The following is a 144179-nucleotide window of genomic DNA, read 5'->3' on the forward strand; positions in this document are numbered from 1 at the left end:
TAAGATATTAATAAGTGACTGTAGTGTAACGGTTATCAATAAAGCAATAAACCGTGTAATCGCTGTCGTCTTGTAAAATTGAAGAAAATACAGCAAAAATATGCGCTATTGTTAGAAAAACCACCAAATAAATATATTTTGATTATGTTTTGTTTTTATACAAAACCAGAAAGTTTCATCGGGTCGCGTATTTGCCCAGTCCCAGTGATCGTTTATTATTGCCCAGTCCCTGTGATCAGTTATTAATTAAAAAAATTAGCTTTGCATTATTGGCAATAAATGTTGTAGTAAATGAAATAGGCACAAATGCAGTACTTATTAACACTAATTTACACAAAAAAATCCCATCTATGCAAGATATTCTGACAACAAAAATATATAAATTGATCCGTAAAATAACTTCTCCTCCCATAAGCGAAAAAAAAACGTATTACATACGAGTCGCCGCACTTCAGTGCGACGCCAAAAACACAATTTATTAAAGGTTCCATTTAACACATTTTTGCATGTATTGAAGTTTGTCATTAAATGCTTTAAATTGATAAATTAAAACATTGGACATAAAACGATTCAGTAAAGTAACAAGAATAAAATTAAAGAAAGAAAAAAAGTAACCCTCAACTGGGCTCAAACCAATGACCCCTGGAGTAAACGTATAAAGTATAAAAGTCTTAGACCACTCGATCATCCGTGCTGACATAGACCACTCGGCCATCCGTGCTGACATAGACCACTCGGCCATCCGTGCTGACATAGACCACTCGGCCATCCGTGCTGACATAGACCACTCGGCCATCCGTGAGTGAACGATGTATTTTATACTTTATACCAGCAATCCTTGTAGTGTAAAAAATATAACGGCAACAAAAGAATTCTCCAAATTATTTAATCGTTTCGCGTTGTAACGCTTTATAATTTTCAGCTTTTTACATCGTCAAGAGATGCACATTATGGATACTTTAGAGCATTGTAAATGGTCAGGATTACTGTTTTCTCACAAATATAATAACTACAACGAAAATTTTAGAATCTGAAACATTTGTTTTTTTATTTTGTCAATCTAACAAATCTAGAAAAGGACCCTTTAAAAGCCCATAAACACTCTTAATCTGCGCATATTTCGAACAATATTTCCAAATACATGTATAAAGTTAACACATAAAAACTCAATGTTTCTTATAATGTCTACGCTAGATGTGGTCTGGTAACATATATTTAACATGGGTCAGTTTTCCTCATCTAGATATAGGGAAACCTTTTTAACACCCTAGAAGTCAATGTGTGTTCACTCTTCATAAAACTTGCTTAGAACATTTGAATCCAATCCGTAAAAAAGTATGACCGCCAGTGGAAGACCAATTCACCTTATATGGATAGATTGAAACCTTGTTAACCACGTTATTTTTTAGTCCAATCTTCCAGAGACTTTCTGCGGACATTGTTTCTCATGCTCCCTCGGTCCAGTATGTAAATGTGTGTGTTGTATTAAAAGCATGATTGCTCAGGTAAGCTTTTGTGACCGGTCTTTGTCCGTCGTCCGTCCGTCCGTTAACATTTGATCGTAAACACTCTAGAGGCCACATTTATTGTCCGATCTTCATGAAACTTGGCCAGAAGCTTCGTCCCAATAAAATCTCGGTCGAGTTCGAAACTGGGTTGAGCCGGGTCAAAAACTAGGTCACTGGGTAAAAAACAAACAAACTTGTAAACACAGTAGAAGTCACATTTCATGCCCAATCTTCATGTAACTTTGTCAAAATGTTTGTCTTAATGATATGTTGGTTGAGTTCAAAAGTGGTTCCGGTCCGTTGAAAAACATTGCCGCCAGTGGGCGGGGCAGTTTTCCTTATTTGGCTAGAAACCTTGTAAACACTCTGGAAGTCACAATTTTTGCCCAATCGTCATGGTCCAGATCGGTGAAAAAACATGGCCGCCAGTGGGCGTGGCATTTTTCTCTATATGTATATAGTGAAAACATGTGAACACTCTAGAAGTCACATTTTTGGCCCAATTTTCATGAAATTTGGTCAGAACATTTGTTTCCTTGATACGAGAGTTGAGTTTGAAAATGGTTCCGGTCAGTTGAATAACATGGCTGCCGGGGGGGGGGCAGTTTTCTTATATTTATATAGTAGAAAAAAGCTTGTGAACACTCTAGAAATCACATTTTTTGCCCAATCATCATGAAACTTGGTGAACAGATTGGTTTTATATATATATCTCAGATGAGTTTGCAAATGGTCCCGATGGGTCAATAAACATGGCTGCCAGGGGGGGGGGCAGTTTTCCTTATGTGACTATATAGAGAGAAACCTTGTGATCGAACACTATAGAAGTCACATATTTTGCCTAATCATCGTGAAACTTAGTCAATACATTGGTTTTATTGATTTCTTGGACAAGTTGGAAAATGGCTCAGATCGGTGAAACACACTGTTTAGCTCACCTGATTGCACAGGTGAAGTTTTAGGATTGGTCTTTGTCCGCTGTCCGTCCGTCCACATTTGGTTTGTTAACACTCTAGCATTCACAATTCTCAAGCATTCTTTATCAAAGTTGCTGAAAGATCTCAGTCAAGTTTGACGATAAGCAAAATCACATAATTAATGCCATAATTATTGCCCTTTGATTGTCCAAATTTTCATTCTATTATACAAAATCCTTGTAAGCAAAGTTTAATGTTTGGTGAGGGGGGTCAACTCAAAATATAGGTCACCATTTCAAATCTTACAAAAACAAAAACACTCCATACGCCAGAGTTTTGGTTCAATATTAAATGATGAAACTTGACCAGGATGTTTGTCTGGTCAATATCTAAGTCAAGTTTGACATTAGGTAAATATTGAATGAACCGACTCCTCCCAGGTGAGCGAACTAGGGCCATATTGGCCCTTTTGTTTTTAATTATATTTGACAAAAGAAGGCCTCCAGTGGGCATGGCATTTGTCTTTCTGGCTGTCGTGAAACCTTGTTAACATTCTGTAAGTCACATAGTCCAATATTAATGGAATTTGCTAAAAAAAACATTTGTTCTACTGATATTTTGATGGAGTTTGAAAATGGTTTCGGGCCGCTGAAAAACATGACCGCCAGGGCGAGCAGTTTAACTAAAACCTTATGAACCGTATGAGACCTTGTTTGTGTAAAAGTTGTCTCGAAACCCCAGGAAAAGGTACGTTTATAAATATGTGTACATATATCTTATCTCAAACAACCCTCTATCTTTCTTTCAGTCTGATTTCATTAAAGGCGACACCACAATCAATAAACTCACCTTTCTCTTCAACGATATTTTATAAACACGCCATGAAGGAAAAGAGTCGGGCTATCTTTTGCTATATATTAAAAGAACTTGATTGCGTTTTGAACCAATGTCTGCTACTGAAACTCTTCCATAGGAATTGATGGGCCGCGTCTTTGGTGGTTTACAACATACTTATCTAGTTGAAAACAACGAAATATGTATCGTAGTTCTTCTTCATCTTAAGCATCTGTAGCTTCAGGAGTCCCAGAAGGCTTCATATTGGGTCCCCTTCTTTTTCTTATATATATGTGTGTGTATATCAATGACGGCGTTGACAATCTACATTCTGAGAGCTGTCTATTTGCGGATGACACCAGTATCTTCATAATCATTGGCGACCTAGGAATATAATTATTTCGACATTATATTCAGTTGGCGACAGCAATTTTTAAGCCCCAATCAAATGGAGATCTGTTCTGTTTCTGTTAATTTAAACAGATGCTTCCATTTTGTGATTTTATTTTTTATTTCGAGCTTTTCTTGTCATTGATATAAATTATAACGTTGATTAAACACAATAGCAGCCGTCATTAGTTAGTTTCGGCATGTTATATAGGCAAAACACAAGTCACGTGTCAACTTACCGTTTATCACTTAGTGTATCCCACACCCCTTTATCCGGCTGTAAACATTTAAATTGATAGGATAAAAATTACATAATGTAAACATTGACAAAAATCACATGAGTAATATTAGTTTAAACACGCACTAAATGCTGATCTAGGTGCAGCCCCTTGAATGATGATATTTAATATTTAAATATTGTCTTTTGTTGTTGTTCCTATTCGAACGCTTTTTTTGTTTATTATATTCTATGTGACTAGAAATACATGTCTTACAATATCCAATCACTCCTTTCCAAACCTGTGAGTTGACTATTATTATGCACTGCGCCTATAACGACCATTATTTGTGCACTGCGCCTATAACGACCATTATTTGTGCACTGCGCCTAAAACGACCATTATTTGTATACCGATTGTTATGCATATTTTACTTCATTCTTTACCAAATGTCGACACATAACTAATTGTTCATGTATAAATAATAAAAAGAATACTTTATGGGACGCAATTAAATGAATAAAAGTCAAGTCATGTTTGCTTACTGAATAACTACTTGTTTGTTCTGTTCTGCTCTGTTAAACGAAACATGTTATCACAACCAATCGCAAACACAATAAGTTTATACAAATTAATTCAATTAAATTCATTTTTCAAAACAGTGCTGCTGCAGTTAACTTGGTAGTATCTCAACATGCCCATATTGGTTTGCACATGTAGATGCCCATACGGGATCAATATGGACAAGACAATATGGGCATGCCCGTATGAAGCCCATATGGGACCCATAGGCACATGTTTGCTCGGTTGCTGAAATATGACAAAAACATTGGATAAGAGTGAAAGTATATTTTGGTTAAAATACGATCAATTGTGTTTTTCAATTATTCTAGTGTCCACGCAAGGGTAACAAAACAAAATGCTGCACTGTGACATATTGTTTGGTCCCCCGACAAAATGAGCAGAGTCGTCACGTGATGTACAAAAACAATTTTGGACAATATTGCGCAAGGTTATATATATCATGACTTTATAGCAGGGCGGAGTAGTAGAGCCCTTACATATTACCCCGATTAGTTGAAGTCAACATTTATATAACTTCAGAATAATACATAAATGTTCTGCCCTCTTTTTTACGAGAATAAGGTATACAAGTGTCATTAAATATAATATATAACAATTTTTATAAACCAGTTTAAGTCTTAACCTATGCTAATGCATAAGAGACATAAACAACTACGTGCCCTTTAAAAAGACGTTTTTTGCTTTAACAAACTTTACTGAAATATTTTTTTCATTAGTTTCCTCTGTTGACATTTTACAATTTTGGGCACAGTTATATTAAAAAAATTCAAGAGAGGTGCACACATTCCATGAGAAATTTACCGGAAAAGTAATCGCAATATTTTTGTTTACTTTTCCTTTCTTTTCGTAACTTAGATTCACAGTTTAACTGTTAAGTGTATTTGCAAATAACATAAATTGCACACAAAAGATAGCATACATATACGTAGCGTGTCTCAGTTAGTTGTGCATTCTGCGTGTCGTGATGGGAAGCAGACATGTTTTAATAGAAACGCCTTCTGATTATCAATTTCCAAACGGAAGTGTCCCCTTTCATAACGATAGCAGATGGCCCAATGCTGTAATTATCAAATAATCGTGGTTATTTTGATCTAAACACACAAAGCAATGCACATTAGCGAAAACATATGCTATACATGTATAAGTTCCCATTGAGAATTTTATTTCTGAAAATTAGCCATTCAAAAAGCATGAATCGACACTTATTGCTCTATTTGTTTAAATGCTATAATGATTGACCACCCCGTGGGTTCATTTGTCTTTTTGCGTGCGAACTTGCAACTGTTCGCAACTTTTAATGTCTTGGCGAGTCGGCACAGTGTTGTTTTAAATCATACCCGTCAACACATACATAATGTATTATTTTCCGCCATACTTAATTTAATGAAATAACAAATAGATAGCGGGTTTTTATACAAAAACATTATTTCTTCAATGCAATACTCCAATATCTTTATTTAATTAGTTAAGCAACATAATCGTATGCTTTTCAATATGGGTGGATAATAGAGTAAAAACTAAATGTGCACCTGCTTATCTCGCATTTAGAAATGCGGTAACATTAAACTAATTAAGCTATATGTATAGGTAATTGTCATTAGAAACTCTATATTGCTTACACATGCAAGCTTGTGTTCGGCGGGAAAAGCGACAACGAGATCATACAACGCATAGACATACATGTATTTTAAATGAGTCGCATTCTGAGAAAACTGAGCTTCTTGCATGTGCCTGTACAGTCCGCCAAAATTGGATTTTTGCTAAGAAGAGACTTCATTTTAACGAAAAATGTCACAAAAGCGGAGAGTGTCGTCCCTGATTAGCCTGTGCGGACTGCACAGGCTAATCTGGGCCGACACTTTACGCACACGCATTATGCCCAGATTTCTCAGAACGCGACTCAAATTATAGAGAAATACAGATGAGAACATATATATTCCATATTGGATGGTTGTGTTGAAACAGATCCGACTATAAAATGGCGAAATAACTTACAAACACACATTAGACAACAGACCAGTACTAGTACGACAGACAGAGGAATTCATTCAGAAAAAATAATGGATGTATGTAGTAAACATGCATTTATGTGTTGACGACGTTTTACAATGAAGGTTGTACAGTTTCAATTTCTTCAATCCATTGACGCTAACGTTAACCTTCATATTCAAAAAGAAATGTCAACATAGTTATTTGATTTAAAACCTTTGCTGAAGCCTCACATGATAAGCTTCATATTTATCCAATACTCATCTAATATTAGTTAGAGTTAGAATGAAATATTATTGTTCACAATCGTAACATGCTAAGATGTCCCTTTAGTTATATCTCACATTACAGTAAGTGTCTGATAGACATGTCGTCTGCCAAACATGCTTAAAAGATTACAAGTGTTTCAAGTAAGTCCCACGATTATTAAGTACACTGTGGGATAGTGACGGGTAATTGATACCAACTTATGTAAAAGTACGGTGTTCAAATGTGACATATAGGCCACAGTGTATTGTTTAAAACACTAATCCTTTGGTTGCATCTGTGTGCTACAGCCTCATACAAGTCATTATATACCAGAATATTATGTAGGACTTGTTAACCGTCAGATTTAATGAACGGTGTTACGATTTAAAAGTTTAATGTTTTGTTCAGGGCGAAGCACCAACACGATAAAAGTATATTTCTCACAATTAGTTCAGAAAGGAACTTACTCTTGGTATTGGCTACTTACACAAAGAGTTGTCGTCTATTTTAAGGTGATTAATAATATTATTCATTTCAGACAGTATAACTTGTAAATGTTCTTGTCTATCATCAGCATGGCTTTCTAGTGAAGGGCATCTATTATGCCATCCGTTCGCCGTCAGAATAGTGTACACAAATGCATTTTGTTCAGACATGTCCACGCTAATTAAGTTACCTCTGGGCACAATTCTTTTCTGCCTCGCGTTATTACATAACTTAGATACAAATGCGATTCATAAAACCTTTAACGTGTGCATACAATTTCCTCTATGAATCGCCTTTCCACTAACATAGTGACTTTCACCACCATGGGATTAGGACGGAGTGACGAAGAAAGTACAAAAAAACAATCGGAGTGAATTGGACATTTATTGCAAAATGTCGTAAACTTGAACAAAAACATCTAATTTAATCTAATTGATAAATGACAAGTTCCCTTCTACCCTGCTGGGCAAGGAAGAAAACCGAAAAACGTGAAACGTTTCGCGCCCGCCCAGCTGGAACCGATTACATTTATGGCTTAAAAGATTGACATGCAAAACGCATACATGCTGAAGAAGTGTCATATCAGAATGTGTGCATTTTATAACATCTAATATAATAATTTTCTAAATAAAATGACAAATAACAATTACAGGAAAGTTAACATCATATGAAATTAAGCTGCATATATACCTTAAAATAATTACATATACATGTATACGTATGTTCGTACACAAATATGATGTGAACATCTTTCTCAATAAATCAAGTAAACATGAACAAAATGTACTATGCAGATTTTTTTTTTTAAAGACTGAGTGACCATAATAGTTCGATACTGCGGTGGGTTGAATCAATAGCTAAGCTGTGTATTACAAAGAAGTTAGATGGCGCCTGTATTATGCTTTATACTTCTATACACTATTATACGATGTCACGGAGGTGACATTCGGAATATTTTTCTGCACGTTGACACGTGAAGTTATAACGTGTTCGCATTCAGGTCTTCAGGTGTTTAAGTGCAAGTCTGCAACTCCTCTCACTACGCGCCCTATTTTGGACCACTTCATTTTTCGCTTTATTGCGTCCATACAAAATTGGTGGAAATGAATCCCTATTATTTCTCTATGAAAAATTATTTGTACAGATTAATTGCATTTAACAACGTTATTTTGTAAATAAAAATATAAACTATGGGCATTATTTGTCCGCAACATCATTAAATTAACACAGCTACATTTAAACACCATGTACACCGATATAAACAAAATATTGGCCTGGATTTTTTTTAACAATTGCTTTCAGCCAATTGAGCTTTTAATTGAAATTACCCTGCAACGAAATCATATCCGATTGAGGCCATACCCGTTTATTTTATTTATTTCATTGAAAAGATGCACATAATCACGTGAGATCCTAAGGTAAACCTAAGAATTATTTTTGGATGTCTCCTCCGTGCCACCGTACTACCAAGTCTGCTCATTTAAAGCAAAAGGGACATAGATAAAGTCGCTTTTCAGACATCGTTACGTATTTCAGTGGGTTTATATTGGTAATGATAAGGGATGGGATAGCTGAATAAAAATAGTAAATGGCGGCATGGATGAACGGTGTTTTGAAATTATTAGCAAAAGTGGAGGCAATAACGAAAGTTTTGTTTGTAAAATTATTTTAGCTACCTACTGTTTATAAATAAATGACATACTTTGTGTTGCGAGTGCAATGTTCGATTAAAATAAACTGGGTCAATTAGACATTGATTGTGCGGCTATGATTCGCGATAAAGTGTTAATTGAACACATGTTCTTATTATTAGCGTTTGCTATGATAAAAAAATACATATGGATTACATATTCAATTGATTCTGTTTAATGCATATTAAAAAACGCTTATCAATAAAATGGTCCATACAACACGTTGTGGAATAATAATGGTGTTTATTGCGTTGGAAATAACTGTGGCATTTTCGGAACGATTAACAGGCGTAAGGTCCTTAAACCGCCCAAGGCGCGCCATAGAGTGGGGACCGGATATCGCCGGTCCATTCTGCGCTAAGCGGGCGCCGCGGTGCTGCCCGGACCGACTGGACGAGTGCTCGGTGCCCATCTTGGACACGCTTTGCTACTGCGACGACTTCTGCGACCGGGAACGTAGCGACTGCTGCCCGGACTTTCAATCCGTATGCCGCCGCCGGCCTTCTCCACCTCCTCCGATACGAGGTAAGTTCTTGAAGGAGCACTCTCGTCTTACTTATACGTGACATCTGTTCTAAAAATTCATATTGGTCGTACGTTTTCAAAGACACGCATCTGACGCGCCTTTTCGCCACAAAGTTTAGTGCAATGCAATTCTCTATTTGTTAGTTGATGTCCTATATTTTCTATTCGTGGAATTAAAAACTGAATGCTTTAATTTGATATTATATGTACGAGTATTTATTATAATAGGATGTATCACATTTAAATCGATCTAGATGATTCGGGTCGCGATGAACCTCAACATATTTGATATGTTATATAGACCAAATAGTTTTACTGATAAACCATAAACCTCTCTACGGGGTTCACTTTCACTGTTACTATAAATAACGCTATGCACGTACTCATGACATATATTTGAAGCTTAAAATGTTTAGAAGTCAGATAAAAACGCAAGTATATCCGTTCATTTAACGTACTATTTCTTTCACATAAGGTTATACAAGCTTTAGTTTAATGCATGCATACATATGTCAGCTAGTTTAACAGCAAAACATAATCGTTACAGAATGTAAAATTTTGAATACAAATGGATCCATACAGATATCATTCGGTTGTCTTTTTGCATATTTTGCAATTGAATTAAAGCCACACACATTGAAATGAAATACATGTTAATCAATACATATTGATGCAATTTGAAAGTGTGCAAAATTGTCATTAAATCTATAGCCTAGTTAGCAAGCTATTTTTTTATTGTAAAACCGAAAGTAGGATTTCTATACGTATACGTCCATTTCGACAAACGCGATTAGTTTTAAGTTTTAAAGCGCAAAAAAAATGGATTTCTACCTTGTAACTACCAGATATATTCTAATTGGCATAGATAAAATTAAATCTATAGACTAGTTAGCAAGTTATTTATTATTTTTCAACGGTTACGCTTTAAATACCGCAAGTAGGAATTCTAGACGTTTCGTCCATTTCGACAAACGCGATTATTTTTAAGTTTTCAAAAAGACGAATTGCTACATTGTAACCACCAGATATATTCTTATTAGCATAGATAAAATATGTTTGTTATTTATACTTAAATTTACTATGCCAAATGAGTTGTTTGGCTTTAATCGCTGACAGAAAAAATCTCTACTCTTGTTTTTGTAGTTACACAATTTATGTATAGAAAAGTTGTATAGTAAATGGAAAACACGGTTACTGTCGTGTTTTTTGTGTACGTTAGCAAGAGCATATAATTATTTAATAAGCGTGGGTGTGCAGGCAAATATTTTATCATACATTACATTAAGTAATTGAAAATGTGTTTATTGCTCGAGCTCTTTTACAATTAGTTTCTTTTTTATAGTATAGTGGTAAAAAGTCACTTTTTAAAGAATTAAATCAGTGAAGCACACGTACCAAGACGTCTTGAAATGGATTTTTAGCTTGTACAGTCCAACCTCTCCAAGCGACCACCTTTTAATAGAGACCACCTCTTCATAAAGACCACAACGATTTCCTCACGAACGATTTCACTATATATTGTACCTGCGAATAAAGCCCACCTGCGAACAAAGACCAAGGACCGCCATTTTACATTCCTAAATGTCCGTTGTGATACCTAACAAAGACCACTTCAATCATAACAATCAACGATTGCGCAACTTTCAATAACAAAAATGGCCACCATGACGCTGTGATAGTCACGTGATAAACATCTAACCAGTAGACTCGTCGGTCGCTATGGAGATATTGGCAAGTGAAAGTTTATACGTGATAGGTTTTCAACTCAAATGTTTACGATTGACTAAACGAGTTTTTATTTGCAATTAAATACACACAATCATTTTAATAGTTGTCTTTTACCTCAGAAGAAGAGCTAATGTATTAATGTAAACTTAATATTATAGGTAGATTCCTACAACAAATTACTTTTTTCTTTACGTTTCCCCCTTAACCGTTTGAACAGTATAAAAAAGCGCAAGTAAACTGCTGTCAGCTATAAGTGACGTAAGTTATCTGTGAGTCTATTTACATTATAATAATGTAAATATTAAACAATGTTTCTTATGAAGGGGCCTTTTCACATATTTTGGCACGTATTGAATTTTGTCGTTAAATGCTTCATATTGATGAATTTAAACATGGGACCTAAAATCTTCAGTAAAAAAACAATAATACGATAAAAAAAAAGAGAGAAAAAAAGTAATCACCAACTGGGCTCGAACCACTGACCCCTGATGTCCTGGAATAAAAAATGTCTGCCGCTTAATAGACCACTCGGCCATCCGTGTTCATGCTATGAAGCATTTTTTACTTTAAATAAGCAATCCACGTATTTTCACAAAATATAACGACAACATGAGAATTTTCCAAATTATTCAATCGTTTCGCGTTGCAACGCTTTATAATTTTCAGGTTTTCAAATCGTCAAAAGATGCATACAATGGATAGTTTAGAGCATGGTAAATGTTCAGTATTTCTATTTCCTCACAAATATCATAACTAAAACGAAAATTGCGAATCTGCAACAACTTGTTTTAATTTTGTCAATTTACCAAAACGTGAAAAGGCCCCTTTAATACTTTGTAAATTACAAAAATGAACATATCAACGACGTAATGACACAAGCAAACATCATATCGATTATGTTTATTCCCAACACATTTCTGAATGTAACCTTATCTGATTTATAAAACCTTTTATAATGAGTTCATGTACATTTAATTAAACAACGTTCAAATCAATTCAGTAAATGGGTCACTATGAACCTGCAATTTGATACGATATCAAGTCCACATTGTTTTACAGATTAGACACATGCGTTTCGGCGGGGATTCGCATTTTATGTTACAATAGAAAACTTGCAATTTTAACTCACACACATATTCGAAATCTCTATTTAACATTCTTGTTCAGTAAATTTCAAGTTAACCAAGCCACTATTATCGATTGTAGCAAAAATGATCGCAAAGTTTACAGTTATTTCGTGAAATAAAAACATGTTCGAAAGCTCAACCTGGACAACCAAAAAACGTGTAGGGTTGGCGCAAAACATGAGCATCTGTCGGGTAAGTGAAAAAACCCATCTCTTTTACGCCTAAGCATCAACATGATTCAAGTAAGAAGTGTTGTATGCATGTGTTAGATGAATTCAAAACAAAGTATTTCCAAAACCACATGTTGACTGGGTTTGTTTCTGAGTTGTTAAGCAATTTTATTTTCGTTCAGTTTGTCCTTTCATTCGTCCGTCTGTCATTATGTCTGCTACTTGATAAATCATTATAGCTGTACATGTGCAATTATTTGAACGGATCGACGATACAGTCATGCAATATAATAATTACTTTGTTTCACGAATATCTCATTTGCTTATTTACGATATAAATTGTGTGCAAAAAGTATATAATGATGGCATATATACGTAACTTACAATCATGTAAACTAGAATTGTTTAAATGGGTGTATGGTGTACTAGACTATCATCCATTACTTAGCCCAACTGGATTGCTTTCGCTGTAAATCACCTTATACAGTTTGAAATATGATCACTCCCTGCTATGTGTGTGCACATTCTTATCGTGCATTTGTAATTAGCAATTAATGAGGTATTGCATGTGCTTTGTGAGTATTTAAGCGAGAGCTTATGCGCATTGAACATGCCACGTTTGCAGGATTTACATTAAGAAGTAAACACCTACAACTTTGAATCGGTGCATGACCTGTTTGCCATTTTTTTGATATATGGCGGCGGTTTATTTGCACGATTGTTAAATTGCAAAACATGCAATTTCAAGTTACAGGGCTTTGTTTTAGCTGATTTTACCGCTTTTGTTCGGTCATATTCACCACGGCAAGTATTTTTTAAACAAATCATATCCCGAAATTTCCAAATGACAGGTTGACTTTCAAGTGTTTGGAAATGTCATAGCGTGATATTTACAGTTACGTTTCATAGACAGTCAATAAATAGCTTTCTCTCTGTCACGAAATGTCAATGTAGCTACGGTTCGGTCATATTCTGCCTGATGATATACGCCGCTGCAACATATACATATGTACAACCCTTTAATTTGGGAATGATTTTGATTACCCATCTGATGATTTTGCAATTCGAAGAAATTCTAAAGATGAACATTATAATAATTTTGGTTTATCACTTATAGAATTATGTTGTACATTTGATATCCATATTTTAAATGGTCGTCTTTTTGGTGATAAAGATGGTAATTTTACTTGTTTTGCTAATAATGGTGCAAGTGTCGTTGAATATATGATTGCGTCATCAAGTCTGTATAGATAAATCCTGACTTTAAAATTGGTGATAAAGATAACTCTGATCATTTTCCACTTATTTGCCAATTATGTTTTGAATCAACACAAACAAATTATTCAACAAGCAATATTTGTCATTCAAATGTGCGTTTATGGCAGCAGTTTATTTGGAACGATGATTTTAAAGACGATTTTTATAATAAATTTTGTATTAATTTCCGGGTTTTTTTTAAAGAAAAATTAAGAAATCGTAACGATCGTACTTTAAGTTCGTATATAAATATATTTCAAACTGGGAAAATATGAAGTCAAATTCTAAATTTTATTTTACTACCTCACAACCTGAATGGTGGGATCATGCATGTCATATTGCTAAAATTGAAAAGTCACGAGCTTTACGATATTTTAGAATTACAAATGATAGACAAGATCTAATGACAATAAAGGCTAAAAATATTTTCAAATCTATATGTTTAAACAAACAAGACATATAATCTGAAAAAAAGCGAAATGACCTAGTAAGTTCCCGGACAAAAATTCTAAAATGTTTTGGAAAACTTTAAAAGGAAACCGTAAACATCAAGAAAAGAGTATAGACCTAACGCAATTGCATGATTATTTAAAAAATTTATTTATAAATAAAGAAAGCAATTCCCAAGAGCAAGATGACATCAGTTTTGAAAATATTCAAAACGATTGTAGTAGTTTAAACGCACTCATTTGTAACCAAGAAATCATTGATAGCATACGTCACTAAAATCAAATCGTTCAGGGGGACCTGACGGAATTTGTATTGAAATGTATAAATTTACTATTAATTATATATTGCCTTTTTAAATCCACTTTTTATTGAGATTTTTTATTCATGTATTTTTCCTAATAATTGGAGCGAGAGTATAATTACTACACTACATAAAAAAGGATCTATTACCGAGCCTAATAATTACCGTGGTATCTCACTTATAGACAACATATGTAAAATCTTTTGACATATATTAAGTAATAGATTGACCATATGGTGTGACACTTTTGGTGTTATAGATGAGTCACAGGTAGGGTTTAGAAAACAATATACAACATCAGATAACATTTTTACAGTAATGGCGCTCTGTCAAAAATATTTATCTAAGAAAAAAGGTCGTTTTTATTGTATTTTTCTAGATTTTGCAAAAGCATTTGATAGCATACAACATCAAAAATTGTGGAATGCTTTTGCAAGAAAAAATGTTAATGGTAATTTTTTGGTTATTCTTCAACCGATGTATAGCAAAAGTTAAAATCATGTGTTAAGGTTAATAACAGATTGACGGAATTTTTCCCGTGTTATATTGGAACGAGGCAGGGCTGTATGACCAGTCCCATAATTTTTTCAATTTTCATATCTGCACTCAAAATGTGATCATGGTATATATGTTTCTGAATATAAAAAAATGAGTAAATTGCTTTAATGTTTACTGACGATGTTTCCACTTTCTCTGATAACATCATACGTCCGCAAAGGCAAATACATTCCATTGAACAATTCTGTTAATCTGTTGATTTGGAAATTGATCTTGATAAAACAAAAATCATCGTGTTTAGAATTGGTGGTGTTGTTAAACAAACTGAAAAATGGACATATTGTGGAGAAAATATTGATATTGTCTCATCTTATAAATATCTTGGTGTTTATTTTACGCCAAAACTTCTTTGGTCAAAAACTCAAGAAATGTTAGCACTGTAAGGTATAAAATCAATTGCTTGTATATTTCGATATCCACGTAAAAATGTTAAAAGAGTTAGATGATGCAGGTAGAAGGAGCTAGATATATATCAGAGAATTACTATTTAGTTACGGATTTGGTTATGTTTGGTTTGCTCAAGGTGTTGGGCATGAAGACAATTTTATACATCTGTTCAAAACACGAATAAAAGATTGTTATCTTCAAGTATAGAAATCAAAAATTGATAATTCTCCTAAAGCATTGCATTATAGATTTTTAAAAACCGATTTGTACTGTGAACCATATCTAAATATTAATTTGTCTTTTGTTTTAAGGAAAACTTTGTCAGGTTTGCGTTGCTCAGCACAGGATCTCATGATTGAGAAAGGTCGCCACTTATCAATATATACCATTTAAGATTTTGTCCATTTATGTGTGTAAAAAATAATATAAACGTAGTTGAAGATGAATACCATTTCTTTTTTAATGTGATGAATACGAAACATTTAGGCAAACATTCTTCAAATCTGACTGGTTAAGAAACCGATCTCATCAAATGTTTTATACTATCTTATGCTTAAAAGATGAACAAAATATTATAAATATCGCTAAGTTTTTGCATAACTCGATTGTCACAAGAAAAGAAACCTTAAACTAACATACTTGAAATAGATTGTTGTAATGCTCTTTCTTACTTTTTAATCATGTGTATAGAGTTATCATTTGAGAAACTTTTTCTATTCTAGCATTAGTATATTAAATGTTTTACATAAATAAAGTGTATAACAACACACTTAAATGTTCTTAAATGTATGATTATGTATCACTCTGTTTGACATATTTTCATGTAAATGCTGTATTTTGGGACAGTGGCCTATATTACCTAATAAACATGTCTATGTTTATGATTACACAATATATTCTTCAATTGTTTTATTTTATCATAAATGGTAACCCATACACATTATTTGACAATCTTAATGCAGTTATAATACGGTAATTTAAATTGACATATATATTATTTTTTAATTAAACATTTCTCAGATATGCAGAACAGGTCAATATATTATATCCCTTTTCATATAAAAGACCTTGACGTTTTGGGGGGAATTCTATCATCCAGTGTGAATTCACCCATGCAGGCTACTGCAATTATTGTCTGTAGCAGTATCGTTATGAATGTTAGTACAAATTTATATAGATTCACTTTTCGTATGCACACAGTATCGATAGCAGTACTCAAGCGTTTTACAATCGTCAATTGAGGTTCTATAACTGTGTAATCGCGAGTTCTAAACTAACCGGATGCATGCTTTGAAAATCTGTTTATTTGCAATCCAAAGATCTAAATATTTTCTTGTTTTTCTAAAGAAATATGCGTATGGAAATGTGTAGTTTTAATAATCGAATATATAAGGAGGAAATAAACATAGCATGCGCCTCTTTTAAGTTAACTTTTATTTCAATAAAGATTTTGAATGATGCAGCCAATTAGTTTATTGGTTACTCTTAAAAAAAATAAGACCTGGCAATACTTTGGTTCACATTTAATTCTTTTAGTTCGTGTATGAATATGTGTTACTGTTATCATTCAAAACCTTAAGGGATTTATTTAAGTTTAAACAAATAAAAGTAAATGGAAGTGAGCTGTATTCCATGAAAAACAGACGAAACAGCCTTGATATCTTCGTCATTTGGAGAACAATACCTCAAATATGAATAAAGAGGATACACAAACAATGCAACATAGCAATCATTAGACACAACAAAACGTGGCTTCTCACAATCAATTTACATGAATGTGGATTTATTGGCAAACTCGTATAAAGTTGATTAATATGAAAAGTTCAATTCTTTAAGAAATGAAGAGAAAATATTGTTTTTTTTCCGAGTCTGATTCTGGAATATATATAAATATATATAACACGGATTAGTTGATGGCATAGTAAAGAGGATCAGTAAACATCATATTAGACATACTGCTGTAGATAATCTCGGATTTCTTTCCTTTGTGATACAACAATTCCAAATCAGCGCCAACCTTGATAAAAACCTACAGAAATGTTACTGTGGCTGGAAAATCTGGGATGCAGTATGTAAACCTTCTCGTTCAGAACAGCAACCACAGCAAATCAATTTGCATTCTTAACATATCAAGAAAGGTAAATTTATAAACTGTTAAGATACTTTTCATCCTGTTAAATTGTTTTGAAATATATTACGATTTAATATGGAATATAATCATGTTATAATGTTTTGACCAGTCTTATAAGGTTTCATTTACATATTCTTTACAAACATAAACATTGTTATTTGAAATTGTTGATAATGTAATTCTTATTTATAAGATAATAATGATCAAAACACACGAAGCAATGTCTCTGGGTTAAAGTTGGTAAATAACTTTAATTGACGAAAAAAGCATTTCGTATCATAAATAAGAATCTGGTATTTATACTAATCATACATTATTTTATGTAATACTATCCAAAATGACATTTAATGATGGGATCAAATTTTTGCATAAACTGTATTGTATGTCATACTATACAGACTTTTCACTTAACAACTGAAGTGCAGTGAAAATACTTCATAATTAAACAGCAATTAATGTTTTTAGGAAAAGAAAAGATGTATGGGAATTTATTTCAATTTATGAAATGTTATTAAATTAAATCCAATAAATGTGACTTTCAATACTTGTAACCAGAAATTATATTATTTAGTTACATTGCTTACGTTTTTACGATTTTATTTTATAGAAAAAATCTCTTCGACTGGACTTAACAATGCAAATACATATTTGACATTTAAGTAAATAATACAGTTTTCTTGATTGATACGCGCGAAAGTGTATGAGGGTATTATATATCCTGGTGACTCAACGTCGCATTTACCCGACCTTTACATGTGTTTATTCTCCGTGAAAAGATCTTTTAGTCAAAAGACCGGTCTGTGCTACCATTTCACGCTATATCTATTTACATTAAGCTTTTTTCCCCCTCAATGTTTAACATTTATCCGAGACAAATTATTGTTTCACGTGTATTTTCCTTTCCAAATTTTGCATTGATAACACGAAGTATTATTAACAGTTTATAGAAAACTTACTCTCATTAAATCCATTTAATGCGAATCTGTCCATTTATTTGCATCTCACGTCACACATAGTGTCTTATATCATGCAGTCTGCCGACACGCTGACAAGATAAAACGAGTAGATCTATTTTGATTGCGTCCAACGAATATAAAAAAGTAGCGTGAATAATACTTGTTATATAATAAATAATGCTTTAGAAATATGGCATGTTATCGAAAAATTGTTTTGAACAGGATCTTATCATACATCCATCATTTATACCGTTTCAGCTCCCTGCGAGTACAATGGTAGATACTACCAACAGAATGACCAGGTGAAGATTAACTGTAACCTGTGGTGAGCTATATAATAATAACCGAAAAAATATTAAATGTGTAAAACAATATTACCTCGTACACACACTTTACGAATGACGAGATAATACATGCATTAGTTAAATATAAATTCATTTAATGCCATGTCTATAGCATAATGGAAATTTGATGCAAACTTTTGCTAAAATTCATGAATACATTAAATTGTATCTCACCGTTACCATGCCATAAGGCGTGTTGAAATGTGTTGATGACAAAATAAGTTCAGCAAATGCATTTTTTATCAGTAAGCACACTGTGAAAAGTACAAGACGGCATTGGATTTAAGGTGCTTAAATGCTTTGTCTTCCAGGCAACAGAGTTCAATTTTTGTTATACGTATGATGCGATTATTCGAATATTTGATTGAATAAAAAACGAGTTTTTGACAATATTCCATCTCCTCCGGACATATGAACTGTCCAATAGTGTATTATTTAGGTTGGCGTCTGCCCCTCCGCAGATTTGACCTGTAAATAAGTGTATTTTCCTGTCAGACTTATGTCGTTCTGGACATTTGAAATACTTAATAGTTTTTTTTAAAGGCGGCATTTTAACAATGACATTTTAACTCTCTAATAGAGATTTATCTAGACGGACCCATGTCCCTTAAAATAGTTGACAGTGCATGCGTTAGAAAATATCTAAACAATCTCACACCCTCTTTAAGATTTTACCTCAGAAGTGTTCAATATGAAGGGAAGCTGATTCCTTCTGATTCCAACTTCCAATTGAAAAACATAGATGGTCAAACACAGAAGGTTGTAATAGACTATGCACTTTATGTAACGCTCGCGAAGTTGGTGACAAATATCATTACCTCTTTAAATGTACTGTATTCAACGAATCACGAAAACAACTTATGCCTCGAAAATATATAAGAAACAGTACTTGTCTAAGTTTTGACGCCTTAATGAACGTAAAGAACAATCACATACTATTGAATCTAGGCAAGTTCTTAAAGGGCCTTTTCACAGATTTTGGCATTATTAAACTTATTCATTAAATGCTTTATATTGATAAATGTAAACATTGGATCGTAAAAGCTCCAGTAAAAAATCAAGAATAAAATTTAAAAAAGGAAAAGAACATTGCCCGGAGCAGGTTTCGAACCAGAGACCCCTGGAGTCTTGCCAGAGTCCTGAAGTAAAAACGAGTTAGCCTACTGAGCTATTCCGCCGTGTACACATTGTTGACGTACCTTATATAAGCAATCTTCGTAGTTTCACAAAATTTAACGACAAAAACAGAACTCTCCAAATTATTCAATCGTTTCGCGTTGCAACGCTTTATAATTTTTAGGTTTTAAAATCGTCAAAAGATGCGTATACTGGCTATATCAGAGCATTGTAAATGTTCAGTATTACTGTTTCCTCACAAATATCATAACTAAAACGAAAATTCGCGAATCTGAAACAACTTTTTTCAATTTTGTCAATTTACCAAAGCGTGAAAAGATCCCTTTAAATGAAGGTTTGATCAGAATGCATTAGCCAACCGGCACACAACAAGTTATTGTCTATGTTTTGATGATATTTTGTTTGAATAATTATCGCATTAGATACTTTCTAGTATGTTCATAAGCTTGTTTACTGTTGATGTTTGTGTATATTATAAATATTCACACACATCATAATAATTGTGTATACCCGCAGTCTGTCCTGTATCTTGTATTTGTATTTGTATTATTGTACCTCATATCGCATTTGTAAATGTGCTGAGTGTAAAAATAAACTGGTAAACCTTCCTGGCCACTAGGGGGCTACTAATTACGCACATATACGTTTGAGCCTCGCTCTGTGAAAAATAGGTTTAATGCATGTGCGTAAAGTTTCAACCCAGATTAGATTGTGCAGTCCACACAGGAGGCTAATCAGGGACGACACTTTTCGCCCAAACTTGATTTTGCTAAGAAGCGACTTTCTTTAAACGAAAACTATCATAAAAACGGAAAGTGTCGTCCCAGATTAGCATGTGCGGACTGCACAGGCTAATCTGGGACTGCACTTTACGCACATGCATTAAACCCCCTTTTTCACAGAGCACGGTCCATTAAAACTAGTCCAAATGTATATAATATTAATGATCAAAAGCACACATGCTACAAGTGGCCTATGGTCTATGTTTCAGTCGATGTGTAAGAGACATCATCAGTACCAACGGGTACTCGTTTCAATGTGGAAACAATGTGTGTCTCATACAAGAAAATGTTATAGACACCGTCAACAAGTACCCAAACAAATACGGGTAGGTATTACGTCATGTTACCATAGTAACGGTATCCGACATATTAGAACGTTACATGCAAGTCGTTCTATAACCCTGGTAAAAAAGCATCAATTAATCATTCTCTGAATTCCAAATATCGACTAAGATATGCTTCATACTGTTTTTGCTCCTAGTTTGCTGTTTATGTAACTTTCATGCAATGTTGTTCTTGTGAAGATTACAGTACCCTTGGAGGTGACTGCTGTAATGTGTTTGCTTTTGCAGATGGCAGGCGAGCAATTACTCTCAGTTTTGGGGCCTCACGCTCGAGGAGGGGCGTCGATACCGGCTGGGAACCAACAAACCGGATGAACCTGTAATAAACATGTCGAACATTGAGGTTAGATGATTAAAGCAGCCCATCCACAATCAATATAATTGTCAATTTTTAATAAAATTTATAGTGAATGGATGTTATTGAAGATTGAGTCAATGTATTGAAGAAAATCAGAGATCTCAAATATTTATTGACTGATTGTCAATTGTATTGACGAGTGTTTTGCACCTTTCAATAATATTTAATCAATATTTATACATTTCTATATGTAGTCTCGTCAAAATTTCCATACAGTCAACATGGCTAAAGGGCAAAAAATATTCTGTCAATATTATTGAGTCAGTGAAGTTGACAATGATATTGTGTGTGGATGGACCGCTTAAGGGCAATCATAACAAATTGTTATCTATGCACTAAATTAAATAATTGTTCAAATATTTAGGTTTACGCGCTTTATTATATGGTGGTTTGACTCGATGCAAAAAAAGCATATAACAGGAGAAACATCGATGTTGATTTGTGTCGTATTTTGGTGATAATTATACAGTACTTTACATCATGTCCTTATTTACTTTAATGCAGACATCATATTTAATGTGGGATATGGCTCGACAGCACGAACGTTTAAGTTTACTGTAAACCTGTGAAATATGTGCACAATTTAAACTGAAAACAAATATAGGACACGATTTCAGAGCGTAAGTTGTGCAAATAGAGTTTACGAATAATAGGTTATTTTTTGTAAACTATTTTGAGTACAAAACACGCTCTGAAAGATACACAACTTTGTCACTTTAGTAAAATTAATCAAACCTGTTCTGTTGTGTCCACATTTCAGGTACTGAACGATAAAAGTCTGCCGCGCGAGTTTGACTCCCGGAAGAAGTGGCCTGGCTGGGTACACGGGGTCCGTGACCAGGGCAACTGTGCAGCATCTTGGGCATTCTCTACAACCGGTCAGGAAACAACAGAAATACGATCAATTTTGCTGAAAGAGACGTGTTTACATGTTATCTTATTCTGAAAATGTCTTACATGTTATAATAAGAAAACTAAGAAACCTGTTATATTGGAAAATATTATCATAAACTTATTATGAAACTACATGTAATAACATGAAAAAGTCGAATAATGTATGCTTATGTTTGTCTCATTCTAAGATTGGAACCCGAGACCATTCTGAGCAAACTAAAGCGCGCTACGACCTGTCTTTCAAGCATTTGCAGTCGCAAAGTAGTTTAAACGCTTCTTAAGTAATGCTCGTATTGAACAAGGATTAATTACAACGTTACAATTTTCATATTCTGTCTTTTTCGATTTATGTTTATCAATAAACGAAGCATTATTTTTTTCCATGAGCGATATTTCATTTGGTTGGACCTTATTCATTTTTGCATCTATTACTTTTTTTACTAAAATCAAATTGCCAGTCTGTGAACAAGTACCTTTAACGAGTTTTATTCCAGTTATTTTAAAATCAAAATCCCTCTTAGACTTGTAGTAAAATATGTCCGTTTCGGGCAAAATGAACCACTATGTTAATTTTCAACAGTGTATGAAACTGGGGTTTTCTGCATAAAAAGGTGACTCTAGTATCAACCTTACGTTCTTTTAGTATAAAAATTGCAATTGAGTTTACACATGATCGAAGATAATAGATACAAACTTATTAATCCTTAAATGATAATAACGCTAACAAGTGATCGAACATCATGACTACAACGTATTTATCCTTATACCGTTGCAGCGCTGGCAGCTGATCGACTGTCCATTGAGTCCCGGGGCGCCATGGTGTTGGACCTGTCCCCACAGAATCTGCTCTCATGTAGTGATAACAACCAGGGCGGTTGTCTGGGCGGTAACCTTGATAGCGCCTGGTGGTTCCTGAGACATCGAGGGTAACGTAATTACAGTGTTTTGTTAATTGTATCCGTCGAAGAAGAGAAGCAAAGGCGTTACGTATTTATTATGCCAAATAATGTAGTGAAACATGTGAATTTACTATTAACAGATGCAAGTAAGATGTTTTTTCATTTCTTTGAGGTCAGGGCTGTGATGTGATGCAATTTAATTGGGTTTAATCTTTTGTCCAATATGTCAGCTTTGTTTTTTGTCTCGTTAGGAAAAGTTTGTTTTTTTTTCAAAAATGTAGGCCATTCTGGATTAATTCTATAATAGAACTCGCAGTGGGATTTACACGGGTCTGATTAGGTTTGTTTGACCCTGCAAAACTGTGAAAGGGGAATATCCCGCCTTGTCAAATAACATAAAAGTGGTTTCATCCGACCGGGACATTTTCCGGCCAACACGCTCTAAGTTACGCGTGCAATACTTGCCAATACAAATTCCACCAAATGCAAAATGAAGTTCTGTGCCCCAGGGTGACGACGGAGGCCTGCTACCCCTACACCAGCGGGGTCAACGGCAAGAACGGCACATGTCTGGCACGTGACCTGCAGCGGGATCGTTGGTGCCCGGCCGGCCGACAGACCCGGGACAAGCTGATATACGAGGCCACGCCCCCATACAAGATCTCGTCATCGGTAATCGCGGCGTGTAATTAATCTTTAATACGTTATTATATTTAGATACAGAAACGACCTAAATAAAAAAGCAAGGCGGTTGACTTACCCACATGATGACTATCTAAACTGGAAAATAGACTGATGAATAAATCATTAATGTTTTTATCAAAATCTATAGAACTTATATACACTAACAAGAAACCAGCTTTTAAAATTGAAAGGTGTGAATGAGTAAAAAGATAAAACTCGTGGATATAATTAATTAAAAGGTACAGGTATTTACCTCCTGATCAGAATGCATTCAATGTCACACCAGCGTTCGCTTGCAAAAGGTGGATTACTCATTTTATGCATGACTTATATAATAAAAGGAATATCGTAGAACTACTGTATGAACTGAGATAAATAAATGAATATCTTGAAATTACTTAAATTAACTGAGATAATTAAAGGAATAACTTAATAATACTACTCCATGAACTGAGATGCTTTAATGGATAACTTTTGATTAAGTGAGATGATATAAGGAATAGCTTGGATTAACTTATGTATTAACTGAGATAATTGAATAAATACAATATAGTATGGAATAACTATTCAATCTGTAAAGTGTTTAATTGTTCGGGTTTACATTAAGTGACATAGAAAGCAAAGTTATTTGCATCTGAATTCAAAACTATTATAATTTAAATGCGTTAAACGTAACAAAAGCGAATTTTATAGCTGATGAAAGTATTTGGATACATTATTTTACAGGTAAAAGATATCATGGCAGAAATAGAAATGAATGGACCAGTGCAAGGTATACATAATTTTCTGTATGAAGGTCTTAAATGACTGTATGCGTAACATAAAAGATGTGCCTCTACTTCGGAAAAACAATTAGACAATATACCTGTTAATACCGTTTGGTGTCCACATTAACAGTTATCGTTGGTTAAACTTTGTAATGTTAACGTCTCTACCGTAAAGCGGATGTGGATTTAAACATGCCGTTCGTCCATCGGTCTCTTCGTAACACTTTGATGTCTGCTCCTTATGGCCTATAACATTTGAAGCATACCCATGGAAATTGTCTGAAATGTTAAGGCCATAATGACACTGGGGCGATGTGCAGATGGTATGAGTCGCTCATGCGTGGTCAAGGTTAAGGTAATACTTCAGGACAAATTTGAACCTCCATTTTCTTCCCTGCTTCGTATCTCATATACTCTTTGAAAGATATCCATGAAAATTGGCTTCAATGTTATGGTCACTGAGACGATGTCTGAAACTTCTTAGTCAGTCACGCTTCATTTCTCTTTTAAACATTTGCTATAATGATAAAGCCATCGAGACAATGTGCACACGACATGAGACAGTTGTGCCAGATCAAAAGTCAGTTATGCCAGACCTCAAGGTCGAAAGTTGGAGCATGCCGGATCGTATCCGCTCTATTTCCCCAATAACCATTAGAGGATTTCCACGAAATTTCGCCAACATGTTGAAGTCATTTAGACGATGCGCAGAAGGCATGAGTATGTCACACCGGCGTAAAACTTGAAGGTTATTGTATAGACTATCTTTCCTATATGCTTCGTATCTGCTTTACCTATTGAAGGATACTCATAACAAATTAATGCCTTTTAGTAGACGACCGAAATTCATCAGTCAATCACGCTTACCCAAAGTCATGGTCAACACTTCAAAGGCGAAATATCGGCGGGATATTTAGGTGTCTCTTGTACTGCCTTGTTATTATTATCTACACGAAAACACTGCCATGTCCACACAAACAGCTATGATTGTGTTTTGCCACAGCGACGTTCCGTGTTCAGGACGACTTCTTCATGTACCGGTCTGGGGTCTACAAGTACTCACGCACGGGCTCGGTCTCCGCCTTCCAGGAGGACGATAGAAGGCTGTACCATTCCGTCAGGATCATCGGGTATGTGCTGTCGTCTCAACTGGTTGATTTGAACTGCATCCAATTGTTTTTGCATTTAGTTTTCGCCCTTATCGTGTTGAACATAAAATACTTAACCCATTTATGCCTAGCGTCTAGAAAAAAAGCATTGGCAAACAGCGTTGACCCAAATGAGACGCCGCATGTTTGCTTAAAGGAATTTCTGTAAGAAATATTCTAAATATAGAAATAAATATACTAGAAATCCCTAATTTTTTAAATAAATTGATCTAATTTAGAAGGATGGGAGAGTCTACTAGGCATAAATGGGTTGAACGTTTAAATTTACCAAGGCCATTGAATGATTTATTTTTCAGTTGGGGCGAGGAGGTGATAAGTCAGCGCCTGGTGAGATACTGGGTAAGTTGTGTGCATACAAATCATGCAGCAAATTAGTTTTGACGTGTTTCTTTAGCATATGTTTTCTTATGTTCCATGTTTGCATACCCGTTATTTTCGCTATTAATATAGAGATCAATAAGATAGCTTGCTCTCGGTATATATTTTGTCCGTCATTTAATAATATATGGAACTGTTCCATGTCTTTAATATCTTCATTATTGCAAAATTGAATTCGTCTTTAGTAAAATTAAAGTAATACAAATGGGAATTGAACACATTTTTAATTGATAAAATGGACGCAAATGATTAACCGGTAGTAAAAAACTGGTTACATTAAATGCGCTGAGGTATGAATTCAAATTTTTGTAAGTTTCCCTTTCTCCGTAGCTGTGCGCAAACTCGTGGGGCACAGCCTGGGGCGAAGGTGGCTACTTCCGGATCGTGAGGGGGTCAAACGAGTGCGAGATCGAGTCCTTCGTGCTCGGTGTCTGGGGCAAGGTGGAGGCGGATACGGTGCTGAGGGAACTACTCAACGTATTCCGCGCGGAACGCCTGCAGGCGCGCACTGAACTGGAAAGAAGTAGAGGCAGACGACACTTGAGACGTCATCGCAGACGACAGAACAAACGCAAGAAGCAAAAGTCGTAATCTGTGTTCATTTTATTATGTGATAACTTTTTTAAATTGTTATCCTTAAAATTGATGCGAAAAAAGAAGAATTACACCAAATACTACATCAAGTATCGATTAAGGGAGAAAGAACATAGTATTAAATGACATTGTTGAGAACAAAACTTCAGAATTTGAAAACGGATGGTTCTGGATTACCCGTATGTGTGTGTCGCATGAAATGCATATGAATGAACTCAGTTGTTTCCTCGCCGATTCATGTATTAAATGCTCAACGTCCATTTTACCACAACGTATGGTCAGTAAGCAATTATATGCTACATCACAAGAAATGTATTCAAGCATATATAGAATGATTGATATTTGACGACACATAATGCAAATTCGGTGCCTTAAAGAAACCATGAAATCGGCTTTACATTTACGGCAGGGCGTAGCATATGGAAATGTCATTATAAGGAGTGGACGGTTTTAAGTGGTAAATTATTTCCCTTATAAAGGTATCAACAACTAAAAAAAGCACCTTGGTTTATCTTTCCTCGAAACTGTATCATATGTGCGCTGAATGTGAATAGACCAAATATACGGATAAGTTACTGCACATGTTAAAAGTGTGAATATTCTCGCTTATCTGGCAATATGTCAATAACGCTTTTTACATACTTGTTTTATTTTAAAGGGACCGTCAACCGCGATTGACGAAAAAAGAACAGTTCTAAAATATCATATTTTTTACAATTATTAGTTTATATTGATTAAAATATCACGACTGGTGTATTACATTACTTCTTAAGTTTCAATATATTCAGTATATTCCCTAGGCGGATCCAGGGGGGGGGGGGGCGAACGCGGCGTACGCCCCCCCCCCCTAAAATCGCCAAAGTAAAGTCAATTCATTTTATGTTTCACACTTAACTAACTCTAAATCACCTATTTGAACTTGTCAAAGCCTTCAATATCACTAAAATCGTGGAGCTTCTGGAGGGCTTTGCCCACCTGGACCCCCTAAATTATAAACTATGCACTATATTGACATTATAAGAAGGTATTTTGATGAAAGTATATAAGGCGTGACATGCTCGAGAAGTGGTTGTTAAAGCCTTCAAAATCACTAAAATCGTGGAGCTTACGGGGGGCTTCGCCGCCCTGAACCCCCTAGCAGGGCTTTGCCCTGCACCCACCAGGGACCCTAGCTGGACCCCCAGCAAATCTTTCAATATCCCGCCCCCCCCCCTAACCAGAAATCCTTGAGCCGCCCCTGTATTTGGTTATAAATTTTACTGGGTACAGGTACCAGGTAACTACTAGTTAACTATAAATAACGCAAGTAGATTGATCATCATCGTCACTTGGTAAACCCAGGAATGCAAATTGTGCATGCGTTGTAAATTGTATATATTTTATAAATAGATTGATAAATCTACTTGTGTTATTTATAGTGTGTATATCGTTATGTCACCTATTTTCGCGATGTACTTTCGATTTCACATCGCGAAATTGTATTACCGAATATACTGAAACTATGATTTTTTTCAAGTAATGTAATATACCAGTCGTAATATTTTAATCAATATAAACTGATAATTGTAAAAAATGCGGTATTTTAGAACTTTTCTTTTTTTTTCGTCAATCGCGGTTGACGGTCCCTTTAAATACAATCCACATTCTTTGTTTAAAATATTTTTTTCTCACCTAAATTTTACTTAGTTTTCTAATATCACTTTTAACCAGTTGAGATAATATTTTATTTCAAATGTCCTGTTTTTTCTGTGGTCAATTTTAAGGCGCTGATATCCCGCGTCAAGTTAGTGACCTTCATTGAATAACATTTACATAATTGGAGGTATGTAACTATTTTGTAAAAAAGCAAAAACGTACATATTTTTTAAATGCATTACCTGACATAGTCCTATGGAGGATGACCCAAAAATTATTTAAATAGATTGTCACATGATGGTCGTCAAGAGTGATTGTCACATGATGGTCGACTAGAGTGATTGTCACATGATGGTCGTCAAGAGTGATTGTCACATGATGGTCGTCAAGAGTGATTGTCACATGATGGTCGTCAAGAGTGATTGTCACATGATGGTCTTCAAGAGTGAATGTCACATGATGGTCGCCAAGAGTGATTGTCACATGATGGTCGCCTATAGTGATTGTCACATGATGGTCGCCAAGAGTAATTGTCACATGATGGTCGTCAAGAGAGATTGTCACATGATGGTCGCCAAGAGTGATTGTCACATGATGGTCGTCAATAGTGATTGTCACATGATGGTCGCCAAGAGTGAATGTAACATGATGGTCGCCAAGAGTGATTGTCACATGATGGTCGCCAATAGTGAATGTCACATGATGGTCGCCAAGAGTGATTGTCATATGATGGTCGCCGAGAGTGATTGTCACATGATGGTCGTCAAGAGTGATTGTCACATGATGGTCGTCAAGAGTGATTGTCACATGATGGTCGTCAAGAGTGATAGTCACATGATGGTCGTCAAGAGTGAATGTCACATGATGGTCGCCAAGAGTGATTGTCACATGATGGTCGTCAAGAGTGATTGTCACATGATGGTCGCCAAGAGTGATTGTCACATGATGGTCGTCAAGAGTGATTGTCACATGATGGTCGTCAAGAGTGAATGTCACATGATGGTCGCCAAGAGTGATTGTCACATGATGGTCGCCAATAGTGAATGTCACATGATGGTCGCCAAGAGTAATTGTCACATGGTCGCCCATAGTGATTGTCACATGATGGTCGTCAAGAGTGATTGTCACATGATGGTCGCCAATGGTGATCTTTTGCATGTTGAAAAAAATATTATTTCAAGAAACAACAAATGTCGGTGGTGAGATGATAAGGGCAGTGACATAAAATCAAATAAGTTTGCATACAAATATTTGAGATTGTAAACATTTCATGATAGATGGTTATATAAATACACAAAATTAATTAGAAATGGTTGTTACGGAGTAGAAAGTAAAGAATGTGTTTCTATTCAGCGGAAAAGGGCATATTAAACTATTTAGTGTAAGACATAATAGATAGGCATACACAACTTATACATGCAATAGAAATGTAAGATAAGAACGTGTTCATTTTCCTTACTGATGATATAAGAATAATTCTATAGAGTATTAGACAAAAAACGAAAAAAAAACAACACGAAAACAGCCAGACAATTTTAAATTGTTTTAATCGCTGTTATTTTGATGTTCATAATACATTAATGTATTTAAGCCACAAAAACACATATATAAGCTTCATATATGCACATGTACACTGGCACTTACATGAATTGTAAGTGGTTTGCAAATATGTAAGTAGACATGAACGAAACTGTGCAGCTTGTATTATTTTTCAAAGACTTTTTCGGTGACCAGCATAACTGTGGTGTGCATTTTCGCTGGATAGTACATTTGGTACATCGGTAAGTCCTCTCCGGATTTGTGGATTTTCAATTATTAACTAAAGCTATTGAAGACATAAATGTAGAGCTATTTAAGGCGACGGTTCGTTTTATCCAGCAGTTAAGCTTTTAAAAAAAGACGAAAGGCGCCCACTCTATTCTAAAGACATCTATACATATTTCATACACTTTTGTAACGGAAATTATTCATTTAATAATTGTGGGCTTTTTAAATTTTATGAACTATCTGAAAAATGTAGGTAGGTGTTTGCTTTGACACAGATAACGTATTATAATCATTACGGCCTACCGACTGGGCAGGGTATCATCGGCAGATCGGATCTACTAGCGAGTTTTGTAAACAAATTAATGATAAACGTTTCATTGGTTGAAACGGTCCAGAATTTGTTAACAAAAGTTCTTTGTATAAACTTCAAGTTAAAGCATTTCTCAGGGGTAACGTCGTATATAGCGAATACGATATTGTTTGTATAAAGCGTTTACATAGAAGGAATACGAACCAGACCCCAAACAAAGCGTTAAATAAGCGTGAAGTCGCGTATACCTCCCAGGTGTCGTCTGCTTAATTAAGAGAGAAGCGGTTTTAAATCTATTTATTTTCAAACCTCGTTATGCACTGGGCGTAATTTAACCAGTAGGTTATCTTAAATTGAATGTAATCGCCTGCTTACTATCCCGTATCATTTAGGTAAAAAGTAGCTATACACACAGATGCTTTAATGAGGTACAATTATATAAAGGCATACAATCATTCCTACTGGCAAACTTTTACGCCTATAGACATATATGTATGTATGTCGTCATTTAATTGACAATTCTTTTTGACCAAATTTAAAATGAGTCAATTGTATATATCAGCAACATGGTATACACATGTCTCTTGTATTGATACCATATATCAGTAACATGGTATACACGTGTCTCTTGTATTGATACCATATATCAGCAACATGGTATACACGTGTCTCTTGTATGGATACCATATATCAGCAACAAGGTATACACGTGTCTCTTGTATTGATACCATATATCAGCAACAAGGTATACACGTGTTTCTTGTATGGATACCATATATTAGTAACATGGTATACACGTGTCTCTTGTATGGATACAATATATCAGCAACATGGTATACACGTGTCTCTTGTATTGATACCATATATCAGCAACATGGTATACACGTGTCTCTTGTATGGATGCAATATATCAGTAACATGGTATACACGTGTCTCTTGTATGGATACCATATATCAGTAACATGGTATACACGTGTCTCTTGTATTGATACCATATATCAGCAACATGGTATACACGTGTCTCTTGTATGGATACCATATATCAGCAACATGGTATACACGTGTCTCTTGTATGGATACCATATATCAGTAACCTGTTATACACATGTCTCTTGTATGGATACCATATATCAACAACATGGTATAAACTTGTCTCTTGTAAAGATACAATATATCAGTAACGTGGTATACACGTGTCTCTTGTATGGATACCATATATCAGCAACAAGGTATACACGTGTTTCTTGTATGAATACCATATATCAGTAACCTGTTATACACATGTCTCTTGTATGGATACCATATATCAGCAACATGGTATACATGTGTCTCTTGTATGGATACCATATATCAGCAACAAGGTATACACGTGTCTCTTGTATTGATACCATATATCAGCAACATGGTATACACGTGTCTCTTGTATGGATACCATATATCAGCAACATGGTATACACGTGTCTCTTGTATTGATACCATATATCAGCAACATGGTATACACGTGTCTCTTGTATGGATACCATATATCAGCAACATGGTATACACGTGTCTCTTGTATGGATACCATATATCAGCAACATGGTATACACGTGTCTCTTGTATGGATACCATATATCAGCAACATGGTAAACACGTGTCTCTTGTATGGATACCATATATAACTAACCTGTTATACACGTGTCTCTTGTATGGATACCATATATTAGTAACTTGGTATACACGTGTCTCTTGTATTGATACTATATATCAGCAAAATGGTATACACGTGTCTCTTGTATGGATACCATATATTAGTAACTTGGTATACACGTGTCTCTTGTATGGATACCATATATCAGCAACATGGTATACATGTGTCTCTTGTATTGATACCATACATCAGCAACATGGTATACACGTGTCTCTTGTATATATACCATATATAACTAACCTGTTATACACGCGTCTCTTGTATGGATACCATATATTAGTAACTTGGTATACACGTGTCTCTTGTATTGATACCATATATCAGCAAAATGGTATACACGTGTCTCTTGTATGGATACTATATATCAGCAACAAGGTATACACGTGTTTCTTGTATGAATACCATATATCAGCAACATGGTATACACGTGTCTCTTGTATGGATACCATATATCAGCAACATGGTATACACATGTCTCTTGTATGGATACCATATATCAGTAACATGGTATACACGTGTCTCTTGTATGGATACCATATATCAGCAACATGGTATACACGTGTCTCTTGTATTGATACCATATATCAGCAAAATGGTAAACACGTGTCTCTTGTATGGATACCATATATCAGCAACAAGATATACACGTGTTTCTTGTATGAATACCATATATTAGTAACTTGGTATACACGTGTCTCTTGTATGGATACCATATATCAGCAACAAGGTATACATGTGTTTCTTGTATGAATACCATATATTAGTAACTTGGTATACACGTGTCTCTTGTATGGATACCATATATCAGCAACAAGGTATACACGTGTTTCTTGTATGAATACCATATATTAGTAACTTGGTATACACGTGTCTCTTGTATGGATACCATATATCAGCAACAAGGTATACACCTGTTTCTTGTATGAATACCATATATTAGTAACTTGGTATACACGTGTCTCTTGTATGGATACCATATATCAGCAACATGGTATACACGTGTCTCTTGTATGGATACCATATATCAGTAACCTGTTATACACATGTCTTTTGTATGGATACCATATATCAACAACATGGTATACACTTGTCTCTTGTAAAGATACAATATATCAGTAACATGGTATACACGTGTCTCTTGTATTGATACCATATATCAGCAACATGGTATACACGTGTCTCTTGTATTGATACCATATATCAGTAACATGGTATACACATGTCTCTTGTATGGATACGATATATCAGTAACATGGTATACACGTGTCTCTTGTATGGATACCATATATCAGCAACATGGTATACACGTGTCTCTTGTATGGATACAATATATCAGCAACAAGGTATACACGTGTCTCTTGTATGAATACCATATATCAGTAACCTGTTATACACATGTCTCTTGTATGGATACAATATATCAGTAACATGGTATACACGTGTCTCTTGTATTGATACCATATATCAGCAACAAGGTATACACGTGTCTCTTGTATGGATAACATATATCAGTAACATGGTATACACATGTCTCTTGTATGGATAAAATATATCAGCAACATGGTATACACGTGTCTCTTGTATGGATACCATATATCAGTAACATGGTATACACGTGTCTCTTGTATGGATACCATATATCAGCAACATGGTATACACGTGTCTCTTGTATGGATACCATATATCAGTAACATGGTATACACGTGTCTCTTGTATGGATACCATATATCAGTAACCTGTAATACACATATCTCTTGTATGGATACCATATATCAGTAACCTGTTATACACGTGTTTCTTGTATGGATACCATATATCAACAACATGGTATACACTTGTCTCTTGTATAGATACAATATATCAGCAACATGGTATACACGTGTCGATTGGAAAGGTCATGGGGTTTAATATTTATGATTTCAATTTCGATTTTGTACCTGATTGCTCTAGTTGTCAATCAAGTTGTACATTTTGAAATATGTCAGTTTGAAATATGTACAATCTCCTTTTATGTATATGTACATTCCTATCGTATTTTTGCCAGTAAGCATTTAATGCCTTTGCTTTTTGTGTACGTTTTCAATAGTTTATTAGTCTTTCATTTGCATGCAAAGGCAGCAGCAAAGAACAGTTTTACATATCTAACCATTTCTTTTTTCACTATAACAGCCCCTTACTATATATATCATACATAATATTTTTCTTCACAATTTGCCAGTAAGTCGTCTATGAACCATGGCGAGAAACATCTCCTATTATCGATATGCAAAGTCACACATGTTTCTTCAACTGTTTCGTATGCCATACGACACGGGTAATAAATTAACAAGTGAATCGTTATGGAAAAAAATATAATAATTTAAACCAATATATCACAGCCTTGTAATGAACAAGATGTTTACGTATGTATCCCCCAGTTGGAATAATTGAAGCTTTTGTTTCATCAACTGTTTCGTATGTCATACGATACGTTTAATAAATTAACAACTGAATCGTTGTTAAAAATGACATAATTTAAACAAATATATCACAGCCTTGAAAAGAAACAGATGTGTACGTATAAATCCCCCCTTTCGAATAAATGAAACTTTATTCTGATGGAGGAATGAAGGTACATAAATGCTGCTGAAGTGTGCAAGATTGTATCCGGCCTCGACCGCTATAGCGCATATAAATATATAAACCGGAAGCAAATAATGACAATTCTTAATTGGACAATACCCCTTGCATATCCGAATTTAGCGTTACTGGTTAAGCTCACAAGCATGACATACTGGGTGAATTGTATCCGGTTGGAGCAAGCCAACAGGATTTAGAGCAGGGTATTACAAATCGGTATCGCACGAACTATTTATTTAATATGCAGGCTACGAGTAAGTAATTCGATATTTTAGTGCGCATCGCGCTTATAAGTGCGTTAACGTTAAGACGCATCATGACTTGGATCATTGTCATCAATTAACCCATTTATGCCTAGTGCACTCTCCCATCCTTCTAATTGGATCCATTTATTTCCAAAATTAGGGATGTCTAGTATATTTATTTCTTTATTTAGAATATTTCTTACAGAAATTCCTTTAAGCAAACATCGCAGACCCTGATGAGACACCGCATCATGCGGTGTCTCATCTGGGTCTACGCTGTTTGCCAAGGCCGTTTTTCTAGGCATAAATTGGTTAAGCAAAATATAATCTTATCAAAAGTTTGTAATGATAAACTTCATTTTTTTGTGTTGAGAGATTTGTTCTCAAATAAGTTACTATATGGACCGTTTTGCCTTAGACTACTAACGAATTGTAATTCCTCATGTTTAACTTCTCCTCTATGCAACAGTTTTTCGAAACTTAGAGAGTTGGACTTGATATAATGGACCTTTCTCTAGCCGCCCATCCGCAAGCCGTTAAATGTTTATTGACTGAAAAAAATGGCGTTTAAGCCCATTGCTTTCTTGGTCGCGTCATGTATGGCAATGTATGCCTAAAACGTGAATTGGATTATGTGCAGTTGAAAAAGACACTTGACATTTCTTCAAGCCTGACACCGCAGAAAGGTTATATCAGCCGGGACTCGTTGTGGGTTTTTATGTCCATTGCAAGTATTTCTTTATATCGGTCATCTAGTTAAAGCCAAATGTAATTCAAATAAACATTTAGACATCAATACTGTATTAATTAACTATAAACACAAAACTTTATGCTGCCAATAAAAAACAATAACACACTTCACGGTTTTAAAGAATACGTTTGAGTTGTGTGTCCAAAATGTCAATCTGATATACAATTATCACAAATAAATTATTGTAGTTCATTTAAAGATGACTATTTTAGAAGGCATGAACAAATAGACTAGCATGTACGTTAAAGATATTTCCAATGACCAACTATAAAGTATTGTATGCAATATCGCTTGCTGGAATATCGGTACATTTGTGATTCCACTCCGTAAAGCCGACAATATCACTGTTGCTTAAATTGACTGAAGACATACCAACATCAATGAAGACGACTCAACGTAGAATTGTGCAAGCAAGTCGAAGGTTTCATCCAGAAGACGCACATCATTACAAGAAGAAAGATTGACGTTGACGCTGTGCTAAAGACTTTTTACACAAACTTTACACTATTTTCAAAACAATTTCAAATTGTTAAAGTAACATAACATTCTCAAAATGCCTCTTAAAATATAAGGTAACCCTTAAACAATCAGTACTCCATATTGCAAAAGCCAAAATTTCAACGCTTGGTGTGGTACGGTAGCATAGATTTAACGATAAAAAATAGCATTTTGTATTGCGTTAAATCTGTGTTACCATACCACATCTAGCGTTTAAATTTTGGCTATTGCTAAAAGGAACATTGATTTTGTTATGTGTTAACTTAAATTATCGAAAAATTGTACGAAATATTCGTTGATTTTGAGTGGTAATGTGCTTTTAAGAAAAATTTTCAAAATTAGATAATGGTCATTCAACGATTAAATGGCGCTTGTACATAAATTGCGAGCTTTTTGAAATTGATAAACGGTGTGATAAGTGGTGTAAAGTTGTTGCTATGCCACAGATACGTATTAGGAGCGATTCGGGTATCATCGTCAAGTACAATACAGTAGCGAGATTTAAAAACCAATAAATGATAAAAGTGTTCATATACTGGAATGGTCTGATAGTTTTTATAAGAGCCTGCTGTATAACTGTTTAAACATGTCAATGGTAATGTGGTTCATTACATATACAATTATGTTTGTATAAAGCGTTTACATAGCAGGATTATAAAACCTGTCTTCAAAATAGCGTTAAATCAGCGGGAAATTGCGCTCCTCTTTCAAATGTCGTATGGTCGCTTAATAACGAATGGACATAAAATTGCTGTTTAAAAAATCTGAATGTACGGGCGTGATTTTATTATTCTGGAATCGTATGTAATCGCCCGTTTACAGCATTCTTGTCGGGAGGAGTAGGCGGTAGCGCGGTACAGATTTGACGTAGAAAAGAAAATTTCGGTGGGATTATATTTGCAATGATAAGGACCTGAATAGGTGAAGTATTACAACAATAACAATTACGTTAGAAAACGACAACAGTGCATAGTAGTGTTTCGACGTTAAGCAGACGTAAAGGCGATAACGGAAGTTTATGTTAACGATAATGGACTGATGATTATATGAAGCGAAACCAAAAAATTCAGAAAACAATTCGTTTTAATAGTGCATTTTTTAATAGAGTCGATAAGACGCGTCTGTTTATGTTCGCGCTCAAGTTGTATTATTGATGATCGTGTTCGGATAACATAAGTTTAAGTTTACATAGGAAAAACAACGTTAAATGATTCTGTCTGCTGCAGTTTAATTTAGAAAAAAAAGTACACAAAAATGGCTTTAAAAACTCGTTGTGGAGTTATATCTGTGTTAATCTTTTTGGAGATAACAGTGGCGTTTACGGAACGATTGACAAACGAAGGACGGTTGAACCGCCAAAAGCGCCGCGCCGTTGAATGGGGACCGGATATCGCCGGTCCATACTGCGCCAAGAGGTCGCCGCAGTGCTGCTCAGACCGGCGGGACGAGTGTTCGGTGCCCATCTTGGATACGCTTTGTTACTGCGACGACTTCTGTGACCGGGAACGCAGCGACTGCTGCCCTGACTTTCAATCAGTCTGCCGCCGGCGGCCAACTATACCACCCTCCCCGATACGAGGTAAGTTCTTTAAAGGGATCTTGTCACGGTTTGGTAAATTGACAAAATTGAAAAAAGTTGTTTGAGAATCGCAAATTTTCGGTTTAGTTATGATATTTGTGAGGAAACAGTATTACTGAACATTTGCCATGGTCTAATATAGCCATTATATGCATCATTTGACGATTTAAAAACCTAAAAATTATAAATAGTTGCAACGTGAAACGATTGAATAATTTGGAGAGTTCTGTTGTTGTCGTTTCAATTTGTGAAACTACGAATATTGCTTATATAACGTATAAAATACGCCGGAATGTATGCTTGGCAGGATAACTCAGTTGGCTTATGCCTTTTTACTTCAGGATTCCGGGGGTCACTGGTTCGAGCCCTGCTGCGGGCTACTTTCTTTTCCTTTTTTTATTTTTATTTTTGATATTTTACTGGAGCTTTTAAAATTTAATGTTTACATTTATCAATATAAAGCATTTAATGACAAACTTCAAAACATGCTAAAATCTGTGAAAAGGCCCCTTAAAGGAATCTCCAATCGAGCTTGTGCGCGGCGAACGATTCTTCAATATACTTTGCTTCCGCGGTTGTGTATGGTTCGTTTTATTAGAAGCGTTTATGTCGCCGTCATATGCGATGTTTTGATATAATACCGGTACTCCAGTTTCTTGTTATGCTTAAATTCGTGGTAGATTCCTATGTATAGCATATTGCTGGAAAACCCAAACATTTGTATTGAACATGTGAGTAATAACAATGACAAACGTAATATGCTATGAGAACCCAGACTAGACATCTAGGTAATATAAGTCCCAAGTTTTTGCAGGATTATGACACTTAAACTATTATCGTGATTTGTTTTAGCCGGGTTTTTGATATGCCGTATATATACTTGAAATAACATTACACTTCATGTATTCGTTTAATATATTTTATTTTATTTTATTTTATTCCATATATTTGGGTGTCTTATTTACCAATTAAACTTGTCAACGAAGTAATACATAAATTTAGAAACCTATTCGCCACGTTTATTCTCATTCTCACCATCTAATATTTATTTAATTTATTATATTTCGATCTAATTTGGATGCATATCAAAATAATTCAATACATAGAATTCGTTCAAACGGAAATGAAAATTTTAGGTTAAACACAACGCAGGTATTCAATATTGAAAGGTTAATTCATCGGCCATTGTATATCAAATAAACAGTTTTTTAGATGTAAATAAAGAAGTTAATGAAACAATCATTAAATTTGCCTTTTGCGACTGTTTGTTTAAAGGGGTTAATATTTAAAATCTAAGCTTACAAACATACAAAAGTATGGGTATAAGAATATTCTGTTATATTTGAGTCGTGCTCTGTAAAAATTGGGTTTAATGCATGTTGGTAAAGTGTCGTCCCATATTAGCCTGTGATGTCCGCACAGGCTAATCAGGGACGACACTTTCCGCCTAAAATGGAATTTTGCTAATAAGAGACTCACTGTAAACGAAAAATATCACAAGACCGGAAAGTGTCGTCCCTGATTAGTCTGTGCGGAAACCACAGTCTAATCTGGGACGACATTTTACGCACATGCATTAAACCCCCTTGTCACAGGGCACGGCCCATTTTAATTTCATTGAACCACTGATTGTGAATGTGATGTTTGTAAACTGTCTGTTTCAAATGTCTTTCCGTACTTCTCGAGGATGGTACGATGTTTTCCCATTCCAACTGTTGAAGTTGCACTATAAATGGCGTTTGTTTCCCGAGTTTCGTCTACGTTCGTAACACGTGGTTAGAAACAGACGCATTTCTATAGAAACATCTCCAACTATCAATGTCGAAACGGAAGTTCACCCACTCCAACCGATAGCTTTTATCTCAATGATGTATTCTTACCAAATGACTATTTGTGTTAATAATAAAAGCAAGGTAATTTTAATAAAACATACGAAGCTTGTCTATAGTTTGAAGTGGCAAATAGCTCGTATAATCTATGTTTCCAAGCCATTACAAAATATCAATTTAACATTTATTCTGCAAATGGGTATTCAGATGATTCAATACATGTTTAGAGTTTGTTCTTCCTTTAATGGGTAAAATTCAGTGTATAATCGCACTACTTCAAACTGGTTTAGCTTTCACCGTATCTGAACAAGTCAACATATAATACAGCATAATATAATATAGTTTTATCTAGGGAAATAAATTGGTAATAATATCTGGCCATTCATACTTAGCAAAAGGTATTTAAATGTGATGCTATCTGCAAAATACTTTGTCAATTAGATCTCCTCTATTATCCAATATATCGTATGTCAAACGTACGATAAGAGAAATAAATTAAGAACTTAAATGTTGTCAAAAGATTTCATAGTGTAAAGCCAATTAATCAAATGTATTGCATTGACAAATATGTGTGGGTATGGAATTCACGTCGTGAATTGTGGTGTCAGAAAACCAATGAATTTAATTACCTGGATAATTGTAACTGGAAACTATATTTGACAGTGCAAGGTCCTTGCAAATGCAATATTTTATTCGTCAGCAAAAGGGTACCACTGAACATTAGAGCGAACAGAAATATTTTTAATTAAAGCAATAACAAATAGATTGATGGGGGTGAAGTATATATTTAGTACTATAATTCATTACATTGATAACAAAACAATTAATATTTGTGATTCAGTCAAAATACCAGTTTATGTTGCCAATGCATAATATCGAACGTGTACAACTTATTTAACATAAGTATACAATTACAATACTTTAAACTTGCGTCTTCCATGAATGACACAAGCAGCTTTCTCCTGAAAGAGATAGTTCCTCTATGTGTTTTCTCATATGAACAGATCAAAGAGATACATATCCGATTTAAGAGCTGTTTTATAGTTTTGGAGTTTGAAAGACAATTATAGAAAAAGGGATCTTCATAAGTTTTACTGCCCGAAAAAAGGTGGTAGATCTATCTACAAAAACTGCATTCTATTTCTTTCGAACAGAACACAAGTTATATTCACAAACAAAAGAAAAGTGATTTAAAAAAATGCTCATAGTCATACATCGAGCAGCTGTTCCTTTAAATATATCTCATATAATAGTTTCTGATAAACATGTTTCAGCTAACGAGCTTATAATATAAAACAAGCATTTCAAGTAAGTCTCGCGAATATTTCGAAGCTTTGAGAAAGGTGCCATATAATAGATAAAGCTATTTGAAAATGGTTTTTATCGGAGAATCGTAATGAACTGGATACCCAGTCGATTTGTTTTGAGTTTTGCAGTTTTCCACTTTATGAGTGTCAATATTAAATCGTGTTGTTCTGAAGTACTGTCAGAATGAACGTTTAGACGTAAACTAAAGGCGTTTAGACTATATTATAGAAACGTTCATTTACATTACATATACAATTTATAATAAAGCATGCCGGACTTTAAAATTACAATTCACAAAAATTAAACTCTATAGTCAGAATGTACTGCTTGTATGAATGCAAAGACAGGAGATGTTTTTATGTTACCAGTCATATTATTCATTGATAATAAACACGTTTATTGATACATGTATACTTAATCGATACAATTTCCAAACCTTTAGCACTTCTAGTGCATAACGATAATATATGAAATTATATTAATGGCATAATTATTTAAGTAGGCCTAAGAATTTGGTAAATATAAATCAAGAAAGTCGTTAACTTCACATGTAAATGTACAGTAGGTTATCTAGGTGTCCATGTGCAATTAACGTAAGAGATGCAAAGCACCTCACACTTTCCCAATAATCCCTACAAAATTGGATTCTATGTGGACACCAATCTCTTGCACGACGGTCACATTACATTCACCTCTGTGTTGGGCTCAGAACGGACTATTGTTATGAAAGCGTCTCATTCTGTCATGATCATTCAAAGCGTTCATCATTGAGGTTACAGTATACTAAACAATCTCTTGCACGACGGTTACATTGCATTAACTGCATTAAAGAATACCATCCCATACCATGATATCTTATATCAGTCTTAATTCATTATTATATAAAATTGATATGTTCTTTATGTTAAGAAACCAACAAACATACACACGTCGAAGCAATTCCTAACGTCACTCAATAAAAAAGTATGTTCAATTGTTTACATTTGTGAAGTGCATGGAATGATTCCATCTGCGTAAATGGGCGATAAAATAGTTCCAAAGAGTTGCATTAAAACTCGCAAGTTTTTGCACGAATTATCGTACATTTAAAAGTCATATTTCTTAATTTAATGCATGCGATCTTAAATATCCACTCAAATATACATTGAATGCGTTTGTTCTGTTTTAGCTATTTGGTAGACAAAATGGCGTGCTGAGCCTTACGCAGAGTATGTGATAGCAAGGAACGACAACTCTGCGTGGAGATTGTGTGGACACGTGTACTAGTTTACCACGAAATTTGTCGCGGGAAAATCGAGCGAAATGTGTCCGCTGAAAGTGTTGTCCCTGATAAGTCTGGGCATTCCATACCAGGACAGTACAGGACTTTGCTTGTATTGTCTATTACAACTAAATGTCTTGTTATCAGTGATCCGCTAATGCATCGTCATTGGACAACACTTGACGCATGCGCCTAGAGCCCACTTTTCCAACGCCGCATTAGGTGATTACGAACACATTCAGTTAACAGCAGTATAATTCTTTTGTTTAACATACAATTAAGGGAATACAACTTATGAGTGTAAGGGTCAAACACATGTAAAGGAACTTTTCTTTTCAGTAAGATATGGAATCCGATATATTGTACATGTATTTTATGTATTGGCGCTGATTTCGACCGACCCATTTTACATGGTAGTGTAATATTCATTAAATTAAATACGGTTTCATTTACCGATTGACATCGCAATGTGTCACATGGGCTAATCACCTTTGTAAATTGATACTGCGCGACACAATTCGTTTAGAGAAAGCATGATTGAACTTTGGGGTGTCTGGCCAACCTCTAAAATAAACAATCCATTAACAAACTGACCGTCCCATGGTTTGTCCGACGTCCAATGACCTCTATTAAATGTCCAGTTGTCAGTTTCGCATATTTCTTAACTATTTAAATGTTTGTCAGAGTATGTGGACATATTATCTATACATTTGATCAGGATTAATATTGTTATCAAATACCGTATTGTTTAAGGTTGGGTATTGTTTATTTTTAGTATGTCACATAAATTAAAAAATGTATTGAGATGACAAAAAGTTCGTGTTCCACTCTTAAACGCGGACTTGCAATTCTGTTGAGTACTGTTCAGTACTGGGTTACAACGTCATCATACTTATAAAACCATACTTATCATACTTATATATGTGACCAAACAATGTCACGTTCATGGTCGTCAACATTTAAGATAAGGTTTAATTTCAAATACTGATATACATATTGCGCTCCATAGCTTCGTAATGGCGTTTGTATAAGGATTGTATTACATATATTATTTTATTCAAATGCGTACTAATATGCATGCGCATGCGTTGAATATGTTATAAAGATGTGCAGAAAATACTGCTTTAAGGGACACATTCTTTAAAACAGACTGTTCTTAGCTCAACTTGATATATTATATGGGAACTCAAATTTCCAGTAGAAGAAGCAGCCAGAAAAAAGCTGCACCCATGCTGTATACTTTTCTAAATTTAACTGATGAATAACTATAAGGAAATGTTTTTTTAATGAATGTCTATTTCCAAATGGTTATTTATGTTTCTCATTCTTTTATTTTGTAAATCTGTTTCTAGAATGTACAAAATTGTCAATGTGTGATAATGTTTCCACCCTTATGGCATAATATCGTAAATAAAGTATCCCGTGATACTTAGAAAACTGGTCGTACTTTCTAATGCCCAATACACTTATTAAAATATATATGATTTGTGTGAACGCAAACAGAATGATGTAAAATTACATCAAGGCTTAAACTGAAATTAAACCATCCAACAATGATTTACGTTGATGTGGATGTTAACCGGGAGCAGTATATTATGTCAAGGTAAAGATACGGTATTTAACTCACTACTACAACCTTACAGTATTTCAAAAATAATAATTGCTCATGTATAACATTAAATTACAATTAATTAACCGATATGTCACACTTCATGCGTATAAGACCAGTAAAAAGTGTCCGTAACATTGTGATTATCATTATTTTATAGTTTGAGATAGTTTCAAAATCTAAAAAAAAAGTGTATTTTTATGGGTGCTTCCAGGTTACACAACCTACTAGAATTCTTTATATTTTCTTGAACAGAACTAATGATTGAGTCAAATGTTTCCCTTGGCTTCGATGATGTATTATCTTTTAGAATGTTCAATAGTGATCACACGTACAGTTACCCGTGGTATTTTTGTGTTATTGTAAACCGCACATCTATTCACGCCAAAACATGCTCCATCTGGTGATGTGACAACGAGACACCTTTTGTCCAAATTTATAAAATGCTCTATCGTATCATCTAGGCTGTTGTGTTGCTTTGACTTTATGTGTGTCAGTCAGACCATATTAAATTGGGATTAAAATAATGACGTACCACACACATAGTTCGAAAATGTCATTTTAATCAGAAATAAAATGCTGAACAAACAGTTTTACAACGTGATACTATCTCGATAATAGTTTTATGAAAAGGAGCACGTATTTTAAAACCAATTAAATCATGCTTTGTAATGTAAAAGATGTGGACGCAATTATGTCCCATTGTGAATTGTGGTAGCTTTAATCTAATAAATGTCTACATCTATATAACTGGGTAACACATTGCTAACAAACCAACTTGTTTCTGAATGACTGATAGAAACATTACCTTGGTGTTAAAACATACATGTATATATACGTATAAAAGGGTTGTCTTTTATTACGAAGGTGACTCAAACTATGTTTTAAATTAATGTCTAAGTTCTGAATAAATAGCCTTAGATGTACGAGCGATATGGAATCTATCTTGGTTATTCAAATAACCATGATATTCTAGATGAGTTTAGACTGTTTGCCCAAGCCAACATGATTTGAGTGGTATTCAGAAATCGGAATTATAAGAACTACTTCTTAGCTGCGTAGGATACGAGAAAGTAATCGATATATTAGTGCGCATCGCGGAGCAGTGATTAGAGCTAATGTCGATAAAACATTATGTTATTGTAAGCCAGTACACATTATGATTTTTTATCAAGTGCTGCATTATATTGGTCCTTAAGGTGTAGCCAAATTTAATCAATCAAAAGATGCACTTAACATCAATAATGTACTCATTTACTCCTAAAACATCGATCTTAGCAAGCAAATAATATTATAATGGCGTGTTCACAGCGTTTAAAGGATTTAAAAAAATGTAATTTGTCTAGCAAAATTTAGACTTGTTTTGATAAACTACTTTAGCAAGCTTAGTTTTCCTCATTCAAATAATATTTGCAAATATTGTAATATTTGTTAAGCCTTAAATTTTCTTTTTGCGTATGCAATTAGGAATTCTTTCTGCGTAAAAACACTGCGTTCGTCTTTTATGCTCAGATAATTTTTTCAAAAGCGAATGCATTATACTTACATATTGTCATATGCAACAAAAACATTATTTTATCCTACAGCTTACTGATTTTCTAGAAGGAAACTCTAAGGGTTGTGTAAACTTGAGCTTCACATGCCTTCAGGCCTTTACATTGCTTTTTTACGTACACAGCGGACTACTTTTTCGGTCTTTCATTTGCGGTTAAAGGTCCAATGGAAACATGCCTTGTGAATCGTTAATGTATAAACATCCTTATTCGTTTATAAAAAAATCAAAGTACCGGTATGAATTCATTTATTGATTACATTTCAAATCAATGTACCGTCTTCAATAATAACCGTAAGATATTAATCCAATACAGCGTTTCTTTTGAATTTTTAACTTAATACAAAGTCCAATCGCCAAAATGCACGTAACTCCCTTATGACCTTACGTCACTCGATTTCATTATTCAATCAGGACAGGGACGAGAGTGTCTTGTCATTTTGAAACGCAACTGCTTTACAATATGACGTGTTTGTTTGTGTACGATGGGTTATTGTAATAAAATGTTATTAAACGTGTTGGAATATATGGCTCGAATGAAACCGTTGGCATTGCATCGTAAATTTCTTAACCTTTCCAGTGCTGGAACCGAATTGTGAAGGCCTTTGCAAACAGTTTGGATCCTGATGAGACGCCACGTTCAGTGACATCTCATCAGGATCCAAACTGTTTGCTATTCTAATAGTATTATTTGAAAAAAATGCGGCGTCTCATCAGGGCCTGCGTTGTTTGCTTAAAGGAATTTCGGTCAGAAATATTCTAAAAATAGAAATAAATATACTAGACATCCCTTATTTTGGAAATAAATTGATCCAATTTAGAAGGTTGGGAGAGTCCACTAGGCGTAAATGGGTTAAACTGGAAAAGGAGGATGGTGAGGAATAAATGTATGGTTCTGGATCTAGATATGTATGGTTCTGGATCTAGATATGTATGGTTCTGGATCTAGATATGTATAGTTCTGGATCTAGATGTGTACGTCGAAGAAACCACTTCTGGCGCGTAATAATTTTACTCCCTGCAAAAAACTGTGATGAGTAGAGCATTTACCAGTAGATGTTTGACTTAAAATGCCAGTTCGTAAAAAGTGTGTCTAAAGAAGACTTGAAGAAGAGTTGTTCATTGTTTACTTTGTTTATGGTCTTTTGCTTTGGTAAAACAAGAATTGAAGTTTGAACAACTCCCTCCCCCATGTTTACCGTTTACCTTTAGTGAGTACCTATTTGAATGCTGATTAAATTCAATCCATGCATAAAGCGATCTTTCACTCTGCTTTTGTATTGTATTGTTGAGGACTTTGTCGTGTGGCTTAACCCGGAAAGATCACACATTAAGTTTAATGTTTCTACGCAAGGTTTGATTAAGCTAATTTAATATGTTTTGATTATAACAATTAAACGCTCATATTTTAATTTACTCATCAAATTATTTTTTTATAAATATTTTAGGTTAAAAAAAACGCAAGCCTCGCCGTGTAAACCTTTCTTACGGATAAATTCAAGTAAACAATGGCATTTACATTGTACGGTCTATGTTTATCATTCATGGCTGGATATTTAAGAAGACGTGAACGAATAATACTGGCCAGTTTGTATTATTCTATTAAAAAGGTTTGAAGAGACCAACTTAATTGCTGTATGCAATATCGCTGGTTTAACCCATTTATGCCTAGCGTCTAGACAGGGTCTGCGCTGTTTGCTTTAAGGAATTTCTGTAAGAAATATTCTAATATATAAATACATATACTAGAATCCCTAATTTTGGAAATAAATTGATTAAATTTAGAAGAATGGGAGAGTCCACTAGGCATAAATGGGTTAAACTCTCAGGCAGTTTCAGCAATAGTGTGATTGATAAGAGGCATAACAATAAAAAGACAAATCAATTGACATGTTTCCAAATTTGTGTTGGTTTCATCCAAGAGTTTAATATCATTACGAGCAGGAGGCTCACATTATGCTAAATACTTCAACATTATTTACACAATTTAGACTAGTTTGATACTGGACAGTAAATAAATAAAAGGCATTTGTACACACATTGTTGGCTTTTTTATTTTATAAACGATATATTCGGTGGTGTTAAGTGGCTGCTATCGAAAAGAAAACGCATTAACCCATTTATGCCTAGCGTCTAGAAAAAAGGCGTAGACCCGGATGAGACGCCGCATGATGCTGTTTGCTTAAAGAAATATCTGTAATTTTCTTCTAAATATAGAAATAAATATTCTAGAAATCCCTAATTTTGGAAATTAATTGATCCAATTTAGAAGGATGGGAGAGTCCACTAGGCATAAATGGGTTAAAGGCACAATAGCTAACCGAGTGGACCGGGTATTTTATAATCAGTTCGGATTCTCTAGCAAGTATTAAAAAACAATACCGATTACCGTTTTCATACACTGAAAAGGTTCGATATTTTGAAGAAAAGGGTTTTGTACACGCATTAGAACATGTCAACTTTAATGGATGTAAATTCAAAATACGACTTTGTTTGTATATAGCGTTTAAATAGAATACAAACCGTTCTCAAACTATAGCATTAAATCAGCGGGAAGTTGCCCATCTTCCCAAATTGTCGTTTGCTTGTTAAGACGGAATGTACATTAACTCGCTTTTCAAAATCCTGATGGCGTGGCGTGATTGTATCATTTTGGGAATTTGATTTAATCGCCCGTTTAGAGCATTCTTGCTGCAAAGGGTTGGCCATCGCCGAGGCAGTGGTGTTGTAGGATGATGAATTCCGTTGGACCACTAATAGTACGGAATACCGTTAGTGCCATCGTGGTTACACATTAAAATCCAAAGGGCGACAATGCGATAGTGCGATAATACGATGACGACAATGCGATAGTACGATGGCGACAATGCGATACTACGATGGCGACAATGCGATAGTACGATGGCGACAATGCGAAAACGCGATAGTACGATGACGGCAATGCGATAGTGCGACAATACGATGGCGACAGTGCGATAGTACGATGGCGACAATGCGATAGTCATATCAAACTGTCGCCATCGTATCATCTCATTTTCGCCATCGTACTATCGCGTTATCGTTCTGTCGTCATCGTATTATCGCATTGTCGCCATCGTACTATCGAACTGTCGCTATCGTATTGTCGCACTGTCGTCATCGTTTTATCGCATTGTTGCCATCGTACCATCGCACTATTGCATTGTCGCATTTTCACCATCGTACTATCGCCATCGTATTGTCGCACTGTCGTCATCGTATTATCGCACTATCGCATTGTCGCATTGTCGCCATCGTACTATCGCACTGTCGTATTATCGCACTGTCGTCATCGTATTATCGCATTGTCGCCATCGTACTATCGCGTTATCGTACTGTCGCCATCGTTTAATCAAATTGTCGCCATCGTACTATCGCACTGTCGCCATTGTATTGTCGCATTGTCGTCATCGTACTATCGCATTGTCGCCATCGTACTATCGCACTATCGCATTGTCGTCCTCTGGATTTAAATGTGTAACCACGATGGCCCTAACGGTCAATGATAAGCGTGTGATTGGTAAAACAGTAATACTATTAGTAGCAAACGAGGCCTGTGAAAAATAGTGGTTTGACGCTAAGCAGACGTAAAGATACTAACGAAAGTATTTATTGAAGATAATGGATTGTTGACCTGACACGTGTATAAAGCGACCTCCATACAAAATAGCGACACTTTTTACATTGCGTGTGCCAAATTTACTTCAAATAAAAAGGATATATGAGGCTTTTTTGGCTACGCTAAAGTGGATATTGACTAGATATCTGTGCTTGTTTGCGTTCGAATTAATCATAGATAGTTTCATATGTATGAAAAGTTTAAGTGAATCTACCTTCTTGTATTTGTACAGTGTATGAATATGGCCTTAAAGACTGGTTGTAGAATTATATATGTGTTCGTGTTCTTTAAAATAATACTGGCTTTTTCGGAACAATTAACGGACGACAGTCGCTTGGACCGCCGAAAGCGCGCTATTGAATGGGGACCGGATATCGCCGGTCCATTCTGCGCCAAACGGGCACCACAGTGCTGCCCGGACCGACTGGACGAGTGCTCGGTGCCCGTAATGGATACGTTTTGTTACTGCGACGAATTTTGTGACCGGGACCGTAGCGACTGCTGCCCTGACTTCCAATCCGTCTGCCGGCGTCGGCCGGTCACACCGTCCCCGATACGCGGTAAGTCCACGAAGTAAACTTCCATCGCGTTTGTTCGCGACGTACGCCTTCCTCCAGTCGGGATTTTTTTTTAAAGAAACGCTTCTGTTGATGTTTTATTCGGATCGTTTTCTCAATGTTAAACTTCTTTGTTTATTAGGCTTATATTCGTGGTAGATACACAGCAAGTTGCTCGAAACCCACACGAATGTAGTGTGTATGTAAACTAGGACAATACGCTAGTAGAAATCTGAAAAGGGATGTCGTTGAGTTTTTGCATAATTTTGATACTTTAAATTTATCTTTGCATTGTATTAGATCAATTACAGTAAACACTATTTTGATGAGTTTGTATGCTTTTTGTTAATAATGATGTCAACAATACAGTTAAATCTCTTCTTTACCATTTGATCATGTGCACATACTTACATATGTGACAGCTGAGCTAAATGCAATGGGTTTTTTCCTTCAAATTTCTGATTTAACATCATCTTACTTGATTTAACTAACTATTAGCATGTAACATGCATTCAATGTAATTTATCTTAATCTTGTTAACGAGCCAGATGACCTGATATAGTCCACACAATTTTATACAAAACTATTGCATACCTGTCCGCAGAGATTCAATTTGAATATTGTACATTATGAATGCTACATTACATTCGCGCAAACCCTAATTAAATGTTTTTGATTGCATATCAAATCAAACGGTTTTTAAGATGTTAACACATAAAGGAAACAGACATTAAATTTGGCACGAGGCGACAGTGTGTTTGTAGGGTTTTAGGACTAAGTTCACAAATATCATCAATTTTGGGAAAGTCTTAAAGGGGCTTCCACATACTATGATACTATGATACAGTTGCACTATTAAAGAAATGTTGTAAAGTGAGTCTACGAATTTATAAAATCACCCCTGTATAAGTGACGGTTCTTAATGTACGTACCCTTGGCTTAAAACAGACTAATTTGTTTAGAAAATATCCACTTTTCAAAATTCAAAAGGTCATCACCCCACTTAAACCGATAACTTTTATCTCAACGATGTCTTCTTACAACAAACAAATACTATCAATGTTAATTTCAATCGTTACACAGGAAGCTTTGCATTCCATCGTAGATGGCAAAATAGCGGGTCTATAAAGATTGTAATTTATGTTAAAAAATGATTAATTAATAAATAAATAATAAATTATGAATTGATTAATTAATAATTAATTTATAAAAAAGTGAATCAAAAGTGTTTATAAATCATTAAAAATATCAATATTGTATACAATTCATGTTTTGAAAATTAGTGAATCAACGGTGTTGGTAAAAAAAATTAACAAGTGAATCAAAAGTGTTTATAATTCATTTTTAAAAAATAAGTGAATCAATATTCATATTGTATACAATTCATGTTATAAAAATTTGTGAATCAACAATGCTCGTAATTCATTTTCAAAAAAAAAGTGAATCAATAGTGTTTATAATTCAAAAATTGAATCAATAGTGTATATAATTTAAAAAAGTGTGTCAATATGTACAAGTGTATATAAGTCGTGTTCATATCATAATCGAAAAAAAGACATTATGAAATGAAATTAACTTGCGAATTTTGTTCTTCTATCTAGTTTTTTTTTCTATTAAAATGCGATAAAAACTCGTTAAGCTTTAATTATATATGAGAAAGTCAACACAAATTAAAACATGCATTTTTATATGTGAGCATAAATCACAGGGTACCGCACAAACATTTTCAATAACAATGTCACACTTCGGGAAAACAAACTATTTGATCCGAAATAAAAATCGGATAATAAACGCTAAAATATATATTTTCATCAATTCCGCTTAAATATATTTGTGCGGACTGCACAGGCTAAACTGGGACGACACTTTACGCACATGCATTAAGCCCAGTTTTCTCAGAACAATTCTCATTTATTTTGGGGCCGGTCTGTAATCCAACAATTATGGAATTATATAAAACTCTACATTGGGCGAACTCTTCACATGAATTGTATAGCAAATTTCAATTATGGAGATATAAGCTTTTCTAATATTTTAGATGGCTAATCGAGTTAATCAATTGTTTTTTACTGTATTATACTTTGGCAAAAAATTACGACGAATCTTCAAAACAAAATCAAACTCTGCATTTGTATGCATTTGTTTTGCCCTTAATATATGTTTTTATTGTTAAAATCTGTAAGCAACGTGTTGTTTTACATTATCCTGTTAAAACCATGTATCGTTCTGTTACAATAAACTAAATATGTTTTGAGTGTTAACAATAATATGTTCTGAAAAAAAGACATGATATATCTATATTATACATACATGAAAAATAATAAACGGGGATTCATGAGAAGCATGTAGTCCGAGTACTTGTTGTAATACGATACACAATATATTTAAATAATTGTGTCGCATTTTCATCAGCTGTATCATATGACATATTATACAGGCAATAAATTAACAACTGAAATGTGGTGAAAAGACGCCATTATTAAAAAGAAATTAATGTTCTGTCTTCAAAGAAAAATATATGTGGGTGTTTATATCACGTTACGAATTGCAGTTACACGACCAGATTTTGTTGCAACTTCACCTGATAATGTTTTACGGATTATAGCTATAATGATAACATATACTCGCTATTTAAAACAGCTTTCTTCCAATTGAGAACGGCCTTCTCCGATTTTTTTACGTATAATATTCATTATATGCCCTATTATTGTAGTCAAAGAGATTACAATTATAAATTTGCTATTGCAAAGTAAAAAAATAAATACCGAATGTATATTTCCATGAAGCAGATGTTTTTCAATATATAACAGATATCCGTAAGAAAAGTACATTTGCATAAGTTTTTTACTTCCCTACTCAATTATTAACAAAAAGTATTATAATACGCAAAAAACAACAACTGAATTTAGAAAATATTTTTTCACATCCATAAATTTCAAAACTGTCCATTCAACAATTTTTGAGTCGCGTTCTGAGAAAACTGGGCATAATGCTTGTGCGTAAAGTGTCGTCCCAGATTAGCCTACAGACTAATCAGGGACGACACTTTCCGCTTTTATGAAATTTTTCGTTTAAATAAAGCCTCTTCTAAGCAAAAATCCAATTTAGGCGGAAAGTGTCGTCCCTGATTAGCCTGTGCGGACTGCACAGGCTAATCTGGGATGCCAATTTACGCACATGCTTCATCCTCAGTTTTCTCAGAACGCGACTCACTTCTCCTTTCACACTAAGCGTCTGACAGACCTATCATATGTCAATTTTCTTACAAGATAAACCAAGAAGATCAAGCAACAACTATAGGGCAAATTAATCGGTTGAGTTGTGTTGAAATTTCATTGTCATCTTGTTTTTATGGGACGAATTAAATCATTAAATAATATATAATTATATTAATAAAAATTACAAAACATTTAAGGACATGTATATTCATAACGATGGTTGTTTGCAAAAGTATGTGCGACGAATAATGACTGCATTTCGATTGCGACAGGCCTTGTAATCTGGTGAAGATTAACTCAAGACACTCGTAGTACTTGACATGTGCAGGTTATCTCAGTATCAATCCTGCAATTAACATGAGAAATGCAAGGCAACATCGACAATATCGCAGACAGTTTGAGTCTGTATGGACAATTTAACATGTTAACCTTGACGTATCTCCTGGGAAATCGAGTGACATGCATAATGCCGAGAAATTAAGAATAGACACTGATTTATTGTAAAGACACCCTTTTAATATATACTTTTTCACTAGTATGAATCATTATCACTTTTTATTTACAAATACTGTATGTATAATGCTTCACTTTTGTCATTTCAGTTAGCATTGTGATGCTAAATACTTTGTTGTATGTTCTGTTTTCTTTGTAATTCTCCATGTCGATATTATTTATTGTGCTCTAACATTGTATAATGTTTATGCAATACAATTTTGGACTTGGACTTGGGAAACTTTATTATAACTTGTATGCTTTCTGGCCAACCGCAAAAACAAACATTTGAGTCCTAAAGTGACCAATCCAAGGGTTTTTAGCTCACCTGAGCACAACGTGCTCATGGTGAGCTTTTGTGATCGCCTTTTGTCCGTCGTCTTCGTGCGCTGTGCGGCGTCAACATTTGCCTTGTTAACTCTCTAGAGGCCACATTTATTGTCCAATCTTCATGAAATTTGGTCAGAAGATTGGTCTCAATGATATCTTGGATGAGTTCGAAAATGGTTACGTTTGAAAAACATGGCTGCCAAGGGGCGGGGCATTTTTCCTTATATGGCTACATATGGCTTTAGTAAAATCTTGTTAACACTCTAGAGGCCACATTTATTGTCTAATCTTCATGAAACTTGGTCAGAAGATTCATCTCAATAATATCTTGGACACGAGTTTGAAAATGATGCCGGTTAGTTGAAAACCATGGCCGCCAGGGGGCGCGACATTTTTCCTTATATGGCTATAGTAAAACCTTGTTAACACTCTAAAGGCCCCATTTATTTTCCGATCTTCATGAAACTTGCTCAGAAGATTTATCCCAGTGATATATAGGATGAGTTTAAAATGGTAACCTTTGCTTGAAAAACATGGCTGCCAAGGGGCGGGGCATTTTTCCTTATACGGCTAAATATGGCGATAGTAAAATCTTGTTAACACTCTAGAGGCCACATTTATTGTCTAATCTTAATGAAACTTGGCCAGAAGATTCATCCCAATAATATCTTGGATGAGTTCGTAAATGATGCCGGTTGGTTTAAAATATGGCCGCCAGGGGGCGGGGCATTTTTCCTAATATGGCTATAGTAAAACATTGTTAACACTCTTGAGGCCACATTTATTTTCCGATCTTCATGAAACTTGGTCAGAAGATTTGTCCAAATGATATATTGGATGAATTCGAAAATTGGTTTGGTTTCTTTAAAAACATGGCCACCAGGGGGCGGGGCATTTTTCCTTAAAAGGCTATATATGGCTTTTGTAAAACCTTGTTAACACTCTAGATGCCACATTTATTGTCCAATCTTCATGAAATTTGGTCAGACGATTTGTCTTATTGATATCTTGGATGAGTTCGAAATGATTACGTTTGCTTGAAAAACATGGCTGCCAATGGGCGGGGCAATTTTCCTTACATGGCTATATATGGCTATAGTAAAATCTTGTTAACACTCTAGAGGCCACATTTTAATGTCCGATCTTCATGAAACTCGGTCAGAAGATTCATCAGAATAATATCTTTGACGAGTTCAAAAATGATGCCGGTTGGTTAAAAAAAACATGGACACGACGGGGGCGGGGCATTTTTCCTTATACGGCTTTAGTAAAACCTTGTTAACACTCTAGCGGTCACATTTATTTAACGATCCTCATGAAACTTGGTCAGATGATTTGTCCCAATGATATCTTGGATGAGTTTGAACATGGTTTTGGTTGCTTTAAAAACATGGCCACCAGGGGCGGAGCATTTTTCCTTATATGGCTATACCGGTATACGGCTATAGTAAAACCTTGTTAACACTCTCAAGGCCACATTCATTGTCCAATCTTCATGAAATTTGGTCAGAAGATTGGTCTCAATGATATCTTGGATGAGTTTGAAAATAATTATGTTTGCTTGAAAAAATGGCTTCCAAGGGGCGGGACATTTTTCCTTATATGGCTATAGTCAAATCTTGTTAACACTCTAGAGGCCACATTTACTGTTCGATCTTCATGAAACTTGGTCAGAAGATTCATCCCGATAATATCTTGGACGAGTTCAAAAATGATGCAGGTTGGTTGAAAACATGGCTGCCATATGGGGGGGGGGGGCGCGCATTTTTTCCTTATTTGGCTTTAGTAAAACCTTGTTAGCACTCTAGAGGCCACATTTATTTTCTGATCTTCATGAAACTTGGTCAGAAGATTTGTCCCAATAATATGTTGTTATCTCATATGAGCGACTTTGGGCCTTTCAGGCCCTCTTGTTTCGTAATTTACTGACCTCTGTAAAAGGTGTATTTGTCAGTTTCGCTTGATTTTGAACTGTTTAAATGTCTTTGGGAGCATGCGGGCATAATAACAGGAATAATACAATTCTCAAATGAACATGAATTCAGAATGTCATGTTATGTACTGAAATAAACAAAAGCAAACATATTTATCATACCTTTCAACATAACTCCTCAACTCCCGAAGGGTTTAATAAAAAGTCAGATATGTGACTCGATAATTTCACGTTACTGGTCGTCATACGAGAGTCAAAATTAAATTGTAAATGAAAATAATTACTTTTTTTTTCCGATCCAAATTTTAGTAATGTCGTTGATTTAAGTATTGCAAAACGATGTTAGTTCCTTTATTGCCAGGAGTAAGCATATGTCTGCTGAAATTAAAGGATATAGTTGATAGTTAAGGTTTAATTCCATATCGTTATAACTTAAAAAACACTCACAATAATTGTGACTTTGGTTGTATAATCGATATGGGTAGACAGTGAAGCTTATACAACACTTCTTGTCTGTCAAAGGGCAATGTCGCAGTTTAAGGTAAATTTAAATTGTCTGGATCATTTAATTTTTGCAGGCCAATTGTCTATGACATTTATCATTTGCATTCTTTTGGCATTATATGCACACACGCACTCGAGCCCAAGTCATCAGGATAAGAAGTGGTACTATTCTTGAGAGAACTATTTCTTTATTCTATAGGCTACGAGTCAGTAAATCGAGATATCTTTTGGCGCTTAACACAAGCATCAGTTAGATTCTCTGTTATCGATCATCTTTCTGCGAATTGATGAACATAAATAGATCGGACATAAAAAATGCAATTTGCAGTTGAAACTGTCATTCATTTATAATCAACAAGTGCATTGATATAAAGGATAATCCAATAGGCATGGTAGCCTGTTTTTGTTGCGTATGACTTAATAATAAGTCATATAACATACCTCATATGGCATACGTTAACCAACAGTGTAATTACTCGGCATCACTATCGGGGATGATGTGACCACTCGTTTTCTCATCTTTCGTTGTTGCCGTATGCATGCACATTTTAGACTGTGTTTAGTTTTAGAGTTGAGTTCTAGACTTTTGCATATAACCTTACTAATGTGCTGTATTAACATTTGCTTTTATATGCTTCGCGTTCTGAGAAAACTGGGCATAATGCATGTGCGTAAAGTGTCATCCCAGATTAATAAAGGACGACACTTTCCGCTTTTATGGTATTTTTAGTTTCAATGAAGTCACTGCTTACAGAAAATCCAGTTTAGGCAGAAAGTTGCGTCCTGATAAGCCTGTGTGCACTGCACAGGCTAATATGGGATGATACTTTACGCACATGCAGTAAGCCCAGTTTTCTCAGAACACGACTCACATAAATTTATGTTGTTTTTTTATACAACAATTAAATATTTTCGATTCGAATTTTATCCAAGTTTAGCTACGTTAATATATTTATATGTTTCATATGTTGCATAAACGCATGTTTTTTTTCCAAGACTTGCAATAAATAATCTCGAGATTATAGTTTACACTTAATTATTGAAAGGAGTGCATAAAATAATGCTGTACATTTACAATGTAGAAAGAATATTACAAACAGATAACTTCCTTCAAACGAATATTGCTAAATGAAATTGTACTATTAATAACTAATTTTAATTATTGTCTGTATCGAGTTTTATGTGGCGGTATTTATCGCATTTAGTGTGTACGTCTACGTGTTTACATTCACATGCAATAAACATGCTTTAAAGCTTTACAAATAAAACTGCTTAAAGGGACCAGCTGGTCTCAGAATTCGGCATACGTCCATGTTTTTAATTCATAGGTAAGCTTGGTAGATTTAAGCATTGGAACTAAAAATAGTGCGACAATCAGATCAAAATTATGATAAATTGTATAAAACTAAAAGAGTAAAAAATCTCGACCAGTTTCTTTGGAATAAATTGCTTTCAGCTTAATCCCTCTGCCCGTTCAGCATATAAGTGAATATGTTTGTGTGACTACAAAATGTATTGTGTGGAAAATACATTAACGGTTCAAACACTATTCCATAAGGATTTATATTTAACAAGCAGCAATATAAATACACCGACATCACTTTACGGTGTTGAATTCAGGTTACAGCCTTCAGTATGTAACAATGATTTATAGCTGTCTTTTTAACAATAAATTACAAAAACACGACCCGCAATGTCACATTTAATGCGTGGAAGACCATTCAAGTATCATTACAAAATTTATGACAATATATTACAGGTAATATGAGAAGGAAATAATACTTATGATAAGGCGCAACAATAAATGTTAGTTTCAATGTTGCAAAAAACAACAACACAAAACTCTCGTATAACCCAGATTTTAGAACAATTGATTAAGTTTGCCAGATGTTCCTCTTGTTGTTTATATTTAATTTATGTTTTACAACACTCACTGTCAAACAACATTTCAGATACTACGGATTGGCTTTGAATATATAATCATTTTTACAATATTCAAATTGATCATACATACATATATTTATATGCCATATTTTGCATTGTGAAATTGCACACGTTTGTCACTTCTTAGCGGGCGCTGTCTGCTGATAAGCCACGGTTTCTGACGGTTTGTGCAATTTTGTCAAATGTTCTATTTATTGCATTTCATCTTTGGCTGTTAATAGTTGAAGTGAAAAAGCCAGAGTTATAAGAAATTAACCACTATTTTTAGAAGTTGATTTGCTTTTCTTTGAAATTTGCTCCGGAATAGGCAAGTATTAAGAAGTCAAATCAAATACAAATACATATATCCGATAATTCGAGCCAAGCGAGTTCGAGCCATCCGACAAAATTTTATATGAATATATAGGCGTACAAAATCGGTGATTTGATGCGAATTCTAGCCAACCGGAAATTCGAGCCAAGCGAGTTCGAGCCATCGGGTTTCGACTGTAAGTTTACTTTTAAACAATATTGTTGTTTTTCTTGAATAAGGCGACATTGATGTTTATTGAGAAACAAGGTGCTAGTTATTGAAAACCAACCGCTGTTCTTTTAACTTAAAGCAAGCATAGTTATAAGCAAATTGACGCGTTTCTGGTTCTGGACCAAACGCATTATAAAGCAACAGGTAAAAAAGATCAAATAGATTTTGCGATGAAATTAGCTTGGATCCTTTCTAAATGTGCCGAATATCCGTTCTTAACCGTTCTGGACGGCCTGCATGTCCGCCCATTGGTACCAATTGTTGCACACGTATTACTTGAAAAATTCTCGTTATGACATCGTTTATAAATAATATTTAATCGTGTACTCACACAATGATTATATAAACAGACATAAACAAGAGAACCGCGGTCGGAGACATATGCCGCCCCTCAAACAGGGCTTTGAACTAGTGATCCAAATTTCAATATGGGTCATCTACTGTCAAAGGCCAATGCACATATAAAGTATCAAGCCAATCGGTCAATTCGTTGATCAGAAATGATTTTCACACTTATTGTAACAGTGACCTTAGCATTTGACCTAGTAACCCCAATTTCAATAGGGGTCATCTACTGTCCCATGCGAACTCACATGGGAAGTATCAAGCCAATCGGTTAATTCGTTAACGAGTTATGGGTCGGAAACGACTCTCGCATTTATTGTTACAGTGACCTTGACCTTTGATCTGGTGGCCCCAATATCAATAGGGGTCATCCACTGTCCAAGGCTAATGTGCATGTGAAGTATCAAGCCAATTGGTCAATTTGTTGAACAATTATTTCTCGGAAACGATTTGTACACTTATTGTGACAGTGACCTTTATCTTTGACCTAGTGACCCCAATTTCAATAGGGGTCATCTACTGTTCAAGGTCAATGCACATGTGAAGTATCAAGCCAATCGGTAAGTTTGTTGACGAGTTATTGATCGGAAACAAATTGGTCTACCGAAAGACCGACGGATCGACAGACCGACCGACCGACATCCAGCAAAACAATATACCCCATCTTCATAGAAGGGGTAGGGGCAGAAAAATGACCGCGAAACTAGAAAATTATTAAATTGTTGTTTTTTTAAATAATAAAACACTTCGTCATATTGCAGTACTTGTGTCGCAATTGAGTGCGTTCCATTTCAAAGGGTAAGACGATATTAACGGTTTAGAGCTTCGTGAAGCTTGGATAAACGTATTATTTATTGTGTCTGTTTCCAGATTTTTATCTGTTTATCTCATAAATTGTATATATTGTATAATACTTCGGATAGTTTATGATGGCATACATGTACACGTATTTTCGTTATCAAAGAACTAATGGTCTTTACTACATAGCACAAGCGTTCGATAAGTAAAGCACGAGGTTGTTTATTTTGCTCTGTTCACTTTTTACAGTATAGAGCCCATCAAAACGATAACATCGTATAACATGTAATGCTATGTCAAACAAAAGGTTAATGCACATACATTTCTTCTTCAATTATTATTTTTGCCTTTCAAAATATAGCCGTCAACGCACTGTTACGTATTATTACTCAAAGTAATGTACTAAATCAAATCTAGACCCAGTTTATGAAATAATGTTGTAGCCTGTTGTTAATAATTAGTATAACACACAAAATACAACTAGACGAAAACTTTCGTAAACGTAACAATATTGTACAATATAATTTCGTTGATTGCTTTCCGGATAATACTTGCTGTGGTCGCCCACGCAATATTGGTCCGCATTGATATCTAAAAAGTAGCGGGTTCAATCCATGCGAAAGATTTCTTACTATGTCACATTAAGACTCCAAGATTATCAGAATAAACTGTAGGTGTTCCATGCAATCGAGCTACAACTAGGTCTAACTTGAAAAAAAAGGCAAATTAATTAGTATTCTGCATACCAACTTATAAATTAAACTCGTTATTAATACATAGTAATATTATTTCACCCATAGTGTATCCACCGACATACCTATCAACGTTCCTTGACTATCAATATAGTGACAACAATTCATGGTAATAACGACCTGCAGATATAAGGGAACATTGTTCCTATGGCATTGACCAAGGAATCGCACTAACACATTAAACGTACAGTATTTATTATTTGATTAATCAAATTGATGCTAAACCGCCCATATTCATGTATTACATTTTTAGAAGAGCTTAACATATATTATACATTATATTATATTGCAATTGTATTAACAAGTTGGCAAAACTGAATGATATTGAAATGGATACCATAAAGCACAATGATATATATTTCTTCTATTACTGTTTTAATTATTGAAATATGTAAACGTGTGAGTAATTGAATAAAATCACGTGATCTTGTCATCTATATTTTGCACATATCGTTCCCAGGTGAAAATGTGGTGGACGTGTGGGAATATGTTAAAAATATACTTATATTATTCATGGAGTGAGTTTAAACTATTAATACAAATGCAAACATGATGATAGTAATCATGTAAAATGATTTTTATTTTTTTATTAATGGATTCTTCCTATTGCTGATGATATATTATACATGTATCAAGAAGCGATGCCAGAATTGTGTCTATCATATTTTGTGCCCGTGAAAAAGCCCATTACAGAAGAACCAAATCCAATTACCAAAAGCTCGATTTATTCGTAAATTGCTTATAATTTGCGAATTGCATGCTGTGCACGACATTTTAGGCTTCATTGTAGGCGGTGCTTTGAAATGTCAAACACTTCATACATAGAAGCGTTGATTTATGATAAATGTGTTTTGTTCAGCGAGAAAATTTGGTTTTATTACATCTGTGTTGTCAAAGCAGTAATCATTTTGTATTAGATGTTCTCTGGTGTGGCCAGTTTTATGGTTAGATTCCGAATTGCAACTCTATTGTGCAATATTTTTCATTATTCATTAGGATAACTATGTACATAATATAATGAACACAATTCTTATGACTCCTACAGATGCTTATACTGATAACCGTGAGTACCCTAAATTACCACAGCAGCATTATGGCATACAGTCCATCTTTCATGAATGGTTTTCGTTTCGAGAACTAGCATTTACATTTCGATTAACTCTTGCATGGACTCTACTCGACAACAATACAGTGATAATAATAAAATAGGGAATGAAACACCTACTAACAAATCGATGCACCTGTTTAGATTGCCTGCACATGATACTTTCGTGTGTATTTTTATATTTTATCTGCCGTATCTAGTGGCATATTTCTGCCACTCACTTTCTATTAGTCATGTACTTACTAAGTAGGTGACCTGATCCATAACCAGTGACGGTTCCATACTTCAGAGATGGTTCATGGTTTTGTAGTATTCGTTATTCGTTATTAAATTGCGATACCATGTTGTTTTAAAATGGCATAATTATTTGCCTCACATAAAACTAAACGTTTACAAGAAAAGAGTTGGTGCAATGTGCACAGATTTTTTTCTTTCTGTTAAAAACAATTTTAAGGTAGAACAATAAGTCGAACACTAACCATTATAAGTAATATTTGCTGAACTTTGTCTTTATTCAAATAAAATGTCAAAAACTGTACACGAGTTAACCTATTTGAAACGCTGTACTATTTATAAGTTGAAAATATAACATAAATATATTATTAAATTGTATTGACTATAGGCACATTGCTTGATACTAACTGGAAGTGTATAACAATACACGCGGACGATGCCCGCTACTGTTTCTTGTTTTCGCAAAAACGTATACACAGCAGCCAACATAAACGACCAAAACGACCCTTACTTATATTATTGAGACACGATAGCAGTTTAAGTTATCAACGTTTTGTGTTTTAATTGATTTCAAAAAGGCGTATGATTTTATTGATAAAAATAGTTTATGGACTAAACTATCTCAGCCAGATATTGGTATAGGAGGAAAGATTTAAGATGCTTTAAAGTCTCTATATGGTAATGTTACATCATGTGTTAGAATAAATGGTTTATGTACAGATAGTTTTAATGTTGAGTGTGGCTTGAGGCAGGGGTGCTCGTCATCTCCCCATTTATTCAATCTGTACATAAATGATTTAGTTGTACGTATTAAAGACCTAGATAAAGGTGTTACTCTTGATAGTAGTAAAAAATGTATTTTATTATATGCAGATGATATTGTTCTATTAGCAGAAAATGAAGAAGATTTGCAATTTATGCTTGATAATTTATATCAATGGTGTACTGAGAATCATATGAATGTTAACCCTTAAAAGAGTAATAGTATACACTTCAGATCACAATCTGTCAGCAGAGCTTCATATAATTTCACATGTGGACCCCATGAGTTGAGAGTGGTTGACAGGTATACTTACTTGGGGCTGTTATTAAATGAGTTCCTTGATTATGATCTTACTGCTAAAAGTGTCTCCCAAAGTGCAGGCAGTGCCCAAGGGTTCTCATTGCCAAATGTAAATCTATAGGCGGAGTGCAATACAACGTTTTAAAGAAACAATACGATAGCACTGTTTGGCCAGTCATATCCTCTAGGGCCTCAGTGTGGGGTACATACGATCATTCTCTTGCATAAATGCAGCCCAGAGTCGAGCGATGCGCTTTTTTGTTCTTTTTTTTTTTTTTGGGGGGGGGGGGGGGCTTGGGCAAATATACACCAAACAGTGCTCTCTATGGTGAATTATCATGGAAACCACCACATGTGAAACAATGGATATCTGTTGTACAGCAATGGCATAGATTGAAACGTATGGATGACAATATAATTAATAGTTAAGTGTTCTCAATATTCTGTCATAGAAGTAATAATAACTGCAGAAATTGGCAATTGTATGTTAAATCTTATTTCAAAAGTATTGATATGTTGAATTATCTTGATGATTGTGCAACAATTACATCCAATCAATTATTTTATCTAGTAGAATATGTAACCATGAATAAATACATAGAACATTGGAAAGATTCAATACATAGTGAACAAGGTCCATCCCTTACTGGTAGAAACAAACTTAGAACATATCGTATTTTTAAGCATGATTTTGACAGAAAGTTAGGTTAAATCTTAAATGACCATAAAATATAGATCTGCTTTTGCTAAATTCCGGTGCGTGTGGCACTTATTCGACTAGAAACAGGAAGATATGAAAATTTGCAATTTATCAATCGAAAATGAGATTCATGTAATACGTAAATGTTCTGCGTATATTGACGATAGAAATGTCTTATTACGTAAGGCCACAGAAACAGACAACTACTTTATTATATGTCAGACCAGGATAAACTTATATTTCTTTTTTTCCAATTAAAGTGTTATGTATGAGACTGTCAAACCTGTTGCAAAATACTTCAGTCTAGAAATAACTATTTGTATAGATAGTGTAGTTGGACAGTAGGGGTGGTCTGTTGTACGTACACTGGCAGTGTATTGGTCTTGGTAAATTGGTCTGTGTTGCAACCCCCTGTGATCACCACCAGTGTACATGCCATGGATTATGCCTTTATTTCTTGATTACTGGCATACTCTCAGATATTTAGATTATTCTTTCTGTTAGTCTTACTTGATACTACTGTTTTACATACATATCTGAGGTGATATGTGTTTTATCTACATTTTACAATTTTGGCAATAGTCACAATATTTCATTTTAGTATCTTATTTTTTGTTTGTTTTTAAGGCAGTGTTTAATCATATATAAAATGAAAGTTAAGATTAGCAGTACTGATACGGCTTTTAGTTAACTGTACAGTTGTTGCATTTTTGAATGCATTATGTTTATAATCTCTTCAGTAATTCAGTAATCATTTTGTTTAAATGTCAGATACATATACATATATCAAGATGAAAACATTTATATTGCATACATAGGTTACATGATAGTTGATCTACCAATACACTAGGTTACCAACAAGACAATTGAATCAACACACTCATTCTCAACTTAACTTCTTAAGTGGTCAACCACTGGCTTTGTCACTGAATAAAACGTATTCATTATAGCTCAATAAACCCTCTACTGCCATTACTAACTTATACTCACTCACTCATTCATTCGTATTCATATCACCTACCTAAGCCCCACTCATAAAACTCTTATTTACACAATCACACTCACTCATTCACTCACGGAATACATGTACTATCTTTTACCATAAATATGTTCTCTGTATTATATAGACTATTTTTATAGTCTCTTATAATTCAAATTTGAATGGCCATTTACAGATGTTGTTATACATGTGTTTTTATATCTTGTATATACTATGTTGTACATGCTGTAAATGGATGAGACTGAAATAAAATAAAATATACCAAAAAAAAAGGCAAAACGTACTGAGACCTTTTGCTGACCTTAGATAGCATACATTAGGCAGAAAATGTTCGTAGGAATAAAACAAGTCCACTGCAGAGGTTAACGATCAGTTTAAGCAGCGGGAGAGGTGCATAATTACTTAAAATGAATGCATTACATGGCTTCTCAATGGACACTCACGGTGGTCGAGGAAGCCATAATTGGGGCTAACCGGAAAGTTTAAGAGGTCACAATATTTTAATGACGATTAATTATGGGTATTAGTGTCGAAGTCGTGTTAATCTCTAAACTCAAGCGTAGTTTATATGTATACGTCAACCATGACATTTGTGAAAGCAATCCTTCGCACATTTTCAAAATCCGTATGACCTTAAATTGGCACGTTTGATTTTCCATCCAACTGGTCTCGTTTGTTAGCAATCATGCATTTAAACATCACAGGCGGAGTTTGGTGGCGGGCTGTTGTTGTTGTAGTAGAAGTAGTAGTAGTAGTAGTAGTAGTAGTAGTAGTAGTAGTAGTAGTAGTAGTAGTAGTAGTAGTAGTAGTGGTCGTAGTAGTAGTAGTAGTAGTAGTCGTAGTAGTCGTAGTCGTAGTAGTCGGCGTTGTAGTAGTCGTAGTCGTCGTCGTAGTAGTAGTCGTCGTCGTCGTCGTCGTCGTCGTCGTAGTCGTAGTAATAGTAGTAGTAGTAGTAGTCAGTGTAGTAGTAGAGTAGTAGTAGTCGTCGTAGTCGTAGCGTAGTAGTAGTCGTGAGTAGTCGTCGTAGTAGTCGTAGTCGTAGTAGTAGTCGTCTTTCCGTCGTCGTCGTAGTAGTGCGTCGCGTCTGTCGTAGTAGTCGTCGTCGTCGAAGTCGTAGTAGTGTAGTAGTAGTCGTCGTAGTCGTGTAGTCGTCGTAGTAGTCGTCGTAGTCGTCGTCCGTGTGTCGTCTAGTAGCCTTGGTAGTAGTAGTTGTTGTTGTTGTTGTTGTAGTAGTAAAAGCATTTAGTGGTCAACATTTCCATCATGCAATGTTGTTTATATCGTTCAAGGCTCACTGCGAGCTACAATGGAAGATACTTCCAACAGAATTGACCAGGTGAAGATTAACTGTAACCTGTGGTGAGCTATATACTAATTACGTGAGAAAAGATAAAATGTAAAAGTGTATTAATGAGCTAACTCTCAATTTGTTTCACATAAATGTTATAGCACTTTAGAATTGTATTCAAACTGTGTTTAGCATCTTAAATAAATAGAGGATATTTGTTGGATACGCTGGAATATCGATTTTAATTCATGAGTGAACATAGATTTTTTTTTTTAAACCATCATCGAATCTTATGCATGTTCTTGTTATTTTATGCTTACAAATGATTAATTTTGTATTTTTGCAATTGTGGACAATGATATTCCCTGTTGGGGGTCCCGAAATGTTAAATGCAGAGTAGCCCCCCCCCCCTCCCCCTTGGTAAAATTGTCGTTCACAATTAGGAAACCAAACATATCTAAAAATAGGTGCGGTAAAACAATGACAATTATGATAATTTTTCACTGTTTAGTTTAACTTTAAAGCTATTTATTTTCGCTCGATTGCATACAAAGCCCTAGGCTCAAGTGCAACGCTTTCGAGTCCGTTTCCTGGGACTAGAACCAGTACTTGGTGTGTATAGGATAAATCTAAAGAGTGCTCACACAGTGGGGAGCCGTAAACCGAACCCATGACCTCCTGATCGCTAGGCGGACATCACATCCACTAAACACCTGCGACCTCGATCGATAACACTTTTTTTCTATGTTTACTCGTGAATTAAAATCGATATTCAACCGTATCCAAAAAATTTCGCTGTTTGAACAGTGAATTTTCAGTTTTAATTCACTGATATTTCTCTTCAAACCACCGAAAAGCATAAAATATAAGATCTAAAAATAACAAGCACACCTTGTTAACGAATATGCGACGATAAATATATAACGAAGTTATTTTTATGTGTCCGTTTGTGCAACAAAATAAATTTATACATATGAGAGAACTCGAATATTATATTGAAAGAACAACAATATTTGAAAATAGAGATGAAGGATATTTGTTGGATTCGGTGGAATAGTGATTTTTATGCACGAGTGATCATAGAAAATATTGTTTTCACAAGTGGCAGATCACGAGATTATTCCACTGATATTTCTCTATAAACCACCGGAGAGCATACTGCAACATAAAGAGTAGCTAGTATTTCATACCACCTCCTCCGCGATTTTCGCCGTACTTTTTTATTTGTCATTCTAAAGTATGTGTTATCCAGTCGTACAGTTGACTTTTTTTTAATAAAAAGGCGAATGTAAAAATTTCCGGCCAGATGACATCTTCTCCTTTTCAAATGGTTTGTTATCCAAGTGGACTTGGATAACTAATCCAATGGATCTAATGCCTTCCAAGATGACCTCGCATGCATCACGAATGCCTTTTGGGTTATGTTTCAGTCGATGTGTGAGCGACATCCGCAGTACCAGCGGCTATTCGTTTCAGTGTGAAAACAACGTATGCCTGATACAAGAGAATGTGATAAACACCATCAACAAAAACTCAAACAGATACGGGTAGGTATTAAGTTATTTTACCTTAGTAAAGATATCCGAGATATTGGAATGTGGTTTGCAAGTAATTTTATATTTCTGCTCAATAAAGCAAATCTCTTGATATTAACCCTACTGCCGGATATCGAATTATAATTTTCTCTTTGTGGAAAGCCCATGTCATTTTGTTACAATTACGTAAAACTCTAACACGATATTTGATCATAATTGTTAAAATAAAACAAGTATGTGAATTGTTTATTAGTCCCGCGTATTTGATACACAGATTCGACTGTTTTTGTGTCGGAACTAAAACAAATCAATATGCATGTTTGTATCGCTATCGTTGTAATCGCTGCAGTGTGTTTGCTGGTATCGCTTGGCCGGTAACTGCTGCATTTAGTTTGCTCGTATTGCTAGCACAGTAATCGCTGCATTGAATTTTCACGCATCGCTTGGTAACAGCTGCATTGAGTTTGATCGTATCGCAAGTGTAGTAACCGCTGCATTGAGATAACTCTTACCGCTAGGAAGGTTATCGCTGAATTACGTTTGCACTATTATGTTTTCTCTGCATTGAGTCTGTACGTACCGCTAGGGAGGTAACCGATGGATTGAGTTTTCTTGTATCGATAGGAAGGTAACCTCTGTATTAACTTTATTCGTATCGTTAGGAGGTAAACGCTGGTTAAACAACCACTGCGATTTCGTTTCGCTAATGTAGTAACCGCTGCATTGAATTTGAGTTTGCTCACATCGCTAAGGAGGTAACCGCTCGCATTGGAAATGAAGTAACCGCTGCATTGAGTTTTCTCGCATCAATAAGGATATGGGTAACGCTTGATTTGAGTTTGCTCGTATCGCTAGGGTATTAACCGCTGGATTGAGTTTGCTGCTCGTATCGCTATGGAAGTAACCGCTGCATTTAGTTGGCCTGTATCGCTAGGGAGGTGCCCGCTGTATTTAGTGTGCCCTTATCGCTATTGCGGTAACCGCTCGATTGCGTTTTCTCTTATTGCTTGCGATGTAAGCGCTGCATCAAAATTGCACTTATCGCTATGGAAGCAACCGATGTATTGATTTCCACTTATCACCAGGAAGGTTACTGCTGTATTGAGTTTTCACTTATCGCTAGGAGATTAATCGCTGTATGGAGCTTGCTCGTATGGCTAGGGAGGTTGCCGCTGTAATGAGTTTGCACGTACCGTAAGGGAGGTTTCCGCTGTTTTGAGTGTGCTCGAATCGCTAGGGAGGTTGCCGCTGTATTGAGTTTGCTCGTATCGGTAGGTAGGTTGCCGCTGTATTGAGTTTGCACGTATCGCTAGGGAGCTGGCCGCTGTATTGAGTTTGCTCGTATCGCTAGGGACGTTGCCGCTGTATTTAGTTTGCACGTATCGCTAAGGAGGTTGCCGCTGTATTGAGTTTGAACGTATCGCTAGGGAGGTTGCCGCTGCATTGAGTTTGAACGTATTGCAAGGGAGGTTGTCGCTGTTTTGAGTTTGAACGTATCGCTAGGGAGGTTGTCGCTGTTTTGAGTTTGCTCGTATCGCTAGGGAGGTTGCCGCTGTATTAAGTTTGCTCGTACCGTTATGGAGGTTGCCGCTGTATTGAGTTTGCTCGTATCGCTAAGGAGGTTGCCGCTATATTGAGTTTGCTCGTATCGCTGGGGAGGTTGTCGCTGTATTGAGTTTGCTCATATCACTAAGGAGGTTGCCGCTGCATTGAGTTTGCTCGTATCGCTAGGGAGGTTGTCGCTGTTTTGAGTTTGCACGTATCGCTAGGGAGGTTGCCAATGAATTGAGTTTGCTCGTATCGCTTGGGAGGTTGCCGCTGTATTGAGTTTGCTGGTATCGCTAGAGAGATTGCCGCTGTATTGAGTTTGCTCGTATCGCTAGGGAGGTGGGCGCTGTATTGAGTTTGCTCGTATCGCTAAGGAGGTTGCCGCTGTAATGAGTTTGCTCGTATCGCAAGGGCAGGTTGTCGCTGTATTGAGTTTGCACGCATCGCTAGGGAGGTTGCCGCTGTATTGATTTTGCTCCTATCGCTTGGGAGGTTGCCGCTGCATTGAATTTGCACGTATCGCTAAGGAGGTTGCCGCTGTATTGAGTTTGCTCGTATCGCTAGGGAGGTTGCCGATGTATTGAGTTCGCACGTATCGCTAGGGAGGTTGCCGCTGTATTGAGTTTGCTCGTATCGCTTGGGAGGTTGTCGCTGTATTGATTTTGATAGTATCGCTAAGGAGGTTGCCGCTGTATTGAGTTTGCTCGTATCGCTAGGGAGGTTGTCGCTGTATTGAGTGTGCACGTATGTCTAGGGAGGTTGCCGCTGTATTGAGTTTGCTCGTATCGTTTGGGAGGTTATTGCTGCATTGAATCTGCACGTATCGCTATGGAGGTTACAGCTTTATTGAGTTTGCTCGTATCGCAAGGGAGGTTGCAACTGAATTGAGTTTGCACCTTTGCCTGTGAAGTTGCCGCTGTATTGAGTTTGCACGTATCGCCAGGGAGGTTGCCACTGTATTGAGATTGATCGTATCGCTAAGGAAGTTACCGCTGTATTGAGTTTGCATCTTTGTCTAGGACGTACACGCTGAATTGATTGTGCACGTATCACTAGGGAGGTTTCCGTTGTAGTGAGTTTGCAAGTATCGCTAGGGAGGTTGCCGCTGTCTTGAGTTTGGACTTATCGCTAGGGAGGTTGCCGCTGTATTGAGTTTGCACCTTTGTCTAGGAGGCTGCCGCTGTCTTGAGTTTGTACGTATCGCTAGGGAGGTTGCTACTGTATTGAGTTTGTACGTATCGCTAGGGAGGTTGCCGCTGTATTGAGTTTGTACGTATCACTAGGGAGGTTGCCGCTGTATTGAGTTTGTACGTATAGCTAGGGAGGTTGCCGCTGTATTGAGTGTGCACGTATAGCTAGGGAGGTTGCCGCTGTATTGAGTTTGTACGTATCGCTAGGGAGGTTGCCGCTTTTTTGCGTTTGTACGTATCGCTAGGGAGGTTGCCGCTGTATTGAGCTTGCGCGTATCGCTAGGGAGGTTGCCGCTGTATTGAGTTTTCTCCTATGGTTAGGGAGGTTACCGCTGTATTGAGTTTGCACCTTTGTCTAGAAGTACCCGCTGTATTGAGTTTGCACCTTTGTCTACAAGTACCCGCTGAATCGAGTTTGAACCTTTGTCTAGAAGTACCCGCTGTATTGAGTTTGCTCCTTTATCTAGAAGTACCCGCTGAATCGAGTTTGCACCTTTGTCTAGAAGTACCCGCTGTATTGAGTTTGCACCTTTGTCTAGAAGTACCCGCTGAATCGAGTTTGCACCTTTCTCTTGAAGTACCCGCTGAATCGAGTTTGCACCTTTGTCTAGAAGTACCCGCTGAATCGAGTTTGAACCTTTGTCTAGAAGTACCCGCTGAATCGAGTTTGCACCTTTTTCTAGAAGTACCTGCTGAATCGAGTTTGCACCTTTGTCTAGAAGTACCCGCTGAATCGAGTTTGCACCTTTGTCTAGAAGTACCCGCTGAATCGAGTTTGCACCTTTGTCTAGAAGTACCCGCTGAATCGAGTTTGCACCTTTGTCTAGAAGTACCCGCTGAATCGAGTTTGCACGTATCGCTAGGGAGGTAAACTCTGAATTGAGTTTGCTTTTGCAGATGGCAGGCGAGCAACTACTCTCAGTTTTGGGGCCTCACGCTGGAAGAGGGGCGAAGATATCGGCTGGGAACCAACAAACCGGATGAGCTCGTCATGAAGATGTCGAACCTTGAGGTGAGATGGTTTGGGACAAGTAAAACAATGGATATACTTATGTAGTACACTAAAATCATTGCACAAGTGATCTAATGTCCTACTGATATGATTATGAACACGAAGTGCGTTTAAAATTGTGTTTTTGTTCTATGAAAAACGCATAAACATGTGAATAATTGCAGTTAATGTTTTTGTGTTAACTTTTTGATATATTAAAGTGACATTAAAATTAATGTATTGTCATTCTGTTGGAATGTAAAATCAAATGATTGAACATGTTAATACTTTTTAACGACTTAAACCGTCTACAAGTCTTGCCTCCTTTTGACCTTTTTCCGAAAAAGAAAGACCAAAAAGTAATCCGCTATGTACATGCATTAGCAATGTAAATGCTTGTAGGCATGTAAAGCGCAAGTTTATCCGACTTCGCGATTGCCTTTCTATAATATCATTTAACTGTTGGATATATACAAAATTAACAAGAATAGTCAATTTACCCCAAATGGTAACGTCGGGTTCTAATGGATACAAAATGCAGGTACTGAACGAGGAAAGTCTGCCTCGCGAGTTCGACTCCCGGAAGAAGTGGCCTGGTTGGGTACACGGGATCCGTGACCAAGGAAACTGTGCAGCATCGTGGGCATTCTCTACAACCGGTCAGGAAACAACAGAAATACAAGCTTTACTTCTTGCTCACATGTGGTCGTATTCTGAAAAAGTCAATATTGGCGTATATTTAACAAGAAAGCTATACTTGTTTTAGTTATTAATGATGATTATACGATTAATATAAAGACATATATTGGAATAATAATATCTTTGCTTTAACAGAGGATTCGAACCCGGGACCTTTTATGGTTGAATAAAGCTGGTAACAATTGGGCCATTCAGGCTTTAGCAGTCGCAGCGTATTTTAAATGTACCTTAAAGGGACTGTCAACCACGAATGACGAAAAAAGAAAAGTTCTAAAATACCGTATTTTTTTACAATCATTAGTTTATATTGATTAAAATATCACGACTGGTATATTACATTACTTGAACAAAGTTCATATTTTCAGTATATTCGGAAATAAAATTTTGCGATGTGAAATCGAAATTACATCGCGTAAATAGGTGACATAACGATATACACACGATGAATAACGCAAGTAGATTGATCATTTTATATACAAAATATATAAAATTAACTACGCATGCACAATTTGCATTCATGGGTTTACCACGTGACGATGATGATCAATCTACTGGCGTTATTTATAGTTAACTGGTAGTTACCTGGTAGACATACCCAGTAAAATTTATTACCGAATATACTGAAAATATGAAATCTTAACAACTTTTTCCAAGTAATGCAATATACTAGTCGTGATATTTTAATCAATATAAACTAATAATTGTAAAAAAATACGGTATTTTACAACTTTTCTTTTCTTCGTCGTCGTGGTTGACAGTCCCTTTAAGTAATGCATGCATTTTCCAGAATTTACAAAAGCGTTACAATTTTAGTATTGTGTATATTCCGAATAATTATTATCTTTATTATAGACGAATATATTTGTGTGATATTTCGCACGTTCTTCTTTTGAATCTATGAGAATGGAAACAGTTCATATCCTACCTGCAAATAAGAACTTCTTACATGTTTGCTATTTTTATTAGTATTGATATTCCCATTTAAAGAGTAGAGAACAGTTCGGTATGACCGAACATGTCAGGTTAGGTGGGTAACAGAATGCTATGACACTTTTTCACAATATTGCATTGGTGCTTTTCTTCATCAAACATTTAACTCCATAGTCAATTGTGCGTATTTTGGTATATATTCATACAATTTTGTTTTCATATGATCAAACACCATCAATAAAATTGTATAAATCATTGAACCGCCTTAGCACTGGCAGCTGACAGATTGTCTATCGAGTCGCGGGGCGCCATGCTGTTGAACCTGTCCCCCCAGAACCTGCTCTCGTGTAGTCTTAACAACCAGGAAGGGTGTCTAGGCGGCAGCTTGGATAGGGCCTGGTGGTTCCTTAGACATCGAGGGTAACTTTATTACTGAGCGATTACATTTTTGTATTTTCTTTCTTTATGTATAGTACCCGTAAAGACCTTTTTTTCAAATCGGGAAAATAATCAAATGCCCAATTGCCGTCCGAAAAAAAAACACAAAGGGAATTAAAGTTGCGTAAATTTCTTTTTAAAAAAGCGCATTATCTTCATGTTAACATATCTACGAAAGCCTATTAGTACCACTGAAACTGTTCATAAAACAGTTGGAAATCGTTTTAACGTGAAAAAGGCGTTTCTACGCAAATAAACACCAATAACGCAAACAAACGCATTTTATAGAGGGTATTTGTTAGATTCGGTGGATTATCGATTTTAATTCACTCGTGATCATAGACCACGAGTGAAAATAAATATTTTCTATGATCACGAGTGAATTAAAATAGATATTCCACCGAATCAAACAAATGTTCTTTTTATTTTATGCTTTTTTTTTACAGTTTATAGAGTCTATACATTTTTTAAGAGTTTAACTAAAGAATTTCGCTGGGATAATGACGTCATTTCTTCAAAAAATGACGTCATTTCACAGTAAACAGTGAAAATAATCGATAATTTTCACTGATAATTTTCACTGTTTGAAATTCACTGATATTTCTCTACAAACCACCGGAAAGCATAAAATAAAACGCTAATAAACGCGTAATAACGCTATAAACCACAGAATTTCCTCCTGTGTAAAAAATCGAACTAACGTTAAAAAGGGTTATTAATCCAAATTTTAAGGCGTGCAAACCCGAATAAAGGCGTTAAAACGCTTAAAATGGCGTATTAACGCTACAAAAGGCGTAATTACGCTAAAAAAGGCATTATAACGCTTAAAAGGCGTACTAAAAATTGGGCAAAAAGGAGAATAGGTTAATGCATAAAAGGAGAAACATTTAGTGTTAAAAAGCCAATTGGCGTACAAAATGGAACGTTTGCATTTTAAGAGTTCAAGTATGATGCTTTTTTTTCACTTTTTTGAGGTTGGGATTGTGGTTTGTTATATAGTTTTTAAGTTGTGTATGTAAATTAGTACGGCCTGTATTTACCAGGGTGACGACGGAGGCATGCTACCCCTACACCAGTGGTGCAACCGGAAATACCGGCACATGTCTTGCACGGGACCTGCAGCGGGATCGCTTGTGCCCGGCCGGGCGACAGAGCCGTGAAAAGCTTATTTATCAGGCTACGCCCCCATACAGAATCTCATCCTCGGTAACCGCCGCGTGTCATAAATCGTAATTTCGTCCTTATATTGGATACAGGAACTATCAATTTATTTTAACGATTGACTTCTCCCATACTGACATTCTAAACTATACAGACTATTAACGAACAGCTCTTGAATGATTTATGCTATCTATAGTACTGGTATTTAGCGACATATACCGGGGTAATCAACTCTCAGCAATGAAGCAATATAAAAAATACATTTGCGAAATACCGTCTTTCCACCAAAGTAACCACTAAATCAATTTGCATGATCATAGATCAAATTATCCTCAAGTTATTGCTTGGGAACGAATTTCCTGTTACGATCCTTTGCTACCTTTACCATTGACATGTTTACCTCAAAGTATATGTATACACTCTTAGATTATCGGGGGTCAACGCATTCTCTGTACATCACGAAGAGACACATTACTTGCTTGACCTTGATCTTCGACCTGGTGAACATGACAACTAAATGCGTCGTTTCATGTCCGCCCATGTAACAAATATACAAATTGCACGATCGCATGTGAAAAAGTTTGGTTTTTCTTTTTAAAACTGACAACACAAATTTCCGGTTACATGACCATGTGACCTTTACATTATATCCGATGAAATGAAGAAATGGATTTATCCTCTTCCCTTTCTTTGCAATAACCACTATACAAATTGTCATATGAGTCGCGTTCTGAGAAAACTGGGCATAATGCATGTGTGAAAAGTGTCGTCCCAGATTAGCCTGTGCAGTCCGCACAGGCTAAGCAGGGACGATACTTTCCGCCTAAACTGGATTTTTGCTACGAAGAGACTTCATTTAAACGAAAAATGTTATAAAAGCGGAAAGTGTCGTCAATGATAATCCTGTGTGGACTGAACAGGCTAATCTGGCACAATGCATGGCTGTACATGAAGCTAAAAGAACAAAACTTCTACACACCGATAAACAGACCGACCAACAGACAAATGCCAAGCCATATAGCCCTACTTCTTCGACGGGGCGTTGGAATTATAAGAAGGTTAAAGTAATGACTTCCTGATAGGAATGCAATTATTATCATTATTATTTCACCTTGCTTCGTTTTCTATAAATGTTTAGTGTTTAGTTATAAAGTGGTTTATTCCGCTACTGTATGAACTGAGATGAGTATAGGAATAGTTCGAAATACTGTTGTTAAAACTCTGTTCACATGTTCCGTTTTTTATTAAGAAATAAAAACCAAAGTTATTATAATTTATTTTATCATTATTTAAACTGGGTCAACATAAAATTATTTTTTTTTAAATAATAAAACAGCCTATGACAGTATTTTGATATATTTATTTTCAGGAAAAGGATATTATGTCGGAAATACAAATGAATGGACCAGTACAAGGTACACATCTTTTTGTTTGAAGGTCTCAACAATTATATGGTGAACATTAAATACCACATATATAGCACGTGAATCGCTACATAGGCATAAATAGTATAAAACAAGTCCTATTCGGAGCGTTGGCTGTCCCTAATACAAGTTATCGATGGCTTAATTTTGTCATTTTAATTCTCCAACGCAAAGCGGACGTGGCTTATAGAAAGGCCCAGCGTCCGTAAGTCCGTCCGTCTCTCAGTCTGTCCTTAACATGTTCGTGTCCGCTTCTTATCTCCTACATCTTTTTCAGCCTTTTCATTAAACGTTCCACAAAAATGAAGGGAATTTAGGCAATGAATAGAGGCCATGAGTGATTCATGTCGGCTCAGGGTTAAGGTCATTCTTCATGTCAAACGTTTAAGGCTCGTTTTCGTGCAAGCTCAATTTCTCTTTAAACATTTGAAACATGTTCATGAAACTAGGCAAAATATGTTAAAGTCATTAACACGATGTGTGGAACCAGTGATCATTCACATCGGCTCAATATCAAGGTTATACTTCAAGGTCATAAGTTTGAGCCGCTATTTTCGTGTCCGGTCCAAAGCTCCTATACTCGATAAAGGATTTTCATGTAACGTGGTTAAACATGGAGAAGACAAAAGTCACTCAGGCATTATTCAGTTACGCTTGCTCAAAGTCAAGTTCGCAATTTAATCTCTACAATTTGAGTTTTGAGTCATGTTCGTGTCCCCATTATGATCTTCTTTACCCCTTGAAGTATTTTCATCAAATTGGTACAATAATTGGGTATTGAGACGATGTGCAGGAGGAACGAGTAGCCGGCTCAACACTTGAAGTTCATACGTTTAGCATTATTTCTTTCGTATCGTCTTTGAATATCCCAAAACAATTGTGGAATTCCCATACAAGACTAATCTGATTTAGTAAAAGGAAGGAAAAGTCATGAGCCGATATCACAGGGCCCTAAGTCAAGGCTACAGCTTCAAGTTGAAAGAATCTTTGCGGGATATAGCCGTTATTTACACTGAATTGCTTTGACTACATGCACTCATACACTGTCCTGTTCATGTAAACAGCTATGATTGTGTCTTGCCACAGCGACGTTCCGTGCTCAGGACGACTTCTTCATGTACCGCTCTGGGGTTTACAAGTACTCGCGCACGGGCTCGGTCTCCGCCTCCCGTGAGGACGATAGAAGGCTGTACCATTCCGTCCGGATCACCGGGTGTGTTCTCTTGTCAGAGTTTGTTTTTTGTCGACATATTGATATCTTCTGTAACCTTTCTTTCATCTAGTTGACGCCTACATGCAGATGTTTTTAAACAATTTTGGTACAACTCAATTAATAATAGCAGCTCATTAATGACCTACAAATTATTTAAATGCACGTTGGAATTCGAGCCTTATCTGTAGTATTTGCCAAAGAAATTGCATGCGAATTTGCCGCTCACATGTACGAATTTCGTCCAATAAATAAGCCATTGAAACAGGTAGACATAACAATATAGAAAGACGTCAGCGCTTGTACACAAAATGTAATGTCAGAGATATTGAAGACGAGGACTTCATTATGATATGCCCAGCCTTCATTCACTGTGAAGAGTGTATCAAAGCATCGATGTACTACTATAAAAAAAACAAGTATGTTTAAATGTGTTGAAATAATGGGTACGTCAAACAAAAACAAATGAAAAACCTGAGAAAGTGTATATGTATAGCCTTAACACATGTCCCAACATATCTCACCCTGGACATAGTTGTTCAAATGTTAATTCATCTATTACTCTTCATCTGTAAGTGATTTGTTTGTTTTTTCTTACCAACTCCTCTTTTATAACGTTCTAATAACTGTATTTTGTTGATGGTTTTCATCCTCCGACATTTCTGTGAAATTAAACAATTCAATTCATTCTATTCATTGTCTGTATGTTAAGCGAGCGTGTCTCTAATAGTATAGATGCATAAAAATCAGCACAAATATTTGTACTTTCTAACATTTCAATTCAATTTATTTATCACGTACTTGTTTTTCTAACAAAACGCTGCATAACTCATTTTTACTTTTGTACTATGTTTATGGTTTCACCATCCAAATTTTATGTACAATTTAATAATTAAATTATATATATATATATATATATATGTCGCGAAAAACGTTAGTATTGTAGTTGCATATTTTGTAATTTGCAAAGACGTGTTTGTAGAATTTATTATTTATATTAAATTTTTAAATCATTATTTAGTCGGACAAAACTCTTTATGACAGTTGCATACTTTGTTATTTGTGTAAAATCACAGAAAAATAATGTATTATTAAATATATATAAGTATAGGTAGATGTATGACTAACTATTTGTGAATGACAAAAAACTTTAAAGTTTACGTCAATAAAACATTCTGTCTGTCTGTCTGTTGTTGATCATAAATGACACGAAAGTGTTAATGTTACACGGTCATCATGCTCTTACGTTTTCAGGTGGGGCGAGGAAGTTATAGGTCAGCGACTCGTGAAATACTGGGTAAGCTGTGATCAAATGAATAAAATAGACAATATGGTGGGGAATGTATTAGTAGAAAATACTTTCATATTTGCATACATATTTTGCCAAAAATATTATTCAGATAGCGAGCGTTATCATGGTCTCAGTAAAGTCGTTTTTCAGATATTAACATAATTTATATCATTTTCTTCAATTTCCTATCTTCATTATCGCACATAATTATTTATATTGAGTAAAGCAAAAGTATTGTTATTGTTAACCAGAAAAGAAATTACGTATAAACTTAATTAAACCGTAAATAAAACAAAGAACATAACATAACATTGAGGAATGAAGTCCCGAGATTTTACCTTTGTCTGCAGCTATGTGCAAACTCGTGGGGAACGGCCTGGGGCGAAGGTGGCTACTTCCGGATCGAGAGGGGGTCAAACGAGTGCGAGATCGAGTCCTTCGTGCTCGGTGTCTGGGGTAAGGTGGAAGCGGACATGGAGCTACGGGAACTGCTCAACTTATTCCGCGCAGAACGCGTACGCGTGAGCACTGAACAGGGCAGAAGTAGGGGCAGACGACACTTGAGACGTCATCGCAGGCGACGGAACAATCACAAAAAGCAGAAGTGAAAATCTGCATACGGCTTGGTTCAAGACAATACAAATGGCAATTCATGCCGTCATTACTAAACGAGAACTATCATACCTTAATTCCTGATTTATAATGTTGTCAGATGACAGAGTTACATAACATCATTTTCAACGAAACTGAAACATAAATCCAGTGTGTACCCAATATGATTCTAAATAAAGCATTATCTTCGTGGTCGGAAACTCAAGTAAGGGAAAGCTTTTTAACTAACCAAATAATGTATTCAAATGGTCGCATCCAGTTTACCCCCAATTAATGGCGAGAAAGCGATTTTAGTGTAATCACAAGCAATTAGAAGCAAAGAGTGCTGATTGAGCAAAAGTTTTTAGTAGTGAATATTTGTTATTGCAATGAAGCTTAGTAAAGGCCACAAAACAGTGATCAGTTGTGCAATGGAACAAAGGAGCAATTCATATAAAAATATTTTATTCCATTTTTCTTATAATCAGCGGCGAGCGCAATGCGTCAAAATGTGAAAATATTTAATAAACATTCTGCCTACCGCATTTAGCTTGTTAAATATGCCATTTTGTCTTATTAACTGTTTAATAAAAAATAAACAGTATATGTCGTATAATATGTGTAATTACAAAGTGACACACACAATTACAAAAAACTCTGCTTAAAAATACGGTTGTGGGGAACAATGGACCATGCGGTCGCAATAAAAATGTGCATACGGGTATGGCATTTGACGAATTTTATGTGCGGCAAATCTGACGAATATGTGATCAATTTGTTCAGGTTTAATCTCTGATCGCGTGTTTTCATTTAACTCGTTCTTTCAGAAATCTTCAAACAGTTAAACGCATTTTAACAAGCTTTTTACCATATTTTTTTATCAAATGTAACGTTCACACTTAATTGCAACTACCCTTTTAAGCAATTAATGTCATATTTTTTGTTCCTTATTCCACTTTTTTTCCTTGTCGCGTACATGTTACGGTAAGCACTTTTCCGATGTTACCTAAGTGGCCTTGATTGTGGAAGATTAAGGAGGTATAAAACCATTTTGATAATAGGAGAAAATATATTTGTTAGGCGTTATCCGACATAGTCATTATTTTGTAAAGGGATTACAATGGTCCATCCATTAAGCACTTCCTAAGATTTTCCCATGAATATCCCCTGGAACTCGTTTTCATTTTGGATTCCAGAAAAGCTCTTGGAATCTTGGAAAATATATTTCTGAAAACTGGAAAATGTTGATGAGCCGAAAAATGATAGAAAATACTGACTGTTTTATAGCTTATTATATTTTATTTAGTTATTAATGCATTACATACATACATGTATATATGCAACAAATGTAATATGTAACAAATAAATTAATAAATAGTGCATGCGTACATCTTTCTTTACATGTGCGACATGCATCAGGAATAATATACATCCCCTGGTACAATTAAAAATATTTCTGACACTAGCATAAAGGAATTGCATCAACAAACATATGTTGTACATAATTATACATGTATACGACTTGAACAAGACACAAGAAAGTTAAAGAAGGCCATTTGGAATGTCCAGAGCTATCAAATAGTCTATACCAAGACCATGATGAATACACACAGACCCTTATCATTTGGCTACAGTAATTTCTTTGCTCCATTAGATAATGATTAATTAACCCATTTATGCCTAGCTTCTAGAAAAAAGGCCTTGGCAAACAGCGTAGACCCAGATGAGACGCCGCATGATGCGGCATCTCATCAGGGTCTGCGCTGTTTGCTTAAAGGAATTTCTGTAAGAAATATTCTAAATATACATAGAAATAAATATACTAGACATCACTAATTTTGGAAATAAATTGATTCAATTTAGACGGATGGGAGAGTCCACTAGGCATAAATGGGTTAATACTGTAAATTTAAAGGTTTGCTTACGTGGATTAGGATAAAAAGTTAATTAATGTATTGGGACAAGAGGTCTAAATGCCTGAAGACGCTCACCAAAGAACTCAAGGAACTAGAATGTTCTAAGAAGGAATTAGCGTTCACAAGTTTTCAGAATAGACTTAAAAAGAAAACGTCCCCCAATACGTGGCAGACATGCTTTTGAAGACACTTCAATCATTTTTAAACCCATTCCATATATCATAACAACAAAAAAACTTATTCCAAACAATATTCATAAAATCATTAGTTGGTCAAAACATAACTTTCCAGAAGATTGGGCAATAAATGTGGTTTCCAGAGTGTTAAAAACCTTTTTATTAATTTGACCTACTGACCCAGTTTTCAACCCCACACGAGATTTCAATGGAACAAATCTTTTGACACTTTTTCATGAAGTTTGGTAAATTAATGTGGCCTAGAGTATGTTAACAAGCTTTTTTTTAATTTATGACAGTGATCTTGTTTTTACCCCAAGTGACCCAGTTTCAAACTTTGGCTGAGATATTATTGTCACAAATTTTGTAACCAAGTTTCACGAAAATTAGTCAATAAATGTGACCTTCATAGCGTTTATCACCACAACCAAGGATAAGCTAAATACAAAGCACAATGACTGCAATTATAGAAACATTTCTAGTTTAATGAATGTGCATATTTTATTCGCAATAATCATATCTGAGTAACAATTGACAAAATTAAATTTAACCATTGTAATTTATAATCCCATTTTATATAATGAATACAGCAGATATCCTTAATGTAAAAATAATAAATAAATCATCATTTTACATTGGTTTAACATCTGTAGATTAACATTGCAATCTGTAAAATAATTCTTAGTCCCAGAAGCACCTATCAATAACATATTTGCCAGTGGGCTTTTAAGTAAATTTCATTTCTACAACTGGGGTATGCCATTGTCCCAGCAGGCAAGAGGAAACTCTGGGTTTCCACTCTTTAACTTAGAACGACTTGAATAACCAGCCAATATTCAATTATATGAAGGCCTCACAACTAAGTGTCTTTGTAAGAAATTAAATAAACAAGAGGGCCTCAAAGGCCCAAAGTCTCTCACCTGAGATACAAATGAACTAACCTGTTATGTGCAGCCCAAGCTATAATTAGAACAAATGTTCTGACCAAGTTTCATGAGGAGTGAACTATAAATGTAACTTTCAGAGTGCTAACAAGGTTTTAATATAGCCATAAAAGGATACATTTACCACCCCCTGGCCACCATGTTTTTCAACAGTCCAGAACCATTTTTAATCTCATACAAGATATCATTTAAACAATGTTCTGACCAAGTTTCATGAAGACTGGACATTAAATGTGACTTTTAGAGTGTGATCAAGTTTTTACTATAGCCATATAAGGAAAAATGCCCCCCTCCTGGCAGCCATGTTTTTCAACCAAAACCATTTTCAAACCTTTCCAAGATATCATTGAGACAAATCTTCTGACCATGTTTCATGAAGATCTGACAATAAATGTGGCCTCTAGAGTGTTAACAAAGTTTTACTATAGCTATATATTGCCATATAAGGAGAAATGCCCCTCCCCCTGGCAGCCATGTTTTTCAAGCAACCGAAACCATTTTCAAACTCATCCAATACATCATTAAAACAAATGTTCTGACCATGTTTCATGAAGAGTGGACAATAAATGTGAATTTAGGGTGGTAATGTTTTTTCAACCAATTGAAACCATGATCAAACTCGCCAAAGATATCATAGGCAAAAATCTTCTGAACAAATTTCATGAATAAGGGACAATAAATGTGGCTTCAAAAGTGTTAACAAGGCAAATGTTGACGCCGCACAACGCACGACAGATGGCTGACAAAGGGCGATCACAAAAGCTCACCATTAGCACATTGTGCTCAGGTGAGCCAAAAAGAGTTCAATTGATATATACTGATATTTCAAATGTTAAAAATATATACCAAGACCTGGTTAGACTTACAAAAGTGGTCCTGAAATAAATAAATATAGACAACTAACCCATGCGAAAGACAAAAAAATCTTACAGGACATAAAGTGCGATATAAAATAAAAACTTATAAAATTTTCGGACATAAGCGGCTTTTTACTGGACCTCGTTCTTCTTTGACCAAACAAAATAAAATAAAATTTATTGATTTTATTATTATTATTATGACGTTCACAATATTTAACAATTCTAAATACAATAAAATTAAAACTTAATTTAAACCTATTGTATGAAAACATATGGTACAACTTTCAGTTAAAAGTGAAGAAAATTGTGTGTATACGTTACAAGTAATTTTATACAGAAATATAAAACACTAGTACTCTCATAGTGATGATCAATATGGCCACGTTCGTGTTGAAACAGGTATTTTTCCCCGTTGCATACCCTTTGTGACTTTTGTTTACTTTTAATTGCTGTTCACTTTCCAGCCATACCAGAAAGAACGTGTTTAGTGTTTATGTGGTATTAATATTCTCGTTATATCTCGACGTTACTCTGTACATATGTTCTAAGCGGCAGCTGTAATTTTAGAATTGCGCTTGGAGTTTGTTATGTACTAGCAAAGATTGCCGTTCGAATTCATTTTATTTTAAAGTTAAAAAATTTATCGAAGTAAAAGAAACGTGAAACAGTTATTTAATTACATATTCCTAGTGTTGTGTTCATTTTAAACCAAAGTTTTACATATTGTTTTTTATTGTCGGACACAAGGTCCGTCAATTTCTCGTGTCCGACAGTTTTGGAGATATTATTGGACCTCAGCAAATTTTATCAGATATGTTGGAGGAAAGTCTTTCGCATGGCTTGTAGAGAACAGTTTCTACTTAATAAGAGTATGATATTTGCATTAGTCCTTATAATTTTAGGCAGAAACAAACTTTGTTGGCTCAGAAAACTGAGTGTTGATTCACATTCCACAAAATTGAAAACATAGAACAAAAACATATTACAGACCCCAAATACCGGTTTATGTATCGATAATTGCATTAGCGTTGCTAACATCATATTGTGAAGAAAAAAATATTTTCAGAAAAACTAACCCCACTTATATCTGTACAGATACCGGTATATCATGTTCAATAACAACCAATCAAAAATTATTTACAAAATTCCAATTATTAACAATCAATAACCATCTTTTCAATTCTAAATTCTCACTAAAATGACAACTAATCACAATCTCATTTACATCTTTCTTCAGAAATTTTGAAGCAATACAATTTTTGCATCTTATCAGAAAGCACTGTGCTACTTGCCATGCATATTTCTTGGACATCATATAAAGAAAAGGTCTATCATGAATTCCCAGAGGTCATAACCCCGTGTGAGCCAATATCCAGAAGAATGCAGCTATCATGAACAGCAACCCCACTATGAGAACAACTGCACTGTAGGAAGCTGAAATGACACAAGGCCATCACACAGTTTTAGAGCATTTACATGCATGTTTACAATGACATCATAATGAATTACCTCCTTACCCTGATATGACACAGAAATGAGTGACGGACTCAATGTGAACAGTTAACCAAGCATAATGGGCCAGACTGTTTCTCCACACATATATCATTTCACAATTAAGACAACGACCTTCAAGCCTGCACCATAGCTGGTGCATACAACATGAAGTCTTGAAATGATAACAATTGTGCAAATTAGCTAAAAAGATACAGAACTGATGTTCACATAAAATCACAATTACCATAAAAGAACTAATCATAATTTCAAGTGTCAAATGTGACCTTGACCTTTAACAAGCAAAACTGCTGTTTTCTAGCAACAAGACTTCTTGATATAATGATAATTTGTGCCGATTTATTTAAGAATCATATATTGCCTGAACTATTATGGGTGGTGAGGGCAACTTATACTCTCACTATAAACATTACCATTAACATTAGCATGGCGGATGTATAAAAACTGGACATAATTGGTGTTTGAAATAATAGATTGCATAACGATTATTGGCACAATAATGATAACAAATGACTCACTGTCCCTATTTTACATGCACAAAATTCATTCAAAACTTTCAGATTGAATAAGTTTCACGAGAGAAATCTAGAGCAGGTACGGTATTCTCTCCAAGTCTCACCTCTGGTAGGCTCCTGGTGCAGGCGTACAGTGTTGTCAGCGGAGATGCTGAGCAGGCTGAAGTCCTGGGCGTCACTGACAGCAGCCACGCTCTCCGACACCGGCAGGAACGACAACCCTGTCACGAAGATGTTGTGGGCCTCCTTCACGTAGTACAATTTCTGAGAGAGGGAACAAAACAAGCAGGAATTATTATATGGGCCACTCTCTGGGAAAATGGTGCTTAATCCATGTGCATGCAGCATCCTCCAAGATTTACTTGTGCAGTCTGCATTTATGAAATATTTTGTTCAAAGGAAGTCTCTTCTAAATGAAAATCTATTCTTAGCGAAAAAAATCATCCCTGATTAGCCTGTGCTAGCTGCCCCAACAGGAAGAATTATCCAACAATACCTAGTTTAGCACATGAAGTGTGACTATCCTTAAATGCCACATAATGGATGTTGAAGTAAGTTGCGATAAACATACATTAGCAATTTTGAAGAAAGGATAAAATAAATTTCTACTGCATATCTTCATATCATATCAAGAAATACATGTACGTTTTTGTTATAATTATAATGAAAAGTGTGCAAGAACTTTTTTGGACAGGGCTGCTACTTAAAAGGTGCTTCTATGAACAGACAGGTGTTCATTAATATTTCAAAACAAACAAGAAACCGTCGGAGACGGGTGATGCTCCCCAAAGATTTTTTTTCCCACAATATTACACTATATATTCAGATAAAAGGAAACGTCTTGAGGGGCATAACTTTGGACAAAATAATACGATGGATGGTTTAGCATCTTAAAAATTTCAAAGGGCCATAACTCTCTAAATATATCATCTAACCAGAACCCACAAATAACATGCGCATCTCCTCAAGGTAGTTAAGCTTCCCATAAAGCTTCATTGAATTCCAGTCAGTAGTTGGAAAGAAATAGCCCGGACAAGAATTGCATTATATGTACAGTTTATAGAAAATTTCAAAGGGCCATAACTCTGTGAAAAATCATCCGACCATAACCGGCTGATAATATGCACGTCTCCTGTTGGTAGTGAAGCTTCCAATAAAGTTTCATTGAATATCGTAATAAGTTGCTGAGAAATAGCTCGGACAAGAATTGCACTATATGTACAATGGAAAAATTTCAAAGGGCCATAACTCTGTGATAAATCATCTGATGAGAACCGGCTGATAATATGCACATCTCCTCTTGGTAGTGAAGCTTCCCATAAAGTTTCATTGAATTCCAGTCTTTAGTGGCTGAGAAATAGCCCGGACAAGAATTGCACTATATGTACAGTTAATGGAAAATTTCAAAGAGCCATAACTCTGTGAAAAATAATCCGACCATAAATGGCTGATTATATGCACATCTCCTGTTGGTAGTGAAGCTTCCAATAAAGTTTAATTGAAATCCGGTCATTAATTGCTGAGAAATAGCCCGGACAAAAATTGTGCATGGACGGACGCACGGAATGACAAAGCAGCGACTATATGCTCCTCCCAAAAATTTTGGGGGAGCATAAAAACTCTTCTTTGAAGCAAGGGAGAGGGGTATTATCACATGTAAAATATCTGAGACAGGCTCTGTGAAAAAGTTGTTAAATGCATGTGCGTAGAATGTCTTCCCAAATAAGCCTGTGCAGTCTGCACATGGTAATCAGGGACGACACTTTCTGCCTAAACTTGATTTTTTCTAAAAAGAGACTTTCTTTAAACGAAAAATATCATCACGGACAGCACTTAATAAACATGCATCAAACCCCTTATTTACACAGCATGGACCATTTTATAAATGGCATTGAACAAATTTCTGAATGTGAAATATCAGCACATCTTGAAGAATGCCTATCACTTGAAACTTAAAGAGCATTGGGTTTTATTGTCAAGAAAATGATCAATGAGCTATCTTATCCAATGACACATCTTATACATATCATTTCATTATAGCAAATATGGTTATTACAGGGCAATAAAGTTGCCTGCATCCTACTTTGACCTTGAAAGTCATTTGTGTTCTCAAGATTATACACCAAGTAATCTTTGTTACTGAATAGAGTCTTGTTCTGAGAAAACTGGGCTTAATACATGTGTGTAAAGTGTAGTCCCAGAATGGCCTAGTGCAGTCCATACAGGCCCATCAGATTCTACACTTTCAGCCTTAACTGGATTTTTGTTTAGAAGGGACTTCCGTTAAACAAAGCATTTCATAAAAACCAAAGTGTCATCACTGATTAGCCTTGGGAGACTGCACAGGCTAGTCTTGAACAACACTTAACACACATGTATCAAGCCCAGTTTTCCCTGATATAGGCTCAGTTAAGCCCATACCTGGAGACTGAATGAGATGTACACTGCCACACTGCCTGACATCATCCCAACTCCAACATACACACCATCTGGACTGAAACAACAAAAGGTTAAACAATTGTTTTCAACAGTCAACAGGATGGCAAAGTGAAATAAAATCCTATGTCAATTCCAGGTCTATTTGAGAACTTATCCTAAGTAAGTGTTCATTCTTGTCTACAAGTGAATTAGGGCTTAAACCAAGAGTTCACTTTTTAGTATCTGTCAAATGGCAATGCAAAAAATATTAAAATAACTGAAATATTCATCCATGGTTCAAAAATTTAATTATTAAAGAAAATTAATGATAGCTCTAGAAATAAATCATGTTAATAAATCTCTCATAAAAATAACAAACAGAAATCATAAAAACAATTAAAAAAGCAATCCCTGAAGAAATACCAAACTGACAAGACAAGCGTTTTGGAAAATATAAACTGGGTCTCTTTCTAGTGAAGCTATAACGTGTTTCAATTTCAATTTAGAATTGGAACTTATTGGCAATCACTGTAAAAATTACGCCAACCTGACGGCCATGGCTGAGAGGACCTCAGTTCCAGCGTTCATGATAAGACGTGGCTTGAACGTCTCGCCATCCCACTGGGCCAGGAAGCACGGGTCTGGTTTGCTGCTACGCTGCACAGGAATGTTAATGGTGTACAGGTTGTGTCCCTTCTCTAAGCTCCCATCTCGCACACCAAATCTGTAACCACAATAGGCACCATATGATGCCACTCAGCTGACTTTTTTTATTCAAGAATGGTTTATATTGACAACAGTTATATTACTTAAGATGGAAAATATTACATAATTGTACATTTGCTCATACTTGAATAGAGCATTGTGATCCAGATTCAAAGTCTAAGATTTAACCCTTTGCATGCTGGGAAATTCGTCGTCTGCTTAAATGTCGTCTGCTGAATTTCTAAATATAGCATTTTCTTCGATTTTTTTTTCAAAGAATACTATCAGAATAGCAAACAGTTTGGATCCAGATGAGACGCCACGTTCTGTGGCGTCTCATCTGGATCCAAACTGTTTGCAAAGGCCTTCACAACTCGGTTCCCTCGTGACCTTATTTTTTGACAAACATAAACCAGATTTAAACTCAGCCTAGTTATGTTAAGATAAACTTATGACCAAGTTTATTAAGATTAAGTTATTTAAGTGGCTTCTGGAGTATTAACATGGTCTTTCTAAGATTTAACCTGTTGACTTAGATTAGGACGCATGTCATATCACCAAAGTTGGAACTCAGCATAGCAATTGTAAAAATAAACATAATGATCTTTTTTCATTAACATTGGAAAATAAGTGGCCTTTAAAGTGTTATTTAACTAAAGGTTGACAATGCACAATGAACCACACAAGATGATGGATGCTGGACACATGGTAACCACAAGGGGACATAACTCAACAAGACTATTGCCAAGACCCCTAAAGGTGAAACTCAACCATTTTCAGATTTAAAAAAAAATATATTTGTTGCCATAGCAACCAGAATTCTTGACGTAGGAACAAAATGAAATGATGTGCATAATGTCCATATTGTCTGTGCTTCAAGTTTCATGAAAAATATATGAAGAACTTTTAAAGGATTGCAGAATCCAGAAAAGTGTGACAGACTGACTGACAGACAGAGCGCAAACCATGTCCCCTCCGGTTTCACCGGCAGGTGACAATAATGTGTAGATCACTGCACATGAAAAGCGTGTCTTGCATATCTATACTTCATGGTGATATCAAAGTTCAAATAAATTCATTACCTTATGAAATGCGGAAGAGGTTCACTCCAAATAACATCATGACAACCTATAAACCATATTGCAAACTTTGTTTGCGGTGGTATAGCATAAAGCTATCAAAGACAGTTTATCCCCTGCCAAAGGTGAATTGTTGTCTGCTAAGGCTAATTAGGCACGACACTTTTTATACATGCATAAGGCTTCATTTTCCCAGAGCAAGACTCAATTTAGAGTTGATGTAAAGCACATGTTACATGGACACATTAATGTAAAGCACATGTTACATGGACACATTGATGTAAAGCACATGTTACATGGACACATTGATGTAAAGCACATGTTACATGGACACATTGATGTAAAGCACATGTTACATGGACACATTGATGTAAAGCACATGTTACATGGACACATTGATGTAAAGCACATGTTACATGGACACATTGATGTAAAGCACATGTTACATGGACACATTGATGTAAAGCACATGTTACATGGACACATTGATGTAAAGCACATGTTACATGGACACATTGATGTAAAGCACATGTTACATGGACACATTGATGTAAAGCACATGTTACATGGACACATTGATGTAAAGCACATGTTACATGGACACATTGATGTAAAGCACATGTTACATGGACACATTGATGTAAAGCACATGTTACATAGACACATTGATGCAACTAGAAGGTGCGTGTACCTGCAGGCCCTGAACCTATGCATGCCTGCCTTGCCTGGCCATTCCACATCCATGTGCCTCTTGCCATCAGCAGTGTTCCACACAGAGAACGTGTTGCCACGTGATACTGTGACTATCTATGAGAAAACAGGAACAAAAACTAATACTGGGATAAAATACAGCACATGTTCTGTAGTATTTCTTCACAACAACAAACAGAGATAATATTTCTTGTCAATGTTCTGACAAATGAGATATCAATTGATTAGTTGAACAAGTATTTTCTTTCAAAAGCACTCGATATTGATTACTAACATGTTTAGTTACAATAGGTTGTCATTTTCTCTGAACTTTATTGTTAAAGTCTAATAAAAGATGTGTTCAAATATTTTATTTGTCTTATCCTCTTTTAATTCTTTACAACATACCACTGACATTTTTCTTGTATAAAGTGTTTTTCAATATCTAGAAATTCCTTAACAGTTAAAAACTTACCCTTTTACCCTTTGGACAAAATGCTATGTCATCTATTTCTGTTTTATGAGCTTCAATGTCGTGAAGTTTTGTAAAATCGTCGACCTGAAAACCCCATCAATAAAATAGACACTTGACAAATAACAGTCATATAACATGTTGACAAAAAAAGACAGTTAAAAAGCAATTTCAAAGACATTAACACAAAAGCTGCAACCAAAATGTGTGAGTATAAAGGCTTATTATTTGTCATGTAGAAGTTCAAACATAAGTTTTAATTTTAGTTTTCAGAAAGTTTGAACTTAAGTTAAAAATTCAATTTAAGAATAAGTTTTACAAGACCTTAGTCACAAACGTGACTAAAACTATACCCACACTGCTTCGTCATATGATTATCAGCACTGCCAATGGCTATTAGGCTTATTTCAAGTTTTAACACAGAAATAAATGGATCACTGCCTGTGAAAATTGACTCACGTACATGTGCAATTCATGGATATAACATGTTGTAAGTTTGAATTAAACTGCCTTTGAAATGTGAAAGTCTAAAAACTTAGACAATTGTATGCCTTTATCATAAAAAGGCTACATTGAAGCGCACATAACTCCATAGCATATGGTTGATTGCACATCCAAATTGAGTCTTGCATATTTACACTTGATGGTAATGACATATTTTAATTTTTAATTGAATCACTTGAGAAATGTGAAAGCTTAGAATATTTTATGCCTCTGCCATAGAATGGGCCATGTTCAAGGGCACATAACTCATGAAAAATGTGTTTTGCACAACAAGTCAACAAAACGCAGGAAAGTGTTGATCACTGCGTATGAAAGCCTATCTACATTTTATGGTGACGGCATATTTCAAGTTCCAATTTAATACCTTAAAATATATAAAAGTAGGTGGCTCCTCAAAGTTTCAACATGTTCAGCATAAAAAATGACTTAGTCCAAGTGCCATTTAAAGCTCATTAACACTCAATGTAAACGAATATTTCGTACATTTAAAAAAATTAAGTTCACACATAAAAAAACTCATGAGAACTACATCGTGCTCCCAAAGCTGCCTGAAGCCAATGTCGCATTCGCCTGAAAATGTTCAGATATCGTAGCCGGAAATTCACATGAAATATATTGTTGCACAAAAAATATAAACGAGCATTTTGTTTCTTGTTAAATCTTTGTTACCAGACCACGTCTACCGTTTAAATTTTGGCTATTGCTATAGGAAACATTGATTTTGTATGAGTCAACTTTATTTTTTTAAATATTGTACGAAATATTGGTTGATTTTGAGTTATTATGTTCTTTAACTCAGAAATATGTGGATTGTGATGGAAAATTATGTTTTCTAATCTTTACTAAATTGTGCTTACACATTTTCAGTTTCAATTTAATGGATTGAAACATTTTTAGAAGTTTGTTCCACTAACTTTTTATGTATGCGAAAAAAGCCTACAAACCAACCAATACAAACAACACAAACAAAAAATACACCCACAAAATCCCTTAAACAAACCAACAAAACCAACCAACAAAGGGACCAACAGACCAACTCATTTAAAAGCCTTTAATTCTTCATAAAAGCAGCCCATGTACCTTCCACACCCTGAGATGTCCATCCCCGCCTCCTGTGGCCAGAATGCTTCTATCAGGACTAAACTGAACACACTTCTGAAAACCTCCGCCTTTTAAAAAATCTGTTGTTACTGTCCGTAAATTAAGAACTTCAAACGAGATATGCTTGGCACTATCCGACTCAGTGTTTGTGTCTGTTCCATTAGGTTGTGTCTCACTTTTATCATCAGGTTGATTTCTTCTTTTTAAAGAGTCTATTGTTGTCTTTTGGTCTGAAAAAAAGATATGAAAAAAAACAAAGGCTGAACACCTGTTTACAATCATGTGGTTAAAGTAAGCAACTGTATAATAACATTTCTCTGAAGCAAACATCACGTTTCTCTAAATTGTGTGACTTCTTGTTTTTTTACTGTTAAGCAGTTATAGTCATTTATGGAATTTTTAAACCTTTGAATCATGTACAGAACCTATAATATCCTATTTATTACTTACAGACAGGTTCACTGACCTGAAATTCTATAATATACTTGACCTATCGAGAAAATCAAAGCCATTCTATATGATAAATTGACAAAACATTCAAAACACAATGCCCCCTACTGCGCCGCTTTGATTTATTTTCATTTTTGTATCATTTTGCAGATACAGATAATTATCTCCCTTTAAAGCTTATTACTTCCCTTGGATTTGTTTTTTTACCTTTGACCTTGAAGGATGACCTTTCACCACTCAAAATGTGCAGCTCCATGAGATACACATGCATGCCAAATATCAAGTTGCTATCTTCAATATTGCAAAAGTTATGGCCAATGTTAAAGTTTTCGGACGGACGCACAGACGGACTGACGCACAGACAGTTCAACTGCTATATGCCACCCTACCGGGGGTATAAAAAGTAAATTTTGCACAGTACCTTTCTTAGAAGGGCTAATGACTTTATATTTTATTGAGAACAGATGGCATTCATCATCCATGCCAGCAGCTAACAAATGGTTTCGTCCATCAAAGGCACAAGCGCTGTTCATGGGAGCCTGGGGACCCACATCATGACGACACACACTGCTTGCCATGTATCCATCTTCTGTTGCTCTTAATTCGTATATTTCCTATCAAAAAGAAGTACATGCATCAGAACGTTTAATGCAATTTAATTTACTTCATAGCACTCGTGCCAACTAAAGTTTGCTTTACTGAGACAAAGACATGAAAAACTAAAGCAGTTATGAGATTATGACTCGTGTTCTTTGAATCATACACTAATATTTTTATGTCATTACACATCACATCGTGTTCTTTGAATCATACACTAATATTTTTATGTCAATACACATCGTGTTCTTTGAATCATACACTAATCTTTTTTATGTCAATACATCATGATTATTGTATTGTTTTGCTTGCAAAAATTTACAAAAATACATTATTTCACTTACATGTACTGCTTTTAAACTGGCCCAAATGCCAAAAGGCTGTGATGAGAATATATTGATTTGGGCAAGATGACAAAATTCCTGACTGCCAAAAGGGAAGGTACTAAACAGATGATTTTTTTTTAAATTACAATTTCTTTATCAGTAAAATTTTTTGTCCCCGTTGAGCAAGTTCAGATGAATTTTAGCAATTTTAAATTTTGGGGCTTGTAAAGCTGACGTTTCCTGAAAATCATTCAAAGACTACACTGTAATATCAATTAAGTTTTTAACAATCTCCTGGGGGTAAGGTGAAAGTTGACATTGGGAAAACACACATCTTTATTCATTCTAATTCAGGAATCACATATAATAATACAAACATAATCAAGGTGTGGCAAACAGTGGGTTACAGGACAAGGGTCAGTCTAGTGTCACATTTTTGAGAGGTCACTTCTCCCATGTCTTTTGTTAAGGAGAAGTGGGAAGAAATTAAGGAGAAGTGATGATTTGGGTTATATGATACATATATCTTGTAACAATTTGCCACTTTTAAATATTGTATACAAAATGTAAATAATAAATTATGTGCATTGAATTATCTAAGTGTTTAAGAAAAGAACCATCAAGTATGAGTATAAAGGAAAAAAACACACTCATATCATTGACATATTGGCATATGCATGAAAGTACATAATATATTATTGTTTTTTTACTCATACGGGCATAGGGGCATAGTGAAGTCAATTCTTAGATTTTTTTTTACATGTGGTTGATTCAAAAAAGAGCAAAAAAAGCACAAAAAGCCTGTTTAGGGGGATATTGAAGATCATTAGGGGCAGTTTGGTGGGAGAAATATTGCAGACTATAAATATACACCATTAATTTTTATTATTTCTTATTATAAGTTTAATACGGGCAAAAGCCTTTGAAGCGGGCGTTGACCGTTTATTTGTATAAATTTTCTGAAATACAGAGAGACATTACCTTATAGGCTATCAAGTCAAATAATTCCTTATAGGCTATCAAGTAAAATAATTCCTGCTGTCATCTATTTTCGCGATGGAAAATCAAAGACCGCTGGAGCAACATAGGCACTTCGACAAACGCTACATGACACGTAGATGCATTCCTCAAGAAATAATACGTCATGGCAGTGATTATTGTGTAGCGAATCGTACTCTATGTTATTGTATTATATGTTGTTCAACGCAAAATGCGATTTTTTGTTTTTCTTCCTGTTTTCCTGTTTCCCGGCCTAACGCCTTTACGGGAATAAGCCAAATACCAAAGACTGCTATACTAAATTTCGCGTTCACTTTTTCCAAACATAATGTTCAGAAATATAACCCGTCTAAAATGTATTGCCTAAATCCCGACGCAATTAATCGAATAAGATTAGTCTCGAATTTATTTTATTCGTTCAATTCTGCACCTTATTTTTATTATTATCCTCATAAATTAATAAAAATATATATTTAAAAAGCCGTTTTTGTTAAAATCATTAACCCCAGCGATGTTTAGAGGTCTTAAATTTAAAGGGAGGTCACCACTGCGAAAATAACAATACCGAAATCCAGCATCCGGTGTGTATTCCCTAATTCCGGTCGCGAGCGGTGCATTTTTGGTATTCGTCTGCAGCAGATATTGAGGGAAGAACTGTCCTGTTGAGAGCTCCTGGTCTTGGTATATTTTATTTAAAAAAAAAGGTTTATTTATGAATTATAATTGAGAACTAAATAACAACAACCAACTTAAATATAAATTGGTATAATTATCCAAATAATTAACAAATTTCACATAATTTCTTTATTCCAATCCACATTTGTGTTATTCAAAGTACTGGTAGTCAAGAAACTTCACGTATTCATGTATTTATGATATAGAAATTTCAACATTTAATTTCATACTCATGTAATTCAGTTGTATATATTAATACTTGAAAACGTCTTACTATTTATTTTTTATTAAACCAAACTTTAGTATTATCCTTAATGTTCTAAGTTGTGTGTTTCCAATTTCAGCCTCACCATAGACCAGGGCTCACAACCAGTTTTCAAACACAACATGCGCAGCCTGCAAGATGAGTTGTGAGTATAATTTTTAATGTTATTACAATCACACTGTCATTTTTAAATAGCTTTAAAATAATTAAGCTTTTGCCCGTAAATTAGGTAACACCTATAATCATATTACCTAGTCTTGTAATCAGGATTTTTTAAGTTCATTGAAGCTTTTAAGTAAAATGTGTATTACAAAGTAACTGGGGTACAGAAAAAGGCAATCATCCAATAAAGTTAATTTGAATATGATTGTCTTTTAAATTATTTATCTGATATATGAAGATAGTTTCTAGACGCAAGTGAATACTCCTTAAGAACCGTGAGACTACTCTGTTACAGGCTACTACCAAAGATACACTACGCGACCCGTGTTTTTTGCCTAATTTGCGAAGTCAAGGCGGGCATTTTGCTTTTTGGGTGGAAAATCACCGCAATTTCACGTGACTCGTCACTCCGACGTCGCGCGAGAGCAAGATAATCTTCGCGCTAAATCCCCTCAATGTTGTGATGATTCGCTGCGATTCGCCGCAATTCGCCGTGATAGCAGTCGATATCGTTGACATCGATGATTCGCCAATTCATGCATATAAACCGAATCGTATCGATAACTGTATACATAACGCTTTTCTAATGTTCACAATTATCAAATAATCCAACACAATTGCAACATCACTACCGAAAAATAATCTTAAACATTTATGTCGGTAAATATGTTTGAGAATTTCATTAACACAACTATATGACTACGTCATTTTTAAGAAGTGTAAAGAGTATAGTGCATAATGTGGAACACAGCTTTCATTGGACGAGCGTATTTCAATTTAGATCGAATGCAATACGATCTTACAAAAAACGTTTTATTGCGTCATACGCCTTCATGTAAAAAACGTTTTCCTCCTGGAAATTGTGCTATTAATGCATAATATTATCAAAACATTTTTTCGACACGTAAAGCGTTGTAACAAATTAATATACAATTCAAAACAATTATACCATATGAATTAATGTTCCGTTAAATTCCCAAATGAGAATAATAATTTATAATCCGAAACACACTTCCAATGTTTTAATGTTAGCACGACGTTTACAAATGCTTCCAATATAGCCATCATGTATATTTTCCGACAAAAGAGCGCGAAAATTATGCGGCAATGTACAAGGTCAAGGTAAAGAGTGTGCAAGTATTGATTTTTTTATACAAACTGCGTAGCGCAGAGAACATTGAATTCTGTTGATTTCGGTTAAATGTTTCTTTGGTATTTTTAAAACAGTTATATCGCCAAAAGTTTGATATTTCTTTTAAAGTCATATCAAATCAAACACGCCGTATCCGTATCGTTACTGATAGAAGTAAAACATAATACCTTGACGTGTATAGTTTTTTTGTCGTGAGAGACCATCCGAGTAAACGCAAAAAAATATATACAAACTGTTATTTTTTGTAAATGCCCTTTGATCCATTATCGCACTTAATTGGCAGCGCAATCATGTTGTTTCTGTGATTGTCACATCTTTTCACAGTTTGAACACGTACAAAGAATGCCATTTAGACACTAGAATAAACACTATCACCCGCTGGGCAGTCACAATAAATAATCAAATGTTGAGGTTTTTTTGTTTTGGACGTGAAAACCCAGAAAAATGCATGTAAATTATACATCATCATATTTATTTAACTTTGCGAATGCTTAGTTTTACGTTGATATACTCGTTTTTTTCAGCAAAACAAACACAATATTTAATGGCTTTAATATATAGGCAATGATGTAATAACAACATAATATATAACACAATATCATAATAACATGTACTTAAAAATAGAACAGTAATGTTTTTCCGATTTCCGGCTTATCAAGCATTGTGAATGTATGTACAACGCTCGGAAAGTAACGCGAGTAACACGAGTTATCCGCATTGGAGTCTGAAACAGAAAATAAATAAGTATAGCATAATCTAGTCCAAATAATTAGATGTAATCTACCGATTACATTTAAACTTTAAATGAAATTGTTACTTAAACAATTTTCCTTGCCTTAAGGCGCAAATATTTTGCTAAACACTGTTTAAAGAAGGGCTATACGTTATAATTCTTAATGAAATGCAAAAATAAGTATTAACATAATTAACACCGTCAATAAACACACAAGGTAAGATCAAAGTTTAAAAGGAAAACTTATACCATATTTCTCGTAAATTACCAAATTATTAGTTTCGTCTAATTCAAATACCATGTATAGAGAAACAAGGTATTTATAACCGACCATTGACGAAACACTATGCAACTTTCAATTTACACAGTGCTACGCTACATGTATATGGCAACAATATGGAATTTGAACAGTGGTAGTGTATTCGGGCCTGGAATATAATTGATTGTAAGTGTTAATAAACATTCTGCTAATGCAATTAGTTAAATAATGTTTACATGTTATGTTCAATAATTATTGCATGATCATTCTGCGCTGTTATATTAATTTGGAGCCGTTAAAGCTTCCGACATTACTTCATCAAGTTCGTGTTGGAACAGGAGTATTTAAGATAATACGCCCATTGTATACAACAACAACAAAAGCTTTATTATTGCAATGTTTAATGTAAGTGTATACATATATGTTACATGTAATGTATTGTTACCCTCAATGAAAATCGCTTAAAAAGGGGAATCACGGCGGTACGCGGTGATTTGCGCTGATTCGCGCTGATTGCGCAACAGCGAGATACATCGCGCGACGGTCGCGGAGACATCACCCAAATTTTCTTGTCGCTCAGAAACACTGCGATTTGTCACGTTGCATCGATTGCGGTGATGCGAGAATCGCGGCAAAAATCACGGGTCGCGTAGTGTACATCATTACATGAATATACTAACAATTTCCACTCTGTATGGCCGGTCACCTTTAAGCCTATTTCCCATCAACGGGGTGCTTTGTATTATACATATGTGCAACCGCGACATTTTTAAGTAGTTCCTGAGCCGACAATGACTAATTGAGGCTTAACTTAAGCAAAAGTAGTAAGTACACAGGCATCATTTAGACAGATGTCAACTGTTTGAGACCAGCCAACAATAAGACGCGCTTACAATTGAATTTGCTACTCCGGTCTTTGCTTGCCCACCACCACCAGCAACGAGAAAATGTCTTTCATCTAAAGATTTTACAGTATACATCGGAAAATCAGATTTTGCTAGCAACATTCCCGTTTTCGGAGCCATGTTGGCAAATTTGACAGGCTTGATTATAAAAGTAACAAAAGGTTAAAAAACACTTGTTAATTGCGGTTACACCGACTCAAAGTTGCAAATAAGATCAATTTGGACTTGGCAATGTTTAAATGCTAAACTGTTCGACTTCTTTTAACCATCTGAATTTAAAAAAAGTAATAATGGCAAACAATAATGTATGCAACTCGTTATATTTATTCCCATTTGTATCGCACGGTTGATGTCATTATTGTGAGTATTTTAATTAACCTTAACTTAATTGCGCTCTTGGTTAATGTGATGTCATCTGTTGTTTCTTCATATAGCTCTTATGCGTATGTTTAAGTAAAGCGGATTTTTTTTATCAATTCCAGATTTACTCAATCGTAGATGATTTAAAAAAAATGGAATAGTGACTAAACTACCAGTATTTATTATAAGTTAATTAAAAAGCCTCGATTACGAAAATTAATGCATATGTCGAAATCTTCTCTCAGAAAGAATTCTTGAAGACACATTGCGCATGCAACTGTGCTAACAGGTCGCGAAAGGCCTTACATAATATCCTTGGAATCGGTTGCTGACATCTATGACTCTAGTCAGATGATTTTTAAAATACATTGATATGTTGAATATAGTATTTTTATAGTAGTAGTTCATAAAATTGTCCCTATCACTGATATTAATACAGTCTGCAAACTTCAATGAAATCCTAAAGTTCTGGTAGTCAATGTAAGCCTACAAATTGCCTCATTGGGTTGTCTTCAAATTATTAATATTAATCAGCTAATCAGCGTGACGCTCTATTGGATTTTTATTCGCAACGTGTATGAGTTTAGAGCCAGATGGATTAAATCAGAACCACTGCATCCGTGCGTCTTGACTCGGTCAGCTGCTGGAGCGTGCGCGTCGCGACCGAGGCGAGAGTCGCCCGCAGAAGATTTTCTCACCTGTACATATTTCCTTATAGAGGGGAACTTCTGCGGGTGGCTCTGCTAATCCAGCAGAGTCCGTCACCCTCGAGCCGGACGTCTCCCACACTGCTGGGATTGCTGTCTTCTCCAAGATGCAGCGGACTTGTCACCCGCTGTTTATCGTCGAGAGTTCGCCGGCCCGGACCTGCCAGAGGTCCCGTCTGAAGAGGGCCGGGGACGGCGGGACAGCAAGACCATCAGTGTGGGGGACATACGGGACGGACCTGTGTCTGTGCTTTGCGCGGGGGGAACCCAAGAACATCGAGGGGGTGGCTTTAAAGAGGGACCCCGGGGCGGCGGTACCTAGTGCGCTCAACGCGCTGGGGAAACCGTCTCGGGGATGAAGACGACGGCTGATGACGACAAGTTGGCCATAAAGGCGGAGCTGTGTGCTGCAGCGATGCTGCGTTCAGACATGAATTTGTCTTTTGAGATTGTCTAACTACCAGTGCACATTAAGGTCTCATTGGCCACCGTGCACTGGTCTATTTGGATCTAAATTATTTCTTTGGCGAATACCCGGGAAGCCGGGGTAAATTTGACCTACTTTGGCTCTAAATTAATCTTTCTCCCCTGAAAGGTCACAGGGGCAGGTCGGGCTACCATAACCTCGTGAAGAGGCCAGTAGGACCTGTAAATAAACTCTGAAATACACACACACCGTGCGTCTTGAATGTTCAATACCAATTATGTCGTATGGACATTGAGTTGAATATACATTAATGTAACTACCGGTAGTTGCGAACATAGATATTCGACCCATATCCCACTGTAGAAAATTCGCGTTATGGTCGATTCAGTACTATATTGGCGCCTTTAATATGTTATTTTAAATATTCTTGTCAGTTTTATTTACTTAAAACGGAATATGACGTAACATATGTGAATAATTGCACTGGTAATGTAATAATTCGCTCATTAAAAGGTGGGCCCTTAATGACTCGCCCCTCGACAATTATTTCAAAGATGCTCGTCCCAGCGAATTTTTTGTCATAAATCTGTTGTACAGTCATAAATTCGTGTACTGTTGATGAAATTCTACGTGTGTAAACAAATTTAGTTTGTAAAAGTGTTATTGTTCGTACGTTACTGAGTTCATTGAAATTTTGTGATAAAGCCTCAGTTTGGATTTTTGTTCGCAAGAGCGTCTTTGTGTATTGAATTGTTATCAGGAATTATTTATGCTCTTATATGCATTATAAATAATGTTTTCATCCAAGTTTGAACAATCACGAATTGACTCAATTGCGCTCCATTTAGCTTAATGATTTTTAATGAGCATAGTTCTGGCATCTTAACCATTTTAACACGTTAGTAAACATCTTATGACTTAGTATTATGACAACCACAATAATGTCGACGGGTCTAGATCATAGCAAATTGTTTAAAATTATTGCGATGATTTATGTTTTCAAAAAATCGTTCCACGCTTCTTGCATTTTTATAAATATGTTGGTTGTTGGTACAAATATACACAGAGTTAACATTCAGCTGCATCAGCAGGTGTGAAGCTTACTATACATTTCGGCTCTTAAATATATTGACAAACAGCAATGCACAAGAGTCTAAGTCAAGTATAAATAAAATCTATTAACGACCACATCTCATACAAGCTCTAAGTAACAGCTTTCTGAGATATGCTTAGTTTCTCAATCGCCATCATCAAGCTTGATAATTTACTATAATGTAGCCATTAATCGATGTCCTCGTGTAAGCCCCGTTGCACTTCCTTTTCCGTTAAGTATTCGCCATGGATAAACTTCAACCCATAAAATTGGCTAAAGTAAGCATTTAGACGATATATATTGCGCCTTATGTTGCAAAAATTATTTCTTTATTAAATATATAAAAATTGAGCTGTTCCGTCGCGCCTTTTCAATCAGTATTCAATGAATATTTTGAACATTTAATAAGATTTCGCGACATGTTATTTAATAACATTCATTTATTCATCGATTATCTTGTTTATTTTCAGGTTGTGAAAATCCTTGGCCGAACAGGCTCACAAGGACAATGTACACAGGTTGGTAATTCGATAATTGTGTCAATAATTATGTTCTGGAGAATAAAAGCTTTATCAAGTGCAGAAAAAAGGGTATCAAACGATTCCCTTAAATCTAGCGTAGCCTTATTTCAATCACTTTATTTACAACAAGAATGCGGCTCTCGTAATGATGCCATGCGCTCCAAGGATTTTGTTTCACATTACTTAGCTTGGAAATAAATACACAACCTGAGGAAAAAACAAGTATAATTGCATTTCAAAATCTTACTTCAACTGAAATATTCCAAATGAATACCTGTGCAATTCAATTTATCCGCTCAAATTCATTTAAATTCAAAATAACTTGCAAAGTGAGGAAGACAAACTGTGTTAGTGTAAACACAACACTCTTGTGTATTTGATTTATTTTAAAGAAAATTATTTATGACTGAAAAGTGCGGATATGAACAGATAATGGTTTTTAAATGTATTTTCCTTTATTTTTGTTTTATAAAAATCGCTCTGTGACAAAAATACCCATCGCTAATGTGTAATGTTATGATTTAATCAATCAAAAAGCGTTTTTCATTGGCGTTTTAATTCAGCAACTCCAAATTAATATCAGCAGAGGTGTCAATTTTCAGGATTATTCCTGAATTCAGGATTTAAGCCCTCAAGGAAAATTTTTGATATTGATATAAAACAGAGGATTGTTTTGGTTATTTTAAGCATTCTTGTCACAAAATGTCATCTTCAACACAAATTATTGACCTTTGGCATTTTGTTTACAAAGGAAAGATAATTTAATTAATAATTAAAACTCTTTTGACTCTGTCCCCCAAATTCTAGGGTGATTTTCAGGATTTAAGATTAAGGCCAATTGACACCCCTGTATCAGCGAACATGAATGACCAGTCAGACCACCACTTTTATTTAATTGCTCTATTTTGAGGCAGTCTTAACATATTTATCACATATTGTGAATTTTTAATTCAACAATGATTTGTTCATAACAAAACTGCAAAAAAAACGCATAAATATTGCCTATATTCGTTCATATTCGCACTTTCGTTCATATCCGCGGATATGAGTCATATACCCATTTTAGACGGACCGTATGTGCGCGCACATCGCGTTAATAGGTGACATGACCATATACACATGTTAAGTGGATAAGCCCTGTTCCTATTGGATGCTAATTTTATCAAATCTTTTCATAGTATTATATATGCCTAAAATCTATTTGAAATAATTGCCAACGTTTGTGTTTTCGCTATTCTGAGCACTTTCATGTTTCAATGATGCTCAAAATTAAATTGATCGATAAAACAGCAACTTGTTAAATTGAAAATAGAAGGTATAAAAAAGTTAAATTACTGTTTTGGATTTATAAATATGTTCATTGAATCGAACTTATAAGTTTTATTGCCTAATGCCTATTGCAATCGAGTACTCTCGCTTTTTGGATGTGACCTATTGATACCTGGTGAATAACAGGCGTAGTGGATGTACTACGCGGGTGTGTATGGAACTATCGGTTTAGGGTGGTTAAACAGGCTGTAAACAATCAATTTTTGCACGGATATTACGGGAATTAAATAAATCTTAAAAGGTTAATCATTGATTGCGGCATTGTTTGCGGGTGTGTATGGAACTATCGGTTTAGGGTGATTAAACAGGCTGTAAACAAACAATTTTGGCAAGGATATTATGGGAATTAAATAAATCTTAAAAGGTTAATCGTTGATTGCGGCATTGTTTGCTAATATTCAGAAATACTTTTACTTGTTTCCTAACTGTTAGATACAAGGTTACTGTAAATCCACGAATATAATACGCCCTCGTGCATAATACGCACCCCTGAGTTTGGTCAAAATTTATCGGTAAAAATTGAAAATCCGAGTAAAATACGCACTAAAAAAATCAGTGTCTGAAATAGGCCATTTCCGAAAAAATGTGTCAATATATTTTTGTGTTGTGAAAATAGCAAATCAATTTGGTGTTGTCAACTATCTGCTAACCCGGTACAGTACACTCCACGCGTTTTCCCCAATTTCCCTCCATACTCAGCGGGGATTGACCTGGAGGGAGATTAAGAAAATCCCGCTATACGCGGCGTTTGCATGATTTTGGACGCGGCGGTTAACTATCGGCAATACTGATAAGCCGACGCGGGGGCCCTCGGCATTGGCAACGCGGGGGAAACTCCGCGTTTTACGAGATAACGATCAATTTAATTTTGTTTGACTTCCTGATTTTCAAATAAAATTACATTTATTACAAGTACATACATGTACCGTATACGTGCGCTTATAAGACGCCCTCGCTCATAAGACGCACCCCGACTTCGGACTTTTTATGGGTGGATTTCAGACTGACTGGCGTGTAAGACGCGGTCAAATTTTGCCGTATTCATCGGCCGGAAAATGGCCGAAAAATGGCAGAATGTTAAAGAAAATCATCAATTAGTAAAACATTGAGAATTTTTCAAACTCGCGCTGCATACAAAAATTACAATTAGTAATTCACGCAAGTCTGAAAAATAAAACAATCAAACAACAAAGTAAATAATATTTGTTTATTTTATGATATATTAGTGGGTTTTAATTTATTATCAAGTATTATTCATACAATAAAAATAATTTTTAAATTGACAAAAATTTTAACAATAGCGTATTAATCATTTGCCCTAACAATTGCAAACATATTACGTTCGTAATATCAATGCACAAGCAAAATTGATTGTGTTAGTCATCTTTATTGCATTGTTTGACAGGTATTGAAATCTAATAGGCAGATATTTTGAAAGCGTTTAGTTTTATTACCTAGATTATGCAAATTTTACGCCCATTGTCTATCAACAATAGGTAACGCCTACTTTCATAAAATTAGCCAATCGCGTGATAGAGTGATAGACTCCGAAGCGCAGATCGAAATCATGTGTCAAGAAGAAAGCCATATGCGGATAATTGCATGCGGTCGCTCTTTGCTCCCGTCGTTGTTGGCCCCTAATAAATAATGTGTCACCGGCAATAGTGGGTAGTCTGAATAAACGTGTTTATTTAACAATTGACAGTTGCAAACTGGTAACTTATTTTAGAGGATACCCTAATTACCAATTATGTCTAAAAATTAACGATGTGGAACAAAGTCGATCAGGTGATACAAACTTGTCAAATAGCATTTGTAATCGGCAGCGTGTTTATTAAACAATTGACAGTTTCAAACTGAGAATTGATTTTGCTGTTGTTTTAAGCATGTTGGCATCGTGTAGCCGCTTACACACGTATACTATAATGGACAATTTATATGGCATTTAACGACGTCGCGCGCAGACAATCGGGTGATAAAAACTTTTCAAGAATAATCATGGACAATATAATGTCTTACGCCCCAAAAATAACAAAATTCAAATTAAAAATAATAGACAACAAAATCAGTAACAATACATTTTATTACAAATAAATCAGTAACTGAACATAGCGTTTCGATACACGGTACGGGCCAATACAGACTTTAGAGAAAATGCAAATGGCTGCCGCGATGATTCAAAACAACTGACAAGTGTCCAACTTGGCTAGCATAAGCCCAGTAAACTCGATATTTTGAAATTTTGTGTTTATTTTCACCAGTATCTCGCTTATAAGACCCGACCCCAACTGTAACTTATTAATTTAAGTCTCAAAAATGCGTCTTATAAGCGCACGTATACGGTACGTGTAGTTTAATATTTACAATTAAAAAAAACAACCAAGATAGATCGATCCCGACGTGGTTGTAGAAATAGTTGTTGTTGTATAGAAAACTCGTTGATTTACGGCACACAAAATGTCGTCTTTTAACTAACACTTACCAATTAATACAGGGCTTGCACTAAGAAATAAATTTTGGAAGTCCTGACTTCCTGCCCTTTACTTATGGAAGTCCCACTCAAAAATGTTGGAAGTCCAAACATCTTTAATGTTGATGTTAACGGAATGTCAACTGCGTTAATGATCACAAACTCTTCCCATCCATTTTGGGTCACTTTAATTCTGTGAAAGTAACTAGATATATCATACAACAAGGCGGAGACTACCCAAGGCTTTAAAAATAAGGAGAAGTTTGGAAAATCAGGGTATAAGTTTGTGCAAACAATATCGACTTAAAAGACAAAACATGTTGCACCTTTTCATCACATATTTATTGTCATTTTATTATCCTCATCCCTATGACTGCATTTGCAACAAAACACAATCTTAATGAATGGTCATGATGGAGCATCTAGAATATCAATTACTGTTTATCCGAATACTATACATGTCCGAAATATGTACACTTAATAAATGCCTTACCAGTTTAACTTTAATAATCCAAACTTTCCATGTTGTTATCTGGTTTAACAAACCTTATCAAATGCTTGTTAAATCCATTTAATGTTTTCTCCATTGAACCAACATTACTTGTAATTTGAATCACCAGCTTTGAACTGAACGCGGGTTGAATGTTGCAATAGGTCAGCCATTTGCAATGTCGAAGGTCATGACGTTGCAATTTAATTCTACTCGGATAATTTAAATCTAATCCAGGAATGTGTTTTCTGAATGTTTCTGACTAGTAAAATGACTTGTTAGTATAGAAAATGAACTGTGATTCCAGTTTATATAAGATGGTTATTACTCGTAATTATCGGTGGATTAACAAACTGAGAAAACTCGCGGGACCTAATACGGTAGTGAATCTATGTAACAGGGGTGTCAATTTACCGAAATCTAAAATCCTGAAAATCATCCTAAAATTTGGGGACCAGAGTCAAAAGAGTTTTAATGATTCATTAAATTATGTTTCCTTTGTGAACAATATGCCAAAGGTCAATAATTTGTGTTTAAGAGTGACATTTTGTGACAAGAATGCTTAAAATAACCAAAACAATCCTCTGATTTATATCAATATCAAAAGTTTTCCTTGAGGGCTTTAATCCTGAATTCAGGAATAATCCTGAAAATTGACATCTCTGTGTAATTAATTAAACTTTGATCAGTTTTGTTTTTAGCCGGATTTTTTTCAAAAAAATCTCGGCTTATAGATTGATGTTGTCGGGCGGGCGGGGGGGGCGGGCGGGCGGGCGGGGTGGCGGCGTGCTCGAAAATGTTAAAGTTCTTATTTCATGGTATAACTTTGGTATGCTTGGACCTAGAGTCTTCAAACTTGACATGAAGGTTGGCCAGGATTAACAGATGACCACTGGTCATTTCAAGATCATTCATTTGAAGGTCAAGGTCACTGTGACCTTCAATATAAAAAATGTTAAAGTTGTTATAACTTTGGTATGCTTGGACCTAGAGTCTTGAAACTTGACATGAAGGTTGGCCATAACTAGTTAGTAACCACTGGTCATTTCAAGGTCATTCATTTGAAGGTCAAGGTCACTGTGACCTTGAATGTAAAAATGTTAAAGTTCTTATTTCATGGTATAACTTTGGTATGCTTGGACCTAGAGTCTTCAAACTTGACATGAAGGTTGGCCAGGATTAACAGATGACCACTGGTCATTTCAAGGTCATTCATTTGAAGGTGAAGGTCACTGTGACCTTCAATATAAAAATGTTAAAGTTGTTATAACTTTGGTATGCTTGGACCTAGAGTCTTGAAACTTGACATGAAGGTTGGCCAGAACTAGTAAGTAACCACTGGACATTTCAAGGTCATTCATTTGAAGGTCAAGGTCACTGTGACCTTGAATGTAAAAATGTTAAAGTTGTTATAACTTTGGTATGCTTGGACCTAGAGTCTTGAAACTTGACATGAAGGTTGGCCAGAACTAGTAAGTAACCACTGGACATTTCAAGGTCATTCATTTGAAGGTCAAGGTCACTGTGACCTTGAATGTAAAAATGTTAAAGTTCTTATTTCATGTTATAACTTTGGTATGCTTGTACCTAGAGTCTTCAAACTTGAAATAAAGATTGGCCAGTACTAGAAGATGACCACTGGTCATTTCAATGTCATTCATTTGAAGGTCAAGGTCACTGTGAGCTTAAATGTTAAAATGTAGCCCCAGTCCCAAAGCAAACAGACACTATCCCAAAAAACACGAAAGGTACTTTCCTGTCATTTAAATCAAAAATCCGGCTTCAATGCGGTCATCTCCGACCGCGGAACTCTTGTTCTTTAATTATTTTTGCCGTCTTTCTTTTACCGTGCCGTCTGCCGAAAACCAGCAGTTATCGCCTAATCATTAGACAACATACGGCACGCGCAAAGAGGCACGAGTGTGTTGTTAAAGCAACCAATATTAAGCGACTGCTTGTAACGGTCAATTTGCGATCCGCGCGGGGGGGGGGGGGGGGTAAATTGTGTAACCGTTAGATAAACAACACACAATAAACTTGCTACCGGTAATCACCTGCGGGCGGTAGCAAATATAAGGAGGCGGAGTTTAGACTGATCGAGACGTGTGCAAAACACATTGAGTCGGCAGAAAGCAGTGTTGATTGAAGTGTTATTTTAATCGACAGCTTACGTCACGGGTTGCTATTTTCGGCGTATGACCAATTTTAAGGAAGTACAGTGGACGTCATGGGGTTTTGTTATCGGCGTATGGAAACAATTATCGGGCGTAATATACGGCCGTACGCCGCTTAGTGCAAGCCCTGTTAATATAAACACAGTTTGCAACATTGTTTTTATTTTGATAATTTAATCCAAAGTTTTCATGTTAGCAGGTGATTTTCTATACTGAACATGTAAACAAATGACCCTATTAAAAGTTGCGATCCATTAAAAGTCTCGCGAATCTGTGTGAATTTACAGTTTGACGTTATCAAAGGAAAGCCGCTATCTGTCTGAAGGCATAACTTACTCAAGTAAACACATTCAACGAATGCATAAGGAATGGTTTTAATTGTCGGAACAAAGTCGATTCTCTGCTCACTAATGCATTGATTTTCTCTTTGTAGGTAGGTTATTCCATTAATTGCTAAAAGAAGGTGGTAACTAATGAGTTGATAGTTGCATTAAATATTCACAGTTGTATTCTAATTGCGTCGACATTCAAAACAATGTTTACCAGTAATTATGGACCAAATCGGCAGAGTGACATTCACACATGTTAATCCCTTTTGTCAAAACACCGCAAACAGCAGTCTTCACAATAGGTCAGTAGACAATTTGCGTATTTTCATAACGTCAAACACTTAATCCAGTTCCGCCCAGATGTCTTCTTTAATCAGTTTACAGTACAATTACTGTTAAAATAATTACTCTACTAAAATACCGTAACGATAAAGATTCGGCGTGCTCGATTTGAAATTATTTTGGAGAAAATATCAACTTATTCGCGATATAATTTTGTTAAAAAATACCAAAGAAGCTTTTAACCGAAATCAAAAGAATTAAGTGTTCTCTGCGCTACAAAGTTTGTATCAAAAAATCAATACACGTACGCTTTGCAGAAGAATACCTTTACCTTGTGCATTGCAGCATAATTTTCGCGCGCTTTTGTCGGGAAATATACATGATGACTGTATATTGGAAGCATTTGTAAGCGTCGTGTTAACATTTAAAATCATAGTGTGTTTCTCATTTGGAAATTTTAAGGAACATTTATCCTTATAAACTTTAAACGATCACCTGGTGTATTAATTCATATTGTAGACGTACCTGTGAATTAAAAAGTATATTAATTTTCTATAAAATTATCTTTTTGACGATGCTGGAACAGCAGCGTCCAAGGTTTGATAACCAGTAAAAAAATTCTTCACAATGGCGCCCTATGTAAAAGACCGAGCCAGTCCGATTGAGATAACTCGATTTTTCAGTTACTTCCCTTGGCATTCGCCACTGCGTAGAAAATTGCTCGTTGATTTTCATTGATAACATTCTCCAAGCAGAGTTGTCGTTCGTGTTGATAAAGGTAAATATTAATAGAACAGCATATCCTGGGGAAACAGATTCAATAAGTGTATCAGAACGTTAATTTCAAATTAGTAATTTTACATCCATTTTATTTTTATGGACCAATGAAACAACTATATATTTTCTCTATTTTGTTTGATATTTGTTCTCGATTTAGTAAATAAATTGCGAATAAAAACATGTAAAATTAACTTTTTACGTGATCACAAAACTAATCATGCGAACGATTTCGAACCTGCAAATTGTAAACGCTGCACTGCTATGATATATATAGATAAAACAACATTTCTTTGCGTAATTTTTGCCCCCCCCCCCCCCCCCCCCCCCCCGCAGCATTTGACCATATAAAAATTAAAAAGTATTTCAGTACAAAACAAATAGCTGGAAATTGCAGCTATCATTCAAAATTCATCCCAACTGTCGTCAATCTAATCTTATTAGGTAGGAGTGCTAGACACACTCCAGGTCCCAACATTATGCAGCCTCAGCGCGGAGGTAACTCAATACCTTGGCAAAACACAAATACACACACTGGATGCAGCCTAGGCGCGTATAGACTCAAACAAGGCAACAAACTCAAGTGCGGCACAATCATTTAAAATTTACATATTGAATACGATATTCTAACAGAAATTACACAACCACTTAAGTGTACATACCATGTTTGATATTTCGTTCATTTAGCTATTAGTTAACTTATCGATATGTTCGTGGGCGAACTCGGATAGTGCTCATGATTGAGCTCACATGGTCCGGCTATGTGCTCATACCTACTTTCGAGAATCATCATGAATGTATTGCCATACTTAATGAACAAGAATGTGACCCGCCTCCCAGTTTCGCTCAATGGGTCAAGTTACCCACGGGTACTACTTCCCCGTACCCCTTAACTTTTTTTCGTACCAAAAATGTTTTGTACGCAAATTTTTTTCGTACCAAATTTTTTTCGTACCCAAATTTTTTATTGTACCCAAATGTTCGTATCAACATACACAATTGTGATGATATAGATAAACTTAAATTGATGTTTTATATCCATCCTCTTCAAAAGCATCGTCACACCAGTACTGCCAGTACTTTGATTTATACATGTACTACAGTATTTAAACAATTTATTATAACAATGTTCTTATTTTTTGGCATGCCCAGTAGCACACTGCTAATGCGGCGTTGCGCGGCGGTCACTGATAAGAACGGAAATTGTCTGCATTTACCGACTAGGCTAAAGTAATACACGCCGCCAAGCGTTTTATCGAGTTCACCTCGCTCTCTCAACGCAGCGTGAACACTCGCTAGCAGAAAAAAAACGCGGAGGGAGCGCGTTTTTTGGGGAAAACGCATGGAGTGTACTTTATATTGATCGGGATGTGTAATAGTGCTGTTGTTATGACAGTTGCATAATAAATATCTTTTTCTGTTGTTTATATTACCATTGATTGTTACTGATAACACACGGGCCCCTTGCTGACATCGGGGTCAAGCAGTCATAATTACAAAAGAAAGAAGCAGAGACGTTTTCACATTTGGTTTAATTCTATTTGACAATATTCAGGACGATAATAATTATAATAATTATAAAGTAATAAGAAGACAAAATGGTTACTTCCATTTTTATACGCCCGTCTATGACGGGACGTATTATGGTATACCCCGCGTCCGTCTGTCCGTCCGTCCGTCCGTCCGTCCGTCCGTCTGTTAATGTCGTACGCTACGTCAAATATCCTTTGACAGATTTTCTTCAAATTTTAACACAATCTTAATATTGATAAACCCTGATCCCCTTTCGTTTTTGACGGAATTCTGAATTGTCGTTCCAGAGTTATGGGACTTTGTTCGTCAAAATTTCGTGATTTCATTGAATGTCCTACTGTAGCTCAAATATCCTTCGATGGATTTTTTTCAAATTTCAACACAATCTTAATATTGATAAACCCTGATCCCCTTTCGTTTTTGACGGAATTCTGAATTGTCGTTCCAGAGTTATGGGACTTTGTTCGTCAAAATTTCGTGATTTCCATGCTCATGTACTTATAAAATAAACCATGTATTCAAATACAAATAAACTGAAGTAAAAAAATGATTCAAAGGGTTATTTATTACCTTACTACTTCATTGGCGAACGACGGGCGTATCATGCGCTCATGGCGCAGCTTTTATTATAGATGTCTAGATGAATTACTTTTTCTTTTTCGAGTTACAAACTCAATACTTTAATATAACTTAAAATACAATTAAACCACTTGTGTTTTTCATGATCTCTTTAATTAAAATACGCTGCTGTCATTAAGGCTAGTTTGGGAGTAAAAAACAAATTAATTAATTATCAACTTTCAATTTAATGCGGCAATCGGCAGACAGGTGTAATAGACTATTAGCATCATAAAACTAATTATTTAATTACCACTCTTTACTTCAGATATGGTAAATATGAGAAAGATAAATAATCAGTGCTCACGCTGCTGCCAGACATTATCGCCAATGGCGATTATTTTATCTAACTGGCTATTATTTCTTAAAATTGTCTAGAAAAAATGGCGATTATTTTACCCTCCTACATCAAAAAACAAAATGCCTCTAAATGTTGTCTGGCGAATGTGAAATGCCTGCAAATCGGGCCATCAAGCAGGAAAAATCGATAACGAGATTACCTGTGTTCACACTCGACCCTGTGTATTGTCATACACGCGTCAATAACTTTTGCGTCATTGTGGCCTAGAGCGTTTTTCTCAATCAGTGTCCGACAGCAGTGATATATTTTGGAAAAAAACGTTTTTAATCTCCCCATGCTTGTTAGATCTTTGTTAATTTGCCAATTATTATTTGTTTTTCACGCAGTTTTTTTTACCAGGTTTTCCGAAGGAAAAAACTGGTTATTAGATTGGCGAATGCGGGCGGGCTGGGCTGGCTGGCTGGCGGGCGGGCGGAAACAAGCTTGTCCGGGCTATAACTATGTCGTTCATTGTCAGATTTTAAAATCATTTGGCACATTTGTTCACCATCATTGGACGGTGTGTCGCGCGAAATAATTACGTAAATATCTCCAATGTCAAGGTCGCCACGACTAAAAATAGTTTTTTTTTAAAAAACAAACTTACAAAGGGGGTTAATTTTGTTTGTTCATTTCAAAAGTTCAGTTTGAGTTTTCTCCCTTTATCAGATTTTTTTTCCCAATGAAAACCTGGTTTTGTGACAATTTTGTCCCTTGTTCTGCAATAAGACTACGTTGAACATTGCTTGATGAAATAATTATTTAATCACCATCAACTAATTATCCCCGTATTTTACGGCTGTTTGACGTCTGCTTTAACACAATGATTATAATTTTTAACCAGGTAACCTGGTTTTCCCAATTCAAAGGGACCTGACATATGCCATGGCCAGCTAATTTTAACAAAACACGTGTTTGGAATTACACTGAGGTGATGTATTTTAAATCACGCGCTGTGACGTTAATTGATATAAACATGATCAGCATTGCGAACGTGTTATTTTTGGAATAGATCATTTACAATTGATATTGGCCTCTGCCTACAATATTGCGGCCGATGGCAAACGTCGTATTAGGAGATAAAGTAGTCGAACGACATGCACATTTTAGATTATGCATATTAATATTTATGCCCCCCTTTCGAAGAAGAGGGGGTATATTGCTTTGCTCATGTCGGTCTGTCGGTCCGTCCACCAGGTGGTTTCCGGATGATAACTCAAGAACGCTTGGGCCTAGGATCATGAAACTTCATAGGTACATTGATCATGACTCGCAGATGACCCCTATTGATTTTGAGGTCACTAGGTCAAAGGTCAAGGTCACGGTGACCCGAAATAGTAAAATGGTTTCCGGATGATAACTCAAGAACGCTTACGCCTAGGATCATGAAACTTGATAGGTAGATTGATCATGACTTGCAGATGACCCCTATTGATTTTCAGGTCACTAGGTCAAAGGTCAAGGTCACAGTGACCCAAAATAGTAAAATGATTTCCGGATGATAACTCAAGAACGCTTAGGCCTAGGATCATGAAACTTGATAAGTAGATTGATCATGACACGCAGATGACCCCTATTGATTTTCAGGTCACTAGGTCAAAGGTCAAGGTCACGGTGACCCGAAATAGTAAAATGGTTTCCGGATGATAAGTCAAGAACGTTTATGCCTAGGATCATGAAACTTCGTAGGTAGATTGATAATGGCTGGCAGATGACTCCTATTGATTTTCAGGTCACTAGGTCAAAGGTCAAGGTCACGGTGACCCGAAATAGTAAAATGGTTTCTGGATGATAATTCAAGAACGCTTATGCCTAGGATCATGAAACTTCATAGGTACATTGATCATGACTCGCAGATGACCCCTATTGATTTTCAGGTCACAAGGTCAAAGGTCAAGGTCACGGTGACCTGAAATAGTAAAATGGTTTACGGATGATAACTCAAGAACGCTTATGCTTAGGATCATGAAACTTGATAGGTAGATTGATCATGACTCGCAGTTGACCCCTATTGATTTTCAGGTCACTATATCAAAGGTCAAGGTCACGGTAACCTGAAATAGTAAAATGGTTTCCGGATGATAACTCAAGAACGCTAATGGCTACAATCATAAAACTTCATAGGTACATTGATCATGACTTGCAGATGACCCCTATTGATTTTGAGGTCACTAGGTCAAAGGTCAAGGTCATGGCGACCCGAAATAGTAAAATGGTTTCCGGATGATAACTCAAGAACGCTTATGCCTAGGATCATGAAACTTCATAGGTACATTGATCATGACTCGCAGATGACCCCTATCCATTTTGAGGTCACTAGGTCAAAGGTCAAGTTAACGGTGACCCGAAATAGTAAAATGGTTTCCGGATGATAACTGAAGAACGCTTATTCCTAGGATCATGAAACTTGATAGGTAGATTGATCATGACTCGCAGATGACCTCTATTGATTTTCAGGTCACAAGGTCAAAGGTCAAGGTCACGGTGACCCGAAATAGTAAAATGGTTTCTGGATGATAACTCAAGAACGCTTATGGCTAGGATTATGACACTTCATAGGTACATTGATCATGACTGGCAGATGACCCCTATAGATTTTCAGGTCACTAGGTCAAAGGTCAAGGTCACAGTGACAAAAAACATATTCACTCAATGGCTGTCACTACAACGGAGAGCCCATATGGGGGGCATGCATGTTTTACAAACAGCCCTTGTTTATATTATGCATATTTCATGTGCAAAACGCCACAATTTTCGGATTACTGTTTTCGGATACTGTTTTTTTTTTCGTTGATTATGATTTATTTTCGAAGTTCATAATAGCAAAAATAGAATGACAAATACACATGCGGTGATACGGAAGGTGTGGTTTATAATATTTCGAGTTGTATTCACCAAAAATTGTAATTGGAAAACCTTAAAAATTAGTATAATTAGTAAGGGCTCTGGGTGGGTTGGGGCCTCTGCCCTTTATTCTTATGTGTATGTGACTGTACCTGAGATCTGGTTTGTTAAGTCACACCCACAAAATTGATTGTATTCTTTATTGTAAAGCCATGATAATATTTTATAAGAAAATGACACACTGATATTATGCTTGTTTTAAAGTTTATTTATATATATATGTGTGTTATTATATATATATATATATAATATGTTATATAACTTAAATCCAATAGATATACTTTTAATAAAACATAGATAAAATGAGATTCATTGTTTTTTCTTTCTTTATGCCTTCAGTACCTTTTTGCGGAAAAGTCCGCATGTGTTTTGTTATTATGGCTATTATTTTCTGAAGGCCAGAGTGAGCACTGAATAATGGTCAGCTAAGAAATATTTATTTACATGTATTGTCAGTTAGTTTTTTTTTCATTTGCTAATCTTTTTATACGACTTAGCATCCAGTCGCTATTTTGTAGGCAGACGACGATATTAACTGTGTATTCCAAGTATACAGTGTCTGCGCACGGATGACCCAATATTATCCGATAGCTCCCTCCGTTCTCACGTTTCATTCGACAACGTCATTTCATGTGCAAGCGAGCTTAATGTTGATTGGCCAGCTACCATGCGCACTTCAATAACAATAAGGTCAAGCGATGTCTCATAAGCGGGTACAGACCGGGTTTCGTTTACTGTTCGAATTGCGAACATTTTAATTAAAACAAAGAGACAAATATAGAAAACCAGTCCGATATAAATGGCGGATGTTTTCAATGAAATATTAATAGATTTTCGCATTTTCACAAATAAGATTTTTATTGAGCCAAATTCTCAATATCTTCGCAAATGACTCAAATGGCTAACAACAGCGCGAGCCCTGTTGCACCCCTTTGATGTAATGTTGTAGTTCAAAATGGCTGCCGTGAAGCGAATAACAGCGATTAAGTTGAAAATTTGCACAGGAAAATTTTTGTTCTGCTCTATACTCGTATATTATACGCACCCCCTACTTGAAGAAAAAATTGGCAGGTAAAAAAGTGCATATTATATTCGTAGATTTACGGTATTAGAGGAAACCTTTAACTAGGGGTGTGATTTTTCCGCGGATTTCCGCGGATCCGGTTGTCCCGGGGGTCACTTCAGAGATTCGCGTAAATTCCTTTAAAAAATGTGTGTGTGTGGTGGGGGGGGGGGTGGTACCACCGATTCCGCGGACGTATCTCTGCATTTTACACTGGTAGATTCTGCCTAAGCATTTTTAAAAACTAGCGATATAATTGGCTGTTGTTTCCCAATCTTCCAATTAAAATCGGTTTCTTAAAATGTGTTTGGTATTTCTAAGCTGATTCGGTTGCAAATGCCGCCGTTGCGAAGCAAAAAATTAAGATTCTTGAAATGACAAATAGCAATCGAATTAACGACTGACATCATATAGTTTGATATTAATAATGAAATGTGTTTGGCAACGAAAAAGACTACGTTTTAGATACAAGCAACACATATTTTGTTTAGAAATGTGCACAGTGAATTTGTGTCTGGGAAACCAGTGTTTGCAAATTGGAGTTCCATCTACTCGCGAAGTAAAACAATTTAGAAGAGTATCGTTTAAACATGGAAATAGACAAACATGATTTGATTTATATGTTAGTGAATCTGTGTATAATCAGATTTATATGCATATTCTGCTTTATTATGTTTGTCACACTGTTCAGTTAACTGAAATAGCATAATTGAACTGAAGATGTGAAATGCAAGATATTGAAAGGTAAACAAATTAAATATGTTAATTTAACTCAGTTTAACACAAGGAGAACACTCAAGTGAGTTTATTTATATTTAGTCCGTTTACTGTAATTCAATACATTGAAAAACTGCTGCTATTGATCACAATAAATACTGTTTACTTTGCATCCTCAGTATGTTAAATCTGAAGTTTAACAGGTTTTTATAAAAAAATATTGTTATGAAGTTCAAGAAGTTGTTTATTTTAATGTCTGTTTTTAAGTTTTGTCATTGCGTTATGCGTGCCATTCACGTAGTCAAAATCAGTCGACAGAATTTTCCTCCCCTCTGAATTTGCCTCAATCACACCCCTGTTTAACAAAGTGTACCAGTAGCAGAATTTTTATGATAAAGCATGCCAACCTAGTTTAAGTAAATTCGTTTTTACTATCACGTTATAATTCTACCAGGGGTGGCGAAATCTAAAAAAACTATACTTGTCCACGGACAACCATTTAGGAAATTTAACTTGTCCGTTGCTTAACTACACTTGTCCGTTAATGTTTATATAAATTTTTAACGCATTTATTGATTAATGTAAAACAATGTGGAATATACCAAAATAAGTTTGATTTGCTAGTTTTATTTATAGTTGTATTTCAATAGTACATTCATTATAGCAGTATATTATAAACAATATAAATACTTTCTAAAACTTTAAATCTTGCAAAGCTAGTGTTATTAAAACATGTGTTGAACATAAGTACATCGTAATCTTAACAAATTAAACTAGTCCAATATGTCGACCTCATCAGACTGAGGCTCTGTGCCGCTACTGGTAGCAATTTGATTATCATCAACTGGTAACCATTGAAAATCTGTGAGCCAAGTTTCTTGAAAAGTTCTGGTGCGTTTACTTAGATCATATTTTTTATCATAATCTTTCTTAGTTTTTTGGGAGGTGGACTGCTCAAAGCTTCGGGTTTCTGCCCCGTTGTTGAAGATTTAAAATAACTAAATGTTCCATTTTTTACCATTAAAGTCGTCTTAAATAACAAGGTAGACCGTGTTTTGATTATCTTACTTTGATACTTTTTATTTCCGTCTGATTGTAAAAATAAAGAAACCAGTCTGTACACTGTCTAACAGTCGGGCCGAATGTTTAAAATGCGGCATGCTCCTGGTCTCTTATATAATAAGGGAGATCACTGCGCAGGAGAGTGCCCGTATTTTAGCTTGATTGCTCCGCAAATAGCACTGACAATGTAATCGCATGTCAACATCCGGTTTTGTAAAACTTAATTACGGCTTGAATACAATGTATTTTTTTGTATACCTGGACCCGACTTTTAAAAAACTTGTTGTCCACGGACAACTTAATTGAAAAAAAATCAGTTGCCCAGACAAGCAAATGTACGACTCGGGCAACTCGGACATTTGATTTCGCCACCCCTGATTCTACTAATGAAATGTTATGAATTTCTCTCTGATGCTGAATGCATGATTAATTCTGATTATAAAAATGTTTGAATCAAGCCAAAAATTGTTGTTTACATGGGGAGAAAGCCCATGGTGTTTTTAAACAATTTTTTTTTAAATTAAGACGTATTTGACTGCATATCAACATCAAGGTATTGATGTTTTGTCTATTCACGTTTGTACGTCAATGGATGGAACATGGTTGAAATAAACGTGCCCCAATTTGAATTGCATTACGCTTAAGGGTTGGTTAAAAACAGTGAAAAGACAATTGAAAATTAAAATATGACAAACAATATTGGTTTTACAGTGACCATTCCTTTTGTTTTGTATGATAGGTACGTGTCGAGTTCATTGACGACAGCAACCGATCCATCATCCGCAATGTGAAGGGTCCAGTGAGAGAGGGAGACATCCTCACCTTGCTGGAGTCTGAAAGAGAAGCCAGGCGACTTCGATAGCTTTCCTAGCATGGCAAGTATCATATTAAAGTATGGCCTCTATTATAAATTTGACCCTGTGACTCTGGGATTTTTAGAAATGTGGTGTTTGACTATTCTTTATGTTGTGAGTCAAACAATGTGAAGCAAAAACAAAAATAACTAGAAATGGCGCGGCAGAGGCCGACGCGTATCCCCACGCCGCATGTTTGACACAGGGGTGCCCCAGGGTTGGTTATGGGGCCATGCATAGTTGAGATCGACTGTATTGTCATAAGAGATGTTCAGTATAAATTTGAAGTTATTCAATGTAGAAATGAAGAAGTTAATGTAAAATAACCTAAAAAAATTAGTGAAAATCTATACCTTAATTTTCTCCTCATCCTGCTCTCCTTACAAATCTAATAATGAATCAACTTCACTGAAGTCAATTATGTATATGTCATCCTAATTGGAATGACTTACGAGATGGCTGAACATGCTCTCTTATAGCCAATATTCTTCCTTAATTTCTCCTCCTCATCCTGCTCTCCTTACAAATCTAATAATGAATCAACTTCACTGTAGTCAATTAGGTACATGTCATCCTAATTGGAATGACTTATGAGATGGCTGAACATGTTCTCTTATAGCCTATCTTTTTGCTCCTGTTTTGGAAAAGTTATATTTTGAGGTTAAATGGTTGACTAAATAGTAGCGTCTCAGAAATTTTCTATCGCAATCTTGTACACAACAATGTCCATCTTGCTTTAAATTGTTTCTCACATTTTTCCCACTTGAACATTTTGACAGATTTTCAGTAATGAGTCCTAAATTTTAATTGCACAAATTGAAAGTTTCAGCCCTTTTATAGATTCTTGAGGCTCTATTCCATGAGTTTCTCATGCTTTTTTATGCTTTACTGCATTCTATCTCTTCTCTCATATACAGGTGTCCCTTTGCGCCAATTTTTTATAATCCCTTGTATAAACATTAGATGGATGAGCTAAACCATTTCACAGATGAGTTAACACAAACAATGGAATACTTAATACATCTCTGCGCCACTTCTGTGTACTCTATGCGCCACTTTGATTTATTAATTTTTTTACATCATTTGGCAGGTTATTTACTTACCTCCCTTTTAGTTTAAAGCGTATTACTTCCCTTGGATTGATTTTTTTTACCTTTGACCTTGAAGGATGACCTTGACCTTAACGTTTAACCACTCAAAATGTGCAGCTCCATGAGATACACATGCATGCCAAATATCAAGTTGCTATCATCAATATTGCAAAAGTTATGGCCAATGCACCATACCAGGGGCATAAAAATAAGTGAAAATCTCTGACCCGGCTCCACCCAAACCCCCATAACTTTTGACCCAGGGGTCAGATCAAAATTCTGAATAGTGCAGGGTTGCACATATGCTCATAGCTACCATGTGTGTAAGTTTCAAGGTTCTAGTGCTTATAGTGTAGGAGGAGATAGTTGCCAGGACGGACAGACAGACGGTGGAGATTACCACAATATCCCCACGCTTTTCAACAAGCGTGGGGATAACTATTTCTGACCAACTCTTAGCAATGTGATGCAAGCTGCTGGCATTTGACCATGATTGTGTTTTTATTTGTGCCACCAAAAACTATTAATGTTTAAATTTAAGGTTTTAGTTTACACATGATTTTCAAATGAAAATTATTGTTTTGTCTGAACTTAGCTTAATTAAGGAACATAGACATTTTCTTGTTTTTATTGCAGGAATAAAATGCTTATATCTTTTTTATTTCAGGTTGGCAGAAGTTTGTGGAGGCAGCAGAAAAGTGACATTTCTTGTTTATATGCCTAAATAAACATCTGTCAGCTTGTTGTGTTTCTTTTATTTTAAATGCTGTTTTCATTTACATTGTATCTTCAATGAAGTTTATGCATTTAAGCTCACCAAAAGGCGAGCTTTTGTGATCTCTTTTGTCCAGTGTCTTGCTGTTTGAGGGGTGTGTTTTCTCCTCCTTTCAGATGATTTCCTTCATTTAAATGTTTGTTTAAAGTCAAAATAATTTTGCAAATAGTTATTGACTTTCCTGGATATATTTACTAATGAAGAGTTAAGTTGAAATCTGTAAGGGGGGATAGGGCATTTTCCTCTCCTGAGGTGATTCCTAAATCACACCCCTTAGTGGCTGGTATGCACCAACAACTTGAAGATCATTATCTATCTAGAGGTCATATACTGCATCTATTCTTGATGAAACTTGTTCAGATTGATTGTTTGGACAATTTCTAGGCCAAGTTCAAATCTGGATCTTGTGTTAAAAAACTGGGTCCTAATGTCAAATATTAGAAGAATTGTGTCGCCCATCTAGAAGCCACATTAACATGCATGACTTCACCTTGATTAAAGTTGTTCAGAATGTAATTTTTTGCGAAATCTTTGCTAAATTTAAATCTGGGTCATGCGGGTCCAAAACATTGGTCATCAGGTAAAATCTTTTAAACCTATTGACTCGGTCAGAATGTTCATCTTGATAATATCCAGACAAAGTTTGAATTTTGGTCATGTTAGTCTTTGAAGTAGTTCACCAGGTCAAATCTTTGATTTTCTTTCCACATAAGGGGCAAACAAGACCAGTTTGATAAAACTTCTAGAAAATGTATCTCGTCAATATCCAACCCAAGTTAAAATCCATGTAAAGTGTATCCAAAACGTAGCCAGATGCATACTCAATTTATTTAACACCTTGTCGCCACTTTAGAGGTCACATTTATGCCTATGTACATGTATGGATGAGACGTAGTCAGAATTTATCTGGACAAAATGAAGGCCATGTTTGAATCTCGGCAAAAACAAGATGTTCATGAATACTGGTGAGCGCTTAAGGACCATCATTACTGTATTGTATGATTTAAATGATATAGTGACAGAAATCCCCCTGTGAATTAATAATTCATATCTAGAAAATATACAAATGGATAGTCCACAAAGGTTCGGTCTGACTGTCCGAGTTAAGTACCGCAGTGCTTCAGGAAGGCCTATATGGCAGAGCGCATCACCTTGTTGCAACAGACCCCCATGCACTTTTAAAGCAATGTTTAAAAAAAACAAACAAAAAAAAACGATTATTTTATTTGATCATTTATTGTGATGAAGATGAAATCATTTCATGTAATCTTGAGAGGATGTTACATTTTCACGATTATAACTCGACAAGCATTTGTGCTGAAGGCGACAAGTATAAAGTGTCTTAAGGTTCAGTGTCATCAGCGCACGGTCTTCACGAGAAATGTTATACTTTGCAACTGTGTACATGGTGAATGTTTTGTGAGATGCATTCAAGCCTTCGACAAGTTGAAACTTACTAATAATTTGCACACGAACGCACGCATATACCAGTGACCATCATTGCCAGACATTCTAGAACTCTAAACGCGAAAGAAAACTGTCAATGTTAGCTCTCAAAACATGCATTGCACATTAAAATAATTATAAATAAGATGAAATAACGAAAATTGTACATGCTACCTGGTAAATACCGTGCGCATCAACTTTGGAACTGCAATGTGTGCCTACCGGGGTAATTAAGTGCGAACCCACGATGAAACTGCATTTGTGGAATTATGGAAATAAAGGGCAATTCGGTGGGTACCAACTGTGATCCTGCAATAGGTATCAACTAGGGAATGGTGTGTACAAGTGCGTCAAGAATATTTAAAGCGGAAATTACGGAACATCAGCTTGGTGTCAGCATCCTGTGGCCCCAGCATTTGATAGAGATAAAAACACTTCACCCGCTCCTTAATGAAGCAGTAACTCGGAAGAAAAAAAACACTGTTTAGCAGGAAACACTCTTTCCATCAATAAAATATTACGTCACACGTACATAAAAACAAGAGGGCCAAGATGGCCCTAGTTCGCTTACCTGAGAGGAGTCGGTTCATTCAGTCTTTACCAAATGTCAAACTTGACCTAGATATTGTCCAGACAAACATCCTGGTCAAGTTTCATCATTATTTCATCTGCGAGTCATGATCAATGTACCTATGAAGTTTCATGATCCTAGGCGTAAGCATTCATGAGATATCATCTGGAAACCATTTTCTAAGTTGAGTCACCGTGACCTTGACAGCCATTGTGTGAATACGTTTTTTGGCAATGTGACCTTTGACCTAGTGACCTGATAATCAATAGGGGTCATCTGCGAGTCATGATCAATATACCTATGAAGTTTCATGAACCTAGGCATAAGCGTTCTTGAGTTATCATCCAGAAACCATTTTACTATTTCAGGTCACCTTGACCTTTGACCTAGTGACCTGAAAATCAATAGGGATCATCTTCGAGGCATGATCAATGTACCTATGAAGTTTCATGATCCTAGGCATAAGCGTTCTTGAGTTATAATCTGGAAACCATTTTCCTATTTCGGGTCACCGTGACCTTGACCTGAAAATCAATAGGGGTCATCTACGAGTAATGATCAATGTACCTATGAAATTTCATGATCCTAGGCCTAAGCGTTCTTGAGTTATCATCCGGAAACCATTTTACTATTTCGGGTCATCGTGACCTTTGACCTAGTGACCTGAAAATCAATAGGGGTTATCTGCGAGTCATGATCAATGTATCTATGAAGTTTCATGATCCTAGGCATAAGCGTTCTTGAGTTATCATCCGGAAACCATTTTACTGCTTTGGGTCACCTTGACCTTTGACCTTGTGACCTGAAAATCAATAGGGGTCATCTGCGAGTCATGATCAATGTATCTATGAAGTTTCATGATCCTAGGCATAAGGGTTCTTGAGTTATCATCCGGTAACCATTTTACTATTTCGGGTCATCGTGACTTTGACCTAGTGACCTTAAAATCAATAGGAGTCATCTGCGAGTCATGATCAATGTACCAATGAAGTTTCATGATCCTTGGCAAAAGTGCTCTTGAGTTATCATCCGGAAACCATCTGGTGGACGGACGGACCGACATGAGCAAAACAATATACCCCCTCTTCTTCGAAAGGGGGGGGGGGGGGCATAATGAGAAAACTGCCCCCCTCCCAGCAGCCATGTTATTGAACTGACCGGAACCATTTTTGAACTCAACTCTCGTATCAAGAAACAAATGTTCTGAGCAAATTTTCATGAAAATTGGGCCAAAAATGTGACTTCTCCTGTTTTCACATGTTTTCACTATATACATATAGAGAAAAATGCCCCGCCCACGGGCGTCCATGTTTTTTCACCGATCCCGACCATTTTCAAACTCGTCCGATATATCAATAAAACCAATGTTTTGACCAACTTTCATGATGATTGGGCAAAAATTGTGACTTCTAGAGTGTTTACAAGGTTTCTCTTTAGCCAAATAGGGAAAACTGCCACTATATACATATAGAGAAAAATGCCCCGCCCACTGGCGGCTATGTTTTTTCACCGATCTCGACCATTTTCGAACTCATCCGAGACATCAATTGAACCAATATTTTGACCAACTTTCATGATGATTGGGCAAAAATTGTGACTTCTAGAGTGTTTACAAGGTTTCTCTACAGCCAAATAAGGAAAACTGCCCCGCCCACTGGCGGCCATGTTTTTCAACGGATCGGAACCACTTTTGAACTCAACCAAGCTATCATTAAGACAAACATTTTGACAAAGTTACATGAAGATTGGGCATGAAATGTGACTTCTACAGTGTTTACAAGGTTTTTCTTTTTTTGACCTAATGACCTAGTTTTTGACCCGGCACAACCCAGTTTCGAACTCGGCCGAGTTTTTCATTGGGACAAAGCTTCTGACCAAGTTTAATGAAGATGGGACAAGAAATGTGGCCTCTAGAGTGTTTACGAGCAAATGTTTACGGAAAGACATACGACGGACAAAGACCGGTCACAAAAGCTCACCTGAGCAATCAGGTGAGCTAAAAAGTAGGGATGGGAATCGTATCCGAAATCGGTATCCGGACAACCGTATCCGCTATCCGAATATATTCGGATATCCGTATTCTTTTTTAAGTAAACTACAAAAGGCTGTTGCCATCATCACAACAATGTGAATACGTTAGTGTGCATTGTTCACTGAATAACAAACAATATAACGCATTTATATGATTTCTTTATTTTAATTATTTTATCTATAAGAACAATATCAAAGTTGCAAAATACGTAATTTCTTTAAAAAACACACACACATACATCGTAAAACTAAAACAAAAGCGTACTACATTATAAACATTCTACATACAGTTAATACAGTAAGTTTAATTTCATTTCTTTTCGCTAAGATGCACTGACCAGGTTTTTGTTTCGCTATTTAGTCTGTTCCTTAGCTTGGGAGTACCAAGCCGGCCGACGAGAACACGCGCTCAATCGGAACCGATGTTGCCGGAACTGCCAGAATACTTCGGGAGTTTGAGAAATCGCGATTCGTATACTCCTTTTTTTAACAGATAAAAATTGATTGACCAATTGAAAACTTTTATTAAAGTAACATTAATACTCAAAATCAACGAAAATTTCGTATAATGGTTCGTAAAATAAACTTAACCAATTTAAAAAAAAGGGTTCCTTATGGCAATTGCCGAAATTTCAACGCCAGATGTGGTCTGGTAAAATAGGTGTTTGTAAATACAAATTGCTCGTTTTTATTATTGTTTTGCATATTAAATTCCATTATAAATTCCCTCAACGATATCTTTTCATACGACACATGAACACTAACATGGTGTTCGTGTGTCGTATGAATAGATATATTAGCGGGAAATTAAAATGGAATTAATTGTGTCACAAATAAACAAAAACGAGCATTTTGTATCTACACAAATCTATGTAATCATACCACATCTAGCGTTGAAATTGTGGCTATTGCTTTAACTTTATTTTCCGAAAGACTTTCGAAATGTTCGTTGATTTTGAGCGTTATAGAGACTTTAAATTGGGCAGAGATAATTTTTTCATACTGTTGCACCCGTCGAGAAGCCAAGTAGCAGTTGGTGTAAATATCGGGAAATAAGGACCATAAAACAAAACACGTAGGCGCAAGTTAGCAATTATGCAACTCGGCCATTATCAACAAGGTGATTGGGAACTGGCAGGGGCACTCGCTGAGCAACAACCAATTAACGGATTTATGTCACTCTGTCAACGATGTCTGGTATCACTGGGGGTGTCGTCCCGATTGTCCCACATTTAGAAATTCAATACACCGTACAAATAGGTGTGAAGAGGCGTAAGATGGGTAATACAAGTGTAAAAAATATCATGTCTAGGATTTATTATGATTAACTACGATCAAAGTATAAAACGATAATTATCTATTGTTTGTCTGCTGTAACATAAATACAATTTAAATTTAAAAAAAATAAGATAAAAAAAAACTGTTATTTTATATAATTAAATAACAGTTGAACACCTCAAACATGCATTAATATATATCCATGCGTTATCAATAAATTAACCTAACTTCACTTTTTTCAAAATTCCACGTTATTTATTTACTAATAAACACGAAGGGATGAGCATTTTGCTTGACGGATTCAGATTTGTATTTTAATATGTATACTTGTATACTCATTGATCTTATAACAGTGTTACTTAGGCCACGACTTTTTTTTGTATTGGTTTACAAAAATTATTTTGAAAATGGTCCATCGGGCGGTCGAAAAAAAAACAAAAAAAAAACATCATTGGAAAAATAAGTTAATACTAATAACATCAGAACAAAGACATCATATCTTTTATAACCTTAACACAGAGACGAAAAAACTAATAATGCAATGAAACACATCTATATCTTCAAATGAAATGAGTCACCTAAAAGCACCTTTATAACATCAGGCAATTTTAAACACTCCATTAAATGACATGCGTTCTTCTCCCATTAATTAAACGAAAAACTGCGCTTCATTTCCGTAATTCGATGCGCACCATTACGCAATGCGATGCCCGTTGCATAAATCTTATATAAGATAAACTACTCATACACAAAGTATGTGTTTGCTCTTATTGGACTTATGACATCGTCCATGAAAAAAAAATCGAGGTAGATCGATCCCCGCGTCGTCGCGGTAATGTTTGTTTAAGTTGTTGTTGTCATGAAAACTCGTTGATTTACAACGCAAAACGTCTTATTTAAACTGACGCGAATTAATACAATCATATTTGTCAACTTGGCTTTTGCTTTATTTTGATAATTTAATCCAAAGTTTAATGTTAGCAAGTGTTTTTACTGGAATTGTAAACAAGGAGCCAGTTAAAGTCTTCCGAAAATGTGCAGTCTGTGTGAATTGACAGTTTGACGTCATCAAAGGAAAGCCGCTTGCTGTCTGAAGCAATAAAGCGACAAATTTCGCGCCTACAAAATTAGCTTCCTTTGTCTAGCAATCAACATGCCGAACCAATCGTGCGTTTGTTTCTCAATTGCAATCCTCCAATTTAATAATAGCACGTGCATAGCTCCGCCTTCGAATCTTTTGCAGAGAACGGAGGCGGAGTTTAACGGTTAATTGAGCTAGTATTTTTAATACGCAAGTTGAGTTCCGATTTGCCGAAATTACTCGGCCCTAAGCATTAAAACGACAAATACATTTATCAATGATTTTCCGAGATATACCGATTTGTTCCGATTTCCAAACTTTCTGTACAGTTCCTATAAACTATGGCGGACGTGTTTACAAAATTCCTAAACACATATATCGTAAATAATGGCAGTGTTTTATTGGATTATTTATACTAATTATCAAATTGCAAGGTAAAACTTTTTTATCTACTATAATATCGGGTATGTTTAATATAATAAACATGTTAAACAATATAGTTGCGTCACAGACTCGGAAATAAATTTTGATGCGGTCGACATTTTACTGACGCTGATTTTCCTATTGTCTGTAATTAAATAAATTTTGAGAAGTGCCCATAAAAGGACTGGTACATACTGTGTCACATTGAAAAATATCCCGATCTCTGTAATATATGTGAACCAATCGTTGATTGTACTTACTTGATTTTATTCGCAACCGTACTCAAACCGGATCATTTTTATTTCTCGTTTCGCTCGTTTTTCAGTGCGGTCGGGAATAAAATATATAAAAAAAAGACGATTTTCCGATTTTATTTTTTTTCCCATTTTCCAAAAATTAGGGTCGGCGGTTTTGTAAACCAAGAAATATAAAAGTCGTGGCCTTATAACTAAGTAGTGTTAGTATGCCATTCGAATTAAAGTATACAGAATCTTTATTCAGAGGGGAGATTAAATAACGGATTGAATGATTGATGCTTTGAATCGAAATATTAAGATTAAATGGAGATTGTTAATAAACAAATTACCTGAGATTGTTTGATTTTTTAATACATTCATATTTCATTTTTATAGGTATTAAATCGATTTGTGATTAAATATAAAATGTTAATAAAGTGTGTCTATATTCCCTCTATTGGAAGAAAAAAAAAAAATTTATCGAGAAACACTTTTGTGTTTATGTTTTGTTAATTTAATCAAATAAATACACAAAATAAATACCCCTTTTCGAGCCCCAGATATGCGACTTACCTGTATGTTCCATTATCGATATTTTACTCTTAAAATAAAAATGTGGGACAATCGGGAGTAAACCTCACTGGGCACTGACGAGGTCAAAGCGTAGTCCGTTTCGCTACGACGTCGGGTATATGTTTTACTACGAAAACATTGTTTAAATACACATGACATAGAGAACGGATTAGTCGAAAATTGTGTTTAAAACGGGTAAGATTATGCTTTTCTAATAACAAAACTCTGAATTTAAGCACATTGACATTTCATGGTCTGTTACATCAAATTATAATCCAAGATGTGTCTGGTCTATGCGGTTAAACCTGAAATATACCGCTGATTTATCAAACCGAAGTCAAGTTTAACTTAAAAAATGCAATTAAGGTTTACAACTGTGTTTAATTTTACAATTTCCATATTGATCTATGTATCGTTAAGCCACTGGTGTGTTTAGAAATGTGTAGGGTGACCTAGTTATCAGAAATAAAGGCTAAATAGTATTAATAGGCATGATCATGTCTCTGACAGTATACGTATATGCCTCGCTACGACAACGCTTTAGCGTGTATGCGTTTCTCACAGAAGACGTATTGGTTATCTCTCAAAGGCAAAATAAAGAACAGTTTTGTTCTTTAATACAGAGTCATAAAGTGGCTGGATGTTTCCTTTGAGGAAGAGGTAGTAACAACGGCACAGCATGACCCGAGACGCACAGTCGACATGGAAATGCACATTATTATTATATAATTAAATTCACGACTAGGCCAAAGGAAACGATTAAAATCGAAAATCCATATATAAGATGACAGTTGAGAGTCGAGAACGTAATGTCGTCGGTCTCAATAATAATGACGCATCTTCAACTTGTGACAATCCCTTATACGTTCATTTTGATAGAAACCGACGATAGGTTTTCAGCATACGGTACTCTTTATCAAATAACATTCGATTCTCGTTATCCCCAACTCGCTTATCTCGAAACTCTGCTTATGTCAAAGTAAATCCCATGTCCCAACTTCGATCATTATTGATCTCATACGGATTTTGATTTTTGCATTATATATATCAAAGCGATTTTCTTGAAAATCGGTTATCGTCAACTAATTTTGAGATGAATTTCATGTTCGTATACATAGTTTTACCTGTAAAATCCACACCTGTAACAGCCGTAAGGTGTGGAACGTAGGACCCCAATGGCACAAATCCGCAATTGCCTAATCAATATACTGTTGTAAAGGTGTGGCAGTGGGTTTCTGTCACAGGTTATTGTTTACTGCGTACATAACGGCCGGTAAATTTACATAGTGTTGCAATGCGGTTAAGGCCCAGTCTCACTATGATGCCGGCGGATCCCCAGTGCGTGATCAGGCATCTACCGGGATGAACCGGGGCCCTACCGGGATGAACCGGTGCTCCACCGGGATGAACCGTGGACGACCGGGGCTCCACCGGGAAGTATTAAAATGTTTAATACCTCCGGGATGAACCGGAAGTCATCGGGTAGGACCGGCAACGACCGGCGTGGCACCGGGAACAACCGGGACTGCACCGGGAACAACCGGGACGCCACCTTAGTTCCACCGGGGCCCAAACACACCCCGGCAGAGCTACGACAAAGCCCCGGTGAATGCCGGCAGAGTCCCTTTATAGCTACGTTACATAAGTAAACCGGTGCTCTGACGGTGCCGTCCCGGTTGTTCCCGGTGCAGTCCCGGTTGTTTCCAGTGCCAAGCCGGTCATTGCCGGTCCTTCCCGGTAACTCCTGGTTCATCCCGGAGGTATTAAACATTTGAATACTTTCCCGGTGGAGCCCCGGTTAAACCGGGACGTTGCCTCAGCTCTGTCGGGGTCTGAACCGGTATAGCCCCGGTGAGTGCCGGCGTAGTGAAGGTATACCGGGGCTCTGTCGAGACTCTGCCGGCTTTCACCGGGTTCAACCTTTTCGTTTGGATGTTCATGCGCACAGTGAAGCACGGCATCTTTTGCACTGGGAAATGGCAGTCTGCAGTAACTGCAAACTGCATGTGATATGTCCTGAAATGGATACAGTAACTTCGTTGAGCAACCTATACATTATATTTGTACTTCGTTGCGCAACCAATACATACTCTGTGCGAATCCTATACATAAAACGACTTGAAATTTCGTTCGAAACAAAGCATTTGAATAATTAAAATACATGTTCGTAACCTGTTTTGTACTTTGAAATGTGTAGTTTTATTTAATTTAAGTTACAGTAATTGGCTATTTTAACAGAATAACCACCTTATGCATTGCTTCAAATCAAAATATTTCGATTTTAGCTCAAAATAAACTTAAAGGTTGCAACTATGCGCATTTGTTATTAGTTTGTTATTGATAATAAGTACCTACCATTACTGGATGTTCCGTTCTCTAATCCATAAACACCAGAAAAGATGAAACTCGCCTGATTAAGTTGTGTATTTACACAATGTTTTCGTAGTAAAACATATACCCGACGTCGTAACGAAACGGACTACGCTTTGACCTCGTCAGCCCCCAGTGAATATGGGTAATATCGTTTAATCAAGTATTCGGATCCTCTTTTACGATTCGGATACTTGAACAGTATTCGGATATCCGGATATCCGGATAATCGTTACCATCCCTACTAAAAAGGCACTAGTTTCATTTAGACCTTGATGTTACATTGCAAAGTTGTACATAAATTTAAAGGTGTACATATTTTAATAATGTTATGCTCTTTAAATGTGTGTACGTGCGATAACATTGCAATTGCCACATGGTGGGTGAGAAAATATGTCTGTTTATGGGACACTAATAGGTAAGTATGGGACACTAATAGGTAAGTATATCGTCTTCCAAGCATGTGTATGTCTACCCGTAAAGAGAGTTACACGATATATTTTCCATACATAGGATACTTCTGAGTTGTACCGCTCACATCCATCATTATGTAATACAATTGTGTCAAACTCCACACGCAGAGTTGTCGTTCCGTGCTCTCACATACAATCACTGCAATCACCAGAAAATCCTACCAGATTCAGTAAGAACTTTTGTTTGTTTGATTAAGTATTATATAATGAAAAGTAGTATCACTTTCATTTATATTTTGAAAGTAGTGTATAAGTTAAGGTTCATAATTAAAAAAGAATAACGGTAAAATTATAGTACCGAGTCGTTAGGCTATCACCACGTGCATGGCTTGCTATAAAGGCAGGGACGTGTTATAGCTACATGTATACCGTAACAAATAATAAAACATGCTTTATTTAGCAAAAAATAGCTAGTGCTACAAAATTATCGATTTTATGAAGAAATTTCATTTTCATGTTTTAAATTCAGCCGCTTTTGAAAACATGTTATGAATAATGTACCCAAGACTTATACATATACGCAAGAATTTCCAAATACTATAAAAATGCGCACTTTTACTATTTCATTGCCATTTATCAAACGCAACATAAGAGACGGTTCTTGCACTTACACATAATATTCAACCTATTATTTACTGATGTCACAGATTACAAAACTAGAATATGAGCATCATTCTTAGAAATCACTTAAACTTTGCTGTTACGGTAATGATAAATCGTAACGGTATTTTCAACTTGGTAACGGTAGTGATAAGATCATGTAACACAAACTAAAAACAATTTATGTAGAACACAACACATCTGCTAAGATTATAAACATATTAGTTCGCTTATAAATATTACATGGCAGCATGTTTGACATTGGTCTTGATAACCCTAAAAACAAAATGCCACATGAGACGATGCCGAATGTGATATTTTGTTTTCAAGGGTTGACAAGACCAATATCACACAAACGTCCATGTAACATTAATTTCGTTTATACCCAACACATATGATATTTGTTGTTGTATAGTATTTGTTGCACAAAAGTGTTAGTTTGGTTTAAATGCCATTTAAAGGCCGAGTTCTTGTTCAATTAACATCCACAGATGAGGTGGTATCTTTCTTGACGCAACTTGCTCTTGTGCTTTTTGGTTGCCATAGCAACCACAATCATTTTAATTTTTTATTATAATATGAATTTTAATCACATTATAATTGTGATTATTTTTTATTATGGTCAATATTATAAATAGTGTTATTAAATATATTTTAATTAGATCTACATTATATTTATATTCCTTATTAATATGATAATAATAATAATAATAATAATAATAATAGTAAGAATATTATTATTATTATTATTATATAATATAGGGATAATACACGTTTTCGATGGCATGATCATCTGCGGGCGCTCGAAAAATCCGTCCTTGTCCGAGTGCGCAGGAACGGATTTTGAGAGCGCCCGCAGATGATCATGTCCGAGAACATGTGTATTTTCGCTATTATTGCATAAACAAATCACACATACCAAAATAATTTTAAATAACATTGAAATCAATACATTTTGTTCGTTCGACATCGACAAAATAATTCGATTATTTTAATACAGTTCAAGGCATAGGCGCTCGATGTCAATGACGTTTTTGTTTAATTTATTAATCTATTTATTTTTTAGTTACCCGTTGTTTATTATAATGCATACACATACTAAATTAATAAAAATCTTCCGACAAAACGTCTTTTAAAAATAAAGATAGTTTGACTATGTACATAGATATTGATATTGTCAATATCTATACATACAAAGTCGAACTATCTTTTTTTAAGAAGACGTTTTGTCGGAGGATTTTTATTAATTTAGTATGTGCATGCATTATAATAAACAACGGTTAGCTGAAAAATAAATAAATTAATACATTAAAAAAGCATTGTTATTGACATCGAGCGCCATGGTTCAAGGTTGTGTTTTACATATGCCTCACTTGGTCATCATCCGAAATGACGAGGCTTTACTTTCGGATAGGCAGTTTTCCGTTTTAAATGTGTTTAAACAGTGGATTGATGCAAAGTTGAAATGCAGCCGCGCAAAGTAACAAATGAGGAATTATTTTTGGAATTTACAGCAGGAACGTTGAAGGTACAAAAACACTTACAAGTTACTTTTACAGCATAGTCTTTTGAAAGTGTTGAGTATCATGGGACCGGTGTGACACAATGATGAATACCGCGTTACAGCATTCAATCCAATCGGGACTCCTCGGACAATTCCGCCATATCGGCGATCGTCTCTCGGGTGTATTTGGTGGAAGGATATGTCTAACGCCTCTAGGCGGAAGATATTACACCGAAAATATAGTTCGGGTTACACACCATTAAATTTGCACTGAATCAACCGATAATATAGATATATAAGGATCAATATTTTTAAGGAGTAATATAATAGAATATTTATTAATGTTATTGTTTAAAATTAGATATTTTGCATGCAAAATATTCAAATTTTAATAAAATGCTAAAAAAGCCTATTAGTTGTTTATTGAAGGGAAAACATCAACATTATTCAAACTTAAAAGAATCAGTTTTTCTTAAATTATATTCATTGCAACATTGCTGATATTCGGCTGCAGGCGACAAACTTTGAGATTTAATCAATATGTCTATGTTCTATACCATCAACAATCGTACAACACTGTACAGTGGTACAGAGAAAACTTTTCGATGTAATATAAGAAATAGTAAACTCCACTTTGGTCCCAATGGCATTATAGTGACAAGCCAGGCAGTCACAAACTGTATATTTCATGAAATGGAATGAGTGGGGCTTGATTGAATTTGAAAAACGATTCTTTCTGTACATTTGATGATGGCAACCATACAGTACTTCTGGCAGATATTGTTTATACTTTATCCTAGGCATTTTAATTCCAGATGTTGTTATAATCCCGGCCAGGCAACTAGCTTTTCAAAGCCTTAAACAATCCAGTGCCATTAAAATTAGGGACAGTGTAACAATGTTCAGTTTTGTAATATTAATATATTATAAGGCATAACTTTGCCCTTGGAAATGAACTCAATTCAGAATGGCCTCTCAAAATAAGACATACTGTATTGGAAATGTTAAAACTGAGCTGTGGTGTTGTTAAAATTTATATTATTTATCTTTTAAGAAACTTTAAGATACATATCACAGGCATGCCCATGGTTTTGGGTCGGTACTCTTTAGATGGGAAACAAAAACACTAAATATGGTCGACAGTGCAGGCAACAATTGTAAAAAGATATTTTCCATCCATGACTGCCATTACTGACATGAAGTTATTTAACTGTAATATGTCTGGAAACAGTGTCAGTCACACTTTCCTAAATATTGATTTATTCATGCATATGTATATATATGCCATACAAGTACAGTCAATTTACAACATTTAACAATTGGAAAACAATTATCACAGGATTTGGATCACAATGCATTGAAATATCACATTTTGAATATCACAGTCAAAGTTAATCATTTAAATTCAGTTATAAGTAAATAGTCAGTGTATTTGGCAGAGATCTGAAATAACAAGTAGTTACAAGATGTTTAAATCAAGACATTATATATATACCACAGGATGTCCCATGAAAGGTTTGCAACTTATTTCCAATGGGGCCCTATAGATGGGTGGAAAATGTAGAAAAATGGTGGCATTAATATGCATAAAAATATCATTAATTTAAACTTGAGACTATAGTCTTGAGATCAAATAGTAATTAGCATATATTATTAGAGAGCATTAGTTACACAATGTATACTAATATTTTGTGACAATTTGTCATTACATTTAAATGTACATACAAATACTTTATTGATGACTTATTTGAACAACAGTAATATATATATATATATATATATATATATATATATATATATATATATATATATATATATATATATATATATATATATAGATATATATATATATATATATATATATATATATATTATAACAAACCAATATATATATATTATATATATAATATAACAAACCAATCACATAAAACAATAAATTAAACAATAAGACTACTAGTAACAAATAAAATCAGCATCTTTTTCAATTTCAATCATATTGTCTGTGAGAGAAGTTTTCACTCTGTTTTCAAATTCATATTTATTCTTTTATAAGAATTTTTACATCAGCAGGTAAACAGTTCCAGTCTTTGATCGTTTATAATTAAAAGTAGTGCTGGTAAAACCATTCACTTGAGGACATTGAGGTAAATAAAAGTTATCTTTACTATGTCTACTGTTATCACTATGTATATCAGACACTAAACTAAAATTATTATACAAAAAAGGTCATGTAAGAAGGACATTTCTTGTTAACAATTTTATAAACATGAATGAGTGTTATTTGCTTAACTCTGTTTTGAACATTTAAGCAACCAATATTACTAAAATCTTTAACTTTCAAAGATGTTCTAGAGTCATATCCATGAATAAATTTAACAACTTTATTCTGTACAACTTGTAATCTATTTTTTAACTGTTTACTAATACCATTGTACTATGAAGAGCTAGCATAGTCAAAATGGCATTGAAGCAATGAGTTACATAACAATTTTCTTAATTCCATATTTGAACAGTGGTTTTGTCTATAAAAGAACAGGGGTGTAGCTGCTTTTAGGCACAGCAGGCCCGGGCCTACATTTTTTTTTTGAAACATGAAAAAATTAAAATTGCTTCAACTTCAAAAATGCATTAAAATGTTGACCCTGAATCTGCATTTCATATTGACATGATCCTCAGGCAATGGATTCTGGTCTTGTTCAAAGGACATATCTTCCAATTATCAACTCTACTTCTTTCTATATAGACATGCAGACAATATTATTGGAAAGAATTCCCATGGTTTGACTTGTGAATAAGCGAGTGTTACAATTTTAAATGTTTCTCTGTTCCATATTGTTTTAAAATTTAGTTCTCTGGTATAAAGATAATACAGTAAAATTTAGTTCTCTGACATTGAGATAAAAAAGTAAAATATCAAAGAAATACAAGCCAAAGTCTTATATTTTCTTACCTTATTATTTGTCTAGATATGCTTTAAATCTCACCACAGGCGTTGTTGGATTTTTAAAATTGAAAATTGCTTATTTAAGGCCTATTTTGTGAAAACTTTCAAAATCTTCTCGTCCATAACCATTGGGCCTAGGGCTATACAATTTATTATGTAGAGACATCTAATAGTCCTCTACCAAATTTGTTCAAATTATGCCCCTGGGGTCAAATTTGACACTGCCCGGGGTCACAAAATTTAGTATATGCGTATATAGGGTCTATTTTGTGAAAACTTTACAAATCTCATCCATAACCATTGGGCCTAGGGCTACCAAATTTGGTATGTAGTGGCATCTTATAGTCCTATACCAAGTTTGTTCAAATTATGCCCCTGGGGTAAAGTTTGACCCTACCCCGAGGGTCACAACATTGAACATATGCTTATATAAGGCCTATTTTGTAAAAACTTAAAAAATTTCTTGCCCATATCCATTGGGCCTAGGGCTTCCAAATTTGGTATGTAGTGGCATATAAAGTCCTCTACCAAGTTTGTTATGCCCCTGGGGTCAAGTTTGACCCTGTCCCGGGGGTCACAAAAGTGAATATATGCTTATAAAGTGCTTATTTTGTGAAAACTTTAAAAATCTTTTGGCCATAACCATTGGGCCTAGGGCTACCAAATTCGGTATGTAGTGACATCTTATAGTCATCTACCAAGTTTGTTCAAATTATGCCCCTGGGGTCAAGTTTGATCCTGCCCTGAGGGTCACAAAATTGTACATATGCTTATATAAGGCCTAATTTGTGAAAACTTTAAAAACTTCTTGTCCATAACTGTATGGCATAGGGCTACCAAATTTAGTATGAAGTAACATGTAATAGTTCTCTTCTTAGTTTGTTCAAATAATGCCCCTGGGTCAAATTCGAAACTGCCCCGGGGGTCACAAAATTGAATATATGCTTATAAAGTGCTTATTTTGTGAAAACTTAAAATATATTCTTGTCCATTGCCATTGGACCTAGGGCTACCAAATTTGGTATGTAATGACATCTTATAGTCCTCTACCAAGTTTGTTCAAATTATGCCCCTTGAGTCAAGTTTGACCCTGCGCCGAGGGTCACAAAATTGAACATATGCTTATATAAGGCTTATTTTGTGAAAACTTAAAAAACTTCTTGTCTATAACTGTATGGCATAGGGCTACCAAATTTGGTATGTAGTGACATGTAATAGTTCTCTTCTTAGTTTGTTCAAATAATGCCCCTTGGGTCAAATTTGAAACTGCCCCAGGGGTCACAAAATTGAATATATGCTTATAAAAGGCTATTTTTTGTGAAAACTTTAAAACCTTCTTGTCCATAACCATTGGGCCTAGGGCTACCAAATTTGGTATGTAGTGACATCTTATAGTTCTCTACCAAATTTGTTCAAATTTTATCCCTGGGGTCAAATTTGACCCTGCCCCGGGGGTCACAAAATTGAACATATGCTTATATAAGGCCTATTTTGTGAAAACTTAAAAGAAAATTCTTGTCCATAACCATTAGGCCTAGGGCTACACAATTTGGTATGTAGTGACATTGTATAGTCCTATACTTAGTATTTTCAAATTATGCCCTAGGGGTCAAATTTGACCCTGCCCTGGGGGCCACAAAATCGATTATATGCTAATATAAGGCCTATTTTGTGAAAACTTTAAATATCTTCTTGTCCTTAACCATAAGGCAAAGGGCTACCAAATTTGGTATGTAGTAACGTCTAATAGTTTTCTACCAAGTTTGTTCAAATTATGCCCCTTGGATCAAATTTGACCCTGCCCGGGGGGTCACAAAACTGAACATACGCTTATATGGGGCCTATTTTGTGAAAACTTTAAAAATATTTTTGTTCATAACCATTGGGCCAAGGGCTCCCAAATTTGGTATGTAGTGGCATCTAATAAACCTCTACAAATTTGTTCAAATAATGCCTCTGGGGTCAATTTGGCCCTGCCCCGGGGGTCACAAAATTGAATAAACGCTTATAAAGCGCCTATTTTGTGAAATCTTTAAAAAAAATCTTGTCGAAAACCATTCGGACTACAGCTACCAAATTTGGTTTGCATTAACATCTTATAGTCCTCTACCAAGTTTGTTCAAATTATGCCCTTTGGGTCAAATTTGACCCTGACCGGCGGTCACAAAATTGAACATTATATACGCTTATATCTTGCTTATTTTGTGAAAACTGTTAACATATTCTTATCCTTAACTCTAGGACCTAGGGCTACCACATTTTGTATGTAGTGAGGTATAGTAGTCCTCTACAAAGTTTTCTCAAATTATGCCCCTGGGGTTAAATTTGACCCAGCCCAGGGAGTCACAAAAGTGTACATGTGCTTAAATAGGGCCTATATTTAAGTATTTGCACATGCCAAGAGTATTTGTTTCAGCCTTTTTTCAGCAGTGGAGCGATACAGGGCCATGGTGGCCCTCTTGTTTATAAGAATATGTCAAAATGGGCAAAAGTCAGGGACAATACTGTCTAAATGCCCTTTTAACAACTCTGGTGACATGCTGCTGTAGTATATTTTCTCTGTAAATTTACAGCGAAACACAAAATGTGATCATCATAAATGTAAAGCTTACGTGTATATAAATATGATACGAGGTCTTACCCGGTATTTATACAAATTAACCTGGATATTTATGAAAAACACCATCTCCCTGTAAAGTGTAAAGAGAGAAGGCATTTGTTCACCAGTAACATTATGTTCAGTACTGGTAAATTGCAAGCAACGAACATGAAAAATTCAGTTCCCAATTCATCGAGTTTTTAAAAAGTTCAACTTTGCTTAAGTAATAATGCATAAATGTTGATTCTAAAGAAAAAGAGTAATCATTTATGCCTAAACTGTTCTGCTGTCCAGAAGCAAGGACGTCATATACAAGCTTTACAACATTTATAGTTTTAATTACTTAACAATCTTAAATGAATGTCCATTCTAAGTTTTCTGTCGTATTCATCCCTCAAATCATACATGTTTCTTGCATAATTAAATGTTTATGTCCATGGATAAAAATGTATATAGAAATAAACATTATTTTAAATTATCTTTCACAGTTATATATTTAATATTAGGTTATTTTTGGGATACACTAAAGCAAATATTAACATTTGTCTCAAAATGAATCATCCTCTGAAGCCACTGATGGGATTCAAACCCACACCTCTTTCCTCTGGAGAGGAAAGTATTCTATCTTAAAATACAAGGGCATGTAAGAGGAAAACTAGCAATTTCAAAGGAAAATTTTCACCGATTAGACTTGATTGAAGTTTGTTATTAAAAACTTTAAATTGATAAGTAAACATTTGAGCAAAATACCTCAATAAAAAATAGAAATTTAAAAAGAAAGAAAGGAAGTCTTCCTTAATAGCGCTCGATCCACTGACCCTTGGAGTAAAAGCTTAAACCAATGGGCCATCGGTGCTCCCATTATAGTCAGTGGTTTATTTTAGGGTTGGCATATTGACCGGTCAATTGAGTATTGACCGGGCCGGTGGTAAATACCCGGTTAAAACCGGTCAATACTGGTCGATTGAAAATTGTAGCATTTAAACATTACAAAGGAGCCATTTTATATTAAATCAATAATTATTCTGTAATTGATAAACTTTTTTCTGAGTTATTTATTGTAAAAAAAAATCTTTAAAGCTGTAAAAAGTTACTTCTTTATTATTTATGGAAACAGCCACAATTACATAAGGACTAAGGCAATATCTTTATCTCAGTGTATCACATCTGTTTCTAAAGTATTATTACTATTGTAGGTACCATAGCATTTCACTTATCTATTGGTATATCTATTTGATAAGCAGATGGACAAACATAACTCTTGTGTATTCTAGGGTTATAAATCTGGCCTCTTAGTTGGTAATAAAATGCATGCAGTGTTATGTCTCTGATATTGACAATTAAGCAAATCTGCCCTTAGGCTATTTCATATCACTCACACAAAAGAAGATTACATTGTACTTGCTATTTATTTAATAGTTACTTCTAACTTGTTTCCTTTCTGTATTATGAGGGTTTTTTCCCTTTCATATGAAAAAGTTCAATTGGTATTCAAATGAATAAACAATCAAAGTTCTTGATTTTGCCAACAAATAATGTTTTCCAAGTGGGGGTCTACTTTTCTTTTCAATTATTTTTTTCTTTTAATAATTATTTCTTATTATGTTTTTTATTCTTATATCAATAAAAATTGAAGTTTTTTTCACTATTTTGTTTAAAAAGTATTTAAAGAAATCAATGCAAGATTACACTACAAGTAAGGTTTGTGTCAAAAAGGTGCCATTTAAGGCCCTATTATCAGTTGCGGGTGCCCCAACCAGTATAGGTGAGAAGACTGTTAGAAGACTGTGGGGACAGTGGGGTATGAGGAACAACGCATACACAGTAATTGACAGGTTATTGTTGAATCAAGCACAGAATTATCTGAGCATCATAATTCATTAGAATTGAAAAAAGGTTCAATCAACCAGAAAAATCCAATTGACCAACTTTGACTTATTTGCAAAATTTTGAGAGGATGGCCTACAAATTGCATGAACGGGTATAAAATAGTGGGTATTAATAGCTTAAAACATTATTGGCAACATGTCTGTGTAATCACAGGAGTTTGAAATTCTATCAATATAGCTAATCTTATGGCTAATTAACAAAAATGTTTAGCCATTAGATTAGCTATATTGATAGAATTTCAAACTCCTGTGGTTTAATTTATATTATCAATATTGTTTAATTAGGCATGGAATATAAATTAAAATTGGGGGTAAAGTTCAATCGACCAGTATTGACAGGGTTCGACATTAACTTTTTTTACAGCCAGACCATCGGACCAGCTCCTCTTAAAATGTACTAGCCCGAATCTGATGTCTACTAGACCATAAATGACATAGCAAATCAACAGAATTGTGTCATGTAACTGTTTAATCAGGTTTTATCAGAAAATAATTAGTGAACACAAGAAAGTTATTTTGATGCACAGAGTAAAAAATTAAATAAAACTACTAAGTATTTAACAACATAAATTGTTTGTTGTAATTTCACTGTTTATCACCAGTTAAACAAATGATGTCTGTACAGCAGGTGACATTTATTAAACGTTATCAAAGTCTGGCCTCCTTGACCGCTGTGCTCCATGCTACCACAGCTCCAATGCCCTTTTCCATCATAATCTGTGTCAGTTTTACCGTTGGATTCTTCTTTATTAACTTATTTGTCGGACGAAAATCCAATCTTCAACAAAGTCATTCTTTAAATTACATTCTCTCGTCTGCTACGCCAAAATGTTTACATTGACGATACAGATTTTCCATAGAAGTCGTAAAAACATGATTGAAGTTCTACAACACTGCAGAAAATCATTAACTTTTTTAAAACAGTCGATTTAATTTTTAAATTTACTCGATGTCAATACTATAAGTACTCCTATCAGTATGTCAGTAATGACATCTTTAAATTTTAACAAGTTTTTAAGTACGTTGTGGGAATTCACAGATCTACATTAAATTATTACTTAAAGAATGTTATCTTGAAAAATACGAGCTCAAACACACTTTCAAATTTTTCCTCTTTACAAGGGGGCCGCCATCTTGTTTTTTAAAGTAGTTCCAAATCCAATATGACGGCCGCCTACGTACATCAGAGAGACGGTGTGGTGTAGCCCACTGTCCGATGCGTTCAGATTGCATTCAATCGGGACACCTCGGACAATTCCGCCATATCGGCGATCGTCTCTCGGGTGTATTTGGTGGAAGGATATGTCTAACGCCTCTAGGCGGAAGATATTACACCGAAAATATAGTTCGGGTTACACACCAATAAATTTGCACTAAATCAACCGGTAATACAGATATATAAGGACCAATATCTTTAAGGAGTAATATAATAGAATATTCATTAATGTTAATGTTTAAAATTAGATATTATTGCATGCAAAATTTTCAAATTTTAATAAAATGTTAAGAAAGCCAATTAGTTGTTTATTGAAGTGAAAACAACAATATTATTCAAACTTAAAAGAATCAGTATTTCTTAAATTATATTCATTGCAAAATTGCTGATGTTCGGCTGCCGGCAACAATCTTTGAGATTTAATCAATATGTTTATGTTCTATACCATAAACAAGCGTACAACACTGTACAATGGTACAGAGAAAACTCTTCGGTGTAATATAAGAAATAGTAAACTCCACGTTGGTCCCAATGGCATTATAGTGACCCGCCAGGCAGTCACAAACTGTATATGGACCATAGCCATAAGGCCCTTAGTGGGGCTATTATCAGTATTGAGACACCTGAAAGGTTTCATGGAATGGAATGAGTGGGGCTTGATTGAATTTCAAAAACGATTCTTTCTGTACATTTGATGATGGCAACCATACAGTACTTCTGGCAGATATCGTTTATATTTTATCCTAGGCATTTATCCAGATGTTGTTATCGCGACCAGGCAACTAGCTTTTCAAAGCCTTAAACAATCCAGTGCCATTAAAATTAGGGACAGTGTAACAATGTTCAGTTTGGTAATATTAATATATTAAGGCATAACTTTGCCCTTGGAAATGAACTCAATTCAGAATGGCCTCTCAAAATAAGACCTACTGTACTGGAAATGTTAAAACTGAGCAGTGGTGTTGTTAAAATTTATATTATTTATCTTTTAAGAAACTTTAAGATACATATCACAGGCATGCCCATGGTTTTGGGTCTTTACTCTTTAGATAAGAAACAAAAGCACTAAATATGGTCGACAGTGCAGGCAACAATTGTAAAAGATATTTTCCATCCCTGACTGCCATTACTGACATGAAGTAATTTAACTGTAATATGTCTGGAAACAGTGTCAGTCACACTGTTCTAAATTTAGATTTATTCATGCATATGTATATATATGTCATACAAGTACAGATCATACAATACAGTCAATTTAGAACATTTAGCAATTGGAAAACAATTATCACAGGTTTTGGATCACAATGCATTGATATATCACATTTTGAATATCACAGTCAAAGTTAATCATTTACATTCAGTTACAAGTAAATAGTCAGTGTATTTGGAAGAAATCTGAAATAACAAGTAGTTACAAGATGTTGAAATCAAAACATAATATATATACCACAGGATGTCCCATGAAAGGTTTGCAACTTATTTCCAATGGGGCCCTATAGATGGGTGGAAAATGTACAAAAATGGTGGCATTAATACGCATAAAAATATCGTTAATTTAAACTTGAAACTATAGTCTTGAGATCAAATAGTAATTAGCATATATTATTAGAGAGCATTAGTTACACAATGTTTACTACTATCTTGTCATCACATTTAAATGTACGTAAAATACTTTATTGATGACTTATTTGAACAACAGTAATATATATACCGGTTATATATATATATATATAACATATTCAGGCCTCAAAAAAAATGCTAGCTACGCCCCTGAAGAATCTTATTCTTCAGTTCACCTTTTTAATAATATTATTAACAATAGATGTAGCAGAAAGATCAGCTTCGAATATTGAACCAAGGTTTTCAACAGATGATTGAGAAACAATAGTGTGATCATTACATTTTACATTAAAATAATGAAGTTTAGATAATTTCCTTTTGGAACCAAACACTAAACATCCAGTTTTTCCAAGGCAGTTTGTTATCCACTAACCATTTAATACAATTTTCAAGTTCTTTACAAAAAACACTACTGATGATACTAGGATCTTTGTGAAAATAAAGGATGACACTTTCATCAGCATAAAGAATAAGTTTACATAAATACAATAATCAAAAATCACTAATATCCTATATCAGTGTTAAGGCATTATGAAATGGAAATGGGTGTGAAAAGTAACAAGAACCCTACACATTTACATCACAAAACATCTGATATCTACAATTACTGGATATAATATACATGTTGAAAGTTAATATAAAGAGGGCAATACAAAAGAATGTACAAAAGTAGTAATAAAGACAAAACAACCAATTTACAATGTTAAGATTTATGCAGTTGTTGGCAATAAGAGAACAATTACCATTCTTTACTTTGAATTTTGCAAGTGTAAATACATGCATGTAAATCAGAACACAAGAATTTGTTTTCCAGTCACTTTGAGCTATATAAGTGCCCAATGTTTACACTCAGTGAATTTGTAAAACCAACTTATATGTGCTGTCTGTCCGAAAACTTAAACATTTCCTATAACCTTTGCAATATTGAAGATAGCAACTTGATATTTGGCATACATGTGTATCTCATGGAGCTGCACATTTTGAGTACTGAAAGGTCAAGGTCATCCTTAAAGGTGAAATATAGGGCTTCAAAGCGGTGCAATAGGGGGCATTATGTTTCTGACAAACACATCTCTTGTTTTTACATGAAAAACCACAGACA

General features: G+C 35.4%; 3 protein-coding genes across 4 annotated transcripts; 2 read left to right on the top strand and 1 right to left on the bottom strand.

Annotated features, from left to right (window-relative positions):
* Positions 1-8678: 8678 nt before the first annotated feature.
* LOC127861372 (uncharacterized peptidase C1-like protein F26E4.3) lies at positions 8679-27383 on the top strand. The gene is made up of 11 exons (XM_052399769.1): positions 8679-9392; positions 18716-18782; positions 20930-21046; positions 21293-21407; positions 22183-22300; positions 23092-23242; positions 23725-23887; positions 24626-24671; positions 25670-25796; positions 26132-26174; positions 26544-27383. Exons 1-11 carry the CDS (start codon positions 9074-9076, stop codon positions 26802-26804), a joined length of 1527 nt encoding a protein of 508 aa, XP_052255729.1. The 5' UTR covers positions 8679-9073; the 3' UTR covers positions 26805-27383.
* Positions 27384-37576: 10193 nt separating this feature from the next.
* On the top strand, positions 37577-80271 carry LOC127861666 (uncharacterized peptidase C1-like protein F26E4.3). The gene is made up of 11 exons (XM_052400354.1): positions 37577-37901; positions 65885-65954; positions 67314-67430; positions 71054-71168; positions 71689-71806; positions 73046-73196; positions 74258-74420; positions 75745-75790; positions 76886-77012; positions 78264-78306; positions 78651-80271. Exons 1-11 carry the CDS (start codon positions 37577-37579, stop codon positions 78906-78908), a joined length of 1533 nt encoding a protein of 510 aa, XP_052256314.1. The 3' UTR covers positions 78909-80271.
* Positions 80272-83334: 3063 nt separating this feature from the next.
* LOC127861373 (prolactin regulatory element-binding protein-like) lies at positions 83335-98436 on the bottom strand. 2 transcript variants are annotated; one of them, XM_052399771.1, is made up of 9 exons: positions 98296-98436; positions 92655-92847; positions 91763-92013; positions 90182-90265; positions 89708-89823; positions 87780-87956; positions 87236-87308; positions 84919-85078; positions 83335-84221 (listed from the first exon to the last, which is right to left on the bottom strand). In XM_052399771.1, exons 1-9 carry the CDS (start codon positions 98425-98427, stop codon positions 84136-84138), a joined length of 1272 nt encoding a protein of 423 aa, XP_052255731.1. In that variant the 5' UTR covers positions 98428-98436; the 3' UTR covers positions 83335-84135. The 2 variants fall into 2 exon arrangements, with proteins under 2 accessions (XP_052255731.1, XP_052255732.1); XM_052399772.1 differs by lacking the exon at positions 98296-98436 and adding an exon at positions 94138-94814.
* Between the last annotated feature and the right edge of the window lie 45743 nt (positions 98437-144179).

The sequence above is a fragment of the Dreissena polymorpha genome, chromosome 16 (assembly GCF_020536995.1).
Source record: "Dreissena polymorpha isolate Duluth1 chromosome 16, UMN_Dpol_1.0, whole genome shotgun sequence".
Taxonomy (NCBI): Eukaryota; Metazoa; Mollusca; class Bivalvia; order Myida; family Dreissenidae; genus Dreissena; species Dreissena polymorpha.

What these genes read in the sequence shown, in the direction of transcription:
- LOC127861372 (XM_052399769.1), top strand. Translation starts at nt 9,074, where the DNA reads ATGGTCCATACAACACGTTGTGGAATAATAATGGTGTTTATTGCGTTG. An exon ending in TTGGGCATTCTCTACAACCG is followed by an intron (nt 22,301 to 23,091) that starts GTCAGGAAACAA and finishes ATACCGTTGCAG; the next exon opens with CGCTGGCAGCTGATCGACTG. An exon ending in AGCGCCTGGTGAGATACTGG is followed by an intron (nt 26,175 to 26,543) that starts GTAAGTTGTGTG and finishes CTTTCTCCGTAG; the next exon opens with CTGTGCGCAAACTCGTGGGG.
- LOC127861373 (XM_052399771.1), bottom strand. Translation starts at nt 98,427, where the DNA reads ATGGCTCCGAAAACGGGAATGTTGCTAGCAAAATCTGATTTTCCGATG. An exon ending in CTCTCAGCCATGGCCGTCAG is followed by an intron (nt 87,309 to 87,779) that starts GTTGGCGTAATT and finishes TTGTTGTTTCAG; the next exon opens with TCCAGATGGTGTGTATGTTG. An exon ending in GCACCAGGAGCCTACCAGAG is followed by an intron (nt 84,222 to 84,918) that starts GTGAGACTTGGA and finishes GTGTCATTTCAG; the next exon opens with CTTCCTACAGTGCAGTTGTT.
- LOC127861666 (XM_052400354.1), top strand. Translation starts at nt 37,577, where the DNA reads ATGGCTTTAAAAACTCGTTGTGGAGTTATATCTGTGTTAATCTTTTTG. An exon ending in GTGGGCATTCTCTACAACCG is followed by an intron (nt 71,807 to 73,045) that starts GTCAGGAAACAA and finishes GAACCGCCTTAG; the next exon opens with CACTGGCAGCTGACAGATTG. An exon ending in AATGAATGGACCAGTACAAG is followed by an intron (nt 75,791 to 76,885) that starts GTACACATCTTT and finishes GTCTTGCCACAG; the next exon opens with CGACGTTCCGTGCTCAGGAC.